General features: G+C 44.0%; 1 protein-coding gene and 1 non-coding gene across 5 annotated transcripts; both read left to right on the top strand.

The window, feature by feature from the left end:
* The first annotated feature begins 46750 nt into the window (after positions 1–46750).
* Positions 46751–105246, top strand: epha4l (eph receptor A4, like). Of its 4 annotated transcripts, none has more exons than XM_030394741.1 (18): positions 46751–47058; positions 48707–48774; positions 51201–51864; positions 71367–71522; positions 78475–78810; positions 84926–85050; positions 85167–85326; positions 86736–86841; positions 89317–89375; positions 89873–89986; positions 90554–90739; positions 94305–94366; positions 95909–96118; positions 96251–96400; positions 96851–97047; positions 99470–99628; positions 100730–101985; positions 103628–105246. In XM_030394741.1, exons 1-17 carry the CDS (start codon positions 46962–46964, stop codon positions 100842–100844), a joined length of 2964 nt encoding a protein of 987 aa, XP_030250601.1. In that variant the 5' UTR covers positions 46751–46961; the 3' UTR covers positions 100845–101985; positions 103628–105246. The 4 variants fall into 4 exon arrangements, with proteins under 4 accessions (XP_030250601.1, XP_030250594.1, XP_030250586.1 ...); XM_030394734.1 differs by having other exon boundaries at positions 86730–86841; positions 89320–89375; XM_030394726.1 differs by having other exon boundaries at positions 86730–86841.
* Positions 105247–138510: 33264 nt separating this feature from the next.
* Positions 138511–138592, top strand: trnas-cga (transfer RNA serine (anticodon CGA)). Its single transcript has one exon. It is a non-coding gene; the product is annotated as a tRNA-Ser (tRNA).
* The last annotated feature ends 5587 nt before the right edge of the window (positions 138593–144179 follow it).

Raw genomic sequence — 144179 nt, 5'->3', positions numbered from 1 at the left:
CAGTAGGAGCCTCCGACCCACTAACCCACTTTATACCAGCAGCAGCCCGTGGTTTGGCCGTGCAGTACAGCATCTGCTGTTCAACTCGCACCACCTGCTTGTCTATATTTGTACACTCTTCATATACTATATATATGTATCTTGCATGCCACATGTCATAACTGCTAAAGTGCCTTGAGTCTGCACACAGGCTGCTTCAACTGTCCAACCACGGCAACATCAATAATTAAGTGTTGGAAATAAAAGGAATGCATGAATGGTTTTACTTAGTTCATATGCACCCGCCTCTCTGTAAACAGTGAGTTACACTGATATATGGAATGATTGATTGTCCGAGGCCTGATATGTCATCCAAAGCATGTAAACCAACAAGAAAGTTCTGATTGTTCATGCATGTTGTAGCTGGGTGTGGCTGCTCTGGGTTCGATTACAGCCGAGACTTGTTTGGGATATATTTTCCTCCTCAGCGACTGTAATTAGAAAAGCCCCATACAGAAAACGTGAACTGTAACCGCTCTGGGCTATTTTCCCAAACTCTTGCCAGACTGTAAATGACTGCAACTTGTTTGATTGGCAGCACATTAGAACTCGACACCGCAAGCAAGCCCATGCGCGCAACCGCCTGTATTAAAATGCATTCGTCCCGATTAAGATTCCGAAAGGATTGGCTGATTCTGTCTTTATGGTGCTCTCTGTCTCTTCATTGTTATTGAGCGAAAAACCCATTAAAGCTGGGCTAAGACTTGGCAAGCTTGCAGGATGCCGCCAATACAACTCTGCTGACATTGTCTGCACCCTTGATACCTCCGCCGTTTGCCAGTCTCACGCTGAATGATAGAAATATTGGAATTCAACTGATTTCCCCTGGCAAAGCCGAGGCACGTTCCCAGCTGCAGTTAAACACAATGCAAGAGGTGAAACAGCTAAATTGAAATGATAAAACAGTTGCAGCAGGCACTTTTAGAGACAATGGTGCCAATCAGGAAGGGTCCTAAAGGCATGAATATTGAAAGAGCAATGTCAGTGAATTCTCCCACAATATCCCTCCATGCCAGGAGGCTGCAAAGGGGGAACATTGCAGCAAAATGGCTTAACAGTGTTCCTTTTAGCACTGCAGCCAAGCTTATCCTAATAATCTCTGTCACTGTGGGAAGGTCAATATGACGAGCACTCTGGGGAAGAACACACCTCGAGTTTTCGCCTGGCTCAGAGGCCTAATGCTTTGTGTTATATTGTATTATCAGCCATAGTGCTATTCGCGCACTGCTGCTCTATTTTTAATAGTTAATTCAGTCACCTGCTCTTTGGCTGATCTCCGCAGTGGTGTTCCAGCCCTTAAGCGTACTGTATGGTGTAGTTGATTTAGGCCAGCGCTGGGCTCGCCAAGACAAATACACTAATCAATGGTGGCACTGGTCCACTACAAACCAGGCTAAATGATCTGCTTACACTGATTTTTGTCCAGTGACACAGAGGCCTGAGAATACAGTCTGAGCTGTCTGTAGCGCCTGATCTTAGAGAAAACTCGCACAAAATAAAAGAAAGAAACTCTGAAGTAATGTGTTTAGATTTTTCAGATAATGTGGCTGGTTTGAGGACCACTGAGGACGCTGACACGCCAGACTGACATCATAGAGCTAGCTGTGACGACGGCTGACGGATGGGTCGCCTCATGTCTCCATGTTTTCCGGCCAAAAGGCTGCACTTGAACACACCGTAAAGACTGCAGCTGACGGCCATCAAGCTCAAACGTTCTGTGCCTGCATGAAAGGAAATACCTGTCTGCAGTAATACAAACCTTTGATATCATTAAGGCAACATTTTGTGCCGGCAATATGGACTGTCCAGTGCATACCACCAGAGCAACAGGCGTTCACCAACGGCCATGACAATGGCTGAACAATCTGCCTGGTGCAGTATGTCAGGGCCTTTACATTGTGCCTTAGCCTAGGAATTATTCACTTGATCAGTAAAATAATGTTAAGCTTAGACCTGGGTGATAAAACAATAGCAATATGCATCATCTATAGACACAACAATCGACAGAAAATTTAAAATAGTTCAGTAGTTTCATGTGTTTGCATTACATGCATTACAGATGTGTAGTTCGGTTGCATCATCGCCTTGTGACTGACAACAACAGATGATTCTGGAGCGAGATGTTATTATGGATCCCACTGCAGTGCAGACCAGCTCTACTCTGCCTGGAAAGCTGTTGGGTCACACAATACCTCTGGTAATGTCTGCTTTGCTTTTTCTGATATGCCCCGCCAGTAAACACATGGACCTCATCGGCCGCCTACGAACCCAGGGACACTGCAGCTGCAACGGCTAAAGTGGTCAGCAGTATTTTTATATATATATTTTATATTTTTGTTTGTCATTGTTGTGTAAACATAAATTGTGAATTCTTATGAAAATAATTTAAAAAGTACAGGTCATTAAAAAAGGATCGATAATTATCTATATCGACTGATATGACTTTTCAGCCATACTGCCCAGGCCTAGTTAAGATGGTTTGATGAGCAGGCTAAGAGAGCTTTTCAAGTCTCCACAGACCAACAGCCAAATCCAAAATTAACATTTTTATCACTTTTATATTTTCTCTACTTGGCTTTTAAAGCTTGTCTTAGCTTCCAGTGTTCTTAATTAAAACTTTGAGTATCTGTAAGGACTTGTAATTGCCTTTAGTGTAAGACACAAGTAGTAAAATAACCCTCTTAAGCTCATTGTGTTTCCTCTCCTAAGGGGGGGATTTACAATTGACCAGTCGGTGTGTGAATTGACCCAAAGTGGCCTCCAGGGGGTGACAAGCTACAGGTGACCAGAACCGAGAAAGAAATGAAGAAGAATTGGAAGGCTGCCGCTGGGATGGAAGAGCTGCGAGAAGATGAACTTTAGAGAGAACAGATGAATGTGAGTCAGACTTGACCTCATTTCCTGTGGTTGGAGGCAGAAAAGGAACAAAGTACAAAACTGCAATAGGGAAAAAAGGGAATGGCAGTTATAGTAATTGTGGTAATGGGTTTGTATGTATTGATTGCAGTGGTTATTGCTTTTGGAGGAATTTTTGTCAGCCTTCTTCGGCTTCCCCATTGATCTTAACCCCCAAATGCATTGTTGGACTCTTTCCCATTTCATTTAAATTGTTGTCATTGAGGTACGCCATTAACTCCAGCGCTATAAACCAGGTAAAGGCTATGGAGCAATTGCATTAGTATACTGTAGCCTACATTCTCTTACTTTACATTTTCTATTTTAAACCTTGGCTGCAAACAAACTGAGTCAGCCTGTATAAACGTTGTTCATCCAGATGAAATGTGCACGGATCCAATAGTTCAGTGATATAATTTCATGCCTCAGCAGATGAAATAGTGTTGCTATGCTGTATATTCAGTAAGAGTTTTATGATTTTATAAACTAACCCTGTGGAATCGCTGAGTGAATTTTAATGAAATGTCCTTCTCAGTCAGTTTCCACATTTCCATTAGCCATATACACATACAAAAAATGACCTTTTTGAAATAAAAACTGTGCCACAAATTGTCCATTACTAGACAAAGACATGAATTTTAAACACATGATAAAACTTCTTTTATCTGTCATTCAGAGACAGTGTGTCACTAGTACACCTTCAACTGATTCATTTTCGTTAGCAATAGCCCCATGTCCCGGAGCTCAAAGCGATCGTTGTCTTCCTATTGCTTCCTTTGTCCAGCCAACAGTTAAATATGATGATGTAATTAGTGTAATGTAAAAAAATCTCTCTTCCTTGCTAGAAATACTTGTCTCGAGAATTTGTATATGGCACACATCTGTTGGCACTGTGTAGCTAACCTGTCATGGAATTACAATGAAAAATGGCAGGTAATAGCAGTAATTACATTAACCCAGACTATAGGAAGTTAGGTGTGGCGGTTGTGAGAAATGGCCAGTGTGTGTCCCAAACCATTAACACTGGCATTGAAAATCTAAAGGCATAAAACTCCCCTTGTTTTATATATAAGGCTAGCAACATCTGTTAGCATCACTACATGCTAAAGAGATTTTCATTTTACATTTTCCACCCTTTGCTTTTGCAAGTTTTGTGATGAAGCTGTGCTGTGCTTCTCGACTGGTTAGGTTTAGGTACAAAATCTAAACCTAACCAGAGGAAAAAGCATTTTTTTAGGTTATAATATTTGGATTTGTCACCATTAACATGGCTGTAGACGACGTACTGGTTAATTTATTGAAAATATTAAGTAGTTTCATACTTAGAAAATGTTAAAACACAGTCTTGAACAGAGGTCACTGCCTTGGCATAAATACCTGACTGCACTGATTGTTGGCAAATAGGAAGAGGGGTTAAAGGTCATCACTAGGCAGAGTATGCTTTCTTTGACAGCTGTGGGAGGTAAAGGTAGGTCCAAATGTTCTGGGACCCTGCCTTTTGTCCTCCCCTTCCTCTCACCTCCTTCCTGCACTCCCCTCTGTCCATCAGCCTCCTGCGTGCAGCAGTATAGCTCAGAGGGCGGAGGTTTATAGGTGTGATGTGTGCTTGGCACTTTCTTGAAATGCTTCTTGAAACAACCACAGCCAATGGGGAAGAGGTAGCAAATAAAGTTTTAGTGTTTTTAAGTTTGCATGTGAAGCAAATGCCTCTTTGTAAACCACCACTGTGGATAGTGTGCGGCTGAGATGATAGCCTTTGTAGATGAACCCTGGTGTTGGAACCTGCTCTTACTTTTGAATTACAGAGACAAACCTTATGAATAAAAATGCCAATCATGTAAATCTGACAATACCCCATCATTCCATTGTGCACTTCTCCATTCATGCGGCAGCTTGCTGGCAGCCAAATGAGAACGAATAATCACAGGTGGTTGGAACAGACATTGGCATTACCAGAAGGCTCTTACAGCCTGAAAGCACTGTTGTGTGCCACTGCCTCGCGGCATCAGACAGAACCCATGCATCATAACAATACAGCATTGGCACATTCAGGACATGTTGACACAGCAGTATAGCTCGGTTGGCAAGGTGGCAATCATGCCCACACACTGGCAGGCCTGGCAGAAACATGATCTGGAAGAGCTGCTGACGGGGGCCTTGGGCACGGCTGTTGGCATGCCTTGGCATTTATAGTGCTGGTGTAATGAGTGTGTGATTGATTGGAACCACAATAGGGGCTCATGTACTCAGAGCGGTATACAGCACACACCAGGCGGCTGGCACTCCTGGATTAGAGGCCCCCTGGGCTCCCACCCAGATTAAAGGGTTACATTAAACAGCATGAATAAAAGATTGAAATTATTCTCTTTGGAGCATACCCGGAGGAGAAAGGATTGGAATGTGTTTACATTTGTGCCTGCTGGGAAGGATGCATTGGATGAAGCTTTTGCCATTTCCTGTTTCCTCTTGAAACACACACATTTGCTTGAAGCAAACGTCTCTATCTGTAGCTTTATGCATCCAAGGGCAGGCAGAATTTAAATATGTAATTACCAGCTACAAATTGTACAAATGGGACACCGGCAACATGATTATGCCAATGTTAAAGGTTACCTCAGTCATTTGGATAATTACATTTACATGCTCGGGGCCAGGCTCTCCTTGAGGTGGAGAGGGCATGGAGGAAATGCCACCTGAACTGTTTCGGATGTGGCATCCAGGAACTTAATGTTATCATGCTTTAATGAGGACATTTACGCCCATGGTCAACATAATTCTGCTCAAACCTTAAGAAGAAGGATGTGCTGCGGGCACTTTTATGATTTTAATCTTTCTTATTGGCCCTACAGTTCATGAGCTAATGTAATGAAGGAGGATGGGGTGTCTTCATCAACTACAGGAATTGTGGGTAAACCAGCGGGCAGCGCTTGCCCCTGGCAGGGTCCAACTCCCAGCCCCTGCTGCACTATTTCATCTGCAGCTCGCTGATCACTTAAGCAAATGAATCGGCTGCTCACATGTCGTCATGGTGATATTCACACGTTTTTACCAGCATCATAAATATTACAGCCCCCCCCCCCCCCCCCACACACTCCTCCTCACTGTGCTTTGCCAATTATTTATTTATAAACATCACAGCTTAAGCAGTGTTTTACAGTTTTTTTTTATACCCCAGGTTTTTGCCCAGTCTTGCCAAGACTGAAGTGAAACACCCTCTGCAAGATGTAAAGAAAAAAAGAGCCTATAAAAAGTTAGATTTACTGCTACATCAAGGGGAATTAGGAAATAAAACCCAGTTTCGTTGCCATCCTGATCGGGGATTTATCAGGCACTTTCTATTGATCAGTAATTCATCATTCAATCCAGGGTAATGGGCTAACGCAAGCGGAACAAGAGTTGGCTCCGGCCTCAGATGATGACTCGCACATAATCAATGCCTGATAATACAGAGGCTGCCCTTATTATTGACGACCATAGCAATGCTCCCCTCTGTTTCCCTATTCATTCACAGATGGGTCAATTAAATAGCTGTCTCGGCCTCAGACTCTCCCTACCAGTTGGTTAGAGCAGGCTGGAGTCCCATGGGAGACAGAGGTGAAAGGGTGACAGAGCTTGGGATTTAGGGGCCTAAAGGCGCAGCGATACACAGTTGGTCTTTCCAAAGCGTGGAGGGATAAGATGCGAAAAAGATGTACTTATCAGTGGGCTCATCAGCCAACAGCCGCAGTATCACAGGTGCAGCCCGGCATGGGAGGGGCTCACAGCAAAGTTATAAAATCAACAGTGACTCAAGGCAAGGTTACAGTCTCCTGCTCCTCTACACGCTCTGTTTTAGTCTCTGCTTGAGGCCTGCGTGTCAATGTGAGTGCGTGTGAACCCCCGTTAAAGCGCAGCTTACTTAGTGGCTTGTGGTTAGAAAACATTTTCCATTATTTTGCTCTTGGGGTGCTGACAAACGTCTTTCATCGCAAACATTCCAAACATTTCTCAGTCTCACTTGCGGAAAACAACTAGTGAACTGGAAAAAAAAAACAAAAAAAAAACGTGTGTTTTCAATTCTGTTTCTCTCCCCGGCACACATGCGCTGGGCTGGTAGGCGATGCTCGGTGGTAAGTCAGGAAATTAGGTCTGGTGAGAGAGGGTGGTCTGACAGTTCTCCTTCCACACCGCAGCACTGAGACAAATGTGCCTCATAAAGCAGGGAAAATGAATTCACCCAGCCACGGCTACGGTATCTGCAACCCCTCACCTCTCACCTCCACTGACCCGGTCCTGCAGGTGTCCCCTTTCCTCACCAGGTGACCCTCGATCCCTCAGGGCTGCCAAGTGATATGTTAATGGGACACTGTTATCAAACCACCAGTATGGATGCCAGTGTCAAAACAATGAGTGCTCACAGACACACTGGCATCTACAGCAGTTTCTCAAAAGTGGACCATCATAAGGGGAGCGCTTGTTGGGAAACCAAAGTCTGCTCCTGCGGTGTCCCTATTGAAAGAAGATTTATACCGATTTATTTTAAGGGGCACTATTTTGTAAATATTAATGAGGTAATAATACAAACTACAGTATAACTGAACAAACAAACTGTCCTCAGAGGAAAATATGGTCCCAGAACACAGTTTGAAGCTAGAAAGGTGTCAGGGTCCGCCACATACAAACAAAGTAAAACAGTATAAAAATTATTCGTCCTTTAAGGTGAGTTTGTTTATTTAGTCAAGAAAATGAAGAGTTTGTTTATTTAGTTAACTTAGGCATGAAAAAAAAATTCAGACAATGAAGATCTTTGTCTTTCTTTTTTTGCCCAAACCTACATAGTGCACCTTTGATTATATGTTCAGAAAAAAACATTCTCTTCATTTACATCTCACTTTATTTGACCATCAGTTGTGTTTTTTTTTTTTGTTTTTTTTTAAAGAATATTTTGATTGCAGGTTATTATAAATACAGTCCACTTTGATACAAAAAACACCCTCATTTTCTATTTTTTTTTTCAACAACAACAATACAGTGGCATACAGAAACATGAAACTATAGCTATTTGGCGGATTTCATATACCGTTTGTGTTAGTTATGATCAATTATGCACTTAATTGATCTTAACTGCAGTAACTGATGAGGTTTCAAACAAGTCAGATCATTTGAGCCACTTCATTTGGAATTAAAATGTAATGTGAACACACACGGAGCATTGGTAATAACTCTAACTATGCTAGGTCAAAGATGAGTCAAGAGGCCAACTAATGTTATCTAATCTGTGGGGAGCACAGAGCAACATTTGCATACATTTGGTGATTTGGTGTTTCCAACACTCAATGAACATAAACACTTTTTAGCTGTGTTTTGGTCGCCTCCAACTCTGATAAATACCCTACTACTATGCTTTTTGGTGCTAGGGCAGCCAGTGAACAGTGGAGCTCTTTCTCTAGTGCCTGCTACAACTGGAAATCATTCTGCTCATGGAAACAGTGAGGCAGAATCAGAACATTGTTGCGGGTTGAAAAATCACAACCAAGACACTCAACAGCCCAGTCTCCAGGACATAACGTTAGCAGTTATCATTTCTGCAAACCACCGACACGTGTAAGGTTGACATTTTAACCGAACATGGCAAATCACTTTTACATGATATGCTTATTAGCCACCTTTAACATGGTGAGACCACCCCACTGGATATATTTTGGGACTCCCAGGGCACATTTCCAGAAGTTTTGTGGCGACCAAAACCGAAAAAAATCCCCAGCCGTGATGTTGGTGCAAAAAAACAGGCATCTTAAGACAAAACATTATGTTTATCTAAGTGGTAAATTTGCAACATAAAGTAATGTTCAGTTTAAACTTATCTGGCGATTAGGTTGTGCTAAAAGCTGAGGGGAATTGCCCAATAGGGTAATAGTTCTTTGTGTTCATCAATACCATTGACGCTGTTCACATTACACATTTAATTTAGACAGTTGTTAGCTTAGAAATATGGACTTATGCAGCTTTAAATTTAAAGTAATGTTTATATGTATAAATACTACTCTTGTGTATATAATTTGTATTACTGCATTTTGAATTGTTGTATGTTATTTTGCATTTGTCTGCATGCTGTTGTATGCTTGTTGATCTTCATTTCCTGTATTCCTTCACTTTTTGTTGCTGCATTAAACCAATTACACTTCACAGAGATCATGGGAAATTGTATCAAATGAAACTGCATCTAATCTAATCTGATTTGATCTAATCTAATTAAAAGGCCCCATCATTTACTTTGATTTCATGTTCCCAGTGTTTCTGTACGTGTATATCTCAGTTTAATTACTGGATTGTCAGGAATGTAATTAATCTCTCTGATGTGGTGCATTTCAATACCATTCCGATGATTGATGCCAACCCTAAACTGTGATGTCACCTTTCTCATCTGACAGGTCAAGACGTAATTAACTCCATGTGATAAGAAGCGCAGTGTGAAGACAGAATAGCGGCGATCAATCTCTCCTCTGCAGTCAGAATTGTAAATGTTTAGATGTGCAGCCGTGTTACTTCCCATGTTAACACACACATCCATTAGGCCGAGCAGCAGACCTATCGAGACTCCCTGTGACCTGCTGGGCCTTTATCAGTGGGAGACTCTGCACCTGGATGCTGGATGATTGTGTGTGTGTGTGTGTGTGTGTGCAAGTGCATGTAGGAGTGGATCAATGCACGAGTATAAATGTGTGCATGTGAGATTGTGAGGGAAGGTGTGTGGGTTTGTGTGCGTGTGCGAGCATCCACACAGGTGTCAGGGACGTCATGAATGTGTGCACAAGTGTGACATCCCCAGTGTTTTTATGTCACGGGTCAGACTGGGAGAGACTGGGAGGTTGATGGGATCGTGACATAACTACCACAACATGCTCCCTCCTACACACACACACACACACACTTCTCCCACCCATAAGGAATGCCATTTTTCAGCCCGAGTCTGACTTTCCTGTTTGAATTAGAGGTGCAAACATCAGCCTGCCTTGATAAATGGTGTTTATCCAGGGCCAAAGGATCAAGGCAACTGTAATGTAGTGTAAATTGATGAGGAAACAAAGAGAGAGAGAGAACAAAAGAAAGTGGGAAAAAAACAATGAAGTGGACACCACATTCTGCACAATGCGTGTGTGTGTGTGTGTGTGTTAGCAGGCTGGAGGGACAAGTGGAGCGAGTGTGGAGCAGAAATAAAGGGATTGATGGATTTTAAGTTGGGTTAGAGAAGAGCCAGGCAGGGGGGCATCAAGAATGTCTGGAGGCCACTCTTATCTCTCTGAATGAAAGGAATGCACACACACACACATACAGAGCAGCTAAATTAAGATGTGCACTGAGGAAGAAGCAAGAACAAATCAATGGTCAGTTTAACACCCATCTACTAGACGATATAAGGATACCTTTAGGGTAAGGCACAAATGTGATTGTGTGCGTGTGTGTTTGTGCGTGTGTGTGCCTCTTTGTGTACATGAGCATAAGGGGGACCGCTGACAGAGAATTAGCCTACGTACTTTTAGCTGCAGGGGACCCGGGTGGGAACACACACGCCCACGCACAACCTCAATCAACATCCTCCTGCCTCCCACTACCCCTGCATCCCAGCAGGCCTGTCTACCCAACTGCCTGGAACCTCTTTCAGTGGGGTGAAAAGATTGTGTTCCGTGTTGGGGTGGGGGGATGTTTAATGACAGAGCGGTGGGGTGTCCCTAAGCTACCCGTGGGTGTACCTGAGAGATCACCACCCCCTTGATTGAGGTTTGAACTGTGTTGGCTCTGTTGTCAGCTTTGGCCCGGTGAGCTGAGGGGGTTGGGGAGAATCGGCATTGTTTGCAAGAGAAAATACTTAAACCAAACTTAATTCAAAGTTCTGCCACTTTAAAGCTGCTTTATTCTGTTATAGCCCTTTTTCTTCAGATTTGGAATATGTAACATTCCTGGCTTCGTTACCATAAAGTAATGTTTTTCTCTCTTCAGGCATCACTGTCTTTTATGTTAATGTTCCTCTATTTAGACATTAGAGGATATTTATGGAAAGAGGCACAATGCTCCCGCAATATTTGGCTCAATGAGTCGGAAAGTTATGACATCAAGTAAGCAGATTGCTGTTCTGTTCTTTAACAAAGTGCATCACAGATGGATTTGAAAAAAAAAAATAAAAAAATCTTCAAGGCCTTAATTAATGACCACTGGGAGTACAAAGATCATTTCTTCAACAGTTTCATCATTATTTAGCGGGCTAATTCTGCTGCCTGTTTCCAATGCACCAGCACAGAAGGACAAGGTGTTGAGCTGGGACTCATTCAGTTCCTATTTGCTTGCACGCGGCATCTTTACAAGATGTTAACAGTTTCACGATGCTGGAGGAGATGAAAACCACAGAGATCCAGTCCCTCGCTGTTTATTTGTGGCTGAAGAAGGTTTTTTTCCTATTTATTTTTACCTCTTGCCTCCACACTTCAAGGGACTGATCTGACATGAAATGAGTCATTTATTGTGCTCTAATTGTCTATTTATCCGATTTTTACACTTTTTGTGTGATGTGTGGTGATAATTCATCAATGCAGTTATTATTCTTAGAAGGTGGAACGGCTCTCTTTTAATCTTCCTATTCTTATTTAACGCTGTGCTGCTGAAGCATTTACATGATTGCGAGGGCTTTAAGTTCAGACTTGTTCCGAACTGGGAGTGTGATAAATATAAGTAACATTTCCGTCGTGACCTTTTAAGCAAATGTGGCTGAAGTCGCTTATTCAGACATGAGACCAACATGTTAAATTACCATCACATTTATGTAACAGGGTGCTTGTTTGAAAGAGGCTCTTGACAATAGAGTAAGACAGCGCACTTATGATAATCTATTAAATAAGGCTTTTTTTCAGCACGCTGTCAGTTTTTAGACTCACATTACTCACTGCTGAACGTAGTTCACTCTGTGGGAGGAAGATGGTACAAATGACTCTCAAAAGCTTTCCCATTGAACAAGCACTACATTGTATCCACGCCAAATTAGACCATTGTTCAATGTTTGATTAAGAGCCTTAAATCACGTGCTGCCAGGCATCTTTACCAATAACTAAGTATGAAATGAAGTTGGACAAAAAGTTCTGTCACTATAAGAGAGCACAGCGTGTATTGAGTCCACTTGGGATTGCAGGTGAGAAATTAATTGGCAAGAAGGAAAGCAAATTTATTGCAGTTACAGTTTATTACAGTCCTGACTGAAAAGATACAGCATTTGAAACTACTTTCAAGTGTCTGCATTATTTTTAATACGCTGTTTTTGTTATTTTCAGTGGCAAACATTAAAAGAAACATTAAAGAAACATCATTAAATATACATCTTAACAGCTTAGATTTCAGACGGATTTCAGACATTTGGGTCTTTTATTAATCAAAAGGCAAAGCAAACGAACTCAGTCGGAAAATTACATTCCGTCATTAATTAGAATTAGGTCAGAAGAAGTCGGACAAGTGAGGTAATGAATGCAGCAGAGTGTTTGGTCCATATAGGTCCGGTTTGTTCAGCTGAACAGAACACCTTCTATTGAGCCGAGGACTTGCGAACATGTGACACTGAGTGTAATTTGGAATAAAGTGGTTGATAAATAGAAAAAAAGACAGTTTTTACCCTCTTTGTTTCTTTTTCCCCTCTCCACACACACACACCCTCGCTGACCTCGGCATTTTGTCATCATCCATTAGCAATTAGGAGCTGTTTCCTGAGAGTGTATCCAGAGGCGTGCTGAATAAAAGCTTCGGAGGAAATGATAATAAATAATAATCAGACCGAGCCAATTAAGACTGATTACCTTCTGCGTGATGGTGGGTGCTTACACACACTGCTCGGCTCTTGCGCACACGCTGCATCTATTGTGAATATCTATGCATTCGTGCATATACACACACACACATGCTGCTGGGCTTCTAACCCTAAATGAAGTGAATTCCGTGCTCCAATTCATAATGTTGCAGTAATTGGGAATCCCCTGAACACTTTACTCCTCACGGGGGCTCAGTCTGACTTCAAGAGACCCGGCCTCTGCCTCTCAGGATGGCTCTAAGCCTCTTTAAGCCTCAGTCTGAGCAGAAGACAAAAGCTGTGTGGCTTGGGGAGGATTAGTAATATTGGTGGAGAGGGTCGACATCCCAAAACGTGATTAAGTGTTTGGTAAGTGACTGAGGAGGACTCGTGAGACTTAAAGTAACGCACTGAAGACGTTGGGTCCTTTCTGATGTTAAATAAGGCTGGGAGATGCAGCTCGGCGGGGGATGTGGATTGACGGTAGGGAAGAAGGAGGCAGAAGATGTCAATAAGGAGCGCTTGGCCTCTGACAAGGAAGACGTGGCTGCTTTTGTGTCTCTGTTGTCCTCAGGGTGGACCACAGGGAGCTGTGATCAGGCATATGTTCATGCACATTTTTCACGCTCATTTTCTCCAATCTGTGAAATAAATACCTGCATTATTGATTTGACAACGAGAAAGCACTCTGGCAAAAGCAACCGCAATGTAGGAAAGAATAATATGCCCGTGTGTGAGATAGAACATATCCCATTACCCCATTCAAAGAGAGTATAAATCCTATTTTGTTTGTGTGTAAACACATACTTAACAAACTTGTATTGCCCTTTTTCCATACCACGATGCACACATTGCTCCATATTTCCCCTGGAACATTAAATATTCATTCCACTACCACCTCAGTCTCTGGCAGGGGCCTTTAATGGCGGGTAATTGTCATCTGTCAGTGGCCTGTGGGCCCGTCCCCAACGGCTGGTTTGTGACTGACACCCACAGCCACTCTTCTATGAAGTGCCATATGGCTGCAGTTAACACTGACATACAGGACTGTAACACAGCCTCCTGGGAAGAGAGCGACAGGACTTGTGGATACAGTGTAATGTGTGTGAAAGAGAGTGCGAGCAGATACACAGTAACAGATTGGCTTTCAGAGATATCACTGTCTGTATTAGACGAGGGGCGGGGCTTGGATAAAAACACCGGTAAATTAGAATGACGAGCCAAGCATACACTTTAAATCTGCTTTATTGGAGAGAAGTTGGATGTAATGATCTGCAAATAACAATAGAAATGAAGCCTGAAAATTATCTGATAACAAACAATAAGCAGGATCTCAAACTACACACTTGATGATTTTGATAAATAGCACCTCCTCTATTTGTTACAGGGCTATCCATTCAGAAGTGGTTGAGATATTTAAGTCTGGACTGAAAAGCTGAGACAAATGACAGAGCAACACTGTCATGTCTAGCATGGGTAAAAACATAAGGTAAGTGTTTGGGGCATGGGAAGAGCTAAGCAATAAACATTTCAGCAGGTTTAATGGGCCATTTTATGGTATAAGAGTCTAAAATGTAGTCCTTTTTATTCCCCCCCTTTTTTTTTAGTTGCAACAGATGTAGGTATACATTAGACAAGGAGTAAAATAATAGGCATACTTTAAGGAAGTAAAAAAGTGAACAGTTAATTTCATTTCTTGTACCTGAAGACAGACGTTTCAATAAAAACAGAAGTACCATTTCCCTCGGAGCCTATTTACATCTGTATGTCTTCCTGTTTCATGTCCCAGTAAGAGAAGCAGAAGTCATGTGACAGTGGGGCCTGGTGTAATGCTAAAATATTAAAGGCAAGAAATCTCATCTCACTCAACATTCACTCGGATTACACGTAAACTTACTTTACATTAAACACAATGGCAGTTTAGGAGAATGTCTGTTTGCCGTCTTATCCTCAGAGCAGACTGGCATCCCAGTGTTTAGCTTAGCTTATCATGAAAACGTAAGCAAGCAAGTCAGTTTCAGACGTGTCGGACGTGTGTATGCTAAAATAACATTAACATTGGCTGCCTTTGATTGAGGTTTTGCCATGGAGCATATTGTCCTGGCTCACTGGCACGGGTTAATGGCACATGAGTTGGAACAGAGCCATTGTTAATGTTGTTTTTACTTTTGACAGAGCTGGAAAACCATTTCCCCCCTTCTTCCAGTCTTTGTGCTTAGCTAGACTAAACATATCCCAAATTGTCTTTATGCTGGATGCAAATAGATTCAATTGATACAGAAATTAAATTAGTTTCATCTGACCCTGGTTAAGACAGCGTTGCTCACAACCAGCCACTGAAGTATGCTTCACTGCATGCTGTTATTGCTCTTTCAGCAATAAAATTGGCAGCTTTTTTACGGGGCCAAATTATTGCAATAATAAAGAAAAAACTCCAGCTGTACACATCGTTTGTATGTTTTACTTTTTTACAAGTGTTGTACCCCTGAATTTACTGATCATGTACTGGAAAAGTGTGTGTGAGAGAGAGTGTTCTGGCCAGAGTCATTTACCATTGGCTTAGTGTGATAAATATGACCTGTCTCTGCTACTCTGGGTTATGTGCCATTGAGGGATAGCGGCTGTGTTTTGTTACTGAGCAATGAGGCGGGAGAACAGGCCTAGTAAATGACTTTAACCCTGGGAGAGAGCTGGGTTATCATTAACAGAGGCGCAACACCGCCGCACTGCTGTCAGAGCTCTAACCCGTGACACAGATGTGACAAGGACATGAGATGTTGTGCTTCAGTTCTGACCTTGTGTCGTTTCAGAGCGGCTGCGTCTCTGGCAGCTCCGCTCTTTGGTTGGCTGGCTTTCTTATTTTTGTTTTACTTAGATTTATGTACCTTGTATGTCCGTGAGTTTCAGAATGTCCATGACTGAGTACAAGAAAACATGCTGACACGCATGCACATAAACGCATGCTTCCACAGTTTGTGGGTTGTATTCTACCTCTATTTCTGGCTCACCATCCTTTACAGAATGTTCTCACGTCAAATCAGAGAATTGGTTGTGGAGGCGTTTGCCAAATCCTTGCTTTGTGCCACAAACCCCCCATAAGAAATGTTCCTTATGCAGTGATGCTGAGATGATCCTTTTAAGTCCCTTCGCTATCCTCTCAAATCTGCACTGTTAAGAAAATATATTTATATAGATATATATATATATCTATATAAAAATCCATTTAGCCTGTTTATTTGTCAGCGCCTTTTTATTTATTGATTGCTGTCAGGAAGTTGAGATTTTCTAAGAATATAAGAAAAAAATGCTTCAACAGTAACTCACCGGCCCTAGCTTTAATCTAGCATTACATTTGCTAATTTAGTGTAACCATAAATAATGCTACTATAATAATATTCTAAATGATAATGGTGAACATGCTCAACAATATTGCCTCCAAGCATCAGCACATTAGCTTTGTCACTGTGAGCATGTTAGCGATGTAGCAACCCAACGTCAAGTGGACAGCTCTAAGTACATCGGTTCATTTCACGCCTGGCACTTGTGATCTGATCTCATTTCCCCCGCTTGGTATGCAAATAATCATCTGGCCATTTGCAAGGACCAAACTGGTTATTGTTTTCAACCAGCAGCGCTACAGGAGCAGCCAACGCACCGACAAACGTGCACAATAACTTTCAAACAAAAAATATATATGTGGGACCCGACTGCTACTGTCCCTGTATAGCTTCACAGAGCCACTCGTGTGGCTGTGGACTCTGAGACTTTTTTCTTCTGCCACTATATTGTCACAGAACTCCTGTCATCATCAAAGAGCTACTGCAGAACCTCCCTTTATCTCTGAGTAACCCACCTGTCTTTATTCCACACAAACCTCTGTCACCGCAGCCGTCTCCCCTCCCCTTCCATCCCTGTCTCTCTGTCCCCTTCCCCAATCAGTTTGTCAGTCCATCACTCTCTAAATAGGCTAAGGCAGCGCAGCATTGTTGTTGATTTCATACATGTCATACGACACAATTACGTTAATGGCTCCATGAATGGATTTCATGGAGAGTCGGTCGGATTTGTTTGGGAGACAGTTTAAAGACACAAAGGGGCTGTCATCTCTGTTTGGCCATCAGCTCCAAAGCTCTTATTAGCAGACGAGAGATTTGACAGTTTTGCTGCAAATGACATGATGATTTCTTTATAATGAGCACATAAGAAAATAGTAAAGGATTAGTTCATAATCTTTCTTTCTTTCTTTCTTTCTTTCTTTCTTTCTTTCTTTCTTTCTTCTGCTAAAATGTTAATTTATAGCTTTAAAATCCGACACAGGTTCTGTAATCAAACTATTTTTTTTAACATAAATGATGGTAGACAGATAATACCAGATAAAATAATCCTTCACTAATCCCACGTCGGGGAAGTTCGCTGTGTTAGAGCAGCAGAGGGGATAGCGCTATTAAAAAAAGCAACAGTACAAAGGCAGAATAAGTCGACGATTTAATGAAAAAATATGTAAAGATGTGTTTAGATCACTTAAAATGCACCATGAGTGGTTTGGATTTAACACTTATTAAGGAAAAGACAAGCACACTCTCAGTAAAATAAGGGCTCCTGGCCAACAGAAATATGCAGACACAGACTGCTGGTTTTGGGGTTTGGCCAGACTAGTTCAATCTTAATGTCCTCTGAGCAAGAACTGGAGTGACCTTGGACTCCATTCTCCTCATCACATAACACAAACACCCCTTGTGGTTAGCTGTCCTTTTAAGATGCTTCAGCATATGCTGGAAAGTGACCGGGTCACTAGATGCAGATTGACTGTACAAACAATACACAACACTGTACAGACTGCATGTATTTATCAGGTGGATGTCAAAGAAGCACTTTTGTGACGTCAAAAATCTGAAAGGTAATCTGGGTGGGTTTACCCCCACGTTTAAAAATCCTGCTCGAGCCGCTTATGTTGGTTTAAAAGTATTACAAGCTTTACTGTGTAATTATGAATTATCAATAGCAGTATAGTCGGTAGAGTTTGGGCTAAAATAACCTCAAGATCTTTTACTTTGTGCTCCATACTCAGGGTTCTTGATGTAGTCTGTAGTTAGGACAAGCTGATGGCTTTTCAGCCTTGTCAGATGATAAATGAAACAACTTGTTGAATAGTCAAAATGTTTTATCTGGAATCTTTGCATGCTACCTTTCCACGTGCATCCATGGGTGTCCTTATTTTTGTTGCTCTCCGGGCTGTCATTGAGGTTGATCAGGGCCGATCTTTAAAGTTTCCTCACCATTTGTCAGAAACCACATTTTTAACTGATAAAATTATCCCACCAGGTACTATTTCTCCTGTCCTCTCCATGTAGAGCTGATAATGCCACTGGACACATAAATTGTGGCAAATGACTTGAATAATGGCTTTGCAGCTGTATATGTAGTCAGAAGTAGTATTATAACATGCACAGCAGCTGCTAGCATGGACAACAAGGTCAGTAACACCATTAATTCATTATTAATGTTTTATTAATTGCTGGTAATGAAGTCTGATGTAGTCTAATTTCTTACAGAAAAGTCATGTTGTGACTGCTTAGACCCGGTCAGGTAGTGAATATGGGTGTCATAGTTTTAAAAAATCTCTGGCACAGTCCTCACTGAAACATAATCCAGAAATGGTCAAACTAAAAGCAGCAAGTATGCGTTTTAGGGGTCTAAAAATGTCAGTAACATGGACTCTCATTGTAAACATAGCAAGAGTTATGAGTTTTGAAATGGAAATGCATTAGTGTGGATGTGGTGTAAGATTAGTTTTATGAACCCCTCTCAGCCTCTTATAGGAGCTAGGAACTGCATTCCTAATCAACTTGCCAATTAACATGCACTGTCAACAGGAGCGATTGCTTCATATTATATGTTATCAAGTCAAAGCAGCACTGAGTTTGCGTAGCTAAGACAGAGGCAGAGGCTCTTTGTGTTGCTGCCTGGCTAGCGGCCACTACAGCAGCAGCCCTGCTAGTCAGGATGTTGCAGACAGGGAGCCCGGAGTATTTGTGCTTTCATTCCCCACTGTGCCAACCAAAACTGAGTCACTGTGCTGCCGGGAGTTTCACCGTGGACTGTTAGTTTTTGTTGGAGACTGTGTCTGACGCCAGTGCAGAGGAACTTCTGGTGTGTGCGACAGTGCACGACCTAAAACTACCATTTTTCAAAGATAATGAAACAACCTCTGCCAACAGGAAGAGGGCAGCTGACTTATATAACCTCACGCCATTACTGTGTCTGAAACCTCTCCTTCATTCACTCGCTAATTCCTCAATGATAAGCACTCAACAAATGATCCTGAGCAGAGAGTCACGAAATGTTATCCACCTGATGTAATGTTGAAAATGATCAAATATAAACGAGTATGACGACCATCTGAACTGGAGCATATACACGACAGGGACTTAACGGAGCAGATACTTTTTGATTTAGCTCGTTTACAGTGCTTATTTTCTATCTGTTTCATGAGTTCAGTACTTAAGTGGTTACTGAAGTGGGTATAAATGTAATGTTTTATATAGACTACCAGCAGAGACATCTACATAATTAGCTCCGCAATGTTCCTGTAATGGCTCTGAGCCTCAGGTTATATGTGAACGTTCTCTCTCTCTCTCTCTCTCTCTCTCTCTCTCTCTTACCATCTCTCTGTATCTTTCTGCCTAAAAATATATTTCCTAAAAATGTTTCTGTACTTTATTACACTTTTTTATACAGTACAGTCTAGTCAGAGTTTTATTTTGAATCTGACGGATGTATTTTTTTGTTGTTGCATGGTTAATGTGGCTTGGTCGCATTCCTCATGTGCACAAACTTACCAGCCACTAAAACCAACCCCGGTTCTGTGGTAGGTGACTGTTGTGGTTTGCAAGTGTGTGTGTGTGAGTGTGTGTGTATGCAGCTGACAGGGTTTAGGGTCCTTCCTTCTGTGAGATCCTCTGTAATTACTCTATTGTCTCAAAGGCCAGATGCCCGAAGAGCTTTTCACCTCCCAGCATTAACTCTGCTGGACCCAGCTGGGACGGTGAACGGGAGAGAGCGCTGCGCTGAATTAGCATGCCTGCATGTGTGTTAACCTTCAGAATGGAGATCCGGCATGTGGCGGAGAACGAAAACAAAACAAAGAGTGTTTTCCATCTTTGCGTGCTGTCAGACGGCCTTCTCACACAGTGTAAGTACAGTACAGAGTAGATGCAGATATACACAGTGCACCTCTTCTTTTTAGTGAGCACCGCCTACAGTCAAATCTTTACTGCCACTCAGTACGCTTCCATGCATACTTAAGGCGAGCTACGTTCATAGCTCGATTAGGCCATTTAATTGGATTACTGCCATTGTCCCAGTATACAACCACCAGGGGAGAATCAATTTATTGACTGAATATATGTCCTTCCTCACAATGGTAAGTTGGGACAGCAGCGTTTCAGCAAGTTAAGAAGCGGTAAACGGGCTGCACAACGAACACTGAAAACATAGATGACTTTGCGGCGCTGTATATTACATTATATATATATATATATATATATATATATATATATATATATATATATATATATATATATATATATGTATATATATATATATATATATATACATATGCCAATTTAAGCTAAATCTTAATCTTACAGATAGGATTTCCCTCCTTTGGCTGTTTAAAAGCCAGACCACAGGACTAGATAGAGATCAAAACAGAGCTAAAGGGAGCGTGGATACTGGACATTCATCAGGTGGATAGAAACATGACCCCAAGTGAATGATAATATTGCTCCGTATCAGCTGGATGTCAACTGTTTGCTAACACGTTCTCTATATTGTAATATTCAGTATTTGGATAATTATCTAGTAGAAAGATGTTGGCGAAGTTAGGGGAAAGGTTAAATTATAATAAATGTATTAATTATATAGTTTGAGTGAAACCTGAGCACAAAGGGACAGTGCAGACTCAGACGGATGGAGACAGTGCGTGTGTGTGTGTGTGTGTGTGTTTTTGTACTGGTCAAAGGTGGCGTTAGATGAAATGCTTGTCTCTCTGGTGACCCCACTCCCATCCGTCATGGTAGGTAAACAGCCCTCTGTCACCAGCTGACACTCCACCAGCACCCCGATCGCCTCAGTGCGCCAGAGCATGGGTGGGCTTCTGTGGGTTTAGAAGATCAAGAATACATATTTATTTATTTCTAATGCTAAGTCGCTTTCTGTCTCATTCACACAAAGAGATTCAGGAGGAGCAATAAAACAAACCTTAGAATCTCTGTATTGCGCAAACACACACACACACACACACACACACACACACACGCACACGCACACACACACACACACACACACACACACTCATTCACACAAGAAGAGATCAACACACACATTTCCATCTCGTTGTGAGGTCAGTGTGGGGTGTGAGGCTCCTGGCAGTTTGTTGTCACATTCATGACAACAGTGATGGGGTCTTCCACCACCTGGCTTAGATTAGCACCCGGTGCCAGATGTATCTTCCCTGCGACACACACACACTAAGTGAGGACCAACACAGACAGCCAGAGAGAGAGAGAGAGTGCATGCTACAGAAATAAGGGGTGGCAGTAGTGAAGTTCAGCCAGCTCGGCAGCCAGAGAGCAGTCCGGGGCGTGACATGCATGATTGAATGAGCGAAGCATCTGCTCTCCTTCCTGGCCCCCTGCAATAACAAAGCCTGATTTGAAAATCTGCGGCCTAAGGCCCTGGTTCATGCTTCACATGTGGCTCGATGTGCAGTAGCCCTATAGCTTGTTCGGGCTTCCAATGCTTGGCTGACAACTTCAACATGTCAGTGATAAATGTAGGGGGATTGAACTCTCTAGTTGTACACTGAGAAAAAAAATCCCTAATTCCAGCTGCTTTTTGGGTTTATTTACTTAACATTAACAAAACAATGTCACTTCAAGGTCCATTTAGTTGCTGTTTCGAAGTTTTCGGTCATACCATACTGTCTTCAACGACAGCGTTTGCTCGCTTGCCACAGAAATACAAATATGTTCAGCTATATCTTTCTTTTTTTCAGAGCACTTGATAAATTCTCGCCCAAAGCTCATCTAATATGATCGAAGGTTTCAGTATTGCTTCTAAATGGACCCTTGAGATTGAGGGGGAATATAGTTTTGCCAACTGTTGTCTCCATGGTTAAAAGTAAACCTTAAAGTTACCTTTTAGATAACATTTTTACAGCAAGAGTATTCAGATACGTGTATAAAGAACTGTTTTCTGCTGCTCAGGACTATTTTTAGTTTTTGTAGCATAGTTTTAGAGGAAAAACTATGGAGTAAATCCCATCAAACCAAAATTGATGTAAAAGTTTTGCGGAAGCGGAAGAGGTCACAATAAAACTCAAGAGGTCCAGGAAGCCATTGCAGCTGGGTTGTTTATAAAGGGTTTTTGGACAATTTCTTGGCTTAGACCAGTGACTTCCTTGGAGTCTCTACAGACAGCCTGGAAACTGATCCCTGCCAAGAAATACCCTAGCACCTAACCCTCTTCTTGTGAAATGGTTATTTGTCATTTTTAAGACTTAAATGAGATATAACATGTTCATTAGGGACCTTCAGAGGGGCTGTAGGCAGACTAGCTGTTTCCCCCTGTTTCCTGTTGTTATGCTGACCTAAGAAAAAAATCTGCTGACTCCAGGTACATATTTATGGGACAGGGATGAGAGTGGTATCAATTTAGTTATCCAAGCAAAGTACTTTTGGCGAGTCTTAACACTCAGCAGCCATCTTGGCAACGCCCAATGGCAGTTATTTAAAGCTAAAAAGACCAGACCCCTACCTAAATGAATGGGGAGAGAGCAAGAACTTGGACATAAAAACTGCACGTATAGAATCACAAGTCAAATATGAACACACGTAAAAAGTTCTGTGACTTTGCCCAGGAATAATTAAAAGGTTGTTTTTCTCTCCACAGGGTATACTCTACCTACACATGCACACATGTGCACACACGGTTTCACAACACCACCATCTTTTTTACGGCTCAATACAGACTGCTGTGCGGTGTAATGTTATCTGATCTCACCAGCACACTTAAAACAATACGAGTTTAATGTCTAATCTTTACATAACCTCACCACCATTAATGGTAATCCTCACATTAGCCTGCCATCCTCTTCTTCCATGACAATTAGAAGTCTGTGTGCAGTGACATGAAATTGGTTGAAACTGTTGTGAATCTTGCCTTGGTTCAACAATGTGATTGTAATCTTTCCTGGTTCAGCTGCTATTGGCTTTTTGGGGGAAGGGCGGGCGTCATACAAACGCAATCTCTGGCATGACAAACTTTTCTATTCCAAATGCCTTAAATGGTCTGTCTCTCGCTCTATTATGTCTCTGACCAAAGGCTCAGCAAGAACTCTTGGAAAATAACACTGGGAAGAATTTGATTTTAACACTGGAAAGTGGGAGTGTAGCAATGGCCTGCTAGGAGAAAAAGATCCAGCTTGTTATATGCTACAGGCCCACTGTAAAATCTGAATCAGAGGTCCCACTTTCCTGAAAGTGAGAAGAAATTCTGGTCAAGGGGCCCAAATCCACGATATTTTGGGGAAACGGAACATAGTTTGAACGCACCATGCTAATGCAAGCAAGCTATGGAATAAATCGTAGAAGGCAGATTGATTGGTGGATGGCGCGACATCATTGGTTGGATGTGCTTGGTTCAGGCCTATATAAGCACACATCATATTTTGTTTTACATGAAGAAAGTAAGATTTGATTTTCATGCAAGAATACAAAGAAATACAGTTTGAGGATTTTGGGCATATATTGTTAAATGGGTGCACAGTGTGACCGCAAATGTGGTCCAAAAGGGTTAAAACCGAATTTTTTTAAGTGGTATCTCGTTTAAAAAAAGCCTGTTCTCATAAGGGGGACACGATCTGTTTTCAGTTTGTGAGTGGAAAGGATTTCTGCATAGTTAAAGTAGAGTGTCTCACACACAGATGGAACAAAGGGAAATCATGTTTCAGGCATATCTTCAAATTTTGCATATGTTGTTGACTGAGGTCCAGCACACAAATGATTAAAATGAGAAACAAAGATTTACATGCCATCCTGCCATATTTCAGCCAGCCTCCATGTGCTTATCGACACCAAAGCGAGGACACCATCTGCAAATGATCCGTTCTCTTCAAAAAATACATGAATGAACAGATCGACAATAAGCCAAGGAAGTGCAGTGGTGGAGAGAGGAAACACATCAAGTTCAACAAACTGTAAAAGAAATGTTATTGTGGTTCTTGCAGTTTACCCATAATCATATTTTTTTACCGGAGTGCTTATGTCGTTTTTAAAAGTCACACTGTTAATCTGCTTTATGTCTTTCCTCCTTTACTTGTTCCAAAGTAAAGACAAACGGCAATGATGTCATGCTGCTTGATATTTTCATAGTGGAAATAGAAATATAAATGGCTGACATTCCTCTTGTGTAATGGCCATTTGGCTGTACATAAGTCAGAGGAAAAGCTGATTTCATGCACTATTCTCCATAGAAAAGATAGTGTAATCTCATGTATTTTCTTTGGAAATTAATGAGCTATATATTATGCTTTCAAAGCAACTTTTCCAACAGTTAAGATGAGATAAAACTTTAATGACCCCTCTGGGGAAAGTGGGTCATTTCAGCAGCGAAGAGAAGGTTATACTGTCTACTGAGGGAGAACAAATACATACTGCCATTGTTCCTACAACACTAGGACATGGTACTACTCCTGTGAACCTCTAAAATACAGTAGCTCTTGTAATATTAAGAGGGGTGTTGACTTAGTCCTTTTGCTGAATGTGCATCTTCTCAGGGGTGGGTGGTACCAGGCTCATACCAGGCCAACTTTACCCCAGAAACAGTCTCACGTCAGCTGGTCCCCTCCACCTCCACCTCTGCTCTCACACCAGCTCTAATGCTCCGCTCGTTATCAAGCCGTTAGTCCTCACTGATCTCCAAGCGCTTCTGTTTACGCCCTCCCACCGCCTCCAATTATCCTCCAATAAACACTCGTCTGACAGCAAGTGGAAGTCTGAACCAGGATCAGGTCGGCTTTGGTCTTAGTTCTGCCTGTCTGCTTTGGGTGTTTTGAAGAACATGTGATGGTCACATGATGAATGATCATGTATTCGGAGTGGAAATGAATTCGACAATATATGTGTAACTGAACAGCCTGTGTAACACAAGGAAACCTGATATACAGTGGTGGAAGAAGTGTACAATGCACCAAAAATCCTACTTAAACTTGTGATATACAAGTTTTTTGCTTTGGCTTATCATTATGAGGAAGATATTGATTCCACAATGTGATGGCTAATAATGACACCAACCGTTTTGAGATCGATTCCCTGTAAACTTTGCTTTCACTATGCACCTTTGTCTGTCCTGATGGCACAAAATCTCCTGGGAAGTGAAGGTTGATCCAGGCTGGCAGCCTGGCACCATTCCTATCTGTTCTTACATCTCATTTATAGACTAAAGGAAAGGAAAGGAAAGGAAGCCAGACCAGACATAATTGTATCTTTAAGGATTACTGGCCAAAAAGGTTAGTAAGCATAGGTGTAAAAGTGAAGAGTGTAAGGTAGTTGATTCTCCCATGTCATCAAGAACAAATGCTGTGAGGACACCAGTCTTTGACAGTGTTGTATTTTATAGTCTTATCAAATGGTTTTGATGGTAAAAACTTTAATATATGTATCTAATACCTTTTTTTAATCAGACAATCAGGCTTTAAAAATGTCATTTTTAAATGTAGTTGAGCAGAAGAAGAAATCAATGGAAATACTCTGATTAAGTACGTACCTAAAGTAACATTCCACCTGTGCTGATGTATGAGTTTGTGGTTCAGTAAAATGTAGAGAAGAACTGCTCTAACGTCAGTTGAATGGCCTCATTTCACTCAATAAACATCCCCCAATTAGTCAAGTGTAGCTGCTTGGATCTGGAGCCCATGTGTAGCACAGGAAGACAAAGAGCCAGCTAACACTGCCAATCTAAAACAAGAAGGATCATCAAAGACTGTGAAGAGTAGCAGGAAGGACCAACAGGCTTGCTCTCACCTACACACACCCCAATACACACTGCAGCACTGACATTATCAGCAAATGAAGGGGATGGGAGGTCTGGGAAAGGAGTACAGGGTGATAAAGCACTGAGATCTTGTTGACAGGCAGTTGCCCGATGGGACAGACTGTGTCCGACAGGCCTGCCAGAGAACTGGTGTTGACGTGTCTTGTTCTTTGAAGAGACAGCCAGGTTCCTGTGTCGTGGTCATCGGTGAAGGAAGCAAATGAGCGTTTCTTAGGACGGCACGGGTGTGTTACAGGAAGTTCTTGACATGTTGTGATGGATCACATTGTCTTCTATTCGACTGATTCAGCAATACAGCACTCGGAGCAAGGAAGTAACATGACATGCAATTTCCAGATTGTCAAAAGTAGACAAAACTGGGATAAATGTCGTTGGAAAACATAACCATATGGAGCTCAAACCCTCCTCTCTGATGCATGCTCCAAACATCTGCCGTGAAGCCTTTTATGTTGTAATAATTCAAGTCAGTGAGGAGACAAGCAGAATTAGCACATGTGCTAAAAACCCAATTGGCTGTGTCTTAACATACTTTGTAATGGTATTATTTCTTCAACAAAGCTGCCACTTTGCAGAAACTTTGCTCTACCATTTTGCTTTTTCTGCGCTGCTGCACACAATCTCATGATTTTTAAAAAACTAACCGGCTCATGTATTTGCTGCGTCTCAGCGCAGAGTGACCTTGAGTTAACGCTTGGTTGGTTTCTGCCCCGACGATGACGGTTGGAGGCGCTCTGTGGGCCGCAGTGCTGAAATCCAATAGGGGCTACATATTAGCGGGCACTGAGTGAAACAGTCAACAGCAGTGTTTCAGGGGAGCAGTGGAGCTTTAACACCTACTGTAACGCCCTGCCCCGCTTCCTGCTCTGGATTACATCTAGGCTTACAGTATATAGGACACACACACGCATAAATGCTGAGACTTTCTCTCAATGTTGCCCGCTGCCCCACCCCCACCATTTCACCCCTGTCTTGCACCTTTTCCACCCACTTGCATTCAACATCGGGGTTATTCAAACTGCTGTAGTACACCTACTCACGCACACACACGCACACACACACACACACACACACACACACACACACCTTCCTATCCCACTTAATGCCTACTTGTTATAATCTGTTTGAAAGTGTTATGTTAATGGACAAACAGCTAAACACCTAAAGCACTGCGCATTAGTGATATACACCCTTCAGAGCTTCTATGATAGGCCACACTAGTGTGCACACACACATCACATGCCCCCCCCTTTTGTTACATATTATAGAACTGGTAATGGAAAGCCCCCCTCCTGTGAGTGCTGGCCTCATTTTAGTAATTACCGTGTGGAAGGTGTAATGGAAGCCTAGCCCCTTAAGCAACACACAATGACTTGATGCACACACACTTACACACACATTCAAACAGTCATACAGTCACATTTAAACATGTTCTTCTATTTCCTCCTGTTCATGTTCACTGTTACATACACAGCATGTGGTGGTAACATTCTTCCTCTAACAACACACACACACACACACACACACACAGATACAAACACACACACACGTCATCTGTCGAATGGCTGGTCCTATCTGTTATCAGTGTGTCTTGGCCCGTCATACCTGCCTGTCGTCTGCAGCCTGTGTCCCAGAATGCTGACAGATAAGCCTGAGTGTGTCTGTATGCCAGTCAAGTAACAGTGTGTACTTTCTGGTTCACACACTCATCCACATGTTAGGGATTCCACATTATGTTGGGCCAATCTCAATGCAACAAGTTGTAATTCAACCAGCTGGTCAGCTCTGACCAACTAATCACACTACTGTGAACAAAAAGATCCATAGAAAGTCTCACCAATTAAGTCTGTGATAGAAAAACGCCCATAGACATCCATATGCGGAGACAAACACGACTGCATGACTCCTAATACAAGCGCAAAGGCACGCTATAAGACGTCACACTGTCGAAATAGTTGTAGCAGGGAGACGCTCACTAAAGCATGACATCAATTCAGCGCAGTGTTTGATGGAATAACTGAGCATGAAATAAGGCCCGACGATTCAAACAGCTCCTCATTATAGGGCACAAACCAGACAGATTTTTTTGCAGCATGGTTTTTGATGTCAGGTCTGTTTTACTGAAGCACACCGAGGAGTCAGCAATAAACAAGGAGACAGCATGTGAGGTGACATAACAATGTTTGGTTTGGTTGACCAAGCCCAAAGAACTCAATTCATACAATGTCAGAAACAAAAAAAAAACGTTTTGACAAGATTAAAAAAGCAGATAGCAGCAGTTGGCAGCTAACTCACTGAAGATGCTCCTTCCTCTCAGAGCAGAGGACAAGATCAACTGCCAGCCAGCCCCAACCTGGGGGGCCAGGTTGGGGGTGGCTTTTTTGTTGGGGGGCACATACAACCCAGGAAAAAAAGACAAATCCCTCATTCAGACAAAACAGTGTTTACAATTTCAACAATTTTGATTGGGTAGTAAACTGCTGATACACTTTATTTCCTTTCAGTTCTAAGTCATTGCAAGAAATCCACAAGGGGGGTCTGGACTCAGAGTTACAGGGGCACAGGCCCCTGTTGCCCCCCCCAGAACCGCCCCTGGTCAAATGTCATTCTAGATAGAGATGCTGTTGTGTTACACGTCATGCTTCTTGTGGTTGCAGTAAGAATCAACTAAAATGATCAATCAATTGCGATTAAATAGCCTTTTTTATATTATGATGTGTATGTATTTTGTTGCAGAGATATCTACTAAAGTTAGCATGCTAACCTGCTAGCCGCATCCCATCCCCATCCAAAACTCCTGCGCTAGCAGTCTTAGCACAAACACCACACAGGTCCCTACGCTCCCAGTCCAAACCACTAATTGCATGGCTAACTGAGCTAACTAGCTAAGGGCAGCTACAGTTAGCAACATTTAGTAGTTACTCCAGTAATATACTGCCCCATTTGTTTTAAGTATTAATTTTAAAGTAGTAAATTATAATCCTTTACTTTTTGAAAGTCTGCTTAATGTGTTCTGTCTTTAATAATTGACTTCATATGAAACATTGCCATGTGTTTAGTTTGTATTGTTTGTTATCTTTTTTGATGCCCTATCTCAGCATATCTTATTTGTCTTGCTTGTTGACTAACTTGCTTGAAAGTCAAGAAATTCCCATATAAGCTCTTTATACTGATACTGGAGATATCCAGTGCTTGCTTATAGTCTAAATATATGTTGTACCCTATTTGTTACCGTGTAGTAACGACTCAACGTTCCATCCTGATAGTACCTTTGCAATGTACTGACTTAGGGAAAAGGACTGTCAAGAACTAAGAACCAAAACTGGATGTAGGTTCATGCCATGAAAGTCCCTAAAATAGTTCTGTGGTTACTACAAAACTTCCTGCTTTGAACAAAGGTCACAGGCAGTAGCTGAATCTTGACCTTTCCACTCAAAAGTTTGAAATCATTTATCCTGTTGTCACCAAAGAAACGTTTCTATGAGTCTACGAACCATTTTCAGATTTCAGGAACCTTACCTCCTAAAAGGAGGCAGTATGGTGGCTTGGAAGCCATTGGGGAATTGAAGGAGCCAGTAGGTATATTCTGTCAGTGGTTCTTGTTGGCTGGTCAAATAGCAGCAGAAACCCCCTCCCTCACACTTTTCCAATATCTGACATCTGTTTGGGCGGACTGTGTCCAACCATTTATGTAATCACGATCCAATATTCACACCCACTTCACACCGTGATTGGCCAGCTGTGTGGAGGTGAGAAAGGCTCTGGGGTTCTCTCTCTCAGCTCTCTTTTTTTCATTCTCGACACAACAATTTCTGTCATTCTTTACGTGACAAAACACTTTGAATGTCTTCCAGGAGAGACTGTCTCTCCATGACGGCCAGCTTTTCACTCCTTGTTTGAATGTGGCTGTGTGGAACAACAACCAACACTTTTGATTCCCGATGTACGACGTACGAAACAGTTCTGAACAAGCATAATCCAAACCTTACAGCACTGAACATCACTTACTGGTGGAATGCAATAAGGTTGTTTATGCCTGGTTTTAACATCTATCCTAGGTGATCCCATCACATGTAGACAGCTCGAGGTTTGTTATGGAAATGCATGTGGAGTGACCACTTTTGAGCAGATCTCACTTTCCAGCTGTATATTTGTCACTTCGCTTAGACAAATAGACACAATGTTTTGTACACAAAGAGAGAAATATTATAATTTTCAGGAAGGCCCAAATATTTAAGAATGTGTCATAAACAGTGTTCCACACACAGTTTATTATGTTTCTCCTCATTTAACAACTCTTGTTGTTAAATTGGGCAACTTTTAGGGAATCTGGGCACCTTCTCCACTGGTTACAAATAACTAGTCAGATTTGGTTACTGTTAACTATATTTGACAAATATATCAACAAATTGCATTTTAAATGAAGTCTGTGGCTATTGCAGTCACTAGTTTAATTGTTACATCAGTTGAAACATTGTGTTCACAAACACCTGCTGCTTACCTTGCCAGGTAAAACAGCCCAAACACTCAATTTTGATTTAGTGACCAAAGAGAAATCAGATAGTGTGTAATCCATACTGCTTGTTGTTGGGGCATCTTCTTGAACCTTCTCTTGTTTCCCAGTGATGGTCAGTTGAGTAGACAGTCCCTCAGCTGGCCCAGGACACATTCGTATCCACTCTACTAAAAGAACGTGGTCGAATGTGGTGAGGACCACCAAATGTGGTGAGAAGTGATTTTATCTCAAATGCATCCTCATTGTGGCTTGGGTTCGTTTACTCCTGTACTTAGAGCTGCCCACTTGCAATCAGATCACTCAGGGAGGACATTAGCAACAGCTGTAAACAGCCTCACAGATGCAGCTACTTTGTGCAGCTTGCACAGTGAACAAGCTTGGGATGCAACGATTACTGACATTAGCATGAGCAGTGGACATGTCGCGTAATGCATGTCGCCAAAAACAAAGTCATGCTGTAATTTTAGTTACCACAGCGAGAGAGAAAGAAAGAGAGAGAGAGAGAGAGAGAGAGAGAGAGAGAGAGAGAGAGAGAGAGAGAGAGATTATTACCGGAGCTAGCAAGGGAACAAATTAACCAAACACAAACTGCTCCTTAATTGAATGTTACATTTTTCAGTCTGTCTTTGGGACTCTTCCTGACCCGTTAACATTCATTCATCTAATTTGTTCAACATTGTTGTTCCCTAACAGCGCAAACAAAAAACTGAATGATTGGTAATGTTACAAACTTTGTCTCAAACAGCAAAGTCATTACTAAACCATAATAGATTTGCCTACTTGCCACGATTAGTTGGATGCATTTAGAGGCAAACTGAAAATGCACAATAAAGGGACTCTTTCTCAACGGGTTGAATTCCTAAGCTTACCTCCTGTTGTTCCACACATAAAGCTACTATAGTACCTGGAACTATTTGGTCAAACAGGGACAATTTTGTACCAATGTGTCACATTATGCGGCAGTGCAAGAGAAAAAAGAAGCCAACAAGCAATAGTCAGTAATCGAGCAGAATCTACCAGCATCCATCATCTAAATACTATATTGCCTTATAGATTCAATCCCCTATGTCATACATTTAATACCTAGCTCTCCTCTCTCTTAACCAAACTGAAACACACACACACACACACACACACACACACACACACACACACATGGGGGTCGGGACTGGAAGACATAGTGGTGCTTGGAGGTGGGTGGCACTCCTCAGCGACTCTCAGTAATAAAAGTCGAGCACGATTTGAAAAGGCCCTATTGTGGCTTCATTCTGTTTTTCCACGAGGGTAGCATTCCTCCCAAATTGGACAAAAGAATTTTAATGGGGCGGCTAATGGACTGTGATTAGATAGGAGGAGAGGGAGAGACAGAGAGAGAAGGAGAAAGAAGGAGAGAGAGAGAGGGAGAGAAATAGGTGGGCCTTGTTGGGAGTGGGCAGAATGGGGGGCTAAATGCTGCGATGGGGGGGACTTGAGTTTCATCCATCCAGAGAGAGGGGGCGATGGGCCAGGAGATTACCCCATTTACCTGCAACCTTTGAGGGTGAAATGGAGAGGAGGACAGGGGTTTATTGCGGAGGTTAGGTTGCGAGGGGGGACACAGGGGACTCCACTCCAAAGGTATATCCGTACATATAGTGGTGGGATGGATTGAAACCCACCTGCTTTTAGCTGTAAGTGGCTTCAGTGTGGCTGAAGTGGCTTAATGCAGCCTTACTCATTGCTGTGCAAAGATAGAGTGCAGGACTGTGCAGCAGGCTATACAAGGATGCTAAAAATAGGACTTGATATACCTTTTTGCCAGTATATGAGTTTGAACCTCAGAATAACGATCAGATAGCAAGGACGTGACAGAAAATAACGTTTAAGTCAAGTTTAAGTGTTGTGAAGTCGAGTTACTCGCCAAGAAGGCAAGCCAGACTCAAGTCACGACAGTTAACTTTGAGATTTGAAACTTTTTGGAAACACTGATGGTTTGAGACTTTACTTGGAAGACGTTTCAGAGCTAGCAGTTAATAACGTTCCACAAGCAGAAAGGATTGCTTGGCAGGGAAAACCAGCAGACACACAACTTGCGCCAGCTGAGAATGTCACATTTGTATCTGAAGTATGTGTTGTGGTCAACAAAAAATGTAAGACAACGTGCCAAACAGTGCTCAGGAATGACAAGTAATGAAATGTGACACAGGGATAACATAACAAAGTGCACCTGATCATCGTCTCTGTTCAAAATGCCATTAAGTCACCCCAAGATTTAGGTTTTGCACTTGACTGGGACTTACTGATCTTTATTTGAGAATTCAGCGCCATGCCTTGATATTAACGTGTGACTTTCAAAACAATTACTGAATCCTACCTGTGTAAATACCTATTCTCGTAATAAACCTTTAATATGCTGCAGATATTGATGTAATTTATGATTGATTCATTCATTTCTACAAGTTTGACCAGGAGAAGGCATGAGGTATATCTTTTCTATATAACCTTTCTCCTTGGTATTGGTGTTCGATGATGGGTATTGTACAACATTATCTTCTTTTCATTACATTTTTTAAAGAATCATGACAGCATGATAACCTTCATATTGAAAGTAACACTCATGTACAGCTTAAACATATGTCTTTCACACTGAGATTGCAAGGTTTGTCGTAAAAATGTTATTTTTGTTGAAAAACTCAAAAGGCCAACTCATGTTTGTATCTGTGTAGTAGCAAACTGACTAATCAAATGTTGTTAAAATGCTTTCTCAATGATGTCAGTTAATGGAGTGCTCTGACCGTGCTTATATGGGAAAGGTCATGGGGTTTTGTTTGTGGTGAAAGGAGAACGGTGGCATCTCTTAATCATCCACCTGTCTGAGCTGAGACAAACAGCAGCCTGTCAATTATTAGCCAGCTACTGTTGACTTGTTATCTATTTAACGCAAGCATGAACGCTTCTGCTCGTTTTGCTTGTGGTTGATGCCAATAACGAACTATGCGTAATGTAGGATTTATGTGTTGATTTTGTGTTGTTTGCAAGCCATAGTTCGACTATGCTGCTCAATCAGACAACTGCAATTGTAGAGTATACATGCCAGTGAGAAAATCGGATTTTTGGCCGAAGCATGTCATACCCCCATACGTTAGGTGGCGCTGTGCCCATTTCAACTAGTGGTAACAGAGCCACCTCCGGCTGACCTCTTTACGTCACCAGCAGCAACAATGGCGTACGAAGAGCGAGCCGAAGCTACATCTTTGTACATTTCGTATATGGTGTACATGATAATTATACACACCAGATGCACAATGGCGCTCTTTCTTGCGGTGATTTCGGAGGAAAGACGCCACTGTCGCCACCCTTCTACTTTCGGCTCACGGCCCCGAGAAAGAAATCTCGCGCCTGCGCAGAACGCAAGATCCGATCCGATCTGATAGAACGTATACATGCAGGAGTAATGCAACAAACAATCGAATAATCTAGGTGTAATTCGACTATGAGAAATCCGATCCGGTCCGATTTTAGTCAGACTAAGGTGTATACATGCATCTTAAAAATCCAATCATAGTCGGACACAGTAATTCGGTTTTCTTGAGTGTCATTCAAACGCACTGAGAGTCAGTAGGATGGTCTTTTCCAGTTGACATTCACATTCAATATTCTAATGATATTGGTCATCCTGCAAATTCTTATCAGATTGACGTTTTATTTGGCCAAATGTTTGGGGTTTGCCCAAATACCTAAAAAACGAGAAAGTTCTGCCCCTTCGCCAGAACAAAATGCTGGCAGTTAATGCTTCCGCAAATTAGGGTTTCATTCATATTTTGACATGTCCTAACCATGTTGATATTTTTACAACATGTGTCATATCACTTCTCATTACATATACTGTATATGAGCTTCCTTTCATGTCATGAATAGGAGGGGATGGTGGTGGAGTCACAGGTAGGTGAGAAGGCTGCCAGGCCAGGCAGACTGTTACATTTGTAAGTGTGACGTTACTGGATATTTTTAAAGAGACCCAGGACAGTTTTCAGCTGTGTTTTTGGTGACGAACCAGGTATTTTAAGCCAAAACATGATGTTTTCCTATCCATAACCAAAAGTTTAACCAGATCATAAGCACTGGGTCGTCACAACATAAAATTGTAAATTGAACCTAAAAAAAAGTAAAGTTACAAGGACGAATAAAGTTTCAACATATCTATAGTTTCTTAGAATGTACATTGCCAACAGCCTCAGCTGTACTTTACAGTCAGTGCAGTATAACAAATGTTAGCATGCTAAAGGCTAAACTACAGTGGGGCATTAGCCTCTTAATTTTCTTATATCTATATTTGCTGATTCTTTAATTTGGCACTTTCTATCATTCTGTAACTGTATTTGGAATGTGTTTTGCACATTTGAAATTCTTAATAGCCAAGTGCTTTGGATTAAAACATCTAACTGCAAATTCAAAAAACCCTGTGCTGCGTTCATATGTACTGTACATGGCACCATCGCTGTTTATCAATATTACTGTCAGAGGACCAAAACGATGCAAATCAAAGCTCTCCTCATTTTCTCTACATTTCGTAAAGCCTTTCCTTCCAGATGGGATTGAAAAGCACTCTTTCAAAACATTTTCTCTTTCAGCAACCAATTTCTGTTGTGAGCGTATAGATCCCTCCTCATCACATCTCGGCGGTCTCTCTGCCTCCCAGTTCAACGAGACTGAAATGACTTGAAACACCTTCTTTCTTCACAGGCACGCACACAGCACAAACAAATGCACAAACACACACTCTACTTTTACCCTCATTCCTATGCATATAACCCTCCTGAGTGCTAACACATACATATACATTCTGTCATTCTTTCCCAAATTGGATCGAGACACTGCCATGCGATATTTACATAAGTAATAACAGGCGGCTGCTCCGGGGGCCAGCAGCTCCTATCTCACAGCACCGGATTGGTAATTGCTATTTTGGCACTGAGGTGCTACCTTTGTGTGTGCTTAAGTGTGTGTGTATGTGTGTGTGTGTGTGTGTGTGTGTGTGTGTATGCATAGAGGGATCATCTGAATAAGAATCAAAGTAAGAGTGGGAAATGTATTACGGATTTGTGTGTGCACGTGTACAAGCGTGCGCGTTTGGATTCTGACAGAATAAACCTCTTCTTCTTCTTCTTCGTCTCTTTTTATTCTCAGCACATGTCTTGCTGACTGTTTGTGTTAGTTTGGGTCCAGTGGGAGACAGCAGGCTGCATTTGTAGCCCACAGCTCCTCAGCTTGATATTTGGTGCTGGGCTGGCGCAGTTGGTTATCAGCACATATTGTCCCGAGCTGCAAGTGTGCTGCTGTGTGTTTTAGACGGTTGGTGTGACTGGATCTCGCTCCCTCCCTCGCTTCTTCGCTCTCTCTCTCTCTCTCTCTCTCTCTCTCTCTCTCTCTCTCCTCTCTCTCTCTCTCTCTCTCCCTCTCTCTCTCTCTCTCCCTCTCTCTCTCTCTCGCTCCCCATCTGTGTGTGTGTTTGAATACGCTTATTTCAGGCAAATATGTGGGCAGCTGTCAGTTGCTCTGGATGACTGTGTTTCTCTGGGAATATGTTTATTTTGAATGAGTTTGTTTTTGCCTTTGGATGTGTTTTGTGAGCGTCGACTGTGCAGGTTGCGTGTCTGCTTCGCCATAAGCGTGCCTATGCTCACAGTGTGTGAATGCATATGTGTGTGTTCTTGTACTCTCCTTATGAAAAGCGATTTCCTTCGAAAGAAAAGATACATACTGTCTGTCCATCTCTACGGACTGATCTAAGGTTTAGATTTAGGCTGGCATCAGGTCAGAGGATTAATGCAGCTGGTAGCAGGTATTCTCAGGTATAGCAAGTCAGACTGTGTTGTGTGTATGTGTGTGTTATCCTCCGAGCTCTCGACAGCTCGACAGCTCTCTCCTCCTCTGTGCAACTCAATAAGCTCTAGCTGCTGTCACTGTGCAGCAGCGGGACGCCATAGCAACCAGCCCACCTTTAGGTGATTACCATGCTCAGCCCAACCTCACCCACCTCCTCCATCAACACCCATGGTGCAAATACAGCCCACCCCTGGGAGGAGGAGGAGGGGGGGGAGGAAGAAGAATAGCTGGTCTGAACAAAATGTTTTGCCTTAGCATCTCTGCACAGGATTAGATAGGCTCCTTCTCTGTGGGTTTTGCTGGAATCTTGTCAGATTGTCGGATTTTGCGATGTTTCTACTTGCACTTGCATATGTTGTGCAACCTCGCTGAGCCTGTAGAGTACGTGAATCAGCTTGGAGCGAAGCAGTAGATGAAGTTAATTTAGCTCACCCTGGGGAACAACAGACAGAGGTTATAATCTTGACTCATATTGTGAGTTACAACATTTTATGCTTCGTTGAAAGATAAGTCCATTATAATCATACGGCTCTGTTGTTAAAGACAGTTATTCAAAGCTGCGGGGAGGCACCTTACAGTGCAAAGCAGAGCATATTAATGTGTGGAATAGGAGCCCAGAGGTTGCTATTTGTAATTAACTATGTGTCGTATCTTGCAACGACAAACATGAATATAGGCTTTAATATGCTTTGCACACAGCGCTTGTTGGAGTGTCAAACACCATCTGCGAGTGAGAATTGGTGGGGTCTGCAACCAACATTTTTTGTACACAGCCAATATAACATTTCCACGTTTCTATAGTGATTGGTCACATTACCAGACATGTAAAAGTAATATACAACTGAGTGCAACACCATGAATGCCTTCAAGGAGAGACCAGTACTGCTACATTTAATCTCAGCTCTCTGTACCTTTTTGTGTCAAAAAAGAATGGCCATTCAGAGCAGGTAAAAACACGTTTGTCTTTAAAAACACGTCAACACGTTGGCGGAACTAGTTTGTCAGAAGCAGACTGGGACCTCAAGGCCAGAAAAGGGGCCACACAATTGAGCGAACACGCAAGTTTAAAGCCATGCAAGGTTGATGTCCCGGTGTGTCACCTGAAAATCCCAGTCTTTGAGGCCTGAGTTTTGTTGCCTTCACTTGAGAGCGTGTTGAGTATGTTCACTTGAGGCATTGCCACTTGTGTTCGCGTACTTGCGTTGTGCAAATTTCTGCCCTAAGTCACACCGAACCAAAAGAAGACCCAGCCTGACCAAGATATTTAAAACGACAAAGAAAAGCAGCCAGATATCACATATGGAAGTGTGACGCACAATTAACACCATCTCTGTTGCACTGATCTGACTTTTTGCTCTCCTGATGCTGATTCCTATACCTAAATACCAGGGTATTACTATTTCCAATTTTCAGAACTCCCTGCATAGAAGTCATGGATCATTTTGATGTAAGCTAACGTGGGACTCGCAGCACGGCATAACAAAATGAATGTAAAAGGATACTGGGAACACAGATTTTTATATTACATCGATCTGTGAAATGAATTGGTGCATCCCTTCTCTCAACCGCTATGCAGAACAACAACTGCAACAGTTTCATAGGAAAGTTGAGTGTGAAAAATGGTCTGTCGTCTTTGCAAAATGTTTAGTAAAATGTGATATGCTGATAAATGCATCTTCGTGTGTTCTCTGTTGTTCAGCAAGGGCAGCAGCCATCAGATTCAGAGACTACCTACTTTTACAGTGATAGCAAAGTACAGAGTGGGTTTAATTTGTGTCTCTAACCATAGCAGGGGCGGTTCTAGGGGGGGGCCAACAGGGGCCAGCGCCCCCGTAACTCTGAGTCGGGACCCCCCTGTGGCCCCCCTGACAGTGAGTCTGCATTAATAATACAATGACAGATTTTTTTGCAATGATTTTGTTCTGAAGGGAAAGGCAGAAATAAAGTGTCTCAGCAGTTTACTACCCATTCAAAATTGCTGAAATTGTAAACACTGCTTTGTCTGAATGAGGGATTTATCCTTTTTTCCAGGTTGTATGTGCCCTCTAACAAAAAAGCCGGCCCCAACCTGGCCCCCCTATTAAAACTGGTCTAGAACCACCACTGAACCATAGTTAAAATTTGAATACACTCCATCACACAGATGGATAAATTAGTGATTCATTAATTAAAGATAAAGCATTACGGATTTTCATCATGAGTGATGAAAGTGATTTTAACACAGAATTCTACACTGAATCAACACACTGCTGCTGGGCACACAACCTGAATGCCAAATGAATGATCTTGATGAGCTCAAATTCACATCTGACTTGGTTGAAGTAGAAGACAGAATCACATCACAACAAGAAAAGAACAGGGTTTTTTTTTTTCATGTAATTGAAAACAATCTAAACCATTACAACCTATTCCTAATACACCATACTTCCTAACACTGCATTACTCTAACTGTCCTTGTGTCAGATTACCTCAGGTTGTGGATGAGGTGTGACTTTATATCATCTTTCTTTTTTTTTTCTTCTTTTTTCCATCATTGGCATCAATCTAATGAATAAGTAGATTAATGGAGTCAATCAATTAAAGACAGCACAGCCATTTAACGCCAATAAATCATCACCGCATTAATTCGCTGGCCTCTTGCCAGTGTTGATGCGCTCCTTGTTGTGACAGAGGGTTGTGTTTGGCAGTAAAGTTTGAGTGCTTTATGGCTGAAAACAGGAAGAGGGGCTGTTCTCAAATGGAGGCTGGAGCTTTGTGTTGAGCAACAACGATCTCCGTGAATGGATGGCACTGGTCGGAGAGTCACAGCTGAAGGGCCAAATGCTCGTTGTGTACTTACAAACTCCCACCACCTTCTGTGCCTTCTCTTGATTCTCACTGAGCTAGGAGGTGACATCAGTCGGAACACAAACTCCATCACCAGCTCACACTGTCAAGTTCGATGGTTCAGCCAAGTGCCAGTTTGTGCGTGGCTGTGACGCTTGTGTCTACATCTGCGCTCTGAGTTGTAAACTCGCAATTACAACTATATATTAGACTGAAGATAGAGAGAGAGAGAGAGAGAGAGAGAGAGAGAGAGAGAGAGAGACGCTCTGCACATGACAGGGTAACCTCACCAATTTTACATATTAGAGTGTGTACAGGACTCGGGGAGGAGGCTGCATGTCATCTGATAAACTGCTGCCAGTTATTACACTCAGTGGCATGTAATGTGATTAATATCCTCTAGTGGTGTCACTCAGTGGCTAAGGTGCATTGTGGGTAATGTAGGCACCATGCTTCAAAAGCAGACCACTGGTCTAGCATTACACTCTTGTAACACCGTTGGAGAGTTTGAAGATAAATGATCACTGATGCAGCAGAACTAGAAATACTGCCTTTTTTTCATCTCCTACATTGCCCACAATGCAAATTAGCCACTGAGTGACACCACTAGAGGTGATTATCAGATAGCATGCAGATTTCTCTAGAGCTGTTAAAGCGTGCACTTATACTACACAGTTCATTGTGTAAAATTAGTGGAGTTGCCCTTTAAGTATAGAGGAATCAATATCTGCATTTACATTACATGTGGACACACACAGCACTGTAACTAACAGGCTAAAGCTTAGCGCAATGTCCCACATGGAGGCATACATGCCCTCCATATCTTCTTCATGTATACGCCTGTTGTCACTGCACCCCCTCTTTGTCTTTCTATAAGCATGATGATGAGGAGGTGCTCCGATGTGGTTGACACCGTGCCATAAAATAATTTTGAGACACCTTAAATCATCTCCCCCCGAGTGCTTATTCCCTTTAGCGGTTGCCAAATGTCTTTCCCATGTAATCTTTTACATAAAAATTCTAAAGCTGCCTCGAGTGAGAGCTGATTTGTGGCTCGTGTTGTTGCTTTAAGCGTTGAGTGACTGTGCCGCCACCGACATCTAAATGCTTCTGACGGCAGCAGCTTAATCTGGCAGCCCGATGAGAGTTTGCTGGATCGTTACCCAGGCCCCTAACAACCAAAAATGATGCTGCTACGGCAAAACAGTGGAATAAGTGGGTTTTCATGCAGTGACAAAGAGTAATTTGTGACTTTGATATAACTTTGCTACCTCTCCGCCTCATATAACGAGACAAAGCAACTTGTAAATCTCACACCTTAGTCACAGTCGGAGGAATAAAGGTTTCCATTAAATGCACATTTCAGTTGCACTTTCTGTCAGACTTGCTGGAGAAAAGCCTGTAACCTCGATAACGTCGCGATGAGGGAAGTTATATTACAGCATGGCATTAGAGAACCTCTCTGTGTGAGCACATACCTCCCGCTGTCAAGTCTCAAACCAGTGGCATTTCCCAGAACAACAACTCAGGACTGGAAAATGCGGGGTGGTAAACAACAAGGTACACGCAACAACGGTCCGCTTTGTAAACCCTCAGGTAATTCTGAAATGACACAAAGGGTCTCTTGCAGCTCGGTTGCTTTTCCACAACCACAGAGAGAGCTCGCGCCTGCTGGGCTCCGCTGCCGGACCTGCCGTGATGCCTATTGACTGACACACTGCCATCAGGGGGTAAAGCTGGGTGGCAGGGGCACGAATAGGTCAGATAACAGCCAGCGACGTGGCATGGGGCATGGGGATGGACGGCGCACGGTGGACGGATGCTGGAGGGTTTCAGAGTTAACAGAGCCCTTTTGATCTGTGGCAATCTTTTAACTTGTTATTCAGTTGCATCACACTGGCAGAAATGTGCATTTGTGGTGTCCTCATGTGAAAGGTTATCACTGTACTATATTTACCAACACATTTGCTAGAATAAGTATTACAGCACTATTTAGTTTTTTTGTTTCTGCAAAATGTTCAATTTGTGAATTTCCTCAGGCTCAATGTTATATTTCATATTCTGACTACACTGTGCCTATGGTCTGGTTAGGTTTACGATCATGGGCTTCCGAGGGTAGTATCTTTATCTCTGTTTTAAAGCTAAAATCACCAGAGCAAAAAGCGCAAGGTATTGATTAACCTGTGTTTCAGATTTAAGCATTAGCCAGAGTAACTAGCTTACTACCTACCATGTTGTGTTACGTAGCATTGGGCAGAAAAGTGATAAGCACTGTCCCCTCAAAACAAGAAGGTCCTGGGTTTGCATCCCGACCGTGGCAGGGCCTTTCTTTGTGGAGTTTGCATGCTCTCCCTGAGTTGAAGGTCCTGTCATGTCATACACTCTTGACCAAGGCGCTACACATCGCTCCCAATACATAGTTTGGGTTAAATGTAGATAACGAACCTTGCTATCAAGGATAACTTAAGTTGACATACAAATGCAAGGGGCATTTCGCTTGCTCATGATATCACTGGACTTAAAACTTACATGCTTGTTTAGGACCGGACCATCCAATGTAGGAGAGCCAAGGTGCTACAATATTAGAGGTTAGAGTTAAGTACAGAGGCCTCGAGAACTCAGGGGAATCTAATTTAACTTGTATTAGGAAAGGTTATGTTTTTCAAAAACTCACCTGTTGCTTCTCCCCCTTTGCATACCGCTTTAAAATATCAATATTAAAGCGTAAATCTGTGTTGCTTGTTTTTCTACAGTGAACATTTTGGGTAGTAAATGTAACTAGGTGATCATTAAGTGCCCCATGAGATTGCATGCGTGACAGGTATAGCAACTGTTAGTAAGCCCATTTATACGTCAGCTGTGATCTACCTGCTCAGACAGCCGTGCTCACATCAGTTTGTTTTGAAATGTCACAGGAAGAGACTTTGCACACGAAGATGTATAGAAAACTGCTTTATTTTTATCTCTTCAAGTCCGCACACCACGGGAGTGCTCGGCACCTGATTGCCACTGAATGTGTAGCCTCAGTCAGACTGACAGTGCTCTCTTTATCCTGAATAATAAGCAGGGCACTACATCGCTCTGGGTGACAGCATCTAACAAGTGCCTTACATTTAAATGTAAATGTAAATACAAACGTGAAGTCAGTGGTTAAGCAGCGGTTCGGCAGATAAACGCAGACATGATGCGAGTCAGACATTATGTCTTGTAAATATTTTCTAAGCTCCTGAGGACTTAAAGAGGAAGCAGTGGACGGGCAGAACAAACGAGGGCTGTAACTGTGAACTAGTCGAATGCGAAACAGACATAGAAAGGCACTGAGAGTCCTGGAGGTAATATAGTAGCACAGATGACAGATTTATAAGTTTAAAAGGGATCATCTGCAGTTCATGTTATAATAATGGACTTCAAATGAGTTGGCAGAATTAACGGCAGATTTATGCGACTGTGAAAGGTCCTCGGGGGGATTTGGACGATCAGAGGCGAAGATAAAAACAAGTGCCGTCACGTTTTGAAACTCAAAATATGTTTATGTAGCGCTCATGTAGGTGTGAGCGATATTTCCACTTCAGTAGATCTTATCTCTTCTCTGACACTCCGGTTCAGAGCTGCCCTCCTGCTGCTGCTTTCATCTGCTTTTCCCTTTCTGCTCAGGTCTCCTCAGACTCCCACTCGCTCTGACCTCCAGGGACTGTCTTCCTGACTGCGGGACCGAGGAACACCGCATGGAGCTGGGGATCCGAAGGAGGTGGGCAGGGCCCGTAGCCTGGAGGGGGTCATAGGCCAGCAGGAGGGTCTTTAGGGGCTTTATTGGAAACAATGGTCTAAACTGTATGTAGGGAGGTGGGAGAGGTTGCAGGGGGAGGACGGTTGGAGGATTTTGCTTTGTTGACAATTAATGTATGGTGCACTTCCTGAGGTGTCAATGATTGAGCATGTTTGCTGGAATTATCTGATGGGTTTAGGCTGGTAGCCGACAGTATGTGCTGATATCCAGTTGACAACTTTTGTCTCAACTTCCAGTTTAAAATATTGCACATGCTGAATAGAATAGAAGGCACATTTAAACAGAAAAACATCATGTGGAAACTCGGGCTGTCCTGAATGCCATTTTTGGGGGCTTCAAAGCTTCAGTGAGAATTTTTGCACTGTGATCCTCACATGTGCTGGATTTCAGCCTCATTAAATGCCAAAGAGGAGCTCTGTTTCTCTTCCCCTTATCAGTCTTTTGCCTCATTTACAGCTCACCCGACACAGCATCCACTTTCTTTTTAAGGAAACAAACAAACACACAAACAAAAGTGCCAAAACAAAGCATTTAAGCACTTGAATACTGATTTGGTGTTGCATAGAGTACCACGGACGGTACAAGCTCTGAAGAAGTCGGGTCAGCAATATCATATACCTCGTATTTTTCTATCAATACACACACGTGTGTTTCAAGAAGTCACACCCCCAATGTGCCCATAATTGACAAAATCTCAGTTTTATTTCACATCTTTTATGAGTCCTTTTGGTGTCAAAGTTTGAAGTGTGAAGTTGTAAAAAAACTCTCTCTGGAGCACAAGAGTATGTATGTTGTTCTCACAGGCTCAACACCCATGTTTCTTCTGAATACTGTTAACTATAACAACACAACTAGCTGATCAGTAGAACGGATTTAATTAGCAAAGCTGTGACTGCTGATAGTAGTCGACGATGTTTGCAAGGCTGCTGTGGGTTTTTACTCCGGCTGTGTTAGTCCTATTGTAAAAAAATGTTTCAAACATTTGCTGAAATGCAGGTGCACGGTGGTGAAACACAACGTACTCAATGCGACACATCCCTACTTTCGGTGTAGATGGGAAGTTAAAAGACAAACTACTGCTGCGCACCGGTTCCTTGTCGCTAGATAACAGAAGGCGCTTATTTTGAAATGGCTGTCATTTCAGTGTTTTCCGACAACTTTTTCCTAATTAGGTTAGCAAACGTTCTGAAAAAAACAGTTTGTCATATGATTTCACACACTGAGGTCCCTGTGTGGAAAAAGTCCCCCATGTCAGAGCGAGACATAACAAATGATATCCAGTGTTTATCAAAGGCAATAGGAGTCCCAAAAATCCGTAAATCGTAGTATAACACAAGTTTGTGTGAGTTTATTCGAGTGAGCTCGTGTGTGCGTGTCTGCTCAAACAAAGGATTTGGAGTCGGTGTGCATGATTGGCACACAATGCAGATGTGTGGGCAGCGGATGCCATCTGGAGAAAGCGGAGTGGGCTGGTAGTGGAAGGGAGTGGGGGAGGCTGCTTTGCCTGCCCCCCCCCCCCCAAGAAAAAAACTCTGAGTGGTTTGACAGGAAGATAAAGGAAACGATGGGAGTGTAATCAATCAAAAACACTGTGACACAAATAGAGAAAGACAAGAGACACAACCCGCCCACTCGCACCCTGTCCCGACCACCATCGCGGCCCGTCATCCTCAGCCTCAAGAAACGTTTTCGCCATCGGTCGATAAGATCAAAAGGGGCCCTCCAGGTCCCCCTCTGGCTTTTTTAGGGTTGCCAGGTTTGTTGTCAGGAGAGAAAAACAATGCCCTTCATCTGGGGATGTAGTTTTGGACAATCAATGTTTAGGGGTAAACTGGCCAATTTCGGTCGAGCACCAGGTGCTCTGTCTGCTTCATTACTCCCATAGAGATACTTCCACAGGAGAGACCATAACCCCTCAAAGGCACAGCGTCCCATCCCAGGAGAGTCTCATCAACCCACACACACACACACACACATCCCCATCTAATCCTAAATCAGCCTCATTCTGTTTGACCTGGCAGAACTTCCTTGAGCAATCCAGGATCAGGACTTCATAGTTGACTTCTCAGACCAGTCCTACATTAAAAAAAACCAAAACACTATACTGTCTCTTTCTTTGACTGACATCTGTGAGGGAAAAAAACAAAGCCACACTATGTCCGTCGAAGCATTTCAGACAAAGGCAGGTCTATTCGCAGTGAGATCACCCCTGTGAGAAAAAAACTCCTAGATGTTTCCTTGCATGGACAGAAATAAATATTTCTTAGCCAAGTCGTGGAGGCCTGAGGTTGGTGTGTGACAGCTACAAAACTTGCATGGGAACGGGAGTGCTTGGGATCTGCCAAACATGCATGCTAGAGGCTACAAACAATATTTCAACACAAAGACATATTCATATGTTTGACGCTGCAATGAGTTGAGAGGCAAGACACCTGCTGAGTGAGGGGAAACGTCTCATAGCCTGCTCTGTCGCAACACCACAAACAGCTTTTTGAAGACAAATGAAGCCGCTTAAATTCAAAACTCATGCGGCTTCATTTAAATTTGCAAGAGTTTCACATAACTGAAACAACACCAGTGAGATACTTTTTGGATCCCCGCAACGGAATTCTGTTTTGACTATCGGCTCGACAGCTGATAGGGGTCCAATGACTTGCCCAAGGACACTTCGGCAGGGTGCATGATTTTCCAGCTGAATCACAGTCTCCGTAATCTGTGAAAGGCCGCATTCCACTCTAAAAGGAGACACAATACCATAAAGGTGCTGGTTGTGGTCGCGGAAACCTATCTGTAGTCACTGGCTGCAGCTGTGTGGTCATGCAGAACGCCCTAACCTGCCCACACGGTGACAATCTCCTCCGCAGATCAGTGAAAGGTTGCCTGCCTGCCGCTGCAACGGGCACATCTCCTGGGAGCAATAGAGGACCTGTGTGGGAGGACATAAAAGAGTGAGAGCACCCCGGGCAAAACCCCAAACCTGGACACAGCTGGTTTTTCTAAAACACGAATAATACAGCCTTTGTTTGGAGAGAAGCCGCAGAAGCACCATCAATTCCTGCACATCGTTCACCTTCTGCTGCTCCACACATCACCCGTCCCGCTGGATCCGTCTGTGCACGCTGCTTCGTATAATACCCTTAAAGCCTTGATAATATTAGAATAATAGCAAAAGTGACAATAATCCAATACAAGCTCGGAACGATCATAAAACGGGCACTGTCAATTTCACAAAGTGCAATACCATGTAAATGTGAGGGAGGTCATGCCCATGCTTGTTTCTTAATCCAATTTTGGAGGCAGAACAGGCGTCAATATCTCCGCTAGGTGGCGACCTTGGTCTGATGCGGCTCACCTTGGACAAGCGCTGCGCTTGACTGGAGCCAGACTACATGCAGGATCAGCACAGTGCGGCTGCCGAGGAGCACAGAGGACACAAAAACTGACGCATTGCATTTACGCGTATAGATGTGTATGGTTGAGGAGGAGTTTCTGGTTTGCATTTGGAAGTTTAAGGAAGCGGCGATGAAGGCACACTTTATTCTCTAAACCAACTCAGAGCTTTGGATGAAATCGAGGCACACACACACACACACACACACACGTCCCTTTCATTTTCACTGTTGACTAACAGATTATTTCCCCCGCAGTTTATTTTCTGTAATGTCAGTCGCTGACTCAAAAGAGTCGCGGTGAGTTTCACATCACCTCTGGACGCGCATGGCAGCATGTCGTGGAGAAAATGCCACATCACACTTTAACAAACTCGTCGGGTCTCTGACGATAGAGTCCACTGATAAATGAGGGAGTTGAGTTGTCTGGCAGTTAATGATTATTTGCCGCCCCCCACCCCCGTCCCTACCTCCACCACGTTTCCTATGTGGATCGACGGGGTCCGCGTCAGAGCGCACAGAGTAGACCCGCCTCCTGGCTGTGGTGCGCTCGCTGCGTCTCTCTCCCCTGTCCGCTTCAAATCCATATTCCACTGGGAGAGAGAGAGAGGGAGAGAGAGGGAGTGAGCGTGAGCGAGAGAGAGAGAGAGAGAGAGAGAGAGAGAGAGCAGGACCTGAGAGAAGAGCAACGAAAGAAAAAGAGGAGAGAAAATCGGAACAACGACACAAATGGCACTCATGGCAGGGATTTTGTTCACGGCCAATTTTCTTGTTTTTGGGATTTCTTCACTTGTTTCGCCGTCACGGATATACCCCCCAAATGAAGGTAAGGTTGTCGGGAGAAAATAACTGCCGTGGACTTCTGACTTCATCCCCGCTCCGTGTCTGTGTGTGTTTGCGCAGCGGAGCCTCACTTCGTGGCCCCTTGTTGCGAGTGCGCGGAGCCGCGATGAGTTTAATGCTGGGAACAAAAAAATAAAAAAATAAAAAAAAAGAAGCGAAAACACCTTCACGCAGCGACTTTTGCGGGGTTTTGCGAGAACCGAACTGGAATGAGAAGCGCCTGTCCAAATGCGCATTGGCTGTTTTGCTCTCGGGCTCGGGCTTGGATCGCGCCCGCTGCCGAAAGCCTGCGAACAGGAATACTTGTAGCCCCGATGCGTGCTGATCTCTCTGTTAGGGGAGAAGGTCAAGCAAATCTCAGCCCAAAAGACAGTTGAATTCTGCTTCTGCATAAACGGACACGTCCTGCAGAACAGAGCTGGAGTACATTTGCGAGTCAGTGGGAAATCGCAAATCTGACCAGCCAGCAGCTCTTTATCAATTTCAGAACTGTTCGCAGTGATCGCCTCCGCTGTCCCTGTGTGTTTTTGGTGGAAGGTGACCGGGAAAAAAATTACAAAATTCTAAAAAGTGAAATTACACACTGAAGCGAGCAAACATTAACCTGCAACATGTTCTGAGCCACGGGTTGCCCTTCACAAAACAAGACGGTTTCGGGGCTGGAGGTCCGTGCGCAGCGTCCCGGGGCGCACCGTATCCAGTTTCAAAATGTTAGGCCCGATGCAGGTTATTGCCTACTTTTCCAGTGCAAACACTACTGACACTAACTTTATTATTATTATTTTTTTTTTAAATACCCGATCAGATGGACCCAGTCCGTCTCTCGCAGTCTGATGTCTGTTTCTGCCCTGTTCGGGGGAGAGACGCTGTGATGCATCACCGACTGAAGTTAGATATGAAACACATATTTAACATTTGAAGTGGATCAGTCTATATTGCTATTAATTATTCATAGAATGGACTTGCATAACGGGCGTATTTATTAATTAATAGTGAGCAGCTGATTAAGCGTTTTTTTCTTTTCTTTATAATCGCACGAATGCAAAACAACCCTAAAAATAGAAACACCTCTGTGCCATTTATTCAGTCGAACATACTTTTTAAATGAATGACCCTCCAAGGAAACTTCTTTGACTTTTTCCAGAGAAAATATTTCGTATGACAGCCTGTCTGTCTGCTATGGACATTTAAAATGCATTTTGTTTCCTCAGCCACCAAGTGCCTGCAGACGGCTCTCTCATAGATTCAGATTACATCAAACATGCGTAAAGCCGATGTTGAGCAAAACGAAAAAATTATTTCTAAGGCGCGGTGGGGAATACATTTGTCATGTGTAGAAAACCTCGTTCTTAACGAGAATCAATCAAAAAGACTTTGGGAAATACGCGCAACAAAACAATCACGAGTTTATCACGGGTGAGACGCGTCGGCCTCCCGTTTTTCATCATGAGGATATTTTTCTACTGTCACAATAATTCATTAAGACTGCTTTTTCTTGGGGGGGGGGGGGGGGGGGGAGAACCCATTTTCTTCCTCAGTGTGTTCGACCTAAGTGGATTATACATGCCAATGCCGATGTTGCACGGACGGACGGAGACTACATGCTCACGTCTCCTATTCTTGTTTTCCAGTCACGTTATTGGACTCCAGATCCGTACAGGGGGAGCTGGGATGGGTCGCCAACCCGACAGAAGGAGGGGTAAGTACTGCAAAGAAGTGTCCCCTTGTTAGGACGCATGGTCCCCTATTGAGCAAAAATGGAGAGATAATATCCATTATTGGCAGGAGCTCTGGAGTGGACCGCCAAATAGATACACAGCCCTCTTTGATAAGATCCTGTCCTGGTGAGCCCTTTATGGGAATATCTTTGTAGATGATTTATTGTGCAGCTGTCTGCACTGTAGGGATATAAAGCTCAGGGTGAGGCTGGAGCCTTCATTTCCAGTGTCTTACACTAAAACACGGGCGCATTTGAATGTGGCACAGAGACCCTCTGGAACTCCCTCCAGGGCCCCATGGGGTCCCCGGAATCCACTTCGAGAAGCATCGGTCTATAGGCACCCCCCTCAACCCCTGCCCCTGCTCCCCTTTCTCCTCGCTTCCCTTCTCTCTAACCACTCTGTAATGGTCAGATGCAGGGGCCGATACTGCAGCGGGCGTCAGGTTTCCTGAATAGACGGTGAATTGAATCGGTCTTTGTGGAGAAACTTTATATCCCTTTCCACCATTGAGTCGAAGAGAGGGAGAGAGAGGAACTTGGCAGCTGAGAGAGGGTCCTCTGGAATGGATGAATAAGGGGGAAAGTGCAGTGGGGTTCAGCTCTTGCCGCAGGACGGCTAGATCTTGCTATAAAACAAGGGGGAACGGGGCCGACCGAATGCGTGGTCCCTCAGTCTAATTGGGAAATCTACTGTGGCTCTGATAAGAGAAAGGAAAGGGGCTGCAGTTGGGCCTACGGTGGCCACGGTGTGTCATGGGCATTGATAGCCTTAACCAGTTCTGAGTGTGATCATATAGAAATGGCTCAAATTTACTTAGCTATATTAACATTTCTTCACATTAAACAAATAACAGTACCTCTCATTCAGAAGCTATTCTTCTATCTGCCATACTGATAGAAATGTACAAGTGAGCCTTTTAGTGTTTTATGAAAATTAATACAAATGAGCAACGATCACGCCACCTAATGAACAGGAACCCAGGGGAACAGAATTTCACCTCGTGCAGTCGTTGCAGCTTTTCTCAATGAACTTGGCCGGTTCTGCGCTCAGGTCCTCCTCGCCACCATTTTATCACAAAACAAGTGATTGACAGGGTCCTGGCAGCCTCAGCAAGCCTGCATTCACCCTCTCATTACGACCAATTGGCCTTATTCTCCCTCTTCCCTGCTATCGGGGAAAGGTGAGGCCTTATCTCAGCGCCGCTTGATTTCCACAACAAAAGGGGGGCTGAGGGAAGCGAGCTGAGTGGAATGGAACAGCAGGGAATGATAGACATTTTCTCAAATCGTACAGCCGCAGCCATGTTTAGCATTATCCCGACCTCCTCCGGGGATATAAGGCTTTAAAACCAGATTGTATATGATAAGGCGTCAAATCAAATCTGGAGCATAACCCATGTCTTCCTCTGTCCTAGTCTATCTTTTTTTTTTGCACCGTTTTCTAAATGTTTGAAGCTAGGCAGCCAAAGGCCTGTCTGCTCTTGTTTACAGCCCAGCTCAGTCAAAGACTCTTTTTAAAACACACGGCGAAAAACTAAGGGGAACCCACCGCTTTGAGCCTCTCAAGACATGCTCGTATTTGCTCAACAGTGATCTGTGGAGAGGGGAACTTTATCATAAGTAAAACAAACATTCCCTCCCGGCAAAAATAAGCCAGGCCGCGCTGGATAACGTAATCCGTGTGCCCCGCGTCGGTGTCTCCCCCCTCTCTCCTGCGAGTTCGTACTAACAACAGCAGTGAACATGTGTGCCTCTGCCTCGCAGTCTCCATTATGTATGCTGATGTAAAGCAGGCACACATTAGGTCATTAGCTTCGATTCAGAGACCTTTAGTTTTTGCATTCGCACAATCCCCTGTTTTCTTTCTTGCAAGATACAGGTCTCTCAGTGTGTGTGTGTGTGTGTGTGTGTGAAGAGGATTTTGTATACCATTCCCCAAGTAATTGAACTGTAGGCATTACTGAGGCATAGAACTAATTGCAAATTTCCTTTCTCGCACTCGAGGAGAAGCCATGAATATTAATATCTTTATGATTCTATATTAGGAACTAACAAGTCTATTAGGTGCCATTCATAAAATATGCATTAAGTTTAGCCATCAATTAATTGCTCTGCTGAGACTCAAATATTGACTAATCTCTCTCGCATGCTCTTTTGCACAGTATCTCTCCGTCTTGGCTCCGGCCCTCAGTCATGTGTGGAACTTACATAGGCAATTTTAAGTAGCAGAGCATTTGGTTGGTATTTCTCTGAAGTTGTTAACCTTTAACACGTGTGCCTGACAGCGTTAGTAATCTTTCTGCTGTTCTTTATCTATGGTTTGGAATTCAACATAGAGAATTCTTTTGCAGATTGCAACCTCGGAGGTTTATCCTAACGTTATTGATGTTGTGTCCTTTCCCCAGTGGGAGGAAGTGAGCATTATGGATGAAAAGAACATTCCCATCCGGACGTACCAGGTGTGCAACGTCATGGAGCCAAACCAGAACAACTGGCTCCGCACTGACTGGATCCCCCGAGGCGGTGCCCAGCGCGTCTACATAGAGATCAAGTTCACCCTCCGAGACTGCAACAGCCTCCCCGGGGTCATGGGAACCTGCAAGGAAACCTTCAACCTTTACTACTACGAGTCCAACAACGATAAGGAGCGCTACATCCGCGAAAACCAGTTTGGCAAGATTGATACCATTGCCGCAGACGAGAGCTTCACTCAGGTGGACATCGGCGATCGCATCATGAAGCTGAACACAGAGGTCCGGGATGTGGGCGCCTTGACCCGCAAGGGCTTCTATTTGGCCTTCCAGGATGTTGGAGCATGCATCGCGCTTGTGTCCGTCAGGGTCTTCTACAAGAAATGTCCTTTAGCGGTGCGTAACTTGGCCCAGTTTCCCGATACCATCACTGGAGCCGATACCTCCTCACTTGTGGAGGTTCGTGGCTCATGTGTGGATAATTCGGAGGAGAAGGAGGTTCCTAAGATGTACTGCGGGGCTGACGGAGAGTGGCTGGTGCCAATTGGGAATTGCCTGTGTAACCCTGGATACGAGGAGCGCAATGCAGAATGTCAAGGTAAAGGACTGATTTTTTTCTGTATTTTCTTGGGGGCTGCCTGTTTCTATATTTATAAACCACTCTTTCAATACCTGGCCAGCCTCGGTATCATACCTTTTTCGATTTCTCCCTGTCCTCTTGCTCTGTCTGTTTGTCTTTATCCCCCATGTTTTGTTCTCTTTGTCCTTCCCTCCCCTCTCTCGATTCACCCACCTCACCTCACACTCTGTTGGATATGTTTCTTTCTCCCCCCTCTCCTACTCGCCGTCGTCTTCATTCTAGTGCCTGCTCGGGTGATAGAAGCGATGATGATTGTAAATGGAGTAATTAGCAGGCCCACTGGGAGGTGTTGTGCAATGGGATGCATCCCAGGAGAATTGGTGACACTGGGAGAGAGGGGTAGGGCTCCGACTGGTTTGCTCTACTGCTGTGTCTTTCACCCCCACCTGCACTTTCTCTTATTCCCAATGGAGCCCGAAGCAGGGAATAAGAGATCGACAGCTTTAGAGGAGGAGAAGGAGAGGGAAAGAGTTTATCATTCCAAGCAGGTATCAGAGGAGTGAAAACACACAGCTGTGAGATGGGGTTGAAATGGTGCTATTTGGTAGGGGGGAATAGACCTTCGTAGGCGATTATTCTCGTCTCAGCTCACTGTGATCCTATATCAGACTGTTTGATGAGGTTTTAAGGTCAGTGCAGAGCGCTGCCTTCCACATTTTTTTTTTTAAATCAGGAGTGTTATAGAGCCCTCAGCATGTTGGTGAATTCAAAACATTGCCTAGATAGCCTATGTGGAAAATACATGCCAATAGATGCGCTTAGGCTCTTGTGATAAATGGTGTTCTACCCTAATTTGACTTGCTTCTGTCATTGCACTCGGTAGATTTTAGTTTATAGTATGCAGCAGTGAATTGTGGACAGCATCTAGCTGTATTCAGCAGCTACTTTGTTGATCACATGCAGCGTTTTGCCAAGCCAAAGCGCAGTTGTCAGCTGGCCAGACAAGCGGATGCCAATTCTGTCACGATGGTTTATTGGTGTACCCCACCAGCCACCCACCACCATCACATACAAAAAGCAGTGAGCCACAGCAGTGAGGGGTCAGAGGGTGGGCACGGGTGATTAACAGGGGGACGGACCACTACACCTCTCCTAATTTATGAGGGAGCCTTTATCTTGAAGGACTAATTGCATGACAAGCGGTACTGGTGATTTAGGGGTGCCACTGGCTGCTAGGGGATGGGGAGGCAAAGGGGCACAAGTAGCCACAGATGGGGTTGTGTGTGTATTCGCTTGTGTATTTGTCCAACAAAGTATCATCTGAGCTGTAAGAATTCTCTTGGATTGTTGCCCATCTCCCCTGCCGCCTGGTTCAGATGGCTCCGGCCAGGTTTCTGTCCCCAGGGTTGGCTTCAAAGAAGCCGAGAGAGACGGAGGGTTGAGGGAAGGAGACCAGAAAGTAGTTAGTTAGAGACTTTAGGTAAATCTCCCCTGGATTGGCTTTCTATCATGCTATTTACTGTAATAACCTCTCTTATTTCGAATCAGAATGAGAACCCTGATCTCATACTGTGTATCATGTCTCTCTCATTTCCCTGCACCATTGAAATATACTCCTTATCTCTCCTCTTTAATTTCAGTTCAGATAAATAGCTGTTACACTCCAAAGAAGGCAACAAAGGATTTGGAAAGCTTGATTTTATATGACTAATGCAGCCTGGTGGTGTCTGCCAGCCTGTGAGCTGGCAGGATTGCTTTTCAAGCCAATATATCCATTAAGTTGACATATCACTGCATCTGCCGGAGTTTGTTTAACTTCACAGTGCCATTACATCCACACTGTTCACTTTTAGCTTTAATACACTCTTTGAGAAGTTTCTTAACAATTCAGTTTGAATTGGGAACTGGAGAACATGCCTTGTGTTGGATGCTGCGTTGGATACTGTGGTGACAGTGTGGGTCAGCTCCAGTGACTAAAGGGTTAAAAGGTGCTGGCCACTGCCAATCTTCAATCGCACTGATTAGCTAGTTAATATTCTCCAGTGTGACATGATCTATGGGAGAGGGGCTCCTCTCTGTTACCATGTTGACCAAGGGACTCCTACAGGAGCCGGTTTTGGGGGAGGGAAGGTGGATATCAAGGGAGAGATTTCTTAGGTAAGGTGTTTGTGTGTGTGTGTGTGTGTGTGTGTGTGTGTGTGTGAATATTTCTTCTATATATTTAAAAAGTTTATGAGGGTATGTCAAACTATGATCACACATTGTTCTTAATTTGGTCTGAAAGTATTTCTTTTGAAGGTTCTCTATGGTGCACATAAGCCCAATTGTGTGTGTGCGTGTGTGTGTGTGTGTGTGTGTGTGTTTGCATCCCTGTGTGTCTGTGCTTGTCTTGTGTTCGTGCAGGGTTACAAGGGCACCATGGCCCCTGGTTCCCAGCCCACGATGAATGGGCTCTCCTCCATCATTGTTTGGGGCAGCAGTGGAGCCGACTGTGGCTGGCAATGTTTGGGGGGAAAAAGAGGTAGAGGTGGGGGGGGCTGGTGGGGCATGTAGGAGTTGTATTCTCCACCCCTGGCAGAGGTCAGGGGTCATCCGCTTCTGCATCCATCTTACTGCTGTGTCTGACAGCGTTGTGGATCCAGGATTGATTAAGACGTCAGGGATTTGACAGCTGTGGTGGGGGTGTGTGTATGTGTGCCTGTGCTCGAGGTAGGCCAAGGGTGGCCAGGGTGTTCACCCAGGTCCCAGGCGAGAGGGGCTCCGAGGGCACTGGGGGCCAAGGGGCCCCCTGATCTCAGACGAGGGGGCTCTGTCTGTTTGCATTTGGGATCCCTTTCCCTGTTAACCACCTCCCCCCTCACACACTGTTGGGGAAGGGTGGGGGTCAGAGAGTCCCCTCGCTCCTCATCTGGCGAGGGGGCTCCTACTGTTGGAGGGGTCGGTGGAAGAGATTAGTGAGAGCTACGTATGTCATTATGGGGATATGATAATTACCTTCACAGTTTTTTTTTGTTGTCGAGTGGGAGAAACATTTGAGCGCCGTGTGCTCTGGCAGCCATTGTGCCCATGCAGAGCAACGGTGTGTGTTTTTTAGGAAAATCAGCAAGTTGTGTGTGTGTGTGTGTGTTTCCCTTCGAGTTGTAGTTGTTGGCATGTGCGTGTTTATTGAGGATAAAGCTTGGTTGATGCGTGAAGGTGACAGACACTTTTGACACTGCAGAATGCTAGTTCACGGTTGAGCTGATACCCATCACCCCCACAGCCTATCATCACCATCAGTCAACACGCACACACACACGCACATCTACAAATCCCTTTTAATTTATATCATGTTATTGTGTGTTTCCCAGAAACCTCTTCTTTTCGCGTGTGTGGATTGCAGCTTTACTACCCCGATCCCGATGTCAAGTGTGTGATCGAAGCGTTTTTCTCACCTGAGACCCCCTTCCACCCTGTCTATTCCCAGCAGTCTTTGCTGAGCTGGAGTCTCTCATTCATATTGGATTAAGAGGTTTTAGGGATGAAGTTTCTCTCCTGTGCTCCACTCATTGTGTGTGTGTGTAGCTGGGTCCTCCTTTCTCTCTCTCCCTCTGTTGACAGTGTTAAATATGCGCTTGGGAGCATCATTCTAAATTCACCACGTAATTCTATTTAGCCCGCTGGTCCCTGATGGCTTTACATACACAGACTCAGTCCCTTGCTGTTCCTCTCCCTTCGCTATTTTCCTCCTCCTCCTCTTTCCTCTCTTCTGAATACACACAAATTAAGTGTTTGCGTCGTCTTCTTCTTCTTTTCTGTCCATGTCTTCTGTCTCTTCAAATTTCCTGTTGCTTTAACGGCTCTTCTTGAGCCTCTTTCTCTTTTCATAGGTCTCTTTTATCTCCCCACATTTTTCTGCCAAGTTTCTGTTCACAATTTTCACCCGATCACACTGTCTTTTTTATCCCGCTCTCCTTTTTTTTTTTCTCCTCTCCGCTCCGGCCGTCGAGGTGGTTAGTGTTCGTCAGCCTGTCTCTGGTGGCAGCAGCAGGAAGTGGGCTGAATAATGAGATTACCTTCACTGTTGGGAGGGAGGCGGCGCACGGAACATCACCGGCCCTCGCTGTCACCGCAAACACACATTCAAGTGCACGCACTCAAAAGTGTGTGAGTGTGCACACAGACCTAAATAATGAAAATCCAGACACATGCAGGGAAAGATGTCTGAGGTGACATTAACCAATAGGTAAATGTAGGCACCCATGTGTACAGCCGTGCATGCATGCTCATACAAAAACCCCGGGCACACACACACACACACACGTAAAAAAAAGCCATGTTAAGTAATACTCTCAAGTACGCTGACACATTCATAAATATGTATAGCGCACACACTCACACAAGCTTTAGTCCGTGTTAGCACACACAGACACACTCTCGACGCTGAGCAGAGCGCTGCAGAATGGAGGTGAATGTACTCATCACTCTCAGTGCCACCAGAGAGGCTCATTTTGTGCTGCTGAATAGAGACGAGGAATCTATTACCGACGGAGAGCAGGAAAGAACAACGGATACAGAAAGGGAGGACAAAATGTCTCATGAGCGGTACTCTGCCACCCTCTTCTTCCTGCTGAAATAATTGCTTTGTTACATATATACATTTTTGCCGTTCTTCTTCTTTAGCTCCTAACATGATGGAAAAAGTCCCCTTAGCACCCCCCCCTACAGCCCTCGCTGGATGGAGGGGGGAAATGAAGCGGGTGGGGGGGGAGTGGTGATTCAGCCGTCATTAGCTGAGGTGCTGAAATGTTTTTCCTGCCTGGGCTGCCGTCCCGCCTCAGTGTTTGTTCCCTTTGCAGTTCTCAACACTCATCACCCATCTCTCTTTCCCCTTGCGGTGCCCTGTTCGGGGCAGGAAGCCACCGGTGATCGAGCATGACCCGGGGCTGATGGGCTATAGTGCTCCCACAGTGTCAGCTACACTGCACTGTGTGGGGATGTGCTGCCACGAGTACCCATCTTTAACTCATCTATCCCCTACTGAGTTTTAATAGCTCATTCCCCCCCCCCCCCTTTGAGAATCAAGATCCTTTTAGGAATTTTCTGGAGCTATGTGCTTTATTTTGTGTGATTTCAAGGAACTGACGCTGGCTTCAAGAAAATGCCAGAGGCTCGTCAAACTTCATTAGAAACAAGTAGAATTACGCCAGCCTTTGTGGGGAATAAGATTTCAGTGCAGGATATGAGACAAAATAATATCTGGAGATATGATAATATTCGGAGATGAAAACTTTTTTACAAACTGCCGCTTCGAATGCTCACACATACCCTGTAAAGCAAATATGATGCTGGATGGATCGTAAGATGTGGCTCCAAGCATATGTGCGCTTGTCATAGTGTCATGTTTAGCTTTTCTTATTTGACGGTGGTGTTCAGTGGTGCAGGATCATTTCGCTTTCCATCCAAGCTGTTGAAATGAGCTTGTGTACATTGTGAATTATCTGGAATAGGTTGGCATTATAAAAGATGGCCTCACAATGAAAAGAAAAAAAAGAATCAAGCTGTGTGCCAGGCCTATTTTACACAGCAGCTCATAATTGTGTTGTTTATTGGAAAATGACTAAATTAACCATACTTCAAAATGCCACTATGCTCAGAAAATGTATACTTTTTAAAAAAATTTGCTCCACGTGAACGCTGTTGTCCTGCAGTGCAACGCACAGTGGAATTGAATCAGCTACCGGACTGGAAAGTAAAAAAACAAAACAATTATGGAGAAATGGTGAGACAGCTCCAGAAAAATGTTCTTTCACTAATTTCCCTCGTCATGAAGAAAATAAGTTCAATTAAAGATGGAATCTGTTAAATTAGGTTGTTCTGTTCCCAAATGTCAAATTTGGTGATGCCAGATTCTGTTATGAAAAACTAATTTCATATACTGTCACGTGTAAACCATTTATCTTCAACATGTCTGCTGTTAAAGAGATAAGAAAAACAGTCCAGTTTTAAGCTTTGTGATGAAGCCTCTTTCAGATTACCTTCGGTTTAAAATGACTTTTCAACCCATAAAGGAACACTCCGTTGCTTTATCTCAAACAGGTAGAATTACATCAATTGGGGAGGTGAGGTTTAATCTCAGATAGCAAGGATAACCTCCTTTTTATTAACAGATTAGTGCCGATTGTATAATTAATAGCCCATTATTAAAAGGTAATGTGGAGTAAGGACATTACATCATCTGGTAAGATGGATGTTGTTATAGTGCTACTAACATGGCTGTCAGCTGGCATCAGGAACATATAGCTGTGGAAGTGTCAAGAAGGGGTTTAAGAGGATGATAACATTTCTCCTCCTCTCCTCTCCTCTCCTCTCCTCTCCTCTCCTCTCCTCTCCTCTCACATCCTTTTGAAAAGCATCCTCTCTTTGAAGCCTGCGATGGGAAGAGGGAGCGATTAAAGCAGTCAGCAAGCAAATTAGCATGTCAAAAGGCCCTGAATCAATACCCCAGCTCTCTACCAACACAACCCTGCAGTCCTTTCACCCCCCTCTCCCTCTACCCGTCCCTGCCGTTCCCCCATTCCTCCGGCTGTTTCCCTTCTTCTCCCTCCATTTTCTCCCGCACTCCTGCACACTCTCCCTCTTGCTCTCTTGCCCCCTGTCTTTTCTCTGTCGCTCACTTTAACATTTTCTCTTCCCCCCTTTTCCCCCCGAACCCCAGTTTTCTCCCTCAGCCGAGAGACGGAGGGAAGGGGCAGAGTTTGCAAAGGGAGATGGACGGATGTATAGGCGGAGAAAGACGGAAGGAGGGAGAGGTGGACAGTGATCAAGTGGGCATGGGTGGATTGTTTCAGAGAGAGAGAGAGAGAGAGAGAGAGAGACAGAGAGAGGTTATGAAAGAGAAAGAGGGCCTCTGCCACCTTCTTTGTGCAGAAGGGAGAGGAGAGGGAGAACAGACTTCTCTCGCCAAGGAGAGCGGAGGAGATGGAGATGAGGAGGCAGGGAGGGAGGTATATATCTGGAGAGAGACAGAGAGAAAAAGAGACAAAAAACACGAGGGGGGAAGTGAAGTGGAAAGAGATTTAGTTCCAGTCTGGCAACCGTGCTTTTTCTACACTTCATCCGTCGGTTCACCATTGCACGGAAATCCCTTTGATCTGCGGCAATGTGTTACTGATCGCGAGGACTGGGTGTGTGTGCAGATAGACGGAATGTGTGTGTGTGTGTGTGTGTGTGTGTGTGTGTCCCGACCATTATCTGTCCTACATTTATTCGGTGCATCTGTCGCAGCAGCCGTATCACACGCTGTATCGTAAACTTCTATTAACGTTCCAATCGGGTTCGGCGATCTGAGCCGGGAGACAAAGCAGGCCTGCAGCTCTTCACATGGACGGCCGACTCTCCCTCGAGAGGTGACAATGGGACGCTGATTGCAAACACCTTGAAAATGTTATGTCTCTCCCTCTCTCGTTCTCCCGCTGATTTCTATCTTAAGCTCCCTCCATCCTGCCAGGGCCGATAGTAGGTGGTCTTTTCTTCTCCTTCGTCATCGTCCTTTTTTCTCAGGGGGCGCAGAGTTCAGTGGCCAAATCAAAGACTGCTCCGTGGCAATCAGTTAGGGGTTATGACAAAAAGCCTTGCAATAAAGGGCCGCTCTGTAATCTGATGTGCCCTGAGACTGGACACAGTGCCCATTTTAATGAGCTAAGATCCCCCTTTTGTAATCATGGTGGTGGAGGAAATGGCACACTGGCTCATTCTCCCTGGAAGTACACACACACACACGCACACACACACACACACACACACACACACACACACACACATGTACACATACAGTACGTGTGATTTCTACGTAGGAGGAATGAGGAGTACAGGCAGGTTGCTGCAAGGACATCTGTCCGTGCAATATAGCTGCGAAGTGGGAGGAGGCATTCTGGTTAGTCCTATGTGGACAATATTAGATGGGTTTGGAGCACGTCCAAGGCTTGAGTCATCACCACAAACAATGAGCAGCAGCATTAGAAAATAGCTGATTCGCTGATTGAACAGTTGAAGGTACAACTCAACAGTCTAAAACTAGGACTTCCGAGGTGCTTTTAGGCAGATACCATTCCAATCACACAGCTTTGAATTTTGTTGCATTTGTCACTCATGGTGAGCTAAAGTTTACGTTTTTGCTTTGTAGAATTCAGAAGTTTAAATGAGTTTTTCTGGGTCAATCTTGAATTGATCCCTACATCTGCGGCACACTGCTGTGTTGCAGCAACGAAGTGCTCCATATTTGCTTTTGCTGCGATTGTTACTCCAAACGGCTTCTTCTCGATGGGCATGGAGACATCGCACCGACAGCAAAGATCTAACGGCGACAAAGGCTGACTGGTGCCTCACCTCACGTCATCTTCGTCGTTGCCAAAAAGCTAGACTTAAACACGCCGCAAAGACAACATCCAGTAAGCAACTAGCTTGTACATTTTGTACATTATACGCCTGCCTGAGGGAAAATAATAATAAGAAGAAAATGACTCGTTAGAAGGGGCTATATTAGGATATAGTATCTTATAATTGAAAACATGGCTGATAAAAATATTGCAAATGTTCCTTGCCCAAATAAGAAGAAAATACACTAAATGGGTGAAATCTTGGATATCACTGACAGGATCAATTGGCTTTCCCTTTATTCTTCCATATGTCTCCAGCTGAAAAGCCAATCAGAGTGATTTCTCTCACTCATTGCTCTGCTGGCAAAAAACTCGCCGACAAGGAAGTAGCGCCAACATTGCGGGACACACAGGAAATCACTAGGGTCATGGCGTTTTCATGCTTCAGTTTTTGATCAGTCAAAATAATGAAATATACCGTGTTGATTGCGGTTAACGTTTGAGGAGCTGGTAGGAAGATTTTGTTACTGTTGGATAGAGCCAGACTAGCGGTTACTTCTTGTTTCCAGCATTGATGCTTAGCTTAGCTATCCAGCCGCTGACTCTAACTTCATAAATAGCATAGGAACGGCTCATATCCCCCAAAACTAGTCCCATGTAAAACATGGGAATTTACAGTAGGTACTGCTTGGCAAAACCCTCACACACAAACATGGTCTCCAGAACTTTGAGATCAGTCGGCTGACCTCCGGCTGCGAATACATGTGCATGCATACGGGCATCCAAACTACATGTGTACCGAACCCTTCATGGGGTTGCCTGTGAGGTGTAACCTCTCTGCGGGAGAGCTGAAATCTAATTTGGGGATGTGGAGGTCCTGCAGCACCGGGGAACCCAAGCTGCAGATCTCCAGCCAAAGGCAGAGGTGTGTCCATGCTAGGGCACGTCTCTGGGATTAGAAGCCTTGATCCCCCCCTGATCCGCAGCGAGCTGTCAAATACTGCTGGGAGGAGAGGAGGAATAAGAAAGACGCGATCCATTGAAGGCTCACACCGCGGAGGAATGTGAGGGGAAGGAGAAAGAAAACAGAGAAAGACAGATAGGATTGAGAGAGAAAAGGAAGTGAAACGGAGGAGCGCAGATATCTAAGTAGAGCGTGAATGTGTGTGACAGAGGGAGTGTGTGTGTAGAGTAAAGGAGAGAGGAAGATGAATTGACTCCTGTCTAGTGAACCTGATAAACGGCTAGAGATGTGAAAGGTGAAGTGGGGGGTTATGGGTACAGACGCTGATCGCTCTTTGAACAAGCCTAGTGTGGTAGTGTCACGACCTCTGACGGTTGCAGTTGATATTATGGTAAATATCTCTACCTGTGTATGTATTGTAGGGGTGTTTCACCTGAACTGAACTACTTTCCACTGAAGAAATAGTACCCATGAAAGCTGTTGATAACACAATATCCAGAGCAAGGGACTACAGCCTACAGAACTGACCTTTAAAATGACAAATAAAGCTATCTGTTGGTTGCGATAAAGATCCTTTTGTGTTGGATGCGTACAGATACAGTATTGTCAGTGTTAAGCAAGAGAATAAAGAGAGCCATGAGCACATTTTTGGCAGATCCGCAGGGCACCGGTCGATGCCAAGTATGGAGCATCAGCCTAAGTGGGGAAAGAAACCATAAAGATAAGGTGAGATAACAGCAAAGGCATGAAGAGAGCAACCGACATACTTGAAGTGAAAAAAGGCGAGGAGTCCAAGAAATACAAAACATAACCTAGAAACTCAACGCTGGCCTTCTTCCAGCAGTGGCCACACACCTACTTCAAAGCCGGCTGCGCGTTCGAATCTCACGGACCTTTTGTTTGCCTCCTCCCATCATCGCCGTGCCTGTGCGTCTGTCCTCACATCAAAGCTAAAGGCTAAAACGTTACACATTAGCGGAGTAACCCTGTCTAAGCAGCGGCCATTAACCCCCGGCTCCTGTTACACACCCTGCAGCCCCCCTGCGAGGCCAGGTTCAACTAGCCCGGGGTTAGGGAGGGCAACACATATATATACACCCTATGGCAAAGTTTGTGGACACACACACATATATGCCATTAACTTAGGAATGCACACACACATCATGCGAAGCCATGCCATGCGAACAGGAGCTGACACAGTTTCAAGTGGAAGGGGTATCACTTCCACGACAGCAATGACCTCGATGCTGTTTTGAGAGAGAGGGAGAGAGAGGAGGGGAAAGTGGTCTGGAGAGAGTGAGGCCTGAGTGACACCAGGAGAGGTCAAAGGTTAGAGCAGTGACAGCCACAGTGGAGACCAGCAGACCGTCATTGGGCTGACATGAGCTGTTGAGGAGCCAGTGACCCAGGAAAGTTTTTATGTACCCTGACTGAACACACACACACACACACACGCACGCGCACACACACAAACACAGGGCTTATAACTGCACGTCCTCATGCAAACACTGCAGCGACACGATGGTGCGCACAGGGACTCTCCGGGACACACACCCTCGCGCACACACACATGCACAATAGAAGGTGCTTTGAGGCCCCAGACAGGCTGTCGTCTGGGAGCTACAAGTAGATTACCTAAACAAACAACCTAAAAATACCTTCCTTCTCACTCATACGTCGACCCTCCCCAACCCCTCCTCATAACCCACGGAGCTGCTTCTGAGAAACCGACAAGGTTGATGTTAAACTTGCCCCCGGGACCACAGGCACCTTGGTAATTAAAGTTTTTGTACGCGGGTTTCTGCGAACTTAAGTGTTGACACATGTGTTCAATTTGAGTATTTGAGGTGTTGCTTTGCTTTTTTTTTTTTATTTCGGTCACCACAGGGATGCAGAAAAATCCATTAAAACTCAGTTTCATGGTGCCTTATATCAGTGTGCTTTGTGCATTTTTAAAGTGTTGTGTGTAGTTATTATCATGCTAAGCATAAAATAACTCATAAACTCCGATTTTCATATGGTCCCCAACTGTAGGCGATTGTTATCATCTTTGTTTCTATATTGATTTGGATACCAGACAACTTGATATGGAAGTAAAGGTTAATTTTCCCTCAGGTGTATGCGATACAACTCTGTGGTACTGACATCATATTCAACCATTTTATGGTACCATTGTTGTCACCTGAGGTCAAACAATGTGGGAAAGGGTGGAAACATTAAGAGGATTTTAGAAGTGGATCATGAACGGACTTATTCATTTTTGAATGATTAAAAACCTAAATTTACTGTGCTTGTTTTTTTTTGTGTTTTTTTTTTACTGTTTTCAATAAGTATTGATTAACAGACACTGGGCACCCAAACTGCAGTCCCCAGTATCATTAACCGTAATTAAGTAAACAAACTGTAATTAAGTAAGGGCAACATGGGATCAGCAGCGCGTGCACTGATGCGCACGATTGTACGTATAAGAATAATGTTACAAGAATTGTTTAATCGGTTGCTCTGATAACATTGATTAGTTCCTCTTGGTTAGAGCTAATGAGTGTTAGAGTGGGTTCGAATGAAGAAATTGATGAGAATAATGTTTCAGCATCAAACAGGTTTTAGGGCTAACCGAGGTATGAAAATCACACCGTGTGTATTCACTCATCCACAGTATTCAATTCGACTGTAGTAGTGTTAATTACAATATTTTGTGAAATTAGAATAAAGCGTTTGTTCGCAACTTAAAAAAAACACCCTTTTTGTTTTCATTCCATCAACGTTCAGGTCTTTGTAACTGATAATAATACCGTAGACCATGAAACTGTGATCGTATCTTACTGTGAAAATCTCAAACCGCTGCAACCCTAGATAGGAATCTACACAAACTGATATCGACAATATGATATGCTTTATCTCTGAAATTCGTATAGTGAATATGACGACCAGACAACCGTCAATTAAGCTAAAAAAAAAAAATCTACCACTGCAAAAAAAACTGTAAAAAAACAACATTTATGAAAGAGAATATCACAATGTCATAGTAACCTCTGCGTCCACGAATAAATGTACAATTAACACATATTACTGTGACAAAACTATCGTATGTGAAGTGTTGCATTCTGGGGCATTTCAGTGATTTGTTATGTATTTGTGCTGCAGCGCAACACGTGGTTTACACTTGTTTACAGAATTTGATATGAGGCCCCACTGAGACTGCTTCCCGATGGCTTCCTCTTCCTCTCTACCTATTCTTGGTGGGTGTTTTTTGTGTGTTCTCCCCACACATCCTCCCTTTTCCTGCCCCATTCTCTTTGACTCGCTGGGAGCCGAATGGTCCAGCTCTCCCGATTGTTGTGTGTGTGCCGATGTGACTGTCCCCTCGCACCACAACATTAGCATACTCCCCGAAGTCCCACCCCTATGCCTCTTTTTTTTCATAATTGAATTGAAATGCAGCTCTTTTCATCGGCAACAATGTCAGGAAAGCATGCGAGATACTCTGTCTGCTCACACACACACATGCAGACGCACAGTCCGACATGGGCCCCCTGGAGACCCTGGGGAAATTGGACCAAGACAATACCTTGACTGAGTTTGTTTACCTCCCATCGTCCCTGCTCTGCTGGTGTACCCGTGCTTACCCTCCGTACACAAAGCCTGTTTGGTGTGTTTGCGTGTGTTTTCATGCATGTGTGGTATTGCAAAGTGCATCTGCGTAGACCAGAGGGGCCTTTGAAGGGCTTTGTGTGCATACCTGAGAGTGTGCAGGTGTGCAGAGGTTTGTAAGCCTCTGTTTGCGTGTATATATCTCTGTCTTGTTTGCCTTGAATTATAGTCCATTACCCACCTGCTGTGCAAATCTTAGGTCACAAAAGGTCCTTAGTGAGTTGGCGCTCTGCCCGGCATTGGGTGGTGCCACTCTTGCGGATCTGGCATTGGAGCAAAAGTGGAACTTGAGCGGCCCCAACCAATGTAGCCAAGTCAAACAGTGTTCCGCCAAACAAAGATGGATCTGTTTGCTGCCTTACCTCTCCGTCCTATGTTGTAGTATCTCATTCTCTTCCTTACATTCACCCATGAAGGAGTGGTCTCATCCATTCTGAGGTGGGTGGGTGGAATACTTTAGATTTTTGAGATATAACCATTGTGCTAATATTCCTACTTAAGGCCAGGCGAGAGGAATTCAGGAGGAAGTTGATGCCTACGTGTCAGTACGAATGCAGAGACCTTCGTCCACAGGAAGTCTTCAGAACAATATTTCAATTTTTCAGTTATGCAATCCAAGCAGGAACAATATAGGTGGCCCCACAGTGCACTCTTGCTCTCAATTTGGGGCAGGAAGTGGTTCGTTAGGCTTGTATATTGACGGAAACATTGATATTTGCTGTTAATAGTTTGAGAAAGGTTTTATACACAGTGATGACATAGATGGAAAAAAAAAATCAGATCTAAACACAGAAAATGCTGTAAACTTGCATGTTTCAGGCAGCACTCTGGTGTAAATTTGGATCAAAATGACAAGAAATTAGCAAAAAAGACATGTTTGTTGCCCCAAAGTATTTTGATTGGTTTCAGATCCTACTGAATGTTACCATTCTTTGCTATCGGGCTCTGCTTTGGTTGTAATTTTCATTTTTACTATGTGTTTTGCTTGTCTGCTCCTTTGGCTGGTGCTCCTATGTGTCAGGTACAGACATTTTAATTAGGGCAGTGTCGTGGGTGGCTCTCGTGTGATGGATTGGTGCTGCTGAAAATACAGTTATAAATCATCCGGCCCTGACAGACAAACTGCTGGCAACTCTTGCACCCCCTGGCACTGGCCACCGTTAGCAAAGCTGCAGTGATTGTCAGCGAGGTTGACTTGTGTGTTATTAACGTCGTTAGCCTCGCTGGCTTTTGTTCTTAGCCTTCATTAACACCAGTAAGGGTGTCAACCCAGATGTCACCGCCCCTGACTTTTTGGTTTTGCATTTTCAAGGGATGGTACCACTAGTATGGGACCTTTCCCCTGTAGGTCAAGGTCAAGATGTGCGACGAGCGTGTGTCATCAATCATGGTGATCAGTTTCGGTAGCCGTGTGTCCCTCATCCATCATACTGATGGGTTCCGCTGGCCGTGTGGCTGCATGTTGGCGTCAGGGCCGGAGGTAATTAATAACCCCCAGTGACGGAATTAATGAGTTAACCTGCTCCACTCTCCTGCTGTTCCAGTGACAGATGCTAACGGTCAGCAGCTAGTTATCCCTGCTAATATGCCTGTGGCTCAGGTGTATTGATGCTGATGGTCTTTTATTATCTGTATGCGTATCTGAGTGGGAACACGATATACATCCAGACTTTGAGAGTTTGTTTTTTTTTTAATCCCGCTCCGAGGTACATGAAAACACACTTGGAATAGTAATCCTTCTAGCTGGAGTCTCACCTGAGCAACAGACTGCTTTCTACAGGGAGAAAAAAAAAAAAAAGAAAAAGAAAAGAGATAGAGGAGACACAAAGGCGGACGATATGCCAGAAAGGCAGGTTGAATAGAGATCGCTGGCTCCTCAAGGTGCAGGAGAAGGAGAGCCTTTCCTTGCCCTCAGGTCTTGAAAGCTGATCGCTTGGTTTTTTGAAAGAGCAGCTTTGTGAAGACGCCTCTGACTGCTCCTCTGAAGAGCGCTCACTGTCTGTTGTGACTTAAAAAGAGTGACCGAGTTTTCATCACCCAAAGAAGATAAAGCGCCGCCGTGAAAGGGAGGGAAAATGCTTGAGTTTGAACTTAATTCTCTTTTTTGATTATAAGAGAGGCAATTGTTCTGCCTGGGCAGGCCCGCTTATTGTGAGCCATGTGCTGGGTGTTATATTCCTGGGGCTTTTGGATGGCTATTGTAGCGCAAGTTTGCTCTCATGCTTTCAGTCCCCAGTGCATTGGATACTTTGTTGTGTAGGCTGTAGAATAGCTTGCCTATCAGGCTTTGCTTGCGGGTTACTCAAGGTGGGCTGCAGTGGGTGGGTGTGTGGGTAGATGTGGTTTTATTTGGCCGCGGTGTAGGGAGCATCCGTGGCTTGCTCAAAAAGCTTGGTGTGTAGGTTGTTGCCACTCAGAGGAAAACTTATCCGGGTTTCAGCTGGCTCGCGTGTGGGTAGCTATCATTGTATCATTAGCTTTTGTGCGCTCCTATTTTTTTTGCAGATGGCTGCGTCGACCGGTTTTGTCTTGGACAGAGGTGCCCGTTTTCCCCTCCCCTCGCGCCGTGCAACCAATTCAGCCAGCAGAATCCCCGCCACACGGACAAAACTACTCATTAACTCCCACAGCCCCTCTCCCTCCACCCTCGTTGCCCCCTTTCCTCCAAACGTGCTTCAGCTTAGAGACAACAGGGATGGGGACGGGGCGGGGGGAAAGACTGACAAAAGGGAAAAAAAGACTAAAGCCAGAGAGGAGGATTGAATGAGTGAAAGAGCTGCCGGGGGAGAAAAGGGGGGAAGAATGCGATGTCCCGGTCTATGAGGGATTCCATTTTTTGCCTTTCCAGAATAGAACAGTAAGTCACCAGTCTCTTTGTCTGCCTTTGATCTCTCAGCTCAGGGATTTGGCACCTGACAAACCCCTCTCTGTCTGAAAGGAGGCCTGCCGAGAGAAAGCCTAGGAGAGTGGGAGAGAGAGATAGAGGGTGAATGGGAGTGAGAAAAAAAAAATATATATAGGAGAGCTAGAGAGCGACGGGGTGAAGAAAGAGACAGCGTTGAAAAAGATGGTGTGGAAAAATCGGGTTAGACTTTTGAGAGCCGTATGAGAGGATATGATGAGGGCTTCTCAGCTCAGGAGCCCATAAAAAACTAAATACATGTGTGTTCATGTGTGTCTGTATTTGCGTCTGTGTGTGGGTTTGCCATGGCTGGCGAGGACAGTGATAAATCCAGCAAGTCTTAGGGGAGATTCCTCTCTGAAGCCACGGTCTCTTGGACCACCCACTACTGTGGTCTCTTCCTTTAGACACACACACACACACACACACACACGTTCTCGCTCCTAATAGGAAGCAAATTCCCCAGTTTAACTCGGATATCGACTTCTCTTCCCCCCCCCCGAGTGTTCCTTTCTGCGGGGCAGTAGCTGCTATAAACAAGCCCTCATATGTTGACATCACGTTTTCAAACGGATTTTATTTTAAGTATCCAACCTCAGATTGAGATGCCAGAGCATGTCTATGGCAGGCAGGCATTTGGAGTTGAGCAAAGGATTCTGGGACAGCCTGTTTGGGGTGGGGCGAGGGGGGGGCTCTGGGGTCAGTCTGGGACAGCTTAATAATTGATGGGCGAAAAACTCATCAACCGTGCACAGTTTGAGGTAGCCTCTTACACTGTGTCTCTTTAAAGAGGCTCAGGCCCGAAGGCTGTGAAGCATAGGACTCAATTAACTCTCTCTCCAGCTTTTAGCAAGGGGGCATGGTCACAAACAGCGGGTTGACCCTGCTCTCAACTCCGGACACTTTTCCCGGTCAGCGCACATGTACAAACCCTAACAGCAACTTTGTGTTTTGTCACCTGGAGCCGTCGCACCCTCTTAAACAATAGCCGCTCAGTCCCAGTGTCGCTCTGTCCCCGCTGATGAGCCTGGGCATTGAAAGATTGCTTCAAAGATAGAGAGATAACAAAAAGCGCCTCCCGACTAATCTCGCCTCTTCCCTGAAGAAAAGAAACGGAGGCTTCACGCACCCCTGCGGGCTACAATCAAAGGGGCCCTTAGCTTAGCGTTAGCGAGTGAAGCGGCAGGGACTTAGCCCTGATTGACTGAGTGGGAACTGTGCAAAGAATGGCTCAGCAGGTAGCAGCTAGCCTGGCCTCGGTTAACGGCGTGCTACGCTAATCTAGCTGCGAGAGAAGAGCGGCTGCGGGGCAAAGAGCCTCACTTTATTGCGACTCGAGGAGAGGGTTTTCCCAGCCATTTTTAGGGGGTTTGTGGATTTCCTCCTCTGTGCGTATGTGTGAGCATGCCGAGTGGTCGGTGGAATGTGTGTTTTTGTTGGAGGACGGCCTTCCTCCTCGCTGCGGTGTATGTGGATAGGCACTGATTTGATTTCTAGTGTGGTGAACACATGTGGGAGTTTGTTTATGTGACTGTTCTTTTGTATGTATGGTCCCCTGATGTATTTATGAGTGTGGTATTGAAATAATGCCTTTCAAATGCACTTTTAGATCTGGGTTGCGTACAGCGAGGACTCTATGTGTGTGTGCGGGGGAGTGGGGGAGTCTCTTTCCCCCTCAGACTTTAAGTGTGTAATTATCTGATAAATCGGGTATGAATTTACCCTTCTGTCTCCAGTGGGTCTTTTTTCATCATAACAAGACAGACACACACATTCTCACACACACACACACACACACCGCCCACTCTACCACCGACCCTCCGGCCCCAATGCCATTCGCCGCCCACTGCCAAGCACACTGCAGCCTCACTGATTGACAGGTTATTTGGTCCAATCGGTGTCGCGACTGTCTGCGCTGCACCTCTCAGAGAATTGTTCTTTTGTCCTCCTCTTCTGGTTCAGCGCTCACGGGGTGAAATATAACTCCGCTAGGCTTCCCCGGCCATTATAGAAACGGATAGATGAGGGAGAAACTCCTTGAAACACGAGCCCTCCAATCAAACTGTCACTCAAAGGAAAGGCGAGCACTGTGTCGCCAAAAGTAGGAAAAGTGTCACTTAGGTTACCATTTCGGATTGAGGTGTGTGTGTAGGTGTGTGTGTGTGTGTGTGTGTGTAGGTGTGTGTATGTGTTCGGCCCCACAGAGTGAAAACAGTCTGGTGAGAGTGACAGAGCACCTGGTGTGCCAAGTGTGGTGGCATTTGTTTGTTAAATGGTCTGAAATGCCAACGGCTCCGGTTTCATTGTGGCTCCAAATCATGCCAACAGAGCATAGCTTTAAATTTGCGAGAAAGACAAGAGGTAGTTATTTGAGCTTGTCGTTTTGTCAGAGGAAATATAGCACCCTTTGCTCCTGTTGTTTTTGATAATAGAATGCAGCTTCGTGAGAAAGGAGAAAGGGGAGAAAGAGTTGGAAGATGGAAGATGAAGACAAAGGGAGGGAGGGAGGGTTGGGGAGAGAGGCAGAAGCCTCCGGGAGCGACATTGTTTTCTTGTCGCTGATTAGGGGGAAATGGGCACGATCACAGAGTTCTCTTCTTCTCCTACATTGGAAAACAATTATTTGATGTCGAGTGGAATGATACGGCGACATCACCATATTGCCAAAACCTCAGACAGCCTCCTGAATCCACTTCGTCTGTGATATTCATTCTTAATGTCGCTTCCAACTCTTTTTTTTATTAGAGATGGCAACGTCAGCGTGTTGCTCAGTCATCCACTCTCGACTGACTGAAATATGCAGTTATTTGATGGAGTGCCGTGTTATTTTGAGTTTTCATGGTCCTCGGAGGATGCATCATGTTGACTTTGGTGATGGAATGACTTTTCATTTAGCAGATCTGTCCAAGTTTGACTTATCTAATGAAGTATATCAACTTGGCACCAAAGTTTTGGTTGGTTGGATTTGGTGACGTCTGGTCACGGCTTGGGGTTGACATTTTCAGTTTTGACTGTGTGTCCTGACAACTATTTGGTGGATTTCTAGGAAATCTGGTACAGACATTCCTGTGGTCCACAGTATGAATTTTAATATATTTGGTGAGCCCCTTAAGTTTTCCTCCTGCACCACCATCAACGTTTTAACTGTCAACTATTTCTGTTCATAACAAAATACTTGCAAAAGTAATGACATTCCCATCAGTTATAGCCGTACTTCTGGTAGCTAGCACTGCTGGCATGCTAAATCTTCAAATTAAAAAGGTTAAAGGTCCCATGCTACAGAAGGTGAGGTTTTTTCAGTGCCTGTTGAGGCAGGTTAGAGATGACCGTTACATCTTTGAGGCTAAAAAATAAGCTTATTATGGGACCTTTACATCTATAAAGAGTACAGCTGCTAAACATCAGCATTGCCTTTGTGAGCCAAGCTAGTATGCTGATGTTAGCGTTTATCAAGAGGGACTGATTTGCCTGATTATAGAGTTGCCAGCATGTACACCCAGCCTTGTCTCCAGGACGTTTGTCTCTAGTTCAGAGGTGCTTGAGGTGATATACTCGTATTTCATGCTATAACAGTACAGCTGATATTGCCTGTTGATGTCACATATAACTAAACCAACCCCCCTCTGTGTCTCTGCTATCTTTTCAGCCTGTAAGATTGGTTACTACCGCGCTCTGGCCACCGACGGCTCCTGTTCCAAGTGTCCGCTACACAGCTACTCCGTCAGGGAGGGATCCACCTCCTGCGTCTGCGACAAGGGATACTTCCGCTCTGAGACTGACCCAGCGTCCATGCCCTGCACCCGTAAGTACACCCACCTGTAATGCATACAGTACATTCGATGCATAGGAATACGTAATATGCTGTTATGATTGAGCAGTAGGCCATGGCGGGCTGCGATTTGCAGTGATTTGTCAACAGCTTAAGATATGTTGCTAAGCACGCTGCTTGTGGCTGTGGGGGAAAAAAACGACAACACACGTAGCACATAAACAGAGTGATTGGTTTCGCCTAAACATGGTCACGATTCTCTCTCTCATGCAATGTCAACCTGAATCACTCCCTCACACACACACACACACACACAGAGACAGTCTCTCTGCACACACATAAAGCAGGCGGCGGCTGGTTTAATAGGTGTCTTTTGATTCCAGGTGGTACTTAGTGATCAGTCATGGTGACAGAGAACTAATGAGGGTATAAACCGCCGCATCCCCGATTCAGTCTTCCACAGAGAGATTGGAAAACAGCGAGGGGGGGAGGAGGGGGTGGCGAGCGCGCCGGAGAAAAAAAGACAAATAGAGATAAAATGTTCGCGGAGACGCGGGGAGGCGGCGAAAAAAGGTGGAAAAAACAAGGGCAAATGGAAAGCTGCCGATGTCTGCGGAGAATGAATAAGATGTTGTGATAGAGAAAAAGGGGGTAAGGTGCCAAGGAGAAAGAAAAGACAGGAATGCGTTGAGCGGAAGAAAGTTCAGTTTTTATTTCTCATTCTCTACTTTGCTCCATCCAGCTGTATGAGTCAACTGCTGCCGCACTGGATCTTCCTATCCCCCCTTTCTCCGACTTACCATGACTGTGATAACAAATAGTGTTAACAATCCTGCTGCCTAATGACACCTCTTCCTGTTTTAGACCTCATTCTTTCTCTGAGTCATGGCGCTGGGAGTTCATACCGGTAGAAATACACACAAAAGACAGAACAAACCCACGTTACACTTAAATCCCTGCACTCTAATTTCCCCGGGAAAATAACAGCATCCATGCCGGCATTTGACAGACGTTTGTGTATGACTGAGTGTGTGTCATAAAGCAATTTTAAGAACCAAAACATCTGTTAAGTTGCTGAGCTCATAGTTGGCTCGCATTTGGGCCCAAATGATCTGTCAAGTTCCTGTGGATTCATCACTCAGCAGAGCAGTTTATTTAATCAGATGAGCAGCCCGGCCTCTCCTTAAACACTTCACTGTATGAGCAGCAACGACTCTGGACGGCCCTCTAATTGTTCCCCCGCCGTACGGTATCTGTGCAAGATCACAAACATGCTCTATTGTGTCATGTTTTTGTGATCGGGAGTGAAAGCGAATGTTGAACTGGAACAAGATGGTAATCTGCAGTGTCCTTGATTGCTGCTTTGTGGGTATCTTTCTGTTGCTGAGTGCAGATGGTGAGATAGTTTTGCTTTTCCATGTGTTTTCTCAACGCTAAAACAAAAGTTTGCAAGTGGAAAAAGTATTGTAACCTCAGTCACAAGAACTCATCGGTCTCATGTCACATAAACTGCAAATAGAATGTATCAAAGTATGTAATAATATCTAATGTATGTAAGTGAGTATTTGGTCATTTGAAAATATGTCCAACAGCACCATTGTAGAGCAGTAACAGTAAGTTGATTCATTTATCAGTTCAGTGATTTGAATGATCATTTCAAGCAGTGATGCCAAATACTTAACGGTTCTGGCTTTCAAGACTTTGCTGCTGTGGCTTGCCGTACATTAAATCAAGTCAATTTATCTTTATGTAAGTAAGACATTTGATGATATCACCTTGAAGTGCTGATCCACTTCTCTGCTGTTTTATGGACCAAACCATTAATCAATTAATTGAGACATTTGTGTTAATTATTAATTAAGATAAGTTGCAGCGCTGCAACAAGATGTTGTTCTCAGGCATGTCAGCAATGGTCATGGCCTTCAGAGCCACTAAATAGGGTTGATCATTTTCATTATTACTCCATTTTTGCTCTGAATGCGCAGAATTGAAAAAAGATAATCACACAGGTGTTCAAATCATTTTCACAGCGATTTTTCGTGCAACTGTGCCACAAACTGTATTATTTTCTTATTATCAAAAATGATAATTCTTTAATACAGTTTTCATCTGTGTTTAATTCACAAGTTTATACGACCAAGAGCCTTACAAATCGATTTCCAAGAAAGCAGCAGCAGAACACATGCTTTCTAGTGTTTTAACGTTTATAAATCAATCCAATCATTTTTTTGTGACACTGGAGATTTAAAGTAAGGATTTAAATGAGCGTTACTACTTGGTCACACGCCTCCAGTCTCGCTATTTTGTCAGATCACTAATATATCGAGTTACTCTTTTTAATGAATGAGCTTTGCGCTCATCCCCATTGTCCTGTTAGTCGCTATGGCATTTGGGTATGGCTGCTGCGAGCAACAGCTGTCAAAGCTCATTACTTGGCTCATTTTGCCGGAGCCTGCCCGGCCATCTCCGCTCCGCTCCTGACTCTGCAGTTAGGAACTGAACATTAGCTGGACTCTCTCAGCGACCTTTGCCCCGCCTCGTCAGCCGGTCAACATTTGATCTCTGAACTCTCACCCTGTCTGTCGTCTGCTGTTTTCCTTCCTCGTACAAGTTTTTTTTTTTACTTCTCACCCACATGTTAGAGCTCTGTAATTACAGCTGTCACTCACACATTACTCCTCATCCACATTTTGTTTTCGCTCTCTCTCTCTTTCTCCTTAAAACCGAGTCAGAGTCACGAACCGAGCAGATGAAGGAAAAAAAAACCCATCTCTTAAAGTCGTTTCCCAGTTTGCCTCGCTGAAGGTCAGGCTGGGAAAGAGCCAGCATCTCTGGTAATTGGTGTATGTGTGTGTGTGTGTGTGTGTGTGTGTGTGTATTTGTGTGTGAGTGTGTATGGGTAATTGAAAACGCTTTTCCCCTCTCTTAGCTCGGAGTCTAGCGATGCAAGATGATGATTAAAACTGGATGTTGTGTAATTCCGTCATTGTGTGTCAGTCTGTGTGCAGGGCCTGCTTCTCCCGCTGTACTCTGTGTCAGCGCCATTCTTGCAACTTTGCTCTTCTGCAGCAATTGTTCTCTTGAACGCCGTTTCGCGTGTGATACGTTCAATCGAAACACTCGCTTTCTAGATTAGAAAAGAACGGAGCCAATCGAATCGCTTGCCTCCCACATTTTGGGAGGCGAACGATCGGATTTTCATTTGGGTCTGCCAGAGGAAACTGGCAGGATTAATTAGTTAAATAGTTCTGTGTCCTGTAACAGCCTTTTTTAGGCACTTTTTTGTGTTTTATTTGAATGTTTCTTGCCTTTCGTCTGTGTTTCCTGGCTGGCCAACGGTTTCTTTCTATGTTTTTTTTGTATCGCCGCTGCTTTACATCTTTGTAAATCACTTTTTGAAGTACTTTTTTCAAATGTTTCTTCTTTTGTGTCAAGATTGCCAAGCATTCTGATACCTGCAACATTTATACTTCACCCAATCGACAGGCAGATATTTAAGTTATTATTTCAACCCACGGCACTACATCATTTTTCACAGAGCCTACTTAGCTTAGTTATTCATAAGCATATAGTTTAGCAACAAAATGCATTCAATGCAAATACGCATGAATACATGTGGGTGGGTATAAATACACACACGAAGACCGCAGGGCAGTAATGAGGACCAGGGACAGACACCCGTGGGAGCTGGTTACTCCACTGCGTTCAGGTCAAAAGGAGGGGGTGTTCTCCATTTTGGGGTTTCTGCTGGCCCTTGATGTGTTTCTCAGATTTTCCCCAGTTTTCTTAGCGGTGTGGTGGAGGAAGAGGGAGGGATGGAGCGAGGAATGAACGCAGATCGCTGGAGGACTCGAGGGGGGCATTGAATGATTCCCAGCCGGATGGTAATGGCGGGGTCGATGTTAAGGCCAATTTAGCCTGCGCTCTACCTCGGCCCTGCGCAACACTCGGCTCACAATTACTGATAGAAAGAGACATCAGGAGAGAGGGATGAAAGGAGGATAAGAGGGGGGAGGAAGGAAAGGAAAGAGCGGGACCATGCAGAGAGCTAGGATGAAGAATTGGGAGTGGAGAAAAAAAGCGAGAAAGACAGATTAAGGGGGGGGGGGGGGGGGGGATTGGAAGCAAGGGAGCGCTGGGAAAGAAAGAAATAAAGCTTGGAGCAAATTGCAAGGCCGTAAACGAACGGAAAAGGAGAGGGCGAAAAGAAATCAGGAACTTTCTGCAGGAGAAACTTTGTAAAAGTCTCTCTCTGGACTCCACCCGTAAGGAGCGTGAATTTTAAGGCCATGTTGAGCTAACGTTGTACAATGGTTGTGCGAGCGTTGCGCTGCCGTCTCCCCCCCCCCCCCCCCCCCCGTCGCTCTCTCTCCCCGGATTAATTACCGAGTGTCAGTCACAGCCGACGGCTCTCCCACGCTCCCTTGCTCCCACTGGTGCATTCTAGGAGAGCGACAGGTACAGCCGAAGGTAGTTTATGTGTGTGTGTGTGTGTATGTGTGGAATGCGGGGGGGGACGACGACGACGACGGCACACTGACATGTATTGGAATGTATTTAAGACTTTATACAGTCATAAAGTTATATAGTGCTGTTGAAACTCTTTCCAAAGCGACAAACAAACAAAAATAATCTTCCTGAGGTGATGACACACACACACACATACTCACACATACTCTTTGTACATTTTAAGGACACAGGCTACTCTTACCTTTAAAGTACCACCCTCCACCACTGTCTGTATGCTAACTGAAGCTGGAGCCAGGCGACATTAGCGTAGCCTAGCATAAAAAGCTAGAAGAAGGGGGGATTGAGCTAGCCTGGCTCGGTCAAAAGTAGATGATACTCTGCCTACCAACTCCTATAAAGCTCACTAATGAACAAATCTTTCTGTGTTAAATGCCTTTTAGTCGCTAAACTAAGCTAAGCTAACCGTCTCCTGGCTCCAGCGCCATAGTTGGCATACAAACACTGGCGTTATATTGATCTTCTCGTCTAATTCCTAGCGAGAGAGTGAGTAAGTGTATTTCCCAAACTGCAATTGTCTTACTTTATTAGCCCACACCTCCTTTATTCATGTCTGCAAGTGAGAAATAACAAATCTCCTGGATTTGGAAGGACATTTTCAAATGTTCACCCTTGTGAGGACAAGAACAGAAGAACAATAGCACACGCATCTCAGACACTGCCTGGTAACATTAATATTGCCTTTGTCCTGTTAACTTTATGACGGCGTGAGTCAAGATAACAGCCAGCTAATGACTTTATAGTGCATCTGAGACTGCGCATTATTGGGCATTGAAAGGGAGCAGAGGTTAGTTGAACCTAGCACACTGACAAAGGCTCTATTATAATGACGGTTGGGTGTAGGCACCTTAATTTAGAAACCCCATCTGTAACTTGTTCCCATTGTCTGAGCAGCTAACGGAGAGAATGAGGTGAAAGAGCGAGGGAGCAAATGTGGGTGAGGAGGAGAAAAACGGGGAAAAGGAAGAGGGGGGGGGAGGCGTGCTTTATCATAGTTTTTAATGAGAATTTATTAATAGGTTTCCATCGAAGTCTGTGGCTGGTGATGCTAATATTAACACAATGTACCGTGCATCTTTTCATCTCACCCTTTCCGTCTTGCACTGCTACAGACCCTTTAGGTTCATTTTCAGTCAACAGATACCCCTCCTCATCCGCCAACACCCATTTCTGGCCCTCCCTCAAATCCCCTCCCTCCCTCCATCCAGACCTGCTCCCTCCATACTAATCGGTGGCTTTCTGCTTCCTCGTGAACAGACGGTGTTTGTCTTCCCCTTCTGTCCCTCTTCATCTCCTTCCTCGCAGCCGTAGCTTCCTCCCCTCCGCATTCGCTCATTCAACACTATCTGCCAGACTAATGCTACACATAAACTATGGCCGCCTCGTGAGGACGCGTACATCCCGGATGAAATTGTACTTCCACGTCTCCATTAATACGGCGACACACTCGCGCACGAGAGCGCACTTATTTCTCCTCCGGCGAGCGCCACGCGCTCCACACACACTGTCCCCTCCGCCGCTCTCTGTGTCTCTGTGAAATCACTCATTGCCACGCTGCTCCTCCAAAAATAACACTGATAATTAATTTCCGTTGTGAAATGATTCGTCTGCGGACTGACTAGCTTTCATATTTCACCCTGCATCGATCCCCCCAGCCCGCTCGCGTGCGCTTCATTAGTCAGAGAGAGAGCGAGCGAGACAGGGACAACAGAAGCAGGGGGAGAGAGAGAGAGAGAGAGAGAGAGAACGGGAGAGTTAAGTCAATTACCGTCGCTTATGTTTGAAAGCAACGCAAAAAAACACATTAATTACAATAGAGCCGACATGTAAATTGGGATTGATGAGCAGCAGAGTTTGTGTCACATTTCCCTGGAGCCGCTGCTCGTGGTAAAAAAAAAACTACGGCAGCCTTACATCAAAGCAGGAACTTAATAACAAGGTCCAAGGCAAACTTTGTCTAAAGTTATTGAGTGGGTGCCATAAAGCCCCTCTGTTAGCAGCAGGCTCGGGCGCCCGGCCACCTCCAGCTGATTCGACATATGAATGGGAAAGAAATCTGCCGGGCTATTGGATTTCAGTTAACGCGCTGAATTAACTGAGGTGAAATTGGATCCTCCCTCGCCGTAATGGACAGGACATTAAAAGGGAATTCAAGAAGCCTCAGCTCCCAATAAAGGGACTACCCAGTCAATTACACACGCACATTTACATCTTTGTTATATGTGTTTATGTGTAGAAAGAATCAATTACCTGACCCAGTTGAGACTTTTTGCAAGCGTGTTGTAAATGTTAAAATCACCAATTTGTTGGATTTAGTGTTTTGTGTGCTCATAGAAATCCTCTTCTTACGCCATTGTTCAGTAGTAACCACGATGAATGTCAGTGTAACTGTGTACTTTGGCTCCTAACCACCACTGGTAATAACATCAACTCTTCCCCCTTTCTTCCTCATCCATAGGCCCTCCGTCAGCGCCCATCCACCTCATCTCCAATGTCAACGAGACCTCTGTAAACCTGGAGTGGAGCCCGCCCCGGAGCACAGGAGGACGCCAGGACTTGACGTACAATGTGGTGTGCAAGCGCTGCGGGCCCGACGGTCGGCGCTGTCAGCCCTGCGGCAACGGCATCCACTTCAGCCCCCAGCAGCTGAGCTTGAAGGGCACCAGGGTGTCCATCAACGAGCTGCAGGCCCACACCAACTACACCTTCGAGGTGTGGGCAGTGAATGGAGTCTCGCCTCAAAGCCCCGGACCGGAACAGGCAGTGTCCGTGACCGTCACCACCAACCAGGCCGGTAAGAAGACCACTGAGGGTTATGGCGAGTGGGTGATTCAGGTTGGGAAAATGAACAGATAACAGAAGTCAGATTTTGTGACAGCCAGCCAGGCAGGACCAATACTGGACATCGTTAAGTGCTGCTTTTGTTGGATCATATTTTATGTGGAAATCCGACAGCTAACAAGAGGTGTTACATCAAAGGAGGTTAAGGCATCCCACAAGTGTAGCATTGATTTTGTTCAAGAGTAAATAAGTGTTTTGTCAATCTGACTGGAAGTGGGCAACACTGATTGGGACGATATATTGACTTACCAATATATTTCTCAGTCATATTGAACATGTCATGATGGAGCCTAATGTGCAAATCACATGTTTTCATTGCAAGATGTATGGATTTGGTTATTCTGGGATGTTTATACTAGTCCAGGAATGGCTGTAGTGATGGAAAAGCTAACTGCCCCTTCATGACATGGCCACAGGAAATAGGTGTTTATGGGTTGTAGCAAGTACATGGTACTCTGGTACAGATATCAAATAGTACTAGTACTTTTGTGACCGACTGACTGATGGGAGTTTTAGCTTTGTTAGCTATGTAGGCTAAGCAACAACAATAACCTAGATCTTCATGAATGAATGGTATGCACCACCAATATACCAATTGCTATAGGAGAGAGGACAAGCTGTTACCATGGAAAACACCGGCTTTGGTTAAGCAACAGGATGCACCGCAAGCCAATCACATAGTTTGTGCAATGTCAACTGGGGCTGGGACTAAGGTGGATTTAAAACTTGTTTTGTAAAAAGTTCTCATACTTATGTAAATATCGCATGTCTTAATTGAATGAAGTTCTGGTTAGGCCCACCCACTAGCAGGTGTGGGTTCAAGTGTTACCCTTTTCAAGTATGGATAGGGATACAGATGAGTTGGCTGAACAGATAGATACAGATAATGTGTACTTACTCAATCCCTAGTGATTTTGATTGGCTAAAGGTTGCCTTTGAAAATTGTTATTGGTAAATACGAAAAGATTCAGTAGCAGTTCTGGAGCCTCTGAGCTTATCAAATGATCATGCTCACCATGTAGTTGACTAAATTTGGGAGATCTCCAGCGGTTTGACTGCAAATCCAAGTTAGTTTCTAACTTAAAGGAAGGAGTGCATGGTGGTAGAGAAGCTTTGCTACTTGTCTGTGGCGGCTTATGTTTGATGCAGAGCACAAGTTGCACTGAGCGCTTGAAGTACTTTTTTGGGTAGCAATCTGCGTGTCAAAACATGTTTATTAAAGCTGTAAATAATTTGGGTGAAGGCTGGGTGATTACTGAGGAGGATGATGGATCCTCTGCAGTGGGAAATCATTTTCCACAATATTTCACTTGAGTTTTGCATAATTAGGCACGAGAAGCCTAGGCTGAAGATAGGGGCAAAGGGCTATATTTAGCTCTCAAGCTAATGAATTAGATGAGTTGTATTGATCTGCGGAGGCTTCATTTCAAATGCTGCTGGATCGTGTGTGTATGTGTGTGTAATTATTCTAGTAGAACACACCCATGAATGCAGCCCTCTCCTTCAGAGCTGGAGAAGAGCCCTCTAGCCTGGGGGTGCGTTCAAAGCCTCCCGTTGTTTTGTCATTTAGCCATTTTGTAACCGGTTGTTGTGCAAATGGATTTTTACGACCCTGGCCCTTTCTCTTCATCCCTCCCTGCTCTCCTCCGCTTATAGCCGATCATTACTCTGGTCTTCTTTACTACTCTGCTCTTGGGTGGCAAGCTAAGTGCCTTTTTGTGTCTTTTTTATCACTAATTTCCATCCCTGGGAAAGGCGAATGTCTTGAATAGGGCCGGCACTGGCAATTTAAGGGCACCGTGGCTTGATTTATCAGCTGGGGTCAGTAAGATGGAGATGAATGGATGTGCTGCCTGTGGGAGAGCCGCGAGTCCTGCCAGACAGGCATGTGTGGGAGCCGTAATGGAGCACACCCCGGAGTCCAGGCGGAGGGCTCGCAATAGTGCGTCAGCTTGGACACACTGATGCGCAGTTGCACCAGAAACTCCGAAGTGTGCGCTCTCACACGTGGATTCATACCAAGACAGATAACACACACACACACACCCCCACACATATTGCTGTCCCCCTGAGGTTGCTCGAGGCTAATCTGCTGACTTCAAGTTGTAAGATATAGATGATGTTGCCTTTGGCTCGTCACTGGTGCATGTTTCACAACCGTTCCCCGGGATTAGTTACATGACGCTTGCAGCTGGAAGCTCTATTATGGCGTGCGTGTGTATGTATGCACATGTGCAGAACCGACTGCATGCGTGGCTAAAAGTGAGAAAATGTGCGACGCAGAATGTTTGTGCGCTCGTGGATGGGGATGATCAACATTTGCCTCCCAAACAATGCCCTCAATGTGTCTCCGGGGCGTGCGCGTCTCTTCTAATTTGCGGTGCGTGTGTGTGTGTGTGTGTATGTGCGTGTTCAAGAGAATAGCTCCAGACTGATTGGATTTCGTCCTGCTAATGCTTGGTAGGGGCTTTGGAAGCTCTGGTTTCAGCCGCTGGTAATCCAGCCAGTCATCTGTGGCTGTCCCTCTCTCTGTATCGCCTACCCTCATCCAGACACCGTGGATTACACATTTATTATGATAGATTTATTAGGATTTATAAGTGCTGTGGAAAAGACACCCCCGCCGCCGCCTTTCCATAAAAGTTCAAATTTCGGCTAGCGAGGAAGGAGTGAGGTAGGCAGGTTGGAAGGGAGGAGTGCTTGTGTTTTTCTTTTTTTCTTTGTGAGAGGAAAATGGATGAAGGTGAAATATGCTGGAAGTCAACAATGAGTCCATGGGTGCTGTTGATTGCGTGTGCATGCGTCTCTGACCAAAGCATGCATTTTTGAGTGTGTATGAAGAGGTCAGATCCCATGTCTCACCATGAACAATTCCACTGTCATAAATCAGCCGGGGTGTAACCCTTTCACCCGGACTGCATGAGGAAAGGGAGGGGAGGGAGGAGGGGGGGGTTGTCCAAGCTTTGAACTGACCCCTGGCTGTAAATGGATGTTTTTTTTTTCCCCTTTATGGGATCAAGCACTTTGTGCATGAGTGTGTGTGTGTGTGTGTGTAGTGTGAGAGAGAGGGAGAGAGAGAGTCAGAGAGAGAGAGGTGTTTATGTCTCGATACAAAATACTTGGCAGGCTTAAGTGACTAAAAGTGAATTAGTGCATGAGAGAGAGAGTGTGTGTGGGCACGTCTGTCAGCGCACATGTGTGTGAGTTTCCATATCTCTGGCAAATCGGACAGACGTACATGTGGAAATGCGTTCGGGGAGATGGAAGCAGGCTTCATAGGCGAAGGGAGGGGGGGGCAGATCTTGTAAGCGGGAGCCATTTTCTTGACACCCTGAAAAACTGTTCCCTCCTCGGCTATTTTTCCTTGGCGGCGGCAACATCTTGTGACTCCAATCTGGCAACCAGGCTCTAATCTGGCAACCACATGTGCACCGCGGCCCCTGTCTCTTTTAATGTCGAACTGTAATCGACCGCATATTCGCGCAAAATTCTCCAGCTGACCACAGCTGCTCTTCGCAGCGCAAGCGTTTGCGATGAACAAGGTCGCAAAGACAAACTTGCTCCCTTCATGCAGAGAGAAAAAACCTCCGAAGCGTCTACAAGAAACTGACGCACAACTGCCACTATTGTCTCAGGAGGGGGGGATTTTTAAAACCAAACTCAATCCAGAACTCTTATTTGCCCGTGCCAGGTTTTCGCTCATTATAAACCATGCATAGCTGGTGTGATTGAGTTTTTTACTGTCTGTGTGAGATAATGGGACTAGGTGTGCTTTTCTATGTGAATTTCTATCTTTCTGTTTGTGTAATGAGGCCCTTTGTGTTGCTGTGTGTGTGTGTGTTTGTGTGTGTGTGTGTAAGTATAAGTGTTGCAGGCTGTGAAAGAGTTTTTTTTGGAGTTCGCAATTCTGAAATGAGATCTGAATATTCATTGCATCTAACACTTATTATTCCAGCAGCGTTTCTAACCCACGCGTTCAGGAGATAGTAAGAAATTACAGATCTGCCCCACATATTTAAATCCATCTACAGAGGTGCCAGCTTGTCTAGCACGGTCTGCCCAAGTCACAGCCTCAGGTTTAACTCGCCTCCATTCGGGATAAATATGTCGGGTTTCGTCTTGCATCAGCTCTGTGCACTTTGCGTGGTTTTCCAATATTGAACATTTTCCTGTCTTTGAAACATTCCTCTCACTAATTTATCCTTAACAAATCATAAAACTTGGCCTTGATGGATCACCTTTTTTGTGTTTGAGCTGTTTTAACCTTGGCGTCGCACATAGGGAACCTCAGAAGGGACCGCTCGGAAAATCACTCATCTTTATCCTCACGTTAGTCGCGGGAAGAATAAAAATGCAACAAGAGGAGGCAAACACGATTAAATTGCCATATCTGTCATCTTTGGAGGAAAGATGGATGTGTGGATTACCATGAGGGAAAGAAGGCCTGTGACCCCCTCAGGGGTTTTCTTACTAAGACAGAGCGTCCTCGCTCAGCCCCAGGAGGGCCTTCAAATTGGCTCTCGCTGCCGGGTAAGATTGATCGGAGGGATACAAATGGCCGCCATCTAATTGTTTAACGCAGACGCAACACATTAGGCCAACAGGATTACACAACCTTGGGTTAATCTGTTTACCAAGAGATGTCTGCAATCTCATCCCTCTCCATCTCGACCCCCACCAGTCGCAAACCCTCCGCCCCCCCCCCTCATCCCGCCGCTTCTTCACCCCGCTGAAACTCAATCCGAGGCTGGTGCTTGAATTCCTGGCCCGTTTGAACTCAATCCCTGGCTAAAAGCAAGGTTTTGTTAGCGTTAGCTTGAAGGCTAGGCTCCCTGGAGCCCCTGGTCAAAGTGATGAGAATGTATATAATGTCATAGATAATCCAATCATAATCGGTGGACCGCGAACCCCTCATTAATCATCCCACTGTAATTTTTTAAAAGGCAGATGGTCTGGAACGAGTAAGGTTACAGTATCATTGAGGGCCAAGGGTCAAAGTTTCGGTCCTTGTGCAAGCAGGCGCCACAATGGAACGCTACCTGGGCATTAGTGGAAATGTTTTTCGTGTGGATGAGTGAAGTTGTTTGGTTGTTGAGGATAATGCTACAACACCCAAAGTGCCGGTGTGTGAGCATGTTTGTCTTGTAGGTCTTTTTATATAGTCGTGTGTTAATCCACGAAACCTTTTGTTCCCCGGCGTATAACTCCACCTGCTCCACCATATATCTCCCGGTCTGCTCAAAACTCAGTCTGTACAAGCGTGTTTCTCTGTTTACGACACTATCTCTCCTACGCCTATGGGTTCCTCTTTGTAGCGTCAAGAGTGTGTATGACCCAATTTTAGCATTGTCACACTCCCCGAAGATAGAGGTTTGATTTGTGCAGCAGCGACACGCTGGAGGGTGGGGACGAGTGTAAGCCATTATCTGTGCTTTAACCTTCACATGTTAAAGGCGTCTGAACGCAGATAGCTCGGCTGCTTGAAATATGGCCTCATTATCAGCTGCAGCACAAAAGGACTCGAGATAAGATCGCTCACCGGAGCTTTAATGAAAACCAATTGATTTGCTCTCCTGAAGACAAAAAAATAGTAAAGGCGTCGAGCTCATTTGGAGCTTTCCTAGGCGGACTTTGGAGCGAAAGCTTTCCCAGGGTGACCTGTGTATCTGCAGAAAATGAAGTTAAACGTTATTTTTGCCAGCTTGTAGGAAAAGTGGCTGAGACGCTGAGGGGAAATTGGATCAGTTTTATTGATGCCAACCATTAGTTCAGAAATAGCGTATTGCCATACACTCTTGCTTTGGCAATTGAGCTGTGTGGCCATACAGCTCTGTAACACCTCAGAGTTTTGAATGGTAGCCAAGTTCAGAGACAAATGGAAGTGATTGCCTTGTGGCCTGGCACACTGTTTGACTTTCCCAGCAGGAGAAAAGTGTGGGGGATTTAGGAGAGCAACACAAAAGAGACTCGGTGTCTCCAAGGCTGAATACAACACGGAGGACTGGGAGAAATCAGTGGACTAAATAGTTTTTCTTCTTCTTTCCGTCTCTTTTTGATCATCTCTCCAGCCCCCTCGCCAGTGTCTTCCATCCAGGCGAAGGATATCACAAGACACACCATCTCACTGGCCTGGCAGCCGCCTGACAGAGCCAACGGGGTCATCCTGGAGTATGAAGTGAAGTACTATGAGAAGGTGAGGCGTCCCATGGGAAATGTAGTTGGTTATTGAAATAATCTCCAAACAGCAACATGTTTGAACAGATTATATGATATATCTCTTAATGTGTCTCTTAATTCTGTTATCTTTAGGACCAAAATGAGAGAAGTTACAGAATCATCAAAACTTCATCAAGGAACACGGACATCAAAGGTCTCACCCCTCTCACCTCCTACGTGTTCCATGTGCGCGCCCGCACGGCGGCCGGTTACGGGGAATTCAGCGGCCCATTTGAGTTCATGACCAACTCCGGTGAGTTCGGCCAGGCCGCTTCTTTTCCACTCTACTTGATGACATCAGTGCACTGCTGAGGCAGAGAGGCGTCGATGGCAGCTCCATCACACTCACTTGTGCAGAAGCCTGCAATGATAGCATCTTTTATGAGTGTCTCTCTTTCACTGTAGTGTCATCAATCAAAATATCTGTCGTCTATAAAAGATAAATGATATTGTGCTCCAGCACCTGACTGGCAACTTGAGTAGCTTCCATTATTCAATGAGTCTCAGTAGAAGTGCCAGACAGGGTTCAAACTACTGTGTTTGGATTTTTGAAGAATGATACACTTTCTGATGTTTGTAGTTGGAAGGTGGTTTTTTTTTTTCCTCAGTAAATCTAACTTGAGCCAAATCATCAGTATTCATCGATTCTATCAGACTCTAACCCTAAGATAATAACAGTAACAGGCTGTCCTATGTGGGTGGACTCTGCTCAAAATTTCAAATTAGCCTCTGAAACCTCACTGACCCGACAGTGGATTGGTCATTACAAAGTCACGCAGGGCAGCCAAAGATTGTTAGAACCCACAGAGGTTAATTTTTAATCATAGTGAGGGTCCAAAAGTTATGAGATATTGTTGTTTGATACAGTGAAGCACACAAAACATAAACATTTGGGACAAGCTGATACAAAATATATAAAATAGTGTCAGACAGTGTGAAATAACATTAAAGCCAGTTAAAGGGAAGTAAAAGGAGGGAGGGGGACTGAATGTTTAAGGAAAAGTAAATACACATTCAGTCACCATCGTCTCACCCCCATGCTGAATGCAAAGTTTTGTAGTTCACAAAACATTTCCCAAGCTTCAGAGCAAAACAGTGTTGCAGCGTTTTCCTAAACAAAGTAGTAGATGGGGACTGAATTTACATTTTGGGAGGAACTCCAACGAGTTGGAATTAATTCAAATGAAGAGTCAAAACAAAGACTTTGGAATCCATCGATATAATAACAATGTTTAATCAACCAAACTTTACTGGAGCTTAACATTAAACTTTTCCTCGACACATCCAGTAAATATCACGCATGCTGTATGATGTTAACTGTTTATGGGAGGTTATGACATTGAGGATTACATACATAGACCGCGTGCCCAGATGTCCCCTTTGTAATGCAGATGGGGACAGCGGCGCATGATAATGACACGGTCAAGCACACATTCTAATGAGCAGTCATTGTCTCACGATCATATAGGGAGAGAGACCCGTGGAGGAAGTGGGAGGGGGCCAGTGACAAACACAGAATGTACGCCGGCTCTTTCATGTGCGGCGACTCGATCGAGCACAGTGATATTGACTTTGCTCTTTGTCTCCGTCCAACCTTCCTCCCTCTCTCTCCTCTTTCCCCCGCTCTCCCCCCATCTTTCCTTCCTTTTCCCTCAGTCCCAGCTCCCATCATTGGCGATGGGGCCAACTCCACAGTGTTACTGGTGTCGGTGGTGGGCAGTGTGGTCCTCCTCATCATCCTCATCAGCGCTTTCGTCATCAGCCGAAGGTGAGCTTCATCCCTGCTGTCCCGTCTGCTTTCTGTCTCGCCCTCTTTTCTCCCAGATGATGGGATGTCTTGCTTAGCACCGGGAAAGGTAGCTGTCAGGAGATGGATGTCACTTGAAAACACACACACACACACACACACACACACACACACACACACACACTCAGCCAGACAGCTAGTGCAACTGGCTCACGTCAGATGAGTGATGACTCGCCACACCGGAGACGTGATTGACAGCTCCGACAGCTGAAGAGATGCAATCAGCGACCCCTCGCTCCCTGTCCTCTGCATCCATCCCTGTTTCTCGCATCCCCCTCCCTCTATCTCTCAGCTTGTGGCTGTAATCCCGGCCGCTGGTTATTTTCTCCTGCTGCGCCTTGCTGACCATCGCGAGGAAAATGAGAGAGAGAGAGAAGGAGAGAGAGAGAGAGAGGAGAAAAAAAAGGGAAGGAGGGAGAGAGCTAGGAGGGTGGACAATGAGATAAGCAGGCAATGAAAAGTGGGAGATAGAATACAGAGGGAGACAGACAGAGAGAGAGGCATCAGGTGGATTTGCAGTGACCCAATCTCAGGGTGTTAACCAGCGAGCAGGACAAAGCACCGTCACACAGATGGGATTACATGCAGATGGGGCTGCCTCACCTCAGGGTGTTAACCACACACCCCAGCGTATGTGTGCGTGCATGTTGGGGGTGTATATGTGTGTGCATATCCTTATGTAAAACGGGGTTGTTTTCGTATGTGAGGCGGCACTGTGCGACGGGGAATGTAAATGGTTTGTGTGTTGATTGCTACATGTGTGTTTACCTTTTAATGGCGTTTGCTGATCCCTTTATGTGTGAGTGTCACTTTTTATATGGAAGCCAAATCATTGTTTGCATGTGTGTCCTGGTGTTGAGGATGATGGGGAGTGAAGGGGGCTGTTGATTGTGTGTGTGTGTGTGTGTGTGTGTTTGTGTCCTCCCGTTTCCATGTGATTGCCTCTCTCCCGAGCCAAGCAGGTGGTTGTCTCTGCCTTCTTTATATGCATGTGACGGCCACTGTCATTGTGCCGCTGCGGCCATCCTGTGATTGTGGGGAGGGACTGTAATCACGTAGCCGTTTACCATCATTACACAACCATAGAGGAGGACAATGTCTCGCACATCTGGTCATTTCCGCCACTGACCCCGACACATCAATATAAGCACAGGTGTCAGGCTGCCTGGGGGATTCAGAGGGATTTAAGTGCATCTTCTCTGGGATTGATTTGCTGCTGTATGCTCGGTGCCCTTCAGAAACCCTCCGTGCTGAAGGGTACTTTTGACTTAAAGTAGTAATACCACCATTTAAACGTACCCCATTGCAAGTAAAAGGCGATCAGTTTACTTTAAAAGCACATAATTGTCATCACAGAAAATACTGTCATAAGTAAATGCACTCATTTTGCTTTTATGTATTACATTTTAGGATTATTGCCAATGCAAGATGGCGCCGCTCCAGGTGGCTGCCTGTAGCTGCAGCTGCCGTCGCCATCATTTCCCAGCTTGGGATCAATAAAGTCTATCTATCTATCTATCTATCTATCTATCTATCGATCTATTATTATCATTACTGGTGCATCACGATGTAAACAGCATTTTAGTGATAAAGCTGGTCAAAGAGAAGCTATTTTAAACCAACATATAGATTATATATAGTTCATATTAAATGAGCAGCTAAGATTTTCGCCTACTATGATTTTTACTTAAATAGATGAGATATAGCATCTTAAGTCGTGAGCTTCGGAGGTTTGAACATAGTCAGGCTAGCTGTTTCCCCTTGTTTCCAGTCTTAATGCTAAGCTAACAACAAAACTAAGAGCACTAGAGTAGTGCAGGAATGGGTTCTAAAACCCAGAAAGTCAGCATTTTTGCACTTGCGGTTCCCTCATTTCGAAGTCAGTGAGATCCAGTTAATTGCCTGAAACGTGGTCTGCGATTACCGCAACATTAAGAAATGTTGCTGTTTGTTCTACGACAACACGTGTTTACGTGTCTTAAAAAAATGCAGTTGCAAATAAGAGGATAAATGACACAACAGAGTCTTGTCTCAAAGTTGCGAGCTATTCTTTCCGGGTTCGCCTGCCAAAATATATCATCCCTGCTTTACTCTGTTACCTAAAAAGACAAAATTGCCACTAAAACATCTAAAAGTGGCATCAAGAGAGCTGCATTAAATTAAAAAATAAAAAATTATGCCCACAAGAATGTCAGTGTCTCATCAGTAATCAGTGACTGTGTCGCCACTTCACATAATTGAATGGATGTAAGTAGGTTTGGTGTCTTGATTTGACTTAACATTTACATTTATCTGAAGAGACACTTGTGCCCAATTACTATTAAAGTAATTTTTTTTGTTTTTACGTGAGCTGTGTTTTTTTCCGACACGTTTCCTGACATTTGAAACGTGTGCTGCGGCCACTGTGACTGACCGTCCTGCTTTTCTTGCCCCCAGAAGGAGTAAGTACAGCAAGGCCAAGCAGGACTCTGACGAGGAGAAGCACTTACATCAAGGTAACTCACAGACGACACTCTGCCTACGTGCTCTTTAATTGAACAACATTAGCGCTGTCAGGTGTGCTCATGTGCGTGCACTCTAAACCGCAAATGAAGCCCATAAAATGGAGCGGAAAAAAAAAAACAGTTTTGAAGTTAATGTACTTGCAGCCTCATGCTCCAAACACCTCATTATCAAGTCATCAGCATTTTTTATTTGCGTCCCGCAAAAATTTCACGCTAACGAGCTCCGTCTTCATCGGAGTCGGCCACAGCGACATGAAAAGCAAGGAAGGTAGAGAAGCAAGGTCTGGAGAGAAGAAAGGAGGAGGAGGAGTAGAGGTTCCAGAGGAAGGCGGTGTAGCCTGCAGCACGATGGAAATAAAGAACAGATGGAGTGTAGTTGCCAGAATGAATTAACCTTCACTCTTTCACTCCCGTATTTCTTTTTTTCGCTTCCTTCCTTCCTTCCCTCCCCCCCTTCCTCCCTTTCTTTTCCAAACTTCTTTCTTCAGGAGTGAGGATATACGTTGACCCCTTTACCTACGAGGACCCGAACCAAGCTGTCCGTGAGTTCGCCAAAGAGATCGACGCCTCCTGTATCAAGATCGAGAAAGTTATTGGCATCGGTGAGGAGCTTTTGATTTTCCCAGAGTGCAGTGTCATTGGGAGTGAGGCATATTGTAACATACTTTGGCTAAAAGCATCAGCCTAATGGGATAATAGTGTATTTGGTATTCATTTCATTTCAAATATTCTGCTTCTCTCTCGGTGATTCTTGCTTGTGTCCGCACTCACGCACACTCCCTGAGAATAAAAACTCTGGACAACTCGGACAATAACATTTGGTCTGCTTCTAGATAGGTCAACAAGTAAAAGAATAAAATAAATAAGGAGAGGCTAAATATGTTGTCCACGGCCAGAGAAAAGTCATCCAATGACAAAATAATAAAGAGGAAGAATCAATATCCATTTCCCCCGACTCTCTGCTCCGGTGGCTGAGGGGAGGAGGGGAGTGAGGGATTAAAGACCCTGATCAATGTTTGAAGTGGACCCCTTCTAACCTGCACGCACACAAACACACACACCATCGCCTACTTCATCTTAGATGTGATTAATAGCCGGTGCAGTTTAGTGTCAGGGTGCTTGTGTATCATTGCTCCACATTTTTCAACCCGGCCGTGTGTTTTTTCCAGGGGAGTTCGGCGAGGTGTGCAGTGGCCGCCTGAAGATGCCCGGCAAGAGGGAGATCTGCGTGGCCATCAAGACGCTGAAGGCCGGCTACACCGACAAGCAGAGGAGGGACTTCCTGTCCGAGGCCAGCATCATGGGCCAGTTCGACCACCCCAACATCATTCACCTCGAGGGCGTGGTCACCAAATGTAGGTCAAGCACGTAATTTTGTTCGCTTTTTACATACAGGAAGGTGTAGGCTGAGAAATGTTTTTTTTTTTTTCTTTTTCAGAATGACGGAAGTAACATAATTAGAGTGCATAATGCAACTATTTTGGAGAGATGAAATTGCCACAAGAAACTGCAATAATACTCAACTCGCGCACACACAAAAAACCCATTTACACACAATGACTATTATATTATAATAACAAGGAAAGGACATTTATTTCTGCCGTCCCCTGTGTCCCTTAAAAAAATGTAATGATAAATCATTGCAAACCACGTCTGCAGTATTTGGGTGACATTGGGGAAATGTGTGTGTGCAGGGACAAACCAATCTCTACTAGCTGAAGGTGTGTGTGTGCAGTTGTGTGTAGCAGTGCTTGCATGCTTGCATAGCTGCGGAATCTAAAAAAACGTACAACTACTTATGCACGTGTATGTTCAAGGATACCTGTTCTTGCATTTGTGCACATGTGCCTTTTTTGGACATCCCATCCGGGGTATCCCCAGGTGGGCTTTGTCCAGATGGACGAGGTCTAGTGTTGAGGGGGGGGGGGGGGGGGAGGTGGTGTGAGAAGTAGCTGGCCAGTAGGGAGGGGGTCTAATGGGTCCAGAAACAGGCCCTGTAGCGCGGCACCGGGCTCATTAATCATGGTGTCAGCTGTAAATGTGTTTGGGGTTAGGGAGTGATACCCTATCCCTCCTCTATCTGCTGCTGCATGGCCACAAAACACCAGCCAGATCTCCCTCCCTCTGCCCTTGGCACCCTCTCCTCTCCATCTCTCTTTTTTTCTGTCTACCTTTTACACCTCCCTCCAATGCTGTTTGTTAGGCTACATGTGTTTGTGTGCGTGTGTGTGTTTGTGCGTGTGCATGTGCGAATGTCTTGTCAGCACATGTGGGCGTCTGTGCACCTTTGATTGTATGCATGTGTGCCTGAGTGTTACCATAGCTGATGGCCAGCCTCGGCTCGGGTTAGACGGATGAAGTGCCTTAATGTGTCGTGACACAACAGCCTGGCCCTATCCCTGCTAGATAACACTGTCTCTCTCGCTTTTTGGACACTGTACACACACACACAGATAGATGCACGAACACACTTAGCCCAGTCGGAGCTGAAAGTGAACAGCAGCACAGAGAATTGCTTATCACCTCTCACACCTCTCAGCGCGGGGAATGACCTCTCAGACCTCACGGAGACGGAGTGAGAAAGACAGAGAAAAGGCGGACAGATGGGCAGGAGGAAGGGGAAGAAATCGAGTGGCAGACAGGGAAGGTGCAAATAGAGATCCGGCGAGAAGGAGACAGGAAGGTGGTTAGGAGCTGATGGATCAGAGGAAAGACAGAGAACAACAGTGAGAACGACAGAGAGAGAAAGCAGAGGGCGGTGGAACCACTGAACCGGGGGCTGGGAGAGAAAGAGACGGAGCGAGACAGAGGGCGAGAGATGAAGGAGAAGCAGATGAGCTGCGCCGCGGTGACAGCAGCCGACGTGAAAGCATGGCGAGCCAAGAAGCGAGAAGATCATCCGATAACTCCCACTCCACCTCCTTCCGCTCCAACTTTTGAAAGCCTGACATGAGGTTTGGGCAAATTAGTCCTTTACACTTGAGTGTGTCAGTGGAATCTATTAAAAATCCATTATTTGAATTGCACTCCCCTCTCCATTACAATCAAGTTAAAAGGAATTCTCAAGCTGGCCTCCGTTTGCTGGCATGTCCAACAGAGCCAATTAAGCCTTATTAATTATGGAGGAACTCCAAATAGGCACTGAAATACATAAATGTGCAAAAATCTCTCGCTGAAGACTGCTGGCTGTAGTCCACCATCTTGGAGCCTGTATACTTAATGTTTCTATCATGCTAGTGTGCAATTAAAATCCGGCCTCCATTAGAGCTTGAAATCAGACGTGATACGTTTAACAGCCGATTTACATAAAGTAAGCATGTAAGTATGCTAATTTTAATAAAAAGATCTGCGTTTAAAAGCCAGATCTTTGTTGGCTGCAGACGTCGGGCCTCTGGAGAGCGTTTGCCCAGTGATCCCCCAATATTGTCCCCCTGTTGCATTTTTCCCCCTCTCCTGTTTTGTTGGCAGGTGATAATCGGCCCACTGGCGGGGCCCTTGCCCAGAGTTCATTGCCAAAGGCGGCGGGGCGTATTCAGTAAACAAGGAATTAGCATGCAAATGGGAAGGGAGGAAGAGGGCGGGGCTGGGAAGGCGAGAGTTTAAGGTCGCAGGTCAGACGCTCCTCAGACTTGATTGGGGAGCTGTCAATCACCGGCGGCCCCGGGGCAGAGGCGCGCAACAAAGGGAACAAAGATGGCTGACAAAGAGAGCCCCAGCTCTCCCCCAACTTTAACTCCACTTCCTCTTTTTGGGGCATCGCCGGAGCACCCCGTAATTAATGGAGTGCCAATCACGCGGCGGGTAAGGCGGTGACTGACGGCCTCTTGGCATGGCGAAAGGCCCGCTGTGGAGTGGAGGAACTGCACCTTCAAGACCTCAGCCGCCAGCCGCTCGGCTGGCCCTCTGCTGCTTCAGGCATTCTGCTGGAGCGCACAAGAGATTTCACACCGTGCTCCCTCAAGGCGTTTAAGTCAGCACTTTTCTCAGTTGTAATAAGCTTTTAAGTCCACCTTAACTGTGCCACTTGAAATGGAACGCAAAGAACAGCGCTGATCGAGGAGAAATTTGTGGCAGCACTTTTGGGCATGTGTTGTTGCCATGGCTGGTTAGGCACCAGCTTGCTGCCATTTTGGGACAAAAACAAGCCACCCTCCGGTGCTTTTTCCTTTTCCCTCCTTCTGTATCTCTCTCCTCCTCTGCTCATGCCTGCTATTCCCCCTCATCCTGAGAGACAAAGACAGACAGAGACCCACCAGGGAACGTCCACCCTCCCCACCGCCTGCCCTGACTCAGATAAAGACACAGCCGCTCCCCCAAGAGAGCCGGAGAGGGGAAGACAGAGGGATGGGGTGAAAAAGGCCAGAGAGGAGTGGCAGAGATCGGAGGGAGAACAGAGTGAGAGAGCGTATGAGAGAGGGGGGACAAAAAAGAGAGCAATGGAGAGGAGCTAGCAGGAGAGTGACAGATGCGTCGAAAGTTGGCAGAGGAGAAAGAGGGCAAAGGGACAGCGAGTGACATAAATAGCGAGTCAGAGAGATTCTGGGTGGGTGACTGCGATGAGACTTAATGCACCCAACGTCAGTTCATATTTGCATAAACACAAGATGGTGTCTGTCTGTATCTGTGTGTGTGTGTGTGTAGTGGTGTTTTGTTTCAGTGGAGATGCCTTTGCATGTGCAGGGAAAGAAGGGGGACGTCAGGGCAACCGTAACACTGAGCTAATTAAATCACTACGGGACAGAGATGGATGGCCTAACGCACACTCACACACACACACACACACACATACTCATTCCCTCGAGAAACCCCCCCCCCCCCCCCCGCTGTGTCGGGCTGTGATGTGCATCGTTTACCTCCATAATCATCTGCCTTTCATTCTCTCACTCTTTTCCTCTCCTCCCTCTCTCTCTCTCTCTCTAGGTAAGCCAGTGATGATTATCACAGAGTACATGGAAAACGGATCGCTGGATGCATTCCTGAGGGTCAGTCATGCGTTTCTGTCTGCACACATGTGTGCATGTGTGTGAGTGTGCGATACGACTGTAGCTGTGCTGATCCCATCTTATCGCTGTAATGTCATCCCCCCCCCCCCTCCCCGAAATTACAAGAGTTCGTTCGCAAACATTCGCCTTAATCTTTATCCTCTCCTTGATCGACTTACCGTTTTTTCCGACATGGAGGTTGGCGCAGGTTTTTAACCTCTGCGCCTCCAGGGTTCACTACACTTTGGGCTTTAGCTGATTTATCCAATGAATATACTGTATATAGAGTGAGAGTAAACAGAGGAAAGTTAAAAATGAATACGCTGTACTTGGAAAGTTGTGTCGTCTTGGCGTAAATTATGTTGCACAGTCGTAGGTGTAAGCAAACATGAGGACATTTATAAATCAATCAACTCTGTATGAATTTTTAACACATTCACAAACAGTTGTAAACCTGCCTGTGAATGATTTGTACAGGCGTGTAGACGGTCAACAAATGCTTTATAACTCAATGCCATTAATACAATCTTGACCGCGTATTTGACAAAATAATTTAAATCCTAAAAAGTGTTGCATTTGCTGACAGCTATATTGTAATAAATTGTAGTATGTTAAAAACTATTTATTAGAATACACGCCAAACATAGAGTTTAAACATGACTGTAAACTGTTTATAAATGCTTAATACCACACTTTAAGGCTTTGTTTTTCAGTGTATTCATACTGGTGTGTAATACAGTGTTTTGAAGCGCTCCTTAAAGGGTCTCTCTGGAACTTCTATCTTGTGCTGGAAGCCAGTTAGCCGTTAGTTTATTTTAGCGGACTCCATGTCTAAACTAACGTTAGCTGCTGTTGCTCTGTGTTAGCGGAGTGGAGCGAGGCAATGAGACGAGGCGCTGGAGAACGTGCCTCAAGTCACATCCTGGGGGCTGAACTCTTGACGAAGAAATCCACAGTCCAGCAGCATCAGCCATCTTAAACAAATTGTCCACAGGCTTGTACAGGCAATGCAGAGAGAATTACGTTTCAGTTCGCTCACATATGGCCGATAAAAAAAATGTATAGTATTATTAATACGTGTAAATTGCTACAAATTATAGAACCCTTTTACTCACAACATCCTGAAAGTGCCGAAGTGAAAAAAAAATAAAAAATCACAAATATACAAAGGGCAAACTATATCACCGGTACAGTTAATGTAATATAAGAACTATTCCCCAGTCTGAAATATGTCATTTTATTTTTTTTTCCCACAACCATCTGGGGACCCCTGGAAATTAATTTTTCAACGCCCTTTGGTGGTCCCGGTCCCCCAAACAATCGAGCCTGTAATTAAGTTCCCACGTTTGTATATTTTGTGTCTTCATAGCGTGTGACAGTCTGTTACAAACCATTTAATAAAACTGACACAGAGTTTGCTGATGTAGAAATCAACTGAAAATCATTATTGCTACTGAAACATTTGCGGTTAAATGTTACCTTCCAAAACCAATAAAGATATGATGTACAACTTTTAAAATGTTCCTTTTTTTCCCCCTGCAGAAGAACGATGGTCGCTTCACCGTGATCCAGCTGGTCGGCATCTTGCGTGGAATTGCATCAGGTATGAAGTACCTGTCAGACATGAGCTACGTTCACCGTGACCTGGCGGCTCGCAACATCCTGGTCAACAGCAACTTGGTTTGCAAGGTGTCCGACTTTGGCATGTCCCGAGTGCTGGAGGACGACCCTGAGGCTGCATACACCACCAGGGTGAGTGTGTGTGTGTGTGTGTGTGTGTGTGGAGGCGAGCATGTGTCTGACTGAGTCAGTGGTCTGTCTGCGTGTCACCTTACTTGTCGGCTTTGTCAGCTTTCATTAATCGGCCCATCTTTTCAATTACAGGGAGGGAAGATCCCCATCCGCTGGACGGCCCCGGAGGCCATCGCTTACAGGAAGTTCACCTCGGCCAGCGACGTGTGGAGCTACGGCATTGTCATGTGGGAGGTGATGTCATATGGAGAGCGACCATACTGGGACATGAGTAACCAAGACGTAAGTATGAATATAAGTTTATGCAGACAATCATAAATAACATGCGGCATAGATGATGTGGAATGCTAGAGCTCAAACAATAATTCCCAGTCGTGTGTGTACTGTCAAACATTTTTAAAAGATACTTCATCATTTTAACTGGGTTATATAATCAAATCACCTGCAGGGGTGATAAAACACCGGCAGTATATTCCCTCTTCTCATTACATATTGAATTCAAATTTCTAGCTCCACTAATGCTGATAGAGAATTTAATTTGTGCATAAGCAAATATTTTGTGTAGGTGCCAAAAGTTAGGTAATTAACAATGAAGCTATGGGTATAAAATCTGAGTACAAATGACGTAGCTGTAATAAAAACTGCCTACAGTTTTTCATTTCTGTTCAACTCTCTCTACACAAACAGACTCAGAAACAAAGTGACTTACAGCAACATTGATGTCCTGTCTAGGTGATCAAGGCTATCGATGAGGGCTATCGGCTGCCCCCGCCCATGGACTGCCCCGTTGCGCTCCACCAGCTCATGCTGGACTGCTGGCAGAGAGAGAGGGCCGACCGGCCAAAGTTCGGACAGATCGTCAACATGCTGGACAAGCTGATCCGCAACCCCAACACCCTGAAGAGGACCGGGGGAGAGACCGCTGTCAGGTGAGAGGGCAGGATAGATACAGGGTGAAAAGGACCAGCTCACACAAATCACAGAAATCAATACAATTACATTCACTGTAAGCACAAACTATTTGTTTTCTTTTCAAAGTTAGTGTTTGGGCTTCCTTTTATTCGAAATTGACCGAATTTGAGAAGACAAAAACATTTTGTCATAAACTTGATTTTTTCGTTGTTGACATAACTTTATCACAGTTTACTTTCCTATAGAAGTCTTAGTTGAACCAATGCAATCTTTCACCGGAACTCCAAAGCCAAAACTTTATTTCAGTCTACCTTAAAAAGAAGTGCTACAAAAGTTAGCATTGTTAATAACAAGTTTAGGTTCTCCTGTCAGAGCCACTATGTCAAAACTAATGGAACAAAGATGAAACCATTCCTGAGTAATTCTTTCACAGTGTACAAGTGTGAGGGGGTAAAATTTTAAAAAATAAACAATTATTTAATTAATTTGATAGTTTTCAAATTATAAAAAAACCAACAACAATATTTGAAATAATTAAATTAAATAAAAACGTGTATATTTACATTTAGGTAATGAGAAAAAAAGAATGACTTATTTCCACTTGATTCCTGTATGACTTTCCACAGTGTTTCTAGAACAGTGTTTTCTGAAATACCTTTTTACTGAAGAAATAACTAAATTAATAAGGCTGGACACAAATACAGTTTATTCAGCCAGGTCAGATCAATGTTGTAATTGTAATTACAATCAATCTTTTAAATTGTGATAAATTCTCTGAAGTTTTTGTCGATATGACAATTTTAGAAGAGGCCACATTATTAAAGAATATTATTATTATTATTATACAAGTTTATCACACATTTTCTTTGCATTAATTAGTGTGATTTTAGCAACGACTGTTCCACTGCAAACCAAGCTAAAATAAGGCACACACACACACACACACACACACACACACACACACACACACACACACACACACACACCTACACACACACACACACACACACACACACACAGCCTGTATACTGCACAATGGATTACACACTCGGTCTGTTTACATTCACCATTACACATTATCTACCGGCTACATGTGGCTCTTTTCAGCACAAACACCCTGCATAATGGATTTCTCTGCAAACTAGCTTTAATGGTGCTGTACACTCAGGAATGTAGCCGCTCTAACGTGGGGGGAGAATTACGATGTAACGCCGAGTTAAAAACAAACATGACCCCGCAGCTCCGACACCGTTACTCTCGAGCGGCTAAACGTGTTGAGAATGACATACGTGTGTTTACAGACTCTACGCAGGCCGGTGGGAGTCTGTTTGAATTTAACGAGTGTGTGAGTGCACGCGAGAGGGTCGCACACACCTAATGTGACACAGTGAGAGCGAGAGGGGAGCCCTCGTGGAGTAATTAGCAGGGCTGAATCCTGTAAATGCAGCTTTTACAGTTACAAGAGGGAAGGGGAAAGTAGAGTAGTGTGTGTGTGGGTGTGTGTGTGTGTGTGTGTGTGTGAGGTGTCTGCGAAAAGGGATCGCTACGCATAATCTTTTCCACCTACTGAGTAGAGATGACTTATTAAAGAGTCTGACATCCTGTTCTCACAGTTCAACTCAGCATCCTATTTAAAAAAAGAGCGAACAGTAAAGAGAGATAGCGTGTGTGTGAGAGTGAGAGAGTCACCGGAGCGGGACGAGGCCGCCGCCGACTCAGACTCACCGGCCCCAAGTAAATGTTTCATGGCTGACGGCGCTGGTGCAGCGCTCGGCAGAATGGAAGGACGGGGAAAAAGAAGTGAAAAAATAAGGAGGTTATTCCGCTGATGATTATCTAAATGTGAGGAGGAACTCCGCTGTGCGGTAAAATTCACCGAGCTGTGCCCGGCTGTGTGTTTTCTGTAAAATAAGGATTAACTAACTGTGTCGGTCACACCCAGGAGGAACTGTGTTTGACTTGGCTGGGTTTCTGCTCGGACCTGAAAAACAGGGACACAAAACAGAGCTGAACCTGACCTGAGTCCATCCAGGAGGAAAAGCTAGAGAGAAATGTAGCATGGAACATTTTACAGTTTGGTAGCTCTCTGTCATCGCACAAAGTGCATATGTCATGCACTTCTGATGCTTCTGCGCGGCATCACCGTCAGGACTCAGGGAAAGTCTAATTCCCGTAGAGCTGTCGTCGCTGTAGCTGTCATGAATCAGTTGTATTCCAGACTGTGGGAAAAAGTGGATCATTACCTTTCAAGTCAAAGCACTTAAACAGAATGTTACTTTTACTGTCTGTTCGAACAGACAGTTGCACACATTAAAGTTGTGGGTTATAGCTTATCCTAGACTGTAAATACAGAACCCAACCGAGAGCCGAGACGACCATTGTTGGGCCTGAGAGCGTTCGTGAAATGAACTCTCCACTCTTCTCTCCTCCACCCGCAAGGCCTAAAACCACCCTGCTGGAGCCTGGGAGCCCCGAGGCGTCCTCGGCCATGGGCACGGTGGAGGACTGGCTGCAGGCCATCGGCATGGAGAGATACAGCGACAACTTCACCGCCGCCGGCTACACCACTCCAGAGGCCGTGGTCCACATGACACAAGAGTGAGTAGAGAGCGAGAATATGAGAGAAGAAAGGAGAAGTCGTAGGCCTGCCAGCACAGCAACAAACTTCTGCGGAGCCACAGGTTTTTTTGGGAAGGTCACTTAGGAAGTTACTGGGGATACTTGGGGTGGTAGTCGAAACTAGCCTCAGTAACAAAGTGTATGCGTTAAACGTATGATAGTGTTAGGAATAGCCTGTTCACTTGAAAGAGTTGCAAACCCTTCATCTTCATGACTGATCGCTCTAAAGAAAGGGAATTAGTGTCTTGTTGCCATGGTAAACGCTGGTTCTGGCTAAGTGGTAGGACGTGCTGGAAGTCGTGATTTGCGCAAGGCATCATGGGAGCTATAGGAATAAGGTGGATAGCAAGTCAATCCTGTGGACACAAGAAGGGTATCTCTGTTTTTATTTATTTTCCTAAATATTTTTATTTTTATTTATTATTCTTCAGCAGTGGATTAAGAGAGTTTAGTGCGTTTCATATTTTGAGCATGTGGTTAGCTGTTCACCTCTGCTTCAAATCTTAAGCCTACCAAGTTGTTTGGCCCGCTGGTTCTAACTTCATTATGTAGCGTATGGACATTGTTTGGCTCATTTAACTCAAGCAAATGAGCGCATTCCCAGACATGTCAAACTATTTCTTTAAATTGCCGTCTGGCAAAATATACAGCAGTATCTGCTGCCGTACCTCCAGACTCCAGAGCAGCTTCATTCCTCAGACTGTGAGACTCCTGAACTCATCCTCAACACTCCACCATGAATAATCCATTTCTGTGACTTGATTTTTTTTTATTAAATAGTTATTAAATGTTGAACTTTATGATCAGAGCAGAATGAACTCTTTGACATCTTTTTGCAAAGTCTACATGCGTTAAATGCTTCCCAGTCTGTCAGTTGTCTGTAATATTTTCATTTTACACCTATTAAGATTACAGGATTAGAATTGCTGTGTTGGCAGGTGAAATTCCTTATTCAGCAGTTAAACTGTCAGGCCAGTTTCCACTGCAGGGCTGTAAAATTCATTATGTGGATCAGGCCTACGTGTGTTTGTTATTGTTGTCCCTGGTCCTAAAAGGCCTCTTTTCCTTCATCCTTTTCAGAGACATGGCTCGCATCGGCATCTCCTCAGCAGCACACCAGAACAAGATCCTGACCAGCGTCCAGGGAATGTTGTCCCAGATGCAACAGATGCAGGGCAGAATGGTTCCCGTCTGAGAGATTTAAACAAAGAGAAAAGGAAAAGGAGGCAAATCGACTTCGTTTCTTATGAAAAAAATAGATAAATAACAAAAAAGATTAAATATAAAAAAAAGAGACAAATAAACTATGAAGAAATAGTTTACCTCATCCATGCACTTTAAATTGGATCTAAAAGAAAAGAAGAGGTTGATGAAGAAGAAAAAAAGTGGTGAAAATGGCACTTTTTGAAAAAAAAAAAAAAAAATCAGACCTTTACCTTGCCCTTTTTTTTGTTGTTTTGGAGAACGGGACGCTTCTGTCTGCAGCATTTATGGAGAGATGGAGGGACGGCTGGAAAAGTGCTTCCGAGAGGCCAATCTGGAGTGCCTTTAATGGTCTGGAAGGAGAAGCGAGGGAGGGGGGAACCGTACCTTTTCTTCCTCTTCTTGGGGCAGAGTGTTGTTTCTGGAACATTCTTTCTGGAATAATCCGTGGAGCAGATTTTTTTGATTTCCTGTGACTATGTTTATTGTACATGAATTGTTTCTGGGGGACTCGCTTGGCTGCCCCGGCCACCATTGTTCTCTCTCAGCTGGATCTGTTTGATATCGCACGGACAAAATGGAGGATCCTGACCGTCACATGTAAACAGTGCATCTCTGAGAGGTTGAGGGTTGGATTCCGAGGGGAGACGGCGGTGCGGGGAGGGCTTATTTTGAGGAGCTTTTTTTTTGTGTTTTTTGCTCTGTTCTGGACTTGTTTTTCTCCCAGAACGCTGTATTTTGTTGCCCTCAGGACGTTGCTGAGAATGTCTTTGATCTTCCAGAGGAGCCTTCCCACTCCCTCGTCTTCCCAAAAATGCCCTCCCACACCCCAGATAAACACACAATTTGGATTCTTCCATTCATCTCCCCATCTGAGTCACGCCCCCAGCACCCCGCTGTTGTACGACCCACCGACTCTTCCTCTCCGTCTTTGATGGACAGCTGTTTGCACCGTTTCAATTGGCTTTCTAAATTGGACGCAAGACTGAAGGAACTTACTGGCAGGATTTTCTGGACAAAAGGACGCAACGAGGGCAATTTGGATGCGGAATGAATCAGAATCATCAGCGTCGCCATCGTCGCCAAGAAAATAACAAGAAAACACGCACAGGATTACTCGAACCGCCATCAAGGTGAGGATCGATGAGGTGTTATTTTGTTTCTTAGAGTCAGCACAGAAAAGCCTCTTAAAACAAAACAAATACAGATACTGGATTAAACCTCCCTTTGTTATTGCAGTATGCTTCTAATATCCACTATGTCTAGCCAGAGAGGGGCCAAACAGACTCATTAGACCTCCTCTCACTCTCAACACTGGTCCTTCAGCAGTGTTAATTAACAAGTGGGTTGCGCCACCTCAGGCAGCCAGAGCAGATCAATAGCCACTGGTCTGTGATCAGTCTGCAGGCCTGATGCTGCTGGCATGTAAATGAGAAGAATTAATCAGCTGCTGACTCCCGGTCAGCCAAACAGAGCCCACCAGAGCTCAGAAACACCTTAAGGAGAGGGTGCTTTTGGCCGTCTTGAGCCGACACACCGATGGGTTGTCATGGTCGTGGGAAGGTCCTCCACACAAGTCTCACTGTTTGATTGATCCAGATTCACTGAGTAGACGATCAGCATATTTACACGCAAATGAACACGCTGACTCAGCAAGTTCAAGACCGATCTCACATTACACTTCTATAATTAGTTTAATATAGGCCACAGCATTGATTTGTTTGATTTATTTATAAAACTCGGTGTCCAGTTAATTTGGTACCGTAAAACTAGCTAAAATCAATGCAGCTCTACAGTTTGTTGTGCAGAGAGGTTCACATTTAATTCTGTTGTCATTTTGGAGGCTGCACTTTGTGATGCTGTTGAAAAGTGCTGCAGTTAACCATTGTCCTCATTGATCTGCCTCGTAAATTATTTGTTTTGTTTATAAAATGTAAATGTATTAAAATAGTAAACAGTCCCATTTAGAATTCTGCAGAGCCGTGGTGATGTTTTCATATTGCTTGTTTATCCAACCAACAGTCCTAAACCCAAAGGTAACCCATTATCAAATATCATTAAAAAAATAAATAAAAATCCTTATATCTAAGATGCTAAAATCTGCAAAAGGACACCATTAATCAATTATCAACATAATTCTAGTTTTCTGTCAATCCTTTTTATATCAAGTCGGTTGAGTCAGTATTAAAAAACATTATAAAGCAGAAGGTCTTTTAAAATTAATACATTTACCTCATGCAATACAAAAATACTAAATACTAAATGCTGTAAAAGGCTTCTTTTTTTTTTTACATGAATGGAATGCACTATAATCAATCAATATCCCTGCATGAGGAATGTTGGAGACAGCGGATTTATTTCAGTTGGCATGAGATAAAGCATGGAGCGGCTGAACTGGCTGTTAAATCCATAAATACAGGACTCATCTAATACTCAAGCTAGTTAATGTCTGCTGGTTTGCTTTTGATGTGTGCCAACAAGTCAAGGGCATGTTTCAAATATCATGTATACAACACAGCATGTGGCACGCACAAGTTAATACATCGTTGCCATGAAATCCATATTTTTCCCCTGTGGGGCGGCCCATTGCAGTTTCTGGACGCTCCGGTGTTGGCATTCAATTTTGTTTAGCAGATGAGTCGAATGTTCCATCAGGGCTGGAGCTGGAGAGCTGTATTGTTGGTCAGGACAGGACGCCAAGTAGAAATGTTTATATTCAAAACCACCGTGACTGATGCAGCCCTCTTTTCCTCCCCCCTTTTTCTCTCTCTCCAGCTGCTGCCGTCCATCACAAACAGGATCCCAGCCTTCGCTCGCTCCGACCAGAATTCTTCCTCCTCTTCCTCTTTGTCTTCCTCCGCCCGCTTTTCCCTCCTCTGCTCGGAGTCTCCTCTGACGCCGAGATGACAAATCCATCCCCTGGCGTCTGGGACACCTGCCGTCACAACACTTCAGCTTGACAAACTAGCCAGCGCGTGCTTGTGGCCACCCAGCAATGTACTGGAATGACTATGAATGATTTAACAGCATAAAAAAAGAGACAATACGAAGAATGTAATATAATTGAGAAGCCCTGCTCCAGCAGATGTACTTTTATTTTGAAAGTTTCATTTTATTTTGTGATTTTCTTTTTTTTTTGTTTGTTTTTTGTTAAATGGTTTTATTCTGTTTGCATGTAAAGTAACAAACGTTTGAATTGAGCGTGCGAATGGGATGACACGTGTGTACGGGGCGTGTGTGTGTGTGTGTGTGTGTGAGAGCGCGCGTGTGTGATTGTCTAGCTGTATGAGTGACAGTGTCTTTGAAGTACTATCAGTAATCGTGTCTGTTTTCATGCCACTGTGGAGGAAGACGAGCTAAACAGAGATGTATTGTTTTTGAAATGAAAAAGAAAAACCTTGGACTTTTAATTGCTTTCCTGTGGCATCTTAAAAAAAACAAAAAAACGATGTAAGGTGTGTTGCTCCCGTCGTGCGAACTCCACTCAGCAAACAACATTTACTAAGCAGCTTTTCTGGAATGCGACCCATTTCCGCGACGGCTTGCGAATGGACACATGGAGACGTAGGAACACACCGGACACCGATGAGAGTTTGGACTCTCCGAGCTCATGACAAGAGAAGGTCGGAACCATATCTCTCCTTTGTGGAAGTGGAAGCAGATTAAGGCGACACATCTGTATACAACAAAGGATCGGAAAAGTGAGGAAAAAAGGTGTTTAAGAAGGGAAAACTTGGGTATTTTGATTTTTGATTTTTTTTTTTTTTCCAGAGCACCATACAGCTACAGGTTTAACCCAATGGACTATATTCTTTTTGTTCCTTTATCTCTTTAAACTATACTTATGTGAATGTTTTTGAACTCGTAAGTGACGCTTCATATAATACAAAAACACCTCCGTCCTTAATACAGCTCTACTGCTCTTTCCTTTTTTTGGCAATGCGTTTGCTCTTTTGGTTTTTATCTATCGAAAAAGGACCTGTTTGGAAAATATGCAAGACATGTTGGGAAGGAGAAGGAAACCAGAATGTACTGTAAAATACTTTTTTCCTTTACTTAAATGTTGGACGATTTGAAAAAAGAAAAAAAAAAAGAAAAAATTAACAAAAAACGCAAGAGTTAATGTTTGTCATTGTATGCCTTCCGATGCCATATGATCTAGCCATGTAGATCTAACATTCTCTCAATCTTTTTTTTTTGTACTTTTTTTGACATGATCATGTTTTTTTGGCCTTTTTCTTTTTGTTTTATTTTGTTTTTTGTCGAGGAGCTCTAGGTACATGTAACTTATGTCATTTATTTATGTCCTTTTATATCTAGTTTGTAAAATAATAGCCTAAAGTGAAGAAAATAAAGGGGTGCCAAAGTGCATTCTTAATAAAGTAGAAACCATATGACGATCTCCCTGCCTTTCATTCACACACACACACAAACACATACACTGTGGCGTCTGTTGCAAAGACCATCAGTGTTGCCATCAGTTATTGCTGTCATTATGCTTGTAGAGGAGATCTGATTACCTAACTATCACGCATTGATTACTGCATTATATGATTGCATGTAATGGAAGGATTACGTAACAGAAGGAAGAAGCCAAGGTAGCGCTTCAATCAATCCCTTGGCTTCCTTTTTGCGTTCTACTTTACACTCTCATTCTGTGTTCAGCACGCACACACACACACACACACACAATAAAGAAAAGGACAGTCTTTCGGCTATTAGTCCGCTCTGCAGCACAGGCTCAGCAGTTATCATGACTGTGGACTCCAAGACTTGGCCCCCGATCTCCTGTCAGTCCTTGAAGTAGCAGTGAGCGCCACTCACTTGGCATGGTGCATGTGCGTGTGTGCGCTTAATCAGAACAGCATCTGCTTCCTCCACTCATTTCCAGCAGCGATAAACCGCTGATTGTCCTAAGTCTTTGATAAGAGCCCGGGAGGGGGAGGGTGGCTGTGGGCAAAGGACAGTTTCAGAAATGGAGCTCGGGCAAACGTCGAGCCAAATGGTGTTTTACACATTTCCTGAGAACTGGCCAGCACAAGGCACGCATGCATTAATGCTCTGAAGTTTGTAGTGGGAGATGTTTATCGGCCTCGAAGGGAAAGTGTGCCTCCTTTTCGCAGATTGTTGGCAAGCTTAGAGGGGAAGATTAGCAAGACCGAGGCTGATAAATTTGCCCCAACTGAGAAAGTTTTTTTATTTTAGATTTTTGACAATTTGGCATGGTATGTGAATGTTCAGAAATGGATTACTACAGTGGCAGTCTGCCCAACAGTCCCATATTTTCAACTCACTCATCAACAACAGCCAGCGAAAAACACTTGCTTTTTTTTTCAAAAAAAATAAATAAAAATAAATCAAGAACCGTGCATTATAATCTGAGAAATTAATGAAAAATCTGCACCATAAATAAATGGGCTCTATTCTGGGCCAAGACCCAGCCTCCATCCAGGTTTAGTGGAAATCTATTCATTAGTTTTTGTGTAATCCTGCTGAGATACTAACTAAGAAGCAGACACGGGGTGAAAACATAACCTCCTTGGCGGGGGTAATAAAAAATGATATGAAGAAAGAGCCTGCATGCTTGACATAACCCTTGTCCATACCAACCTTGGAAACAGTAGTTTGAAACATGAATGTCTGCACAAAATGTTGTGTCAGTCCATCGTGTAGATATCAAGGTGCAAGAGGCTGATAAGGGGATCACCAAAGTCTAATAATGTTACTCAAGGGACCTCAATGTCTGCAGCAAATTTCACGGCAATCCATCCCAAAGTCGTCGAGGTATTTTACTCTGAACCACAAATATGATCCTTATGGTGGTGCTTAAAGACAAGTCAGGGGATCACCAAAGTCTTAAGTATTCGTCACCTGGGGTCCATCCATGGCTGTACTAAATTTGATGACAATCAGCCCCGTAGATATTTCAGTCGGATACCAAAGTAGTGAACTGAACCACAGACTGACACACCAAAATTTCATCCCTAGAGGCCTGCTGTTAGCACTTCTACATAGAAGAAGTGGATGTTATGCTGAAAAAAGTAGACGGGGAGAGCAAGACAAAGAAGAGTGCCAGACTCAGCGAGGAAAAATGAGGACAGAAAAAGACAAAGTATAAGGAAGAAACCCAGACGGAGACTTAGAGTGCAGGTCACATGGAAAGTAAAAGCTGGCTGTATGCTTGACTTGGCAAACCAAAGTAAGCCGAATCATGTTGAAAGTTCAGGTAGTGGCCATTACTCAGCTGGAATGAAGCCTTCCTCTCAACAAAATCAGCACAATCCAACACCTCTGTCAGTGCAGCCTCTCTTTTTTACCTCAATCTCTCAGCGAGATGAACCAAGAAAATGTTCTCGCATTCCGGTCCATCATCCCATTTAATGGGTAGAAATAAAGCAGAGACCGCGGAAAAAAGATCACCCACTATTTGGATAATTGCTGAGCTGATCTACCCCTGATGTGAACCTTCAGATCCATAATAAATGCCAAGGTAAGTTCAGTTATGTGCCTTATGTGGGCCTAGTATTACATCCATATTGGGCAATTTCTGCAAATCTAAGATGGAATAAAACTTGGGTTTGCAGTTGCCATTTTCCAGAGCACTGTCGAACATTTTACACAAAACATATTGGTTTTGCCACAAAACTTGTTTGGAAGCCTGAAACTGTTCCATTCACTTATCCTGTGGATACAGAGCAGACATGTTGGTCAACAGGTAAGTTTACTTTATCTGTGTTTTATCAATTGACTGTGCAAGTCTGTAGTGTGTCAGATAATGTTAGTCCGCCAAGTACCTTGATTCATGTCCAATGCTGTCAGGATGTTTGTGGATGTTGAGAAACGTCACAGATGGAAGATAGGCTAGCTTAGTTAACTATGCTAGCTAACGTTACAGCTCAGCCTCGGGGGAAGGCATAAGGTTTCCATCCTGTGCCGTCACGACCACGAACCTCTCGGCGATGACAAGATGCATGTTTCCATTCTGCATGTGATATGATTGGCTGGTTTGTAGTTAGCCAGAAAGAAAATACCTCCTACATGACACTTCACAAGGCCTGTCATTATCTAGAGAGGGACATTGCTGTTGAGTTTTACAAATTAATGTATTTGGCACCACAATCCCAGTGCCACCTAGTTCCATTACAATGAAAAAAAGGCAGACATCTCCAAAGCCTGGCAGCTCACACCAAAACAATTCAAAGGTATGTAAAATGATGTAGTATGGTATATGTTTTTGATTTTGGAGTTCACTGTCCCTTTGATGCATGAAATTATTTCTTTAATGAAAAAAATAAAATATGCAATGTTTAAGAATAGGGATGAGTTATTACAGTTTAATAAAAAATAATGCCAGGAGCGACTCTTTAAGAATGTGAGCCAGAACCTTCAGCCTCTGGTTGAAGTAGCTTGTGAAAAATATACTCAATTTGGTATGCTACACCTGTTAATCCAGTGTGCCTAACATCTTCTTTAATTAATATTGCATATCTTATGCTGCTATGTATATACAGATATAATTTTATTTTGTATACTGGATAAAATATATAAATACAAGGACAAATATCAGCCGAAAAGCAGAAAACTTGACTGGAACATCCCTACTGTCCAGATTTTTTCCCCAGCCTCAACCATTCCATAATTGCCATATGCAGCTAGAGAATAAGAATTTGAAAATGACTGGAATTTAGAGTAATACTGGGTTTTGGCCAATGATACAACACTGAAGTTGTTGCCTGGATGCAAGGAAACTTGATGCACATCATTTATAGAACATGAACACATGTTGGGATTGGTTCTTAAGATCTTCTCGTCCCGTCGTGTCATCTAGAACTTGTCTCAGCTGTGATATCTCAATCAAGCTTCAATAAACGCTGTCACACATGAGAGCCACACAAAGGGGGTAAAATGAAGATCACGTCAAGAGACAACAATACCACCGCTTCAGATCATCTTTTGAACACACACACACACATACACACTGCTAAAAGCCTCCGTGCTTTTGTCAACCAATCTAATTAAGAAACCTTTAGGTGAAGTGCCAGCCCTTCAAACTGGCTTAACCCTGGCTGCTCCGTACTGTCACTTCAACCCTTTTCATAGGGTCACTTTGTTTCATAATTCAATTTCCTGATTCGAAAGATAAAACCCCTCCTGGTCCCTCCTCTAAGCCAATCACAATGGGGCAACACCCTTCACACTGACGTTATGATTACTCTGTCCTTTGTGTTGTCGTTCTTAAGAACAGCCTTAAATCCACACATTATTATAAGCCATAATCCAAAAGCTTCAATCTTAATCCCCAGATGCTTCAGCCAGCTCTGAGTTCTCTTTTCTTAACTCTCCAGGTGAATGGTTGGCATTTTTGTTTGTCGTGAAGGACAGTTTCAAGAGGAAAACTGACTGCTGTTATGAAGTATAGGGAAATGTCTGACAGGGGAAAAAAGAGAAAAGCTTGGGGAAGAAAAAAAACAAGAGCTGAAAGCTTCAGTGGGAAAATAGCTGGGCAGAGCCTCTCAAACGTCTGAGCATATTGATCGAGAGGCTTCCAGCACAGAGCTGACCTTGTGTCCGGTCTGTGAGGGATTACATCGGAGGACTTTTGATGGACAACACATATGCAGCGATACCCATAAAGAGCCTAAAGAATGTCTATGTTGGAACAAAAGAGGAGTGAATTCTGGCAGCATGAGAGAATCCGTCTTAATTTAGCTGTGTTTGAAACCTCTCGGTTTAGAGTCAAACGTTGTCTGTGTAGCCGTCAAACGCAGCTTTGGTTCAGCAAACACCAGAGGCAGAAACTATCGCAGACAAACACCCGACAACATGAAAAAGCACTTACGGGAGAAGCACCTTCTCTTGGATGCAACCCGGCCTAAAGGCGACTTCTCCCCCCCCCCCCCCCCCCAGAGTCTCCTGTGAGTAATGGAAATGAACGAGACTGAGAATGAGAATGAAGGAGCAAAACAAACATGGGAAAACAGAGCTCTGAGTCAGCGTGACAAAGAAAGAGCGAGAAGGGAGATAAAGGAGAGAGGGAAGTGAGTGAAGATTGATGGGTGACAACTGTAGACACAAAGCAAAGACTGTGTTTGAGTTGAGAGCAAATAATTGGCAGCAGATCTGAGAAGATTTATCCAAGAATGCTTGGAAATAATAAAACACATACCTAATAGATGTCTATTTGAGAACCTTCAATGAGGAATTTTCAAGGAAAGCTGACGAGAGCTATGCTTTCTTTTGCAAGGGCACCTTGAAGAAATAAAAGACGGTCGCAAAAATGTCCCCGTAGAGTTTTTGGGTACTATGAACATTTCTGAACTGCTTGTCTCTCGATACTTTTTTTAGCCACGTTAGCAGCATGGCACTTCAGGTCTGATGGTCGGTAAGTTTGTTGATCACTGAAAAAAACGGAACAACTATTTGACGGATTGCTATCAAAGTTGGTGCATTCACAGCTCCCAGACGACGTGCTCTGTCAACGTTGGTGGCTGGAAAACTGGTTGGCACCTTGCATGGCAGCCAACGCCATCAGTGTATGAATTACCATGAATAAGTCGCTTTGGACAAAATCACTAGCAGTGATTCCTTGACTTTTCCTCCAGTGCCAAAACCATAAGCCATATATGTTTTTTACTGGATGGAGTGTGACAAAAATTGGGACAGAAATTCATGGTTCCCAGATGTTGAATTTAAAACCCTCTCCTCTGACCTTTCATTGAGCACCATCATCAGTTCAAGATTTAAACTTGTCTGATACTTGGTTTATGACCTGACCTGACGTGCCAGAGGCAGGGCCAGTCGGTAACTCGAGCGCTTACTGAAGCCAGTCGAGAAAAGTGCAAAATCGTCTTTTTTCCATCAAGAATAGCCGTCAGTTGTTGCTATAACAGCATCTATGATAACCCCCTGAGGAATCGCCATTGAAGGACGCTGATTGGTTCAACCACAGTGTGCCTGGCAAGTCGGATTTGCGGGATCATGTAATCACGTGATCTCGTCAACGCAGCTGCCTTGGATAGTAAGTTATGGCCATATTTCTCAAATGAAACACTGTGCCTAGTTAGAGCCTCACAGAGCTGCTGCCATGGCTGCAGACTCTTGTCTTCCTGTTAAATGACTGGGAGTCCACACTGGGAGTTGGACATGGAGGGATGCTAAAGGGATTTAAGGGGGATCTGGGTGATGTGGGAGAGAGGGTTTCTCTGTTTGTGAACTCACTAGTCAGCACCTCATAAAACATGACTGTTTTCAAATATGTCATGGTCTTGAACATCTGTCTAAAGGTTGGGAGGACAACATTTGGAATTGCATTTGTGATAAAGCCAGACTGTCGGGTCATCACATACTGCAGCTGCTTCTCTATGGGAAAGTAAACTTTATCCTCTCCAGTGACAACTGTAGTAAACCTAAATAGGTTTTCGCTCAAACCATACCAGACTACAAGAAGAGCCTTTGAGTAGCCGGCCTTCGCATCTTTCCCCACATGCTTTGTGTGGGAAAACCGTCCCTCTCCAGGAGTATAATCCTCAGTGATTGTTGGTCTGTTGGGAGAACGTGGAGCTTTATCAGCCCCACCAGACTAACCTCACCTCCGGGCCAAAGGGTGCCAGCAGGGTGGCCTGTTCCTGAATGAAGGCGAAGGGAGGTCACCTACTTGACCATTCGATCGCTCCTTATCCAGATCCAGTGGCAACAGTGCTGGCTCCACCTGATAGGCTGACCTTTGACCTAGCTGAGCACACACACATGCACAGCACAGCTAAATATACACGCACACACAAACATGCTAATCTCTAGAGCAAACCACTTTCTCTAGCCACCCGGTCTCTTGTCTTGGACTCTTCTCTGCGCAAGCTGGAAGAGTGAAGGAGGGAGAGTGTGTGCGCGAGTGGGTGATGTGGACTTGGCTCCCATCTCCGCCAGCGAGATGAAGGTTAATCAAGTCAACCCCCACCCTCCTCTTCCTCCTCCCCCTCTGTGTCTGGACGGCGGCCTGATGAAGGTCCAGCGGGCTATCAGCTCAAGCAGAAACCTGGTTATCACAGTGAAAGCAGTGTTCAAAATCCCCTTGATAACTGCCTGATAGACTGAGATGGACGGACAGCGATGTATATATAGAAAGACAGGGGGAGGAAAGTGGAAAGGAGAAGTGAAAAGAAACCTGCAGATGAAAGCAGAAGTTTGGAGACAGCCTGGTGATTCAATTCAAAACTCTTTGCAATTGCCCCCAAACCACTTTTTTAAACTTTTATTTTATTTTAAAAAGTTGGAACAAAAAGAAAAAAAAAAAAAAAAAAAGGGGGGGGGGGAATGATGGAGTGAAACAAAGAAAGAAAAGGCTTCTTGTAACGTAACGGCCATCCATCATGTGCTGGTTTGAGCCCCACGGTGAGAAAAAGGAGTATAGATTAAAGGAGACAGAGAGCTCAGGCTCAGGGATTTTCTCTGTTCAGCGCGGCGTTGGCCTTTGGACCGTTGACAGCAATAAGATTCCTATCGCTGCTCACATATGTGGGTTGCAACACATGAAAGCCAGCGCACGCACACACACGCACACACCCACACACACACAGACACACACACACACACACACACACAAACAAACGCACACACACACGCGAACATGTGGACATACATGAACATGCGCACTCGGCCCGACCAGTCTTAATCCTCTGTTTTCAGCAGGTTGGGGAACGGAATTAAAATAGCACCCATGCCAGGGGATTTTGGTTCGACATTCTGAGATAAGATCAAGAAGAGAGAACTACAGTATGAAACAGCGTGCTCGTCTGGATGTGAGGGTTCTTTCATGCAGGTTTTTGTTAACAAGGGATATGCGTGTTTGCATGATATAACATGATGTGGTCTTGCAGTGCACATTAAAAATGTATTACAGCCAATGCAATAATACTCATAAAAATTCCAATACTAATACTGCTCTTGGTTATGTTGGTTTTTATTGCATCATAAAACAATAAACACAGAACATAGTTAGGGCCAGATCAAAGGGACAAATTACAGTAGAAATCCCCCACCAACCCTTTACTCGTTTAGATTTGTTAATGAAAGATGATATTTACAGATGTTTTTTTATGACTTTCGATGATGTGAAACCACTGTAACACTGAAACTTTTTCCCTTTTGTGCTAAAGTTGATGTTAATGCTAGCATTACGTTAGCGTTGATGCTGACCCGGACAACAGCAAACAAACAACTATTCTAATGTTGAATAGAGCATGGTGATAACAAATGACATCAAATGAAATAATAATAATAATAATAATAAAGTAAAATGGCTTGAAACACAAACAAAATACATTCAATGGGAAATTAAAACATTGCACATGATAAAACCAGTCGTTCTGCTTTACCAGACTGTTGGAGCGCTGCTTGCACTGGTTGTCGAAGGAAATTTTTGATGTCATGAAAATACCTGTCTGTTTCGTATTTTGGTACCAACCACAGAGCACACGGTGCACATGATTGTATTTTGGCGGAAATTGAGTTTCACGGGCCTTTTTGGACGGAGGGCCTTCCAGCGAGCAGATTAATTTGAATCACAATAACAACAAAAGTTGGCTGAAGCATGGGCGGTAATTGATCTGCACTATTCTGCAGGGCGGCTGTGGCTCTGGGGTAGAGCCAGCGTCTTGTTATCGGAATGTCCATGGCTCAGTTTCCCTGGTATGCATGTCAAAGTGTCTTTGGGAAAGAAGCTGAACCCGAAACTGCTCCTGATGAGCTGGTCGGCACCTCACATGTTTTTTCCTCAGTCTGGTGGCAGTCACCGCCATCAGTGCATGAATGTATGTATGGATTGTTGTAATGAAACTGTTTCAATAAATTCCAGTTACCTTAACGCCCTGCAGCTATCCGAAGCCAGCAGTACACATGTTAATAAACCTGCAGTTCTCTGCCAGTACACTCAGATCCCTCAAATTAGCATGTTCTCTCCTCGTCTGAAACAGAGCTGAGTGTGAGTCTTGTAACTATCTGGTCGGCCTTAAGCATTAATGTCTTGCCTGAGGGAGAGAGGTCTTGGTTGAATCATTACCAATAAAGCATATCTTTTAATGGAGCCTTTAATGTGGGTAACGCTTCATTTTACTGGAGTCTGGTTTCCTTCACGCACTCCAGTATCCTCCAGCAATCCATAAAAATCCAGGTTACATTAACCAGAGACTCTGAATAACTCATATTATTACAACCATTATTACTCTCAGGGGTGGTTGAATATTAGTGTTGCATGGTGCATGCTGGGATTGGCTCCAGCGCCGTACTGATAAATTGAAAAATAATGACTTAATAAATTGGCATTTCCTGCCATTTTCCTCACCTTTTGTGCTGATTAGAAGTCAACAGAAACCACTGAAGTAGAGATAACGGAGTGATATAATCCGCTGTGAGGCAGGAGTGTGTTTTTCAGAAATAACAAAGCTCAGCATGCGTTCCTTAGACAGTGAAAATTGAGTGCTTAATAAAGCTGTGTAATAAGCAGGGCTGGTCGCCGGCTGGTGTTTGCTGGCATATTTATTTGCAGCTCTTTCATCCGGCCTCTCTCAGCTTGCCTCCTTGCGTCCTATTTAAAGACATCACTCAGTCTCTGAACTCCAGCCCCCACCACCAGGGCTCCTCTAACCCCCCTGAAGTGAGCGATTCTAGGGCCGGGCCTGGTTCTTCACCCATACACGACCCCATCGACTGAGCCGCTCTCCACCGGCTAAATGATTGATACTAGCCTTTGCTAACTAGACTCCGGAGTCCAAAAACAACTAAGGGCTGACTGGCCAGTCGGCTGCAGTGTGTGTGTGTGTGTGTGTGTGTGTGCGCGCATGTATAATCAGCCCAGGAGACTCAGTAAAAATATGTGTGCAGGAATGAGGCACAGTGTGTTTGTGTATGTTTGTGAGAAAATGTGCTTGCGGGTATAAAAGTTTAAAATAGCAAACCCTTTGAGTAGTTAAGGTGTGTGTTGTAATGGGGGTTTGTGCGTCTGTGTATTTCTAGCGAGCGCATGTTTGTGCAAGGCTTTAGCACAGCAACGCTTTTTTCTCCGCTTCGTGTTTGCCCTCAAATCCCGACAGCAGACGCACATTACACAAGCTCTTTGGTGTGGGGATATGTGTGTGCGTGCGTGTGTTGTTTTTGCGCGTGAATTTGACCAGTTGACTTAAATTCAGTGGGACCACACAGTATGTACTGATGGAGGCGGGGGCTTGGTCATAATAAGGTTACAGTTGAGGCTAATTGAATGAAGTGCGTCATGCCTTGGTTCAGCGGTCGGCCTGCTAACGCTTTATGAACCCGTGACACTAATCGCACAGTCAATTAAGTAGCTATAAAGGGCCAATAGCTAACATGGTATGGGTCACGCGACAAACAAATAAGGGGTTTACCTGGGAGTACGAGGGCGTTTATCAGTGACATTAATGAAATACCACGAAATCCACCGTTTCCAGAAGATTTAAAGTTTGTGAAATCTTATTTTCAGCTCAGCGTTGTATCCAGTCTGGTTAACCCCAAGGCTCTGCGCCTATTAATAACTACTATTGCCGTATATCCACCATCATTACTGCAGGTCAATGGACCTATCTAGGGAACTTATGGCTAGACTATCACCAGGGAAACCGAAGTCTTGCTCTTATTAATTGGCAATTAAACTAGGTCAAGAAATCTTCCTTAACAAATCACCGAGGTCCAATCAATTCCCTCCGGGTCCAGCGGCCGCCTGCGCTCGTCCTCATGGGTGATTGTGATTGTTCTAAAAGAAACCCCAAGAGTCAACTGCAAAGCGCGAGGACAAGGTTTCAACCAGAAGTGAACACTTTGAAAGAAGAAGAAAAGAAAGACGGCGGAAAACGTACACATTTTACCCAACATAAAGGTATGTTTGTGCGCCGTGTGTGATCCTTCGTCACAGAGGAGAATTCAACTAGAAGATGCCGCCAAATAACGGAAATCACAAACTGTCACACACACACACTCACACACACTCTGCAGTTAGCTAACACTGGCTGCACCATACCTGTCATTTTGCACTACCCTGAGCATGTCTAAGCAACCCTGATAAACTGTCGTCAGGTCAGAATAGTAAAAAAGATGTTAGAGACTCGCTGAAAACAAATATGAAATAAAATATTACATTCACTCTGGCAGACTACATCCCTTTATGTTCATGATGTCACTGACGTGTACGTGCAGCTCCGTAGACAGGGCTCACGAGTGACTTCACGCTGCATTCACTTGAGACGGGAATTGCTGCCGACGCCACACTCGGCCGCCTGTAACAGAAACATGTTGTGCTCCCGCCGCGTCGACTTCAGCAAAATATTTCTTTCCGCCAAGAAGGAAGATTTGTGATACAGCCATCCTCGCCTCCTCAAACATCCGCGTTCAACAGGAGCAATTAAGGTAATGGGCGAATGCTGTGCAACATATGTTCTCCTGTTAGTTCGTTCACAGCGGCTGTCTTTCCAATTTTTATCGAGAAGACGCAGAAGTCGAAGCATCACTTTCTGCAAAAATGCGTGGATTGCGGTCGACTGAGTTCGGCCAAAGTGTGAGTGCAGAGTGCAAGTGATCAAAGTGGCAGGTTTAGTGTGAAGCGGACCAGCTACCACGGAGCAATTAATGTTGGCTTTGCATTTCCAGCTACAATCAGGCTTGTGTTGAGCTGCGGTTGGAAGGACCCAAAGTAAAAGCCTGGTGATGGCTGAGTGAGTGAGGTCATTTTTATCTCAGTCGTCACGTGAAAGCATGATTTTCTCCTCATTTGAAGGATTACGTGGTTCCTCTGTGGGTCAAGAACGCTCTGTGACCCCTCAGGCTGATGAAACGCTAAAACAAGCATGTTACTCTTTAGCTGTCGAAAACTGGAGTTTTAACATTTTTCACACGTGCACACACATGGATTAATCAGCGTGATGAATTTTTGCATAATTCTTTTCCACTGCTTTATATTTCCCTTCACCTCCGTCACCCACGATTCTCTCCTCCCCCTGCTGACCTCTGCTTATCCTCTCTCACTCTCTCTCTAGTCTAAATAAAGTGTCTGCAGGGGTAACTCAGCCCCTGAAACAGAGGAGATTAACGTGTCCATTGGGGACAACAGTGAGTAGAGGGAGAAAGAGAAGAAGAAGGTGTGCTCACTGTGTGGAATTCAGTTCACTTAAAAATAGACCCCTGACTTGTCTCTGAGCATTTTTAGTCGAGGGGCCCAAGAACCCTGTGGTGTGTGAACCGGTGCTGTAACTTAACAATTAAACTGTGAATTAATAACGTTTGCATTAGTTTTATAAAATATTCTGCCATTTTTGAAATCCTTTTGTTAATTATGTATTCTATAAAATAGCAGGCTCACAAATGCCTCCTCCTCATTTTCCAGTAGCCGGGGAGGCATCTTGAAATTTTAATTTGTGGAAATTGTCATGCAAATATGACTAAAACACATTTTGAAATTTATACCCGCCGTATATTTATACGTGCCAAGATTTTTTTTTTTTTTTTTTGTGGAACAAACACGATTGAAAAACAATCGCATGTGAATCTATGTTATTCATATGCCACATTTTCATATGGGCACCCTATAGATGCACTTGGTTTTTTACTGGTATTTAGCGAATGTCAGCATGCCAATGTTTAGTAACCAGATATAATGGCGGAATAAACAGTGGAATTTAAGCATTGACATAGCATTTAGCTCAACATAACAGAGTACAACCACAAGCAGCAGCCTCTTGCATGGTGGTGAACTCTAAGTCTTGTTTGATCAGTTACTTACTAGATTTGTTATCAAATCTGTTGTTTCTGTCATCTAATTGATTAACACATTGTTTTTATTTCAAAATAATTTAAGCATAATTAAAACAGGATAATGCTAACCCAAAAATAATCCATCCTGATTGATTGATGCTGATCCACAGCAAACATATTCTTTTAAGTTTAAGGTATCCATAACATCAGAGATGGATAGTACTAACCAACGCGTGCATCATTTGTAACCACAGAGTGATAGGCCAGATCCTGATGGCGTAATCCAGAAACACACAGGGACATTATGGACACACACATACAGCGATCACATCATTATGGTCAAATTTCAATCCTCACAAACTCATTGACGCGGTCACACTTCAGGGCTAAGCTGCCGTACATAATGACACTTTCCTGTGGCGTTAAAATGGAACTTCGAGGGGGTGGAGAGGTTGAGAGAGGTTGTTACCTCCAAGCCAAACACTCCCAGCCATTCCAGAAAATCAAACAGGCGGCCTGACAGACAATCCTCCAATTTATTTGGCTCACAGCGTGCTACCGGCGGAAGGCGAAGCTAAAATGGAAACTCAGTAACTGACCTTTAATGTAATACGGCGCCGATGGCTCACCAGAGAAAACCTCTGGAGTAGAGGCCGCTGTGTGACTCTGGGTATGTGTGTGTGTGTGTGTGTGTGTGTGAGAAAGTTCGTGTGTGTGTGTGTGTGATGAGTTATGACCAGCTCTCATGTCGGCATTTGAGAAGTTGAGAGCCAAAGCCAGGTGGATTAGGACAACCCGCCTCTGTGAGAATGCTCGAAATGGGTTTAAGAAGCTAGGAGCGTGTGTTTGGGGGCGAGCATGTGTGCGTGCGTGCGCGTGTGTGTGTGTGTGCGAGAACAGAAAAACACACGAGAAGCAGAGGCATAAAAACTCCACCTTAAACAAAAGAAGGCAAAATAGAGAAGGCAAACCACTGGCACTCAAACGCAAAACATAAAATTCGACTCAATTCTATTTAGAAAAAGTAACCCAGCGTCAACTGCCTGGGCTGAGGGCTGGTCTGAGGCACGAAAACCCACGGATACATAACTTCCTCTGGAACTTCACTCGCAGGTCACGACCCCTCCGACCTCTAAAACAGGTGTGTCAGCAAGGCCTCACAGAGTTCCTTTGTGTGCTGGAAACACGATGATACATATAAGCGCCGGAGGAGAAGTTTTCCATGGACTGAACTCGAAATAAAACACACCGTAGACCTGCTAAGTGAACATTTCCTGCTGGCCCAGTAGTGTAAACCAAAACATGTCTGTAATGTCAGTCATGACACTCCTGGCCTGGACAGTGGGTTACAGTTTTTCTTTTCACACAAGACACACGTTTGTCACATCGACTCCTCCGTCGTAACTGTCTGCAAATCACAGAATGAAAACGGCTCTGCGAAGGCTCAGTGTTCCGACTGTTAAATACACGTGCACAGTGTGACGCAAGTAAAATGACGGCCTCTGTTTTGGACTTCATTCCATAAGGTCAGCACAGTTATTACAGCTTATACACGTGAAAACAAAGATGAACTCTATCAAGACCTGGAGTTGTCAGATCCCAGAGATTCAGTTGACAGAGAATTAGCTGATTTTGCTCAAAAGAAGAAAAGAAAAAAAAGAAGCTGTTTGTTTGGTATGGGTGGTTCTTGTCAGATTCTACAATATGTACAGCATATTACCCCCTTGTATATTTGGAGAAGTGATTGACATAGAAAAAATCTTGGCCTTGGCTTTGGAGGACAACAACAGAGAGAGATCTTCCCCTTCTGGGAAAAAAAAAAACAAATAATAGCCACATATGCAGAGTACATAAAAGTAGTAGAATTACAGTGCAGAGAGTACACAGTGAAGCACTGCATCAAAACAGATTGCGGGATAATGATATAGTACTGGAGACTTAATATATAGGCATGAATAAGCAAAGTGTTGCATAACATGATTTTCCAAAGCAATTTTAAAGCCAGCAACTTCCCTCTCCTCAAATCTAGGATGTGTGGCTTTGTAAGACATATTCAGAGGAGAAAAATCTTGATTTATTGATTGAGTGATGTATTCATCGATCAGCTGACTTCCATGGATAAGCTGAATGAACAAAACAGGTATCACAAATTGGTACCGTTTTACCTTGCTTATATTCGCAGGACCCTTGTAAGTAGCCACCGTTCAGAAACTGTTCTGGGGACCTTTCCCCCCTCTGACGCCGGCTTGCTTATTCAGTTATGGAAATATATGAATCGAGTATTGTTGAGTCTGTATCATTATCTGTTTAGTATTGTGAATTATAACTCATGTTTGAAATGGCAATTTTCACATGTGACATGTTACTGTTCTGAGTTTAAAGCCCCCGCCAAATGATAACAACAAAAATTAAAAAAAACAACATATGTACGTTTAAGTGTTGGTGCACGAGATGAAGATTGTTGGACAGAAAGAAGACATGAGGCCACTTCCAGATGCTGTGAGCTTACTAAGAAGCTTTTGTTTGACAGTTATTAGGGTTTTAAGTACATCTTACAGCCTTTGTTGGAACCCAAGAATTGGACCGCTGTTGCATTCCATTACATCAGTTTCTCCCCTTTCAGGAGAGACATTCTACTTACATTGTGACAGAAAGAAAAAAAAAGACAGAGCTGAAGTCTGTGCTTTTTTCTCGTCTTTTTTTCCCCTTCAAGCAAAGAATACAACGCACTTATTTATTTGTTTATCCTTTGAACGACACATGAATACATTCAACAAAGCCGCGCTAATCCCGTGTTTTGCCCACACGTGTTTTCGTAAGCGCGAGCGTTGTTGCATCGGTAAACATTATTACTCCGGGACGAGGTGTAAAATGACAGCGAGACACAGAGAGGCGGAGGACGAGGGAGAGAGAGAGAGAGCGCGGGAGAGATGAGGGAGCTGCTTAGGGGAGATATCATTGGTGTCAGTCGAAGTGAACACGTATCGATTTACATCCAGCGCTCCTCCGCGCGCCGCGATGAGACCTCATGCATAATTCATGCGGGACGTATGAAGGAGCCATAAATACAGTCGGTCTGCTCGTCAGAACCGTCTCAGCACTCATGGTCACCCGACGCGTCTAGTTAGCAGAGGAAGAAGGGAGATGCGGCAGGAAGAGAAGAAAAATTGTTCTTAAATAAGTTGTATGCATTCAGAGTCGGTGCAGATGCCTGCTCGTGCAATCTGCCCTTTTAATAAAGGTGCACCAGCAGGGGGGTCCTTAATGATCGTCTTTTGTTTGGATTTGTACCCCAGAGTTGTGGAGACCTTCCTCAGACCAGCCGCCCCTGCTTTGACGACCCGGAGGATTTACATCTCACTCCCCAGCCGTAAAACAGCTCCCCCGCCCTGTCATTCCTTCCACCCCGCCTTTACGATCTGGAGTGGAAAGGGTGCCTGAGTTATGGTCTTTGTTTGGGACAGAAGAAAAATAAAAATGCTATACAGCCGCGGCTTGTCAGAGATGTCAAGGTGGATTGTCTGCCTCGCATGTGTGCTGAATTTAGAGGGGGCTGACCGGGGGATGAGGCGGCCGCGTTGCACGAGTGTGTGTTAGCAGTGGACGCCGCTGCTGCACGTGTGTGGCTTTCATCGGACCGCCATTACGTCCAATTAGATTGTGGAATAAATCAGGCGAGGGCGACACATGCGCATGACTCTGAATCAAATTTTTCAGCTGAAAGTCATCGACAACTTTACTGGAGAGGATGAAGTTACCGAAACTCGGGTCAGGCTGCTTGTGCACTCCTGGATAAGAGGAGAGCATGAGCCGAGGACTCTCCTTTCAACACAATACGCACTCTGTTTGCCTCTGTAGTGGTGGAACGGGTGCTGTCTCAGGACTTGAAATACACACCGCTTCATTTGTCAAAAGAACGCAATGCCCTTACACACTTCACTAAATCTCAGCACTACTGAGGTCATCACCTCGCAACGGCCATCCCTCCCTCGTCATCTATCTCCTCGAGCTCTGCGACTCCCCCCCGATGAAATGCGCTTTCTCGCACGAAACACACGCACACACAAAGTAGAACAAACCGTCATTTCAGCCCGGCTCCTCTCCACCGTAAAGCACCAAACGACTGCTCCGTCCTTGAACGTAAACGTATTAGGGAGACAGACGAGGCGTAGGAGGAGGAGGAGGAGGAGGAGAGAGAGAAGGAAAACAAGGTAAAAGAAAGGGCTTCTTCATACTGACAGTCAGCTTAATGAAAAAGCAGTTAGGGCTCGTATATCTGCTGGCCCCAAGGTTCAGCGTCAGCCTTCTTTTACCCAGTAAGAGCCGCTGGGCTGCGTTGTGCCAGGCCACGCCGAGCTAAGGAGGGTCAGGTTCGGCTGAGCAGAGCCCGCGGGGGTCAACCGGTGCTGGGTAAGGGTCATCTCGGGCTAATGAGAGCTAAGCCAGGCTAAGGGAGGGTCAGGGAGGGGCTTGGGGCGAGAGCGATGCCGGCCTTGAGTGCGGTGCAGTCGGCCACATCAATCCACACCAGCAGACAGGAAGGACGGGACATCAGTCACCGGAGCTGCAAACCACAGAATGCAGCTCACCGAACACACAATCGCACACGTCGGGGAGCCTGTACGCACACGCACAGTAGTGCACACTTACACAAATACTCCCCTCCTCCTGCCTTTCTTCCTCTGCTGCTGCAGAGCCAACTCTACTCCCCTTAACACTCAGCGCTTCCAGTAACCGATGCACTGCGGAGTGAAACCCATAACGAATAATTAGCAGCTAACGAATACATTAAGGAGGTCACCGGGAGTGAACTACACATGCAAGTTATAAACCTTTTAATTCAACACGACTACAGTGTGATTTAACAGTCCGATACCTTTGGGCGCGTTCCTGCTTCCGAGTGAGCGATGAACTCCGTGATGTTCAACAGCACATGAAACGGCCTACGTGGCTGCCATGTTGACGTGCACGTGATGAGCCGCGGGTGAACTGGGCCAAGGGTATCTGCTGCAGTCAGATGAAAAGCCATCCTGTACACAAGGGAGCCTCTATTCGCAGAAGAGCAAACTAATTTCTAGGCCAAGAAAGTTACCGGTGTGTGCGAGGGGAAGCCGAGACGGAGGAAGCGCAAGCGGCAAGACACAAGGTGAGCAGTTTCAATCAATAGAGAGGGCGTTTGTCCGAGGGTGGGGAGGTCTTAATTTGCAGCGTGAGGGGTAATTATCTCATGCAACAGACGGTCAAGCAAATAATGCAATATATCTGAATGTACAATACTTCTCCTTGGCCTTCAAGCTCCAAGGCCCGGATCCATTACATCAATGCAGGATGTCTCAAAAGTATTCCAAGCCAGAAAAGACAAGGCTGTGCTGGTCAAAGAGCATGGAGCTTGGCATCCTCTGATCATTAAGGTAAATAAAAAAACGGGGGGGGGAGGGGGGGGAGATGAATGCCTCTCTGTAAAATAGCATACCATTTTCTGGCAACAATGAAGAGAAGCAGACTGGATCGTAGCAGACAGGTACGTCTGGAATGCCCTGAGAAATAAGCTTTTTGTAAGTGATCTCTCTCTTTTTCATTCTCAGCATCTCATTTTCCCACTATGTCTTTACTTTTTCCCGTACGGGTCAGGGTACCCAAATTGCAAAACCATTTTCTCACTAACCTAAAGTGGAGCCCAGTCATGCAGAGAGTACGGGGGTTTATTTGTCCAGGTTTGGAGATATCTATCTCTGAAAGAGCTGCTTCTACTGCAATCCAACAGAGAATATGTAACTTCAATTGTCGTTCCAACGGTACTGAACAAATATTACATTTAAGACTTTCAGAAACTTTTTCCCACAATTGTTTTCTCAAACTCTACCCCAAAAGGCTCCGTCAGAGTATCAGGTAGAAGGAGCAATTTTGGGTGTTTTGTTAGGTTTAGGTTTGGTCATTACCAACGTTTACCTGCTTATTGGTTAAATGGTTGGTTAGTTCGTCAGCAGGATCACACAAAAACAACTGAACAGATTTACACGAAACTCGAATGGGGGATCGGTCTCGGCCCAGAAGAGAACCCATTACCTTTTGGTGAGGATCTTGATGTAGGGACAGATGCTGGATATTTTTTTCTCTTTTTCCTCTAACATTGTGAGACATTTTAGGACATTTTCATCAATTCTCAGGGAATGATGCATGGGTCTATGAGTGAGTGCAATATGGTGCAGATCCTAGATTTGGTGATTTTAAAATATGGTTGAGCAGCTATGGGTGGTTTAAAGAGGTTTGTTTTTGAGAGTGAAGCAGGCACATCACAAAAACACAGTATGGCCCATTCCAGCAAATGCCTAAAAAAACGTTCTGTTTCTTAGAGGTAGTAGGACTAGAAAACAATGGGGGAAGTAGCTTGACACCATTTCCTAATGCGACTCAGTGTTGATGTTTTTTTTACCCATGACCGCAGTTCCTCCCTTGTCATACCTTTACAAAATCGTTTGTGCCCATAGCTCACCAAACCTTCAAGGTACCCATTGGAGTTTTGACCATTAGTAGACCATTAGGAGCTTTAGGAGTGGATCTATTTTTTTACTTTTGTATTATGCATGCACAAAGGAAACGCTTGTGTGATCACGCAGGAGACGCCATTAACCAGTTTCATGCTAATCCCATGATTGGCAGTTGCCAGTGGCACTCTGCAAATGTGAACTTCAGGGCACCTTTAACCATAGCGCTGCCTCTCTACTGTGATGTTTAATAGTTTTGGAAGGCAGGGACAAGTTGTCGTCTCGTCGTTCAGGAAACTAATTACAAATGATGTATTCGGTTGTTTGATTGGGAGGACACGTTCGGCTGGGCTGCGTTTCAAACAACTGACTGGCTTCAGATGTCAGCTCTCCGCTGCCTGTTATGCTGGATGCTCCACAGAGCACCCTTTCAACATTTTTCTTTTAGCTATTTCTGTAGTCGTAAGTAGTGTCACTAAAAACACACTGAAACAATTCCCTTCCTCCCCTTTGTATTGATACTGGACTAGATACCTCTAATGGAAAGAGACAGTGTGGGAAGTGAGGGGGTTTTTCGTGTAATTTGGTTGAAAAGACCCTTTCAATTTTCACCACTTCTTTTTCTCCTTCCTCTCTCTCGGCTCTGCCTCGCTTCTTCTGTTTGTGCACGGAGACTGTCAGCAATGAGTTTTCCATGCCGCCTCCTGCACAGCAGCCTATTTAATAAACACAGAGTTTCAGCCCGGGCCTTTGCCCCGTATGCGAGTTATGAAAACGTAGGAGTGTAATAAATGTAAGTGCACAATAATAAACATGGAGTACATGTGTGGGTTTATGCTCTGCTACTGACCCTGAAACCTGAATGTGTGATAAGACGTAATGAATTTCTCTGGCCCGACATAGAACGCAGCGTTGACTCAGTATTTACCCTGCAGTGGAATGCCAGATACTCGGAGCCGCGCTCCCTCCGAGGCTGCGCTGCTGCTTATATCGGACGACTGCCATCTCACGCCAGCACACACACACACACACCGGTTGGAGCTTTTAAAATTCATCAAATTTTTTTATAATCTTTACAAGGCTATTAAAGTGAGGACAAGGTGTCTGGGCATGTGTGTGTGTACATATGGGTGTGTTTCTGCGCTGTACATACAGTATATGCCTGTGACTTTGCTTCCTCTTCTGCACATATTTCTTTCCTCCATTATCTTTATCTCTTCGTCTTTCCGTGTGCTATTGTCTCTAAATCATTTTCGCCTGCGAGCCGACCTTCAGAACTAACTGTTTGTACTTTTTCCCCAGTGCCAGGATTGATAACTGGATTAGAGGCTCAATAATAAGTACACAATGGCTCTCTTTGATAAGAGGAACGCAGACAGAATGGGAGGCTGCGAGGGGAAACTGTGCCTCATAGAAACCGCTGTGGATTACTGAATAAAAGAGCCATAAAACACAGCCCTTTGGCTCTCACAGAGGAAAGCTTATGCTAACACACAGCGGTAATGATTTTAATATCTGCGTTTAGAGCAAGAGACCACACGCTGTAAATTTCAAATGCACCTAGCGTCGTGATATACACCCCTCCACTACCCTGTGACCAGCTTCTCTCCGTCTGCCTCGCTCAGCCTTCCATCACCTCCCTTCTGGGTCTTTCCCTTCGCTTTTTGAGGGGAAAACATGCAGAATCAGCTCCTGTGTTTTTTGTTTTTTTTGCACAGGAGCAGACATTTTTTGGTATTTTTTATTTTTTTCTAATCTTTGGAGCAAACGCAGGATTTTTTTGTATCAATGCAGTCGGTTACATCTGACCTTTTTCCTCTTTGGACCGGTTTAAAAACATCAGTTGCGTAAAGTCCTGTAATTGAATTCCGTGTTTCTGTATTAATGTCTCCAATGAGACGTCTTATTTTTTTTTCTCTCTCTCTCTCTCTCTCTCTCTCTCTCTCTTCTTCTCTGACCAGGAGCAGGCCTGTGAAAAGTAATCTCTTCATTACTTGAACACACAAGAAGAACAGCCTCTGAAATTATGGGTCCACTTTGGAGGCAATTCAGGCATCTGGCAAGTCACATCAAAGGCGAGCGGTCCAAATGTTTTGTTCCAAGTGGTATTCTATTAGCTGACAAGTTTGCCAGAATATGATAAGAAGCGAAATCACGAATGTAAGAACAGTGCCTCTGCTCTCTGCCCTCCGTCCTCTGCCTCTGCATCTGTTCACTGTTAGCGAGATAATGATTTCAGTCCCCCTCCCTCCTACTTCAGGCTGAAATCCAGAGCCAATGCTGCTCCCATCCAACTGTCCAGGAAATTTTTTAGGAGGATTTCTTTGTGTGGTTCCATTGACAGCATGTTATGATTTATACAAACCTGCACAGCATCCAAACCCCATACTCTCCTTTCATGTAGGCATACAGCAAATGACTCATTGTGGTTGTTATTTCATGAATTATCCTACTTTCATTTGTGTCTTGTCTTGTGTAACAAATAGTTTTGTAACGTTGTAATGGTATATGTGTTTTGGCTCAATTGCACATTTTCTGTCCCAGCTATTAAGCGTACAACCGCTATGGTTGCCTTTCAGAACGATACTACTTATGTGAAGTTGCAAGGGACATATTTTATTATTATAAACTCCATCTGCTAATGAAGACCAGAGTTTAAGGTCGAAACCTCCAGACAAAGCTAGTAAAAGGAGCTCAAGTGAAGTTTTTTATGTCAAATTATTACAAGTTAGATTTAGGGAGAATCAAACAGGACTGTTTCCTCTGCACCTTTCAACAACAGAAAGAAAACACAAAGTGATGTTAACAATATTGAAACAGAGTTTCAAAAGAGTAATATGATATAGAGGAGCAGCATTCTGAATCAGACGCAGCTGAGACCTGCCTGTCAGGGAGCTCTGCAGAGACACCATTACTGTAGTGGAGTCTATCAAAAATAGAGCGAGCCCTGCAAGGGCCCAAATTATTTCACTCTTGATATATCTTGTACACGAGACACAAGATTTTGTAATTGTGTACGTTTAAATGTAGGGTCTGTAGCTACACAAAGATTTTTCGCCTGGTCGCTGGTGTTAAACACTGACGACGAAAGGCTCCAAAAGCAATTACTTATAAGCTCTGGGAGAAGCAAGTGGACACGGAGCGCGACTGCAGAGTCAATAACATAAGACTTGTCCCACTCAAAGGTAGATCATAATTTGGTGAGTAACACTTGTGTGACAACGCTTGTGTTCCTTTAACTCATCATATGCGATCATTCCGTTTCCATTTTTTCCTCCTTTCTCACAGTCCGACCTCAATCCACTCATGCACATGCTAACTCACTTATACACACGCTGATGCTAACCCTCTAACAAACACACATAATCGTACATACAGCGCAGGACATCCTCTGGCTATATCTGTCAGTAGTGGTTTATAGTGGGAACCAGGCACTTCATTAGCAGACAGCTGCTGCTGCTGCTGCTGCACCTCCTTCCATACCTTCACTTCCTCTATCCCTCCATCCTCTCCCTCTCTCAGCTGCCCTTACCCTGAACCTGTCCTGGCGGGGGGGGGGGAACATAGGAGGAATGGTAGAGGGAGGAAAGAAGAGAAGAGAAGGGGGAGGGAAGGAGCCTGAACTCTGCGTTGTCAGATTGTTACACACTCTCGTATCAAGAGTGTGTGTGTGTGTGTGTGTGTGTGTGGGACATTCCCTTTTATCTGTGTGGGTGAAGGTCCATTGAAGTATGATGATAAAGTATCTCTGTTCCGTGTGTGCATTTATATACTGTACTGATCACAGTGCAAGTCAGATGAGTCAAACTTGAGTCTTGTCATTCCTTCAGAGCTGCTAATCCACCGTGACGTACACCCCCCCCCCCCCCACCCCACACACACACACACACACACACACACACACACACACAGGACAGAGACAGGAGCTGCCACTATCTGAAAAGTGACTCGCAGAAAGAGAGAAATAAACATGAACTTTCCGATATGAAATATTATATCAGCCTAGGTATCGTGTTTTCAGCTACATCCATCTGACAAAACACTTATCTGTCCCATCTCGCGTATCTTTTTCACCACTGGAATAAATCCAAGCTGTTCTGCTCCGAGAGCCTTTCACCAAAATCCTCCCCTGAAGGGCCGGCATCAATCCCAGCTCCTCTTTCATGTCTAATCGACTTTTACAAGCCCTGTCCCTCATAGGCTGACTTTTACAACTTTTGCCCCTGATTGGCCGGATGACTGAGTGTCGCCGAGTGGCACAGGTGCAAAACATTACTCCCCTAATAAGAGGCAATTACAAACAGGTGTGTCAGCAGCGCAGGCAGGAAAGGTGACTTTCTGCGGCGAGCGCGAGCAGCTTCTGAGGCAGGGGAATCGTTACATGGCTGAACACACGAGGGGGTGTTTCATGAAGCGAACTGACTCGATTTAATAAGCTCCGCTCCTTTCAGTTTTTTACAAAGCAAGGTTGGGCGGGCGCCAGTTCAATTACAACTGTAACTTCTGCTTTCATCCAAATGAGGTCAGGGGCAGATTTAAGGTTGCTGAGCCGGATTGAGTCACTCTGCAGCTCAGCATCATGTATGAGGGATTAAAGGCTACTGATCACTCCTGTCAGCTGATAGAATCATCAGCGCTTCAAATGTGCTTTTGTCTTTCATTTATGAAAGCCTTTGTGCCGTCCGATTGTTTTTTTCTAATGCGTTTAGGGATCTGTGAAGATAATTAAAAAAAAAGGTAACTCATTAAAGTGAGCGTGGAAAATAAAAAAAAGGCATAAAAAAAAGGCAATGTCTCTGGTTCTGCTGTATCGTTTGTCTTTAAATCATCCATAATGACTCCAATAGTGCTATATTACCCACAATGCAACCTAGCAAGTGAATGGTTTCACTGGAGGAAATTTATCAGATCATGCAGCTTCCTCTTGTTAAAGGTGTGCGCTATGACAAACTACACAGTGCACCTTTAAAGTGAAACTCTCGCCAATTTTGATGCTAGCATGTCTTGCCCCATGCACTCCTGTTCAAAATTAACGTGCCCAAAACCGAAACTACGGTAAATCTGAAAAGTGCCTCTTTCGTCGTAATTATGCTTTCACACGAAGGTTTATTCAATCCCAAATAAAGCCTCGGTTGCTTTTTGGCGAGAGTTTCGCTTTAATGTGTAAAATTGGTGGAGTTCATCTTTAAATGTCTTACATCATTATATCCGAGTTCATAACTGTCTTTATTTCAAGATTTGTTTCATGTCATTTGTGACATTTTAAAATGTTGCACAGTGTTTTTTTTGTCTTTTTTTTGCCATGTTTTCCTTTATTTGGTTTCACATCTTCACAACAGTTCCAGAATCATCTTTAGCGCAGTGTTCATTTCAGCAACACGTTTGCCACCTATCTGACCTGTTGCATTAACAAGCTGCATCTTGCATTTCAGTAACATCATGTCTCTGCCAGCGATGTCAGGTAATTTTTTTTCCTTTTTATGGGGGGGGGGCAGGAGAGGAGGAATTCATGCCATTATTATAGAGAGAGGCTCAAACAGTAAAGAGCAGTGACAGGTAATAATTGTAGACAGAGTCCGCAAAGGTCAAAGGATGGACATGAACCAGGCTTGTTATGATTCCCCAGTGCTAGCTGTTTTATCTTTAATAGAAGGGAAAGGGTAGCAAATTTATAGACCAAACGTCTTAAAGTCGGACTATAAAATAGGCCAGCCATGACAGAACAGTTAGACAGTGCGTGTCTTATGAGCTTATCTAGCAAGATACAAGGCCACCTGTAACCACAGTACATAGCACATACACTGTGATGGCCACATTCTTATGTCAGTGCTCATGATGTTTACAGGACTTATAGATAAGAATAAAGGGACAACGATACAATGATTACAATGTGACTTAAGGAAATATACTATAATTAGGGGCTTTACAAAGAACTGGTATACACGACAAGCGATATTTATAAAATGATTTGTTGATATAATGTGTTGATAATATTGTGAAAATAGTCCAGCACCTCTTAAATCATTCCCGATCTTGCAGGGGGGGAACACTACCAACTTGTTCATCCACCTTCCTGCAGACTTCACACCGACAGAGAGACTATGCTGCAGTTAGTTTGCTGGCCCTGACACGGGCAAAGCTAAATTAAGCTCTTAATTGTCTTTTTAAAGCTGAATTATGTCGTTGGACATGTTCTCTCTCCTGGTTAACTGCTCGGCAGGATCAAAGCAGTGATAAAGAGGCAGGGATTCAAGTAAGTTAGTGCTGATTGAATCAGTGAAGAAAAGGCAGGCAAGTAATGGCTGACGTGAGAGCATCACAGCACACCAGAGTGGCCATTTTACACCATCACACACTCGCTGAGCGCTGCTCCACTGGAGTGTTTTGGTTTCAGTTGAAATTCTATTTACGGCAGAAGTCAGGCGCTTCTGGCCCGTTGTTTGTTAGTTCTGGTTGCCTTTTCACCATCTATTCAAGATCTCTCCACTCCCCCAGTCTCTTATAAAAAGAGACAAAACAAAAAAAAATCATTTTACAGCATTAAAAAAAAAAGATTCTATTGATATCTTTACAATATTGCAGCCAAGATAATCGCCCAATGGTAATCTGATATCGTAAAAAAATTATGAAAATATGACATTTCCGTTTCTTTATAAATCAGTGCAGGGTAAACGTGTCCTCTCAGATCGGATGTTTTTGTCTTTGTTTCTCCAAAGCTGAAGCGTCAGAGACAAATAATTCCTGTACCTCATGATTTATTCGTCTGAATCCATCGCCACGTTCAACCAAACTTCTCCACCTCAGCCAAGCATGAAAAACTTTTTTGTGCAGTACGTGGACCTGTTGCAATGCTGCATAAGTGTGAGTGAACTGATGTACAGCATTCGCCAATCGTCTGTCAGGCTGCGTTGTTGGCTTTGTCTATTAGGATTTAATGCTTGTAACATTGTTAGTCGTAGAATATTTATAAAACTGCAAAAGTCTGTTTATCTGTTCTGTTTCACAGCTGTGCTTCTGGCAGTTTGTGTCACTGCTGATTTAAATGATGTGTTCTGGTCCCTGCTCTTAAATTGAAGTAGCACACAACATCAAAAACCAAACTGTAGAAGACTCAACTTTCATCAGGGGGTCTCACTGGCCCTCCGGTGTGAATTATAAAGTCTTTATTAGCGGTCTTAACTGTCCATTCGAGATCTCTGCACCTCCCCAGCATATTAAAAATCTTTATGAAAAGAGATACAATATTCATCTTACAGAATTTAAAAACATAAATAAATGCATAGATATCATGACAATATCAAGGCTCTGATAGTCGTCCAGTGGAAATCTGATATCCTAAAAAATTATGAAAATAAAAAATATATAAAATTATGAATTTTATGAGGTTAAAGTTATAACTTTCCCCCACCCTACACATCAAACAACCAAAATCATTTTCTATAACAAATTAATTAAAAGGGAAAAAAGGTGGAGGCCAGAGGGCCGATCACAAAATATCCATAAATGAATAAATAAGGTTGCATTTATACATTTTGACTTCAAAAATACTGTCTCTTATTGCCTCATCTTTGGCTGACGGTAAACTCGAGCATCTTTTAGGAGCATATTGTGGTAACAGATTGTAAACTGTGCATCCAAATATAGACACAATTTTTCCCCTCAGAAAATGCAGAGGAGGTCGACGCGTCGGCTGCTGTCGGCCTCAACAAACGCCACCAGTCGCAAGTGGGAATGACGCCCTTGCTTACAGAGCTTTTCCACAGTTCTCTCTCTGTATTAAGGATCTTAAACTGTAATATACTGCCTCCATGTATGTGTACTGACTTAACTCTCGCTCCCGACTCAGAGCACTTCCTCCCCGAGAATTATCCCCCTCTCTATCTGGCATGAGCACACATCTCGCATTGTATCTGGACAGCGTCTAGTTAAGCAGAATTACATTTTTACTTGACATTCGAATCTACCTCCAACGTAGTCAAATTGGATTTTCCGTCTCTTCGCCAGAACACAGATCACTGTTTATGCCTTTCCCTCTCCTAATATTTACATGCTGTAAAAGAACAAGCCGGCAAACACCTTGCCTCGATTATTACATTATCTCAACAATCCCTCACTGACAACAAGGTTTTACTCGCTAAGCTGCCTGTCACCTGGTCGGATCCACACGACGCAGCTCATTTCCATTTGTGTGACACCAAATGCACCAGTGTTTGTCTGATGAGATGCTGGGTACATCTTGAGTGAATTTACTCCTGGACTCGTCTTTAAATCTGAATTCAGTCCAACGCCAAAATAAACAGTTTTTAACCTTTGTGTTGCAGTAAATGTCTCATTCTGGACCGGGAGTGCTAAAAGAAACACGCTGTGCCTGTGTCTGTCAGCTTTCTGACGCAATTTGGCCACAACCGCTAATTTTCCAGTTTAGACAAAGATAGTGCTGGTTTGGACCAGCTGCAGTGGTCACTTGTAGACACTACTTATGATAAAATAATACATTTTTGATTTGTATAAGAACTGAAATGTCACAACTCTTAACAGAAAGCAGAAACAGCTGAGGAGGATTCAATGAGGGGTGAAAATTGCTTGTTTTTGCGCAAGACTGTTGTTTTTACAATGACAGGCGTTAGGTCTGCATCTATGTCTCTTTTCTTTTTTTTTTTTTCCCTCAGTTGAATCTTCGTAGAGAATTATTTTCCAAGTCTGTCTTGCATGGAACACTAGACAGGAAACACATCTTTAAAGTAAGATAGTGGGATTCTGAGATAAAACACTCCCCTCTTCATTTTTCTAGTGAAGTTTTAAACATCAGGAAAGTCAAGTCCTGTTTTTGAGCCAAATATTCAGATGCGATTCTGACTTTTTATCTGACATCGAAAGAGTGTGTTCAGTGTTTCCCACAGAATCAGACTTTAATTGTGGCGGTGGCTGTCCACTTCTGGTTTAGCATCAAGCTAACTTAGATGGGGATCTGCTAGGCTCTCCAAATTTTGAGTGAGCCAAGTGAGCCAACTGCATTAAATAGTCCTCTTCTTCTTCACTGGTTTTACCGGCGGACCAAAAAAACACACCGACAGCCACTGTATCGAAGTATATAACATAATGCTATTTGCTGACGGATGCGCCGTCTTGGGTGAGAACAGGACGCACAGCTCCAAAAAATAGAGAATCAACATGTAGCAGCCATTCTTGATATTGTGACGGATTGCCACAAATGAATTAATGTGTGTGAAACACTGTGATTGATTGGTTACAGTCTTCAATCCCAAAAGAAGCTGATCTGTTACAATTTTCTTTCCTCCTAAAACACTTTACTAAACATAATCATACAGTAGATGATTAAGTAAGGCCTGACAGAAGTTTACATAGCATTCTGTTTTTAACGTATATTATCATGGATTATTGTTATTATTTTATAGTTTTGTTAAAACAAGTTGGATTTTTTTTAACTAAAGCTGTGGCAGCCCTCCATACGTCATTCTACACCTCTGTATATAAGTCAGAGCACGTCTTTAGAATCTCTACTTGAGTCACGCTGATTTCTAAAACACTCAACCTCGACCATTACTTAATTAGCGAGGTACAACGCTTTAATCTACTACGCGGCAGATGTTAAATACTTTTCCTGCTTCGGTCTTTCAGCAAAGCTCGCGTGGAATCAAACAAAAAATGGAGTGACTCATTCGCTGACTAAGGCCTGCGGCTGTGTGAAGCATAAGCATTTTCGAAAGATTGATTAATTCTAATTCCTTCGCCCCCGATCCGACCGGCTTTTAACTCAGGTTTTTACGGCAGCGGATCCTTACAGCGGTGAACGATGTGAAAATAAAAAAAGGCTACAGAGGAGTGTGCGTACGCTGCTGTTTGTAAGGGCCAGAGGAGGACGGTATGCTTTACACAAAGGCCGTGCCAGAAACTTGTATAAACAGAGCAGCGGCCACAATGGCTCCCCTGCCAAACACTGGGTTTCTCATCATCCTCAACTAACCACACACAAACACAAGTGCGCAAACACACAAACACTCCGGGGTTCGCGAGACAAAGTGAGAAAGCAATGTAAACGAGAACGTAAACACAGAAATATACGGGCAGACAAAAAAGATGCACACAAAAAAAAAGGGGAGAAAGCACACGGACAAACGCGCTGACAGACCGACCTTAGGACTCGCATCCCGTTACATTACAACTATGCGAGATTGAGCAGAAGCCAAGTAAATCACTGTCAGAGTGGATCCAAACTAAACATGAAACCACATCTCCCTCTCTCTCTTTAACCTTCTGGGTCCAAAAAAACACACAAATAACACACACATCCAAATGTCAGAATGATCCGATCTATTTCCTTTTTGCACATATTGACTTAGACAAGCTGGACCGCAAACACCACCCCGCCAACAGGAGAGGTACCGAATGAGAGATGGAGGGATTTCCCACTTGTGAGGAGTGAAATAAGAGGATAGAGTGAGGGAGGATGAAGGAGGGAGGATGAGGCAGAGGGAGTTGTTTTGGGGCCTGATATCCCTCCAGCAAGTTCCTGGGACAGGAGAGAGGAGCAGGGAGTTGGAGGACTGGCCCTCCTCCACCTTGACACGCATCCAACTGCATCCTGGCTTGAAGATCAGAGTGAAATGTAAGGTTGGAGGCCCACAGGCAGGGGCTCCGGCCTGCATGGCCAATGTTGGGGTGTCCCTCTGGGCCTGACAGCTGGGAACAGTGGGGGTGTCTGGAGGTGGAGGTGAGGTGATGATAGTTTGGAAGGGTCCGTGTCCTACACTGTTACTTCTTACTCTTTGGGGTTCTGAGGTGAGAGAACTTTTGGCAAGTGTGTTTATACATGTGTGTGTACAGGAGCATGCATCTCAGCATAAGATGTGTGAACACTTGTATCTGGATACTTTTCCAGCAAACATTTATCATATTTAGTAAGTAAAACTTTATTTATATAGCACTTTTCCAGGCCCAAGTTGCATAGTCCTTTACAACAACACTTTAGATTAAAATAATGTACAGGAGACGTACCGAGCACTTTTTGATTATGCATATTTAGACTGAAAGTTAAACGATCACTGTTTATTACTATTTGGGTCTTGTTTTTTTTTATACTTTGATGCATCAAAGTATGAAATACAAGACCCAAATTCATTCATATTTATCTATATATCTTAGCAAAATTGCACAAACTTCCACATCAATGTTACCAATTTATATTGTTTGATGCACTGTTTTGTGTTATGTGTGTCTTGTAGGTTGTCCTTGAGTTCTTTGAAAGACGACTTTAACTAAAATGCATTACTATTATTATTATAATTTCCATTGATAATAGATTGATACGCGAAACAAATACAACGTAAATAATTTCTGTCTGACAGGCCGAGATTAAAAATGGTCAGGTGATCATAACTAAACCACCTTATTTGGCAGTAAACTAAACTGACCACACTTAAAAGATTGCAATAAACCCAATTGCACAGAAATAATTGGCATGTAAAAATATAGTAAGTTTAATTCGACCAAGTATGTGGGGGACTCTCAAAGGACTGCTACAGCCTGCACAGGGGTGTCTGTAGGCTACTTTTCGTTAGCCTCGCTAGCTTACCTAGTACACAACTATCTTTGAAAGAAACAGTAGAAGTCTTGACAAATCAGCACCTCAAATGTGATCAATGTGAAAAAAATTATTGAATTGTAGAAATGATAATCATGAGAGAGAAAAAAAACAAAAACTTGTAGCATGGTAGCAGGTTCCCAAAACCGCAGTGATCCCTTCAGTATAAGTTACTTTCCATTTTCTATGAGGAGGGCTAACATCAGTGGAATGATCTTGATCGACATCAATCCTGATGAAACATGAACAAAAATAAATAAAAACCCAGATAAACAAACGTTCAAGCCAAATCTAGGGTGGTCTATGGCTTGAACAGCACTTGGTGGGTCAGCATGTAGCAGGCTACATCCTGTATGCTAGCATATTAACTTGCTGGCAGTACTGTCTGCCTGGTCATAGGACCCCTCACCCTTGTAGCAGTTCATAGCAACTGCTGTTATTGGCTTTTTAAAGGAAGTCTAGCTTACTTGTTTGAATCTAGTCTTGCACATCTCAGTGTTCTCATCATGGTTTCAGGGTAGGGTTGCCAACCATCCCTTGAAAAACGGAATCGTCCCGTATTTAGAAACAAAGTTACGTGTCTCGTATTGACCTTAAAAGGGACACACTTTGTCCCGTATTTCCGTGAGAATCAAAATGGTCTTTAAAATGTCAATGGAATCAATGAATGACGTTTTATATGAAAATATAGGGTAATCTTATTGCCAGCCCTCTCCTGCTCTGTGACCAATGAGCTGACAGCACACTCACACACGATAATAACAATGCAGAGTCCGGCTCTTGTCATTGGTCAAGGTACTGTTGCTTGCAAGAATATTCCGGAAGACAAGAGACTGAAGCAACTGGGAAAACAATCCAGCATGGCTCACAACGACACAGGTTCACAGGACACTGTAGACGGTACGCCTTCCACCACGAGCAGTAATGTTACTCCCCCGAGAAAAAAAAGAAAAGGCTGCAAAAATACAGACTCGAACGGGAAAAAGAAAACGTGGCTGGAAAAAGTGTAGATAATGTCTGCTGGCGCACTTTTTCTGTAGCCCATGGTGAACTGTTTGACGTGAAACAGCATGCATTAATGGTCAACTACTTTAAACACGTGAGGGACAACCAGGTGGACCCTTGACTGGTTTGTTGTCCACCAGGCAACACCAGAGGCAGATATGGTATGTAGAAAAAATAAGAATGTTTTTTTAAGTCCAATAAATGGCAGTATTTTATGGCCAGATAAATTGTTTAGTGGAATAAACACGTACAATTGATAGATGAATACATAAAATAGATAAATAATACATAAAAGTAATACATAGATGAATAATAGATAAAGAATACACACTATACTATATATACACACACACACACACACACACACACACATATATATATATATATATATATATATATATATATATACAACCTTACACATCTCAGTTCAAACAGTCCATAGTGACGTGCATAATTTATATTGCACAGGCAGTTGATATACTACACATGAACTATATATCAGTAAGAAAGTAACAACTTTCTATTGCTTTTAGTTATTTTATACTGTTTTCATTTAAGCAGGACAGTTCTGTTAAATAAATAAATATTTATTTCATTCTGTCAAGTTAAGCAGGACAGATTTCTGTTAAAAATATCTTTTATTTTGCACAAAAAAATAAATTGTTGATAATAATTTTTTTCTACACTCAAAAACATGCATCGAACTAAATTCACAATCGAGTGAAATTATTTGGAAATCTTCCACAGCACAGAGGCAAACTCGTTTTGCACATATTGAGGCAAACCATGGTATTAAAATCCCCACAAAGAAAAAGTCAAGAGTTGCTAGCTTGTTTAACTTTGTCCCATTAGCATCCAGGTTAGGGTGAGGATACCATGACATTTTTAGTATGTGGGTTAGCAGCTCAGAGGTTCCTGTTGATTCCCGTAGTGACAGGAGTTTTGAAGTCATTAACATGCAGCTAACGGGAGGGAGGAGACTGCTGCCTGAAATAGGCACCCAGCGGCGGGTTTGTACCTGCAGTCCACATCAGCTTAGAGAAACTAGTGTATTAAAACCCATCAGATCATTGCCTGTGAGCACACATCAGGATGTCATCGTTGATTTCTACTTAAAACCTTAAAACCTTCTTTCTGCCATCTTTTCAACTGCTCTAACGATCTGTGGTTAGAGCATCAATTACTCCGATAATTGTTAATTTGTAGATTGAAAGACAGACGATAGTGATTAAGTTAATGTGAAGGTATTTTTTATAGATAGATAGATAGATAGATAGATAGATAGATAGATAGATAGATATACTTTATTGATCCCAAGCTGGGAAATTGCGGTGTAAAAGCAGCATTACACACAGAGACAATAACAACACAATGAAGTTAGAGGAACAACCTAGACATATTAAATTGTAATAGAAAAAAGTAATATACAAAAATGTACAAAATGTATAAAAACGTATAAATAAGCAGAGTAATCGTAGTGCAAGATAAAGATTTCCATAGTCATGTTACATTGGAAGGTGAAATGTCAACAGTGATGTACTTTCAACGCATTTACTTTTTCATAGAATATGTCATACATTTGGAACTATAATCTGTGTAGGCTACTGCTGACAAAACCTTTCCAGGGCACCATTGTAGGAGCAATTTCATACATTAATGTAAAATAAGACCTTTTTCCTCCCTGCTGTAAAGCCCATGCACAAGGACTAAGATCATATCATTGTTTGACTTGGGGCAGCAAGTTAAAGAAATAAAGATGCAGTTTAACATTATTTAGCCACCATTATGTTGGTGGATGTCGTATCTGAAGGCAAGCTGTGATGGCCGAGAGGTTAAGGCGTTGGACTCGAAATCCAATGGGGTCTCCCCGCGCAGGTTCGAACCCTGCTCACAGCGTTCATCAGTGATAAATGCCATGGAAGTGACTGGTTTAAACCATCCAAAAATGCTAGAGGGTGACTGTGGCTCAGGGGTAGAGCAAGTATCTTGTTATTGAAAGATCGCTGGTTCGAGTCCCCTGGAATCAAAAAAACGCCTGTCAAAGTGTCCTGGACACTGAACCCCAAGCTGCTGCTGATGAGCTGGATGGTACGAATACATCTCAGAGGGTACATTATAACAAAACTGTCACTGTTTTGACCACCAGTGTAATTGGTGCACACAACTTTGCAAAGGAAAACCACATCATAATAAGCCAGAATTATCATTTGAGACAGTTGTTGTTAACTGTCATCTCTGTTGATTTTAGGAATCTAAACCCTTGTGATATCAGTTGAAAATGTTCTGTAAGGAACAAGGCCTGTGAGTTCAAAACTTAATGTAGCCTAATGTTGTGAAAATCTACTTTTCGGGGAGCTGGTGTTGAACTTGGCCTCCTCCTGCACGTCACTGTTCACCAGGGGCTCGCAGGCCTGTGGTGTGAAATGGAAAACTATCCAGAGACCTTCTCGCCCCCTTCTCTCACCCTCTCCCTAACTCTTCTGTTCGTCCTCCCTTCTTCCTCTCTCACTTTGAGCAGTCGCAGGCTGCTCTCATAGGAAGTGATGCAGTCCATCTGGGGTGGTCGTTAACATGCTCGGCGGAGAAGCGAGCATTTGGCAAGGGACACATGAAAACAACTTACGCACTGAATCTGCAGCAGAACCCAGGGGTGCGTTAAAATGGGGAAAATCATTTCGGGGGAAAACGTCTGGAAAGACAACAAAGCTGTGGGAATGTTTCTGAGACAACCGCGAGACCACTTCATTTTCTTCTGGTTAGTTTCAGCAGTCTGGGTCGAAATTGTCCGGCAGGAAAATCAAATCATTTATAAAGTGCAATTTCTCAAATGTCTTTCCTTTGTTTGTCAAAATAAGTGGCTTAGCTGTTTACTTTCTTGTCTTCTCTGCCATTCCTCTTGATCCACTTAAACTCTGTGACAGATGCACTCAGCATGACTTTTTGGTACAGTAGCGTTGCGTCACCGGCCTGCAATAAAACGCCCACAGACTTCTAACACCGTCCTACTTTACCATTCAAGATCAAATGACTTAATGATGACCGTTTCACCCTGATACTTACAGAGCCGCACATAATGTCATACAGCTGACTAAATCTAGTCAGTCAGACGCTCCTGGAAATGCGATATATGGTGAGGTCATGCGAGTTGAAGTTTCGTTGAACTGGTATGCAGATTTATGCTTATTAAATGGGGGTTTGCTTATATAATGAGCTCAGCGGTGTGTCACGCTCGGTGCCCGGATCTGCCTTTATAAATCTAATGCTGCTCGAAAATGCAAAACACTGTGCCGCATCGCTTTCAAGGAGAGGTGATGATCTCATGCTTGGCTTAAGGTTTTGAACTGCACTTTGCATAGCCTTCAGATACAAAAACACACATACATTTAAAGGAGCAGGCTTACATTTTGGGAAATACACCTGTTCACTTACTTGCCACTGAGAAGATAGATACCACTGTCATGTCTTTATTGTAAGAAGATATATATGAATAGTAGCAGATGAGTCCAGGTGAAATGGGAGGCTGTTGTTTTAAGTGGTCTATCGGGTTAAATAAACCAGATATAACATGTTAATTAGTGAGCTTTATAGGTGATGGTGGGGAGATTAAAGAAAGAGTCATGCTAGCTTTTTACCCCTGTTTTGAGTCTTCATGTGAAGCTAAGCTAACCTAGCTGCTGACTGAAGCTTCATATTTATCACACAGAAATGAGAGTGGTAACTCTGAAATAAAGCCAATTGTATATGAAAGATGTCAAACTGTTCCTAAAATGTCTTTAAGTTTAAAATTCCTATGTGTAAATATATATTTTTCATGTTTTGTCTCCTTGTCTTTTATCTATGTCATTCTTACCTTGTCTGAAATCAAAGTAAACTGATTGACACTTCCTCATTGCCATTTACAGCAACACGTTATTGTTGGCTACACATTTACCCATTGACTAGTTTCTTAGTAGCAATCAAATAAGTAGCATATTGGGTCTTTAGTCATTATAAAGCAATGTTAATGCCTTCTCATTATTCTGTGTGATCGTACTCTGCAACTTCTTGCCTATTAGGAGTTTTCCTCATAACCGCCCAATTATTCTAGAGCGAGGTCTCGCTTATGACTAATTCACCAATAGTTTGAGACTTATTAATCCACACAGACTCTACTGGTGAATTAGTTATGAACAGGACCTCGCTTTAGAATTTGAAACATATGATGAGTTAGAAAAGTCTGAAGTCCAAGTTAGTTAGTTGGCCAATGCAGAATAAAGTAATAATAAGTGCCTCATAATGACCGATAAAAGCTACTCAAATACATGTTAATAAGCAAGTCTGTTATATGTAATATATTGTGTAACCCCATTTACTGTACATGCAAACCACTTCCTCTGAAACACGCTGTATACACATATGCTGAGTCATAATGTGAAAATATGTTGATGCCCAACACTTTGAGCACCTAATAGAGGGGGATAAGGGCCCTTGCGTACCGTCATATGAGAGTTGGGGTAAAATAAGGCTAAATGCTGCATATTTTAATGTAAAACAGGCTGCTGTATCTATTTATATGGGCTAAAGCAGCTGTAACTGCTAGCTAAGTGATTCATTAATACCTCCATAGGAACGGCACTTTTTTAGCCCAGGGGAGTGCAGTAAATGTAACATAAGCCAGTGTGTGTACGCACGCCCACATAAACACATACAGACCCCCCCACACACACACACACATTTTCATCCCACAGGAGACACATTTGGAGGTGTACAAATTAACCTCAAACTATCATTAGTCACAAGCAGCACATTCACACTGTGTTACAGAGAGCACTTGCTGATTAATTTGTTCCTTCCGTCGGAGTAAAATATATAGGCAAACACTAAAGAGCGAGGCTGTGGGCGGCAGAGCTGGTAGAACAAGAAGAATCATCTTCCATACTGTGTACTCCCCCAGGAACCTGGTCAAGGCAAATGTTAATGGGCCAAGTTATCAGTGTCTACTCAAGGCCTGCACCGCTTCTACTGAGGGCGTGAAGAGGGGGGCAATAACTTTCTGTACATATGTAATGAATACACACACTATCCACTTACAACATTGTTACGCAGTGATAGACTTCGGGGGCAGCAAGGGTTTTGACAGGGAGCTTGTGGGTTTACATCCCTGGAGCAGGTGCTGGATTAACCCACAAGGAAGCCCCAGGGCCAAAATGAACTGTGGGCCACTATTGATGTCTTTAATGACATCTGATGCACATGCTTGTGCCTGCATTGTGACTGGAGGATGCAAACAAACATAATGTGTCCCAAGTCATTTACATTAGGGTATTTATCGGACACTTTTGTCCAAAGCGACTTACAGTATTTCATACATACATTCATACACTGATTGGCGGTGGCTGCCATGCGAGGTGCCGAGCAGCACAACGGGAGCGGTTTGGGGTTCAATATTTTGCCTAAGCATAATTTGACAGACCAGGGGAATTGAACCAGCGACCTTCCAATAACAAGAGCTCTACTCCTGGGCCAAAGCCGCCTTCAAGGTCAGGGGACTCAGTGCTGCTGTATGGGCTCTGCTTAAAGTGCTTTTCAAGGAAGGGGTCACGATGGTTTTCCAGCCTTGCCTCGTCATCCCACTCAACATAACATGTGTATAAGCTGACTTTCACGGGAGGGTGTCTACGTGACAATTAGGTGAGACGGCGGCCAAGCAAGAGACTGCCACGAGACATTTTCCAGACGTTTGTAGTGATGGAGCCAGGTAAGCCAAAATATCATCTTTTCCTAACATAAGCGATTGGGTTGTGGGTGGGTTAAGTAGGCTAGAGGTTCACATTTCCGCAAACTCTGTTGCAAAACAACAATCATGGCCATACTCAGATTGGCAGGGCTATTATTTGCTGCAAAACAAGTGGATACCTTCCAAAGTCACCCTCTTTGTGCTGGTGGCAGAAAGTACACATATTCTTTGTACACGTGGAAGTACAATACTTGTGTACAAAAAGACTCTGGTAAAAGTGGAAGTACTAATTCAATTGCTTAGCTCAAGTTAAAGTTGGAAAGGACAAGCTCTGAAATGTGTAAAAGTCCATCCATGCCCTTTCTCCCCCATGTCTGTTTCCGTCTGGTTACGTCTCATACGTCGTTTCGTCTTGGTACATCTGCGGCGCGTGACGTGCACTGAACTCGGTCTTGTAACGTCAAGAAGTACTTAAGTACAGGATTAAGTATTTGTACTTCCCACCTCTGCTGAGCTGTGATGGAGTGACATCAACGTGAAGCGAGGATTAGCTACTAATTTCCGACTGAGGTGGGGTTGCACCGCTGGAAAACGACAACATGTATTAAAATGCACACCTTCTAGCACGCAGCTCCATCAACAGTGAGCCTAGAACATTTTACATTAGTCAAAATGTGCCTTTTTTTTTCCAGCGAGAAAGAACATGCTGAAGGAGAAAATCCTTTTATTCGTTCTCTCTACTCTCATCTCCTCTCTTGCTTTTTCTTGTCCGGGCCTATTTTCCTCCTCAGGGTTTTTTTTCCTCAACATCGAGCCCAACATTTCTATTCCACACTGGCTTTAACAGAAGAGCTGGAGAGGAAAAAACTTCAGCCTTAATTTGCCACTTAGGTTTTGTCACATATCCTCAGCCAAATCCTCGGGGCCCCTTGAGACCTTTTTTCCCCCCGCACATGCGTTCACATCCATTCACAGCCCCCTCCCCAAATAGCTCAGTATCATTTTGTAAATCCATATTAAAGCTAGAATTAGTCTGTCTCCGTTTCAAGCAGGAACATGACAATTTGAATTAAATCATCGTCGAGCCTCCTCCCATTCATACTCCCTTTCCCCGAATGTCTTAGTTGCTTTTTTCTTGGTGTTTATTAGTTTCTGCTCACACACCCCCCACCGCCCCCTCTGGTTTCACTACGGGTTCGATAATCTTCTTAAAAACCTCTGGGCTGTGCTGCCTTTGCAGTGCGACCAGCCATGGCCAAACGCACCAAGACACGGGAGAAGGAGGGGTGAGGAGAGGCGAACGGGGGGTGTCTGAAATGAATCTGGATTTGTGCAGGGGTGGGGGGGGGGGGAGTGCAGATAGATTTCCATTTAAATACGTCTCACTCACAGGATTTGGCAGGTTGTTCCCATGGCAACAGTGGCCCATCTTTGGATTTGTGTGCGTGAGTGCTTGTGTATATCTTATTGTGTGTGTGTGTGTGTGTGTGTCGTGACCTCTTAGCTTGACACCTTTAGCCAGTTAGTTTCGCTGCAGAGGCCGGGGCCGACCAGTCGCTCTCATTTCAGAGGAGATTCTGGCGTTGCTCTCTTCCCTGACATTAAACATTACTTCTACTCTGGTGAGCTCTCAGGTCTTCACTGAAATACGTTTGAGACAGCAGATAGAGTAAGTACTTACTGCTTTTGACAATACCGGGCAAATACACGGGAATCAAAGGTGTCATCTGGTATCAGATCACGGATTAGAACTGACAACCGTGAACA

The sequence above is a fragment of the Sparus aurata genome, chromosome 2 (genome assembly GCF_900880675.1).
Source record: "Sparus aurata chromosome 2, fSpaAur1.1, whole genome shotgun sequence".
Classification (NCBI taxonomy): domain Eukaryota; kingdom Metazoa; phylum Chordata; class Actinopteri; order Spariformes; family Sparidae; genus Sparus; species Sparus aurata.
The sequence above is the reverse complement of the archived record's forward strand: the minus strand, read 5'-3'. Positions and strand labels throughout refer to the sequence as shown.

Coding starts and splice junctions, on each gene's coding strand:
- epha4l (XM_030394726.1), top strand. CDS start 46,962: ATGGCACTCATGGCAGGGATTTTGTTCACGGCCAATTTTCTTGTTTTT. Junction 96,119..96,250: donor AGGCTGCATACACCACCAGG/GTGAGTGTGTGT, acceptor TTTCAATTACAG/GGAGGGAAGATCCCCATCCG. Junction 99,629..100,729: donor GTGGTCCACATGACACAAGA/GTGAGTAGAGAG, acceptor CATCCTTTTCAG/AGACATGGCTCGCATCGGCA.